This window comes from Xenopus laevis, chromosome 9_10S (genome assembly GCF_017654675.1).
Source record: "Xenopus laevis strain J_2021 chromosome 9_10S, Xenopus_laevis_v10.1, whole genome shotgun sequence".
Lineage (NCBI taxonomy): Eukaryota > Metazoa > Chordata > Amphibia > Anura > Pipidae > Xenopus > Xenopus laevis.
The window spans coordinates 48,199,904-48,314,252 of NC_054388.1; the positions used below are offsets into that span (position 1 = coordinate 48,199,904).

At 42.2% G+C, this 114,349-nt stretch overlaps 4 protein-coding genes across 6 annotated transcripts; all 4 read left to right on the top strand.

Annotated features, from left to right (window-relative positions):
• Positions 1 to 2,199: 2,199 nt before the first annotated feature.
• Positions 2,200 to 13,844, top strand: LOC121399097 (mucin-13-like). The gene is made up of 12 exons (XM_041578948.1): positions 2,200 to 2,306; positions 3,126 to 3,518; positions 5,644 to 5,772; positions 6,564 to 6,664; positions 7,387 to 7,445; positions 8,275 to 8,432; positions 9,543 to 9,677; positions 11,043 to 11,157; positions 11,316 to 11,353; positions 11,514 to 11,601; positions 12,563 to 12,758; positions 13,424 to 13,844. Exons 1-12 carry the CDS (start codon positions 2,243 to 2,245, stop codon positions 13,463 to 13,465), a joined length of 1,518 nt encoding a protein of 505 aa, XP_041434882.1. The 5' UTR covers positions 2,200 to 2,242; the 3' UTR covers positions 13,466 to 13,844.
• A 7,936-nt stretch (positions 13,845 to 21,780) lies between these two features.
• itgb5.S (integrin subunit beta 5 S homeolog) lies at positions 21,781 to 62,123 on the top strand. Of its 3 annotated transcripts, XM_018238658.2 has the most exons (15): positions 21,856 to 22,185; positions 23,256 to 23,347; positions 28,052 to 28,259; positions 30,981 to 31,230; positions 32,175 to 32,343; positions 37,382 to 37,543; positions 41,338 to 41,433; positions 43,309 to 43,398; positions 45,052 to 45,186; positions 48,745 to 49,177; positions 52,240 to 52,462; positions 52,669 to 52,769; positions 57,064 to 57,180; positions 58,025 to 58,191; positions 61,309 to 62,123. In XM_018238658.2, exons 1-15 carry the CDS (start codon positions 22,095 to 22,097, stop codon positions 61,399 to 61,401), a joined length of 2,427 nt encoding a protein of 808 aa, XP_018094147.1. In that variant the 5' UTR covers positions 21,856 to 22,094; the 3' UTR covers positions 61,402 to 62,123. The 3 variants fall into 3 exon arrangements, with proteins under 3 accessions (XP_041433887.1, XP_018094146.1, XP_018094147.1); XM_018238657.2 differs by lacking the exon at positions 28,052 to 28,259 and having other exon boundaries at positions 21,783 to 22,185; XM_041577953.1 differs by lacking the exons at positions 28,052 to 28,259; positions 41,338 to 41,433 and having other exon boundaries at positions 21,781 to 22,185.
• A 7,428-nt stretch (positions 62,124 to 69,551) lies between these two features.
• Positions 69,552 to 100,234, top strand: LOC108702891. Its single transcript, XM_018238660.2, has 7 exons — positions 69,552 to 70,254; positions 88,111 to 90,752; positions 92,709 to 92,877; positions 93,903 to 94,107; positions 94,331 to 94,950; positions 96,979 to 97,124; positions 97,872 to 100,234. The coding sequence occupies exons 2-7, from the start codon at positions 88,300 to 88,302 to the stop codon at positions 98,677 to 98,679; spliced, it is 4,401 nt and encodes a 1,466-aa protein (XP_018094149.1). The 5' UTR covers positions 69,552 to 70,254; positions 88,111 to 88,299; the 3' UTR covers positions 98,680 to 100,234.
• A 5,655-nt stretch (positions 100,235 to 105,889) lies between these two features.
• Positions 105,890 to 110,502, top strand: nifk.S (nucleolar protein interacting with the FHA domain of MKI67 S homeolog). Its single transcript, NM_001197069.1, has 6 exons — positions 105,890 to 105,994; positions 106,341 to 106,469; positions 106,569 to 106,677; positions 107,910 to 108,121; positions 108,512 to 108,574; positions 109,745 to 110,502. The coding sequence occupies exons 1-6, from the start codon at positions 105,893 to 105,895 to the stop codon at positions 109,964 to 109,966; spliced, it is 837 nt and encodes a 278-aa protein (NP_001183998.1). The 5' UTR covers positions 105,890 to 105,892; the 3' UTR covers positions 109,967 to 110,502.
• The last annotated feature ends 3,847 nt before the right edge of the window (positions 110,503 to 114,349 follow it).

The following is a 114,349-nucleotide window of genomic DNA, read 5'->3' on the forward strand; positions in this document are numbered from 1 at the left end:
GTTATCTAATGGTGTACGTGGGAAAATGTATTTCTATCAGGATCTTCCTTAATCCTATTAAATATTCAACCAAATTTATTGTTTCCTTATTCTGTGCTTTACCTGGGATTTGTGTAATATTTTAATTTTTTCCTCACCAAATACATTTCTACATATTGTAAACAATATATATTGTTTCTAGTTCCTTGATCATTGTACAATGCTCCATTTACTGTACATCCAGAACCGTATTTGGGATTATTGTCCTACAGGGAGATTCATTTATTTCCTTGATTTCTGAAGTGTGGAAAAGTGCACATACATAGTTAGGATTATCCAATGAATACAATGCCCCCGCCGCAACCTCTGGCAACAGAGGTTCTGAGCTGGCAGGGCCCAACGGGTTTTTCGTGGTGGCCCATCGGCCCAGTCCAGCCCTGGGAGTGCCAGTGGGCACTCAATGCTCAATAAGCATTCTGCACCTGGAACCTGATTTTGAATCCAGACTGAAATGCATAGTGCTTGCTGAATGAAAAATTAGGGGTCTATTTATTATGCTGTTTAAAACGGAATTTGCTGAAAAAATGGTGTAAAAAGCTGTGTACAATAAATGGCAAATGGTGTTTTATTTTACACCATGCCTATGTCAGAATTGCTGTCTTTATTTTACATTGCTTCAGACTTTTGTAGTAGGTTCCGGCAGAAGTTGCTCAAAGAAAAAGTGCATTAAAACATTATGTCATTCTTATGCCGATTTTTACAAGACAATGCCTGGCGATGAGTTGCAAATTATTCTGCTGGTTTTTTACAGCACATAATAAATTTGCCCCTAAGGCATATCCTAGAATTTGAGCCCTGGTGCCAATGTTTAAAAAAAAACAAAAAAAACTTTTATGGGGGGCCCTGGTGCCACAGTTTTTCTTTTTTAACTTACAGGTATAAGGGGGCCCTCACCATCAATGACTTTTTATAACTTGTGGGGGGGGTGCCATTTTAAGCACTGATGTCTGTGTGGTCTTTTATCTGTGGTGTGGGCGGGATCTGGGGTGGACGGGGCCAGAAAATTTTGTTGTACAGGTCCCCATAATGGCAGCCCTCCCAATACATACCTGACTTTGCTGCCTGCCCTGTCCCAGATCCATTTGGCCATTGTTCTGCCTTATCCCTGTATGGGTATGGGATCCGTTATCTGGAAACCCATTATCCAGAAAGCTCCATATTACGGCCATCTTCCATAGACTCCATTTTATCCAAATAATCCAAATTTTAAAAAATTATTTCCATTTTCTCTGTAATAATAAAACAGTACATTGTACTTGATCCAAATTAGATAAGCCTGTTTGGTTTATTTAATGTTTAAAACGTAATGTATGAAGATCCAAATTACAGAAAGATCCATTATCCAGAAGACCCCAGGCCCCGAGCACTCTGGATAACAGATCCCATCTCTGGCCCCTCTCTCTCATTTTGGTTAAAATGCCCTTTTCAATAAACGACCCATTGATAGAATACTATTTTTGTTTTGTTTGTCTTTTTTACTTTTGTTAAACCGTTCTCCTTTTTGGAGTTGTTTTTTCCTGATGAGATCAATGCAAATGAGCCCACTGAGCAACTGGTCTGTTTTTATTGTTCTGGCTCAATTGCACCCATAAAGGTTATTATTAGTGATGAGAGGGATGAGAGGGCCAAAGTCCTCCCATTATATTTGCTCGTACAAATTATCTGTGGGATACCAGTTCTGGCCCAAAATGTGTTTATATAATCTGCATCACTTAGGAGTCCAAGCCTTCTTGCAATTCTGGGTCTCTTCCTATATAACTCTAGCCTTGGTCACTCATATACATCAATGGCCCTAACAACCAGTTATCAATTTTAAGTACAAAATGAAAAAGTTACAGATAAAAAAGCAAATGACACAATGAACTGTAAAATCTCTTACAGGTGCGAGCAAAGGGGAGAAAATATTACATTTATAGTAAATATGCAGTATATTCAAGTATCTAAGGGGATACATGTTGGGCTGCTGTACACAGTCAGGCATGCAGTGCTTGCTATCATATTGCATTGCACATGAGAACATCACTTTCCTTCATGACTCTCTGATTTCCAAGTAAATGCATCTGCTGCCATTAATAATCAACCTGGGCATAATTAGCATGTGATGTAAATTAGGGCATGGACTCTGAACTTCAGAGAAACATAAAGGGGAACCAGAGAGTGATTTTGCCATTTCCAGGGAGGTTACGCTGCAGAGATCATCACCATGAGGACTTACATGCTGATCTGTGCATTGGCCGGACTACTCCTGAAAACCTCCGGCCAAACTGGTAAGAAAGCACGGGGTTAATTTCACTCTAATTCACAGTGTTACAACTGAAATAATGAAGAACTAACCTCTGTGTATCCAATGCAGTGGCCCTGGGGCCAAGATTTTTATGGCCCCCTCTGAGCCTCTCACGGTGGGGGAGTTATTCTGTTATTTACATGGAGTGAAAAGGAAGAGAAGTCCAGCCCATTTTACTGCACTTTTTTAAATGCTGATTTTATGATTATTGAGTAGGTACCCAGCAGCAAGCTGATATAACCATGTTTGTCCCATTTTGTCCCAAAGTGAAGACTTTCTTAGGGTTATGGGAGGATTAATGTTTATAAATTGTATCTTTTTCTACTGATCAGTTAGCCATATAGGGTCCAAAGCGCAGTCAACACTGAGAAGGGTTAGTAGGCTTATATGTGAGTCCAGACCAAGACAACAGAATGGGGGGAGGCAACTTCAAAACAATGGCATAAAATGTGTTATATAATGGCAAAAATAATGACAATGTCAGACTTTTTATATTGGTTTAGTCAGCTACAAGCACAAGACCAATGTACGATCAAGTGAGTCCAGAAGACCAAGACATGTCCATCAACATTTGTTCTTGAGTCTTAACTCCTGCCTTGACATCTAAACCACATTACACATTAAATTAATTACACATTTTGAAATGAACACATATCTTTTGTTTTTTTAGTTTTGTTCTAGTGCAACCTAAATTTGGGTAAATGGGGAACAAAATGTAACATTTATAACTGTCTGCAGGAAACGGCAGTTACTGTCAGTTCTTCTAATGGGACTGTATTTTTTTTATTTTTTATCAATAAAGTATCCAAATCAAGTACTACGTCCACAGAAACGTCAGCACTGAGTCAATCAAGTCCCACTGAAAAAGTGGCTGTAACCAGTGCAACAATTCACAGTCAATCAAGAACAACCGAAACAGGCGCTGCAACCAATGCAACAAGTCACAGTCAATCAAGTACAACCGAAACAGGCGCTGCAACCAGTGCAACAAGTCACAGTCAGTCAAGCACCAGTGAAGCAAGTGTTCCGGGTGTTACAAGTGGGACTAAGCCAAGTTTCAATGAAACAACAGAATCAACTGTTGTGCCTACAACACCAGCTGAAACAAACACAAATGCAACTGAAGGAGGGAATAGTTCATCACCCACAGTTAAACCTGAGATCACTAAGCCCACAACCATACCCCCAACCCCAGGTTAGTAAGATATGGATACAGGGAATTCTGGGTGGATCCTGATTGTTCCATATGAATTTGTACAGTGCCATTTATTTACAGGCCATAGAGATACTGGTTAATTCTCTTACATACTTTCATAAGTCTATACAAATTTATGTCAATTTCTAAATTCAACCCTCACCCATCCTTAAAAACACAAATGTATTTGCTTCTACAGCATATAAATACATTCCACTATTCACACATATGTTTCCAACCAATGTTGAACTGGCCCACCAGGGTGCCATAAAAGTTCAGGCTCAAGTATCAATGGGTCTTTTTTGCTCACCCAAACAATGTTCCCTCTAATTCCTTCTCAGCTATGTGCGATAGAAAATTATCTTGTGCACACATTTTAAACTTTTGCTGCACATTTTGTTAAAACTGTATGTGCTGGTCGGAATAAATGCAAAATGATGTATTTTCACATAAAAGTCATTGTGCACACCACAATTTATTATGTGCTATGGCCTCAAAATGTGTCAAAGAAATTATAGTATACTCCAAAAACATACAGGCAGGTTAATTGACTTCTGATAACATTGGTTATATGTGAAGGTAATAGGGGGCAAATTTACTAAAGGGCGAAGTATATAACACTAGCAAAAATTCACCAGCGTGACGTCATTTCGTTACTTCGCCGATTTACTAACGGGTGCTGGTGTAAATTCGCTAGCGAAGTGGACCTACTCAAGCTACTTCGCAGCCTTACGCCAGGCGAATTTGTGCTATGGCGAAGGGACGTAACTACACTAATTCACTAACTTGTGGATTTTGCTGAACGTTACCTCTTGTGCCAGACTTACCTTCGCCACCTCAGACCAGGTGAAGTGCAATAGAGTAGATAGGGCTTGCTTCAAAAAATGTCTAAGTCCCAAAAAGCGCTGGCGTCTTTTACTTTTTTAAGGGTGATAGGCTGCAAAATAATTTTTTTGGGGGTACCTTCCTTCCCCCCTACATTTCCTAACATATGGCACCTAAACTATACAGTGGGCACATGTATAGGGCAAAATAACAACTCTATTTTATTTTATGAAGCTTTCCCAGGCTTGTGTAGTGTAATGTATTTGCTGCTACATATACGTCCATTGTACTTTAACTTGGCTCCATATGCACATAAGGCATCGCTAGGGCAAGTTCGCTTTGCTTGACGAATTAACGGTAGTGCAGCTTCGCTACCTTTCGACGCCCTGAGCGCATTTTCGGATTTTAGTGAATTAGCGGCGCCCTGGCGAAGTGTGGCGAAGCCAACACTGGCGCAACTTCGAAGTAAATTGGCCCCTATAAGATTTAATAAAGTAATGCTGTGCAGGGATAGAATGAAATGAAATATACTACAGTCAGTCAGCTGGGAAGCAAAACAGGGCAGTTTAGTGGGGCTCAGAGGTGCAGTTTTGAATGGGGTAGGGGTGTGTAAAGCTGCAGCTATGAGATCGACCCGCTTTTGCATTTTTGGGGGTCTACTGTATGTGTTTTAAGCGGAGGGGACACAGCAACTGGGCCTAGGGGGACTAGAAAGGTAAATCTGGATCTGTGCATCCCAATACTTTATTTCTTTCATTAATTTATTTCCCAGTATTCAGAACAGGATGATTATTTATCTCACATCAGTATCAAGCCATTCTCTTTAGATACATAGCCAACCATCTGTATTTAACCACTAGAGCCCGGCACCCTGCTTGCTGCAATTCCCACCCCAGGCTTCCACACTACCCTCAGTGGTTATGGCTCAGCCCACACACGCAACCATACCCCTATTACCGCTCTCCTTTCAGCTTTCAGCTCTCTTTTCACTTGATCCAACTCCAACTGCAGTTGTGCCGTGGCATGTGCCTCCACTGCCTACCCCTAGTTCTGGCCTTACTAACAATCCATACCAAAATATTGCCCCCAAGTGATCTATACATTCTCTTTTCTCCTGTAACTAACAACAAATGTCAACATATTCCACAGCACTGTACTATAAATGGTTGTATACATTAAACATACAAATATTACATAGTAATCCTCATTCATCCTCTCCCGGGTCATGTGAGTTTCACAGAGCCACCCCCAGTCACTGAGCACTTTTATCTTATATATGTATATATATGTTTTGTTCTAGTTAAAAAGGATTGCACTGCAACTAGTTGTGGGAATTCCTTTGCAACTTGCATCCAGCTCTATAACTCATACATCTGTCAGTGTCCGCTGAGATATTTCTTCAATGAAACCGACTTATCCTGTACCAGAGGTGAGAAACTGAACATTGACATTATGTAGCACATGCATTAAATGTAACAAAGTGTATGCAATGAGCTTTCCCTGTGGCCACAATTGTGTTGTAAACTTGGTGGCACACGGGGATATTTGTAGCCAATCGATAAATCTTCGCTACTGCTGGCGACTAATCTCCCCGGAATGACTTCCCACCGGCAAGAATGTGAATCGCTGGTAGGATGGCCTCTGTTTTCAAAGTCGCCCGAAGTTGACGTACAAAGAAACTTTGTCAGTTTCGGAAAACAAAGTGACATGCATGCCATCCCCCCGTCAATTCACATTCTTGCCGGCGGAAAGGCATTTCGGGGAGATTAGTCTTCCTGCAGTAGCGAAGATTAATCGTTTGATGACTAATCTCCTCGTGTGCCACCATCCTTAAAGAAAATATCTGTGCCGCCGTGACAGAATGATCTATTATATAATAAAGATAACTAGTAGCAGCTGCTTGTTACAGATACAAAATAGACAATTATGATAATTATTACCAAGGCATCATTAAGTGTTTTGTACAGGCAATTCTCATTATTGTCTATGGCAGGCTATTTTATAGCCACAACAAGTAGCTGCTACTAGTAGATCTGGAGCTACTTGTAGCAGCTACCAAATGCCAAAAAATACCCAGCCATAGGCAATACTCACATCCAAGCAATAAGTATGAATAACAATTCCTTTGTAAGACTACTCTGCTTTACCTAACACCATTAGTGACTATTCCTACTCTCAGACATAATTATAAAGATCGTGAACCCACTTAATGTTTTTCAGGAGACAGTTTCTATGGGAATCTTCAGCTTAGCAATGAGTCTTTCAATCCTAAGAAGGACTCACAAGAATACTCTAATCTTTATAACAAAGTACTAAACTATGTAAGTAAATTATATGTTGATGTGACTGAAATGACTCAACTCATGTTTTTTTATATGAAGGCCAGAGAAAAGATTTTATTCCAAAGCCGTTTATTACATCTTTTACTGGGAACATTTATTTTCCTAATGTTTAACTTCAACTTATGGTTATTCAGTTTAAAAAGTATAGGAGTTTTTTTTTAATAGGGTTCTTAAAAAGATACTTTCAATAAAAGTACTAAACAGGCTTCCTTTAACCCTGTGAATGTTTTAATACCTATCTATTTATGTCACAGCCATATCACCATTGGCAAAGCTGATAAAGGAAGTGCACAAAGTCCTTCTGTCACAGAGATAGAATAATGCTAAAATAATATCTACTACATAATGCCATGTCCAGGAGAATGTAGGAATACATGAGATATGAAAACAGCAAGTTGGCTGTACATTCTATAAAGAAAATCAGCCTTTTTATGGCTGTGTCTGCCTTTAGGATTCCCCAGGTCTGCTAAATCTGCCCCCAAGATTTACTAAATATGATGACTGTAAAGTAGGTCAATATTCTTTACAAATAAGGTGGAATGACCAAAAAAAGTGTCAAAATCAAAATATCTCAAAAGTAAAAAAAATTATTTATTTATGATAACTGAAGACCAGTAAGGCACCTGCCATAATTTATTTAGTAGTGTACATATCAATAAGAAGAAGTACAATTCAATAAAATGTCTCCTTCTTCACTACAGTTTAAGACCTGCTTTGAAAATGAAACCAGTTATTCAGACACTATCATAACGGACATCAGGTGAGATTAAATGCTAGATATTAAAGTTCAAATTCCAAGCTGCTGGGCCCTTCCATCTTATTCTGGATAAAAAAGCTGTTGTGCAGGTCTCATTTAGACAAAAAACAAAATTACTATGTAAGACCCCTGTTTGCTACTTATGTACTTAGGGGTTATGTAATAAAAGGCACTAAGTTTGCCCATGGCCAGTAACCTATAGAAACCAATCAGCAGGCAGCATTTACTAGTCTCCTGTTTAAAAGCAAGCATCTTAGTGGTTGCTATCAGTTACTGCTCCTGGGCAAACTCAGTGTCTTTTATTACATTTGGGGGTAAGCCTGGTTTTGCATTTTGCACCCTGATCTATAGATAGAAAATGACCCCTAGAAAGTTTATAGAGATGAAACCAACATGGAGGAATATGATTTACCAACAAATCTGCAAAGGGATCATAGCAGTGATGTGCGGGCTAGCCTGATACCGGCGGGTCCGGGTTGAGCTCTTCTGCCTGCCCGCAACCTTACAATGCCAGCTTCTGACTTCCGGGTTCAAATTTTAAAGACGCGCGCCTGATCGCCCCTTTTGTGACGTCATCGGCGGGTCAGCGCGGGTCTATAAAATTAACCCGAAAGTCGGGCTCAGGTGGGCGCAGGTGGAGGAAGGGTGGATATCGGGCGGGTGCGGGTCGTGTAAAATCCGACCCACACATCACTAGATCATAGCTACCAGTCGGATGTTTGCTCCTTGCTGATTGGTTGCAATGGGTTACTAGACATGAAGTATACTTCGTTCCTGTTATTAAATTCTAAGATGTGTGTTCATTTCATGACAAAAAAACTGTATTTTCCAGCGAATTGTCCCCCAAAGTCCAGACAAGAAGCACCCGACAGTTAGTTTCAGTGGATGTGAGCTGTTACCATGTGTTTAAGCCACAGACAATAAGTGAAGAGAAGGTGCAGGAGGCAATAAATAAATACAATGCATCAAATTTGCTTGGAATATATTATCGTAAGTATAGCAACTCTCTTATGCACCCACATATGCATTACAATCATCTTTCAGGCACACTTTTAATAATTGGCTTTCTACATGAATGTTCCCAATTGGTGATCACAAAAGTGGCTCAACAAAAAATTGGTGAGGTTTTGGCTTGGACAAGGGTGTGTCTGGGCATAACTGGATGCCCTCTTTTATAACCCAGGTGTTAATACTTTCACCTTCTCCCCACAATTTTGCTACATTAACTAATGAAGCTTTAGTCCCCCCCACTTAAAGGGGTTGTTCACTTTTACATTTACCGTTTATATGCTATAGAATGTTCTGTTCTTAGCAACTTTTCAACTGATATTCATTTTTTATTTTTAAGTGTTTTTGCATAATTTGACATTTTCTTCTGCCTATTTCTAGATTTCAAATATGGTCACTGACCCCAGCAGACAAAAAGATAATTGTTCTGTGTGGCTGCTGTTTTTTTTTATGTTAAAAAATAATAAAAAGCTAAATAATTCAAAACCCGTAGGATAAAACAAGGACAAATGCAAACTGAATATGACTGTCGATATGTTATTGTTAAGATGAACTGTTGTATCTATCAGTATATGAATCTCTGGCCTGTTTTAACTCTCAGTAAATTCATCTTTGACCTGTATTATCTCCCAGCATACAAATCGCTGGCCTGTTTTATCTCAAAGTACAGTATATGAATTTCTGGCCTGTTATATCTCCCAGTATATGAATCTCTTACCTGGTTTATCTGTCAGTATATGAATCCCATGCCTATTATATCTACCAGTATATGAATCTCTGGCCTATTTAATCCCTCAGTATACAAATCTCTTGCCGTTTTATCTCCCAGAATATGAATCTCTGGTTTGTTTTATCTCCCAATATATGTATTTCTGACCTGTTTTATCTCCCAGTATACTGTATGAATCTCTGGCCTATTTTATCTGCCTGATGAATCTCAGGGCTGTTTTATCATTCAGTATATGAATCTCTGGTATATCAGTCGGTATATTAATACTTTTTCTTGATACCTTGATTGTTAGCTTTTTGCAATACCAGTTACAAGCTCTTTAAATTATAGACATATTAACAGTCATATTTTAATTCAAACAGAAAAAAATATCTGTGATGGGTTTTACTGCGATTCTAAAACAACAAATTGCCTTCTCCAAGCAAATTCCGACCCCATATGTACTTGCCAAGATGAGTTCTTCCACACCTCCTCTTCATTGCTGACATCATGCAGAGGTAAGAGTAGGTGTTACATCTCCCACCCATTGTCATATTTAAAAGTTATGTTGGAATAAGGTAGTCCTTTAACTGTTGGTGGGTATAGGGAGTTGTAATTCAACAACATGTGGAATTGTGGAAAGCTGTAGTTTCAGAAGCACTGATATACTGTCTTCATCCTGCCCTACTGACTCCATCTTGTTCTACTTTTGTCGTCTTACCCTACTGTCTCCATCTTGTCTCCATCTTGTCCTACGGTCTCAGTTTTGTCTTCCTGTCTCCATCATGTCCTAATGTCTCAGATGTGTCCTTCTGTCTCCATCTTGCCCTGTTGTCTCCAACTTGCCATACTGTCTCCATCTTCTCCTACTTTTGCCATCTTCTCTCAATCTATTCCTACTGTCTCCATCTTGTTATACTGTCTCCATTTTGCCCTATTATTGTCATTTTGCTCTTCTATTACCATCTTGTCCTGCTTTTGCCATTTTACGCTACTGTTGCCATCTTACCCTGCTGCTGCCATCTCCCCCTACTGTCTCCATCTTGTCCTGCAATCTTAATCTTGTACTACTGCATCCATTTTATCCTACTGTCTCCAACTTGTCCTACTCATTCATCTTGACCTAATGTCTCCATCTTGTCCTACTGTCTTCATCTTGCACTACTGTCTCTACCCAGTGTCGGACTGGGACACCAGGGGCCCACCCTAAAACCTTAGACCAGGGGCCCACAAAAGAACCATAGACCAGGGGCCCACTCTCAGTACTATTATTGTTCTTCTCCTCGCTCAACCTCTATTCTCCTAGTCTCTGGTCATAAAATAGGCCAAATCTTTAGCAGCACTAGGGCCCCCTGACACCTGGGCCCACCGGGAGTTTTCCTGGTATCCCTGTGGGCCAGTCTGATGCTGTCTCTACCCTACTCTCTCCATCTTGTCCTACTTTTTCTATTTTACCCTACTGTCTCCATCTTGTTCTGTTACCTCCATCTTGCCTTACTGTATACATTGTGTCCCGCTGTCTCCACTTTGCCATACTCTATCCATCTTCTCCTACTTTTGCAGTCTTGTCCAATTGTTTCCACTTTTCCCTACTATCTCTTTTAAACCTTTTATCGCCATCTTGTTTCACAATCACCATATTGCTGTCTCCATCTTGTTTTCCACTCTCTCAATCTTGTGCAGCCATCTCCATGTAGTTTTACTGTCGCCATGTTTTCGTGCTGTTAGCCACCTTGCTAAATCCTTGCCTAACAACAACTGCTTCTCTACTGGGCCTCATTATGGGTCTGGCCCGGGATGTCACCCTTTTTTTTGACCCTGTGCTTTCTTTGAGGCTTGGTAGGTATCATTATCATATTATAACTTTCATTTTTCTGTCACAGACTGTGATCTCAACTGTGCAGGTGAAGGCAAGCAATGTATCTGGTCCGACTTCCATGAAAAAGCCATTTGTAGCTGCCTTCCAGATTATTATAGTAGAGATAACTCTTGTGAAAAGTAAGTTCTCAACTGAACATTTGTAGAATTATCTGAAGAAACCATCAGAGGAATTCAGAGGATTTTCTGTTGGTATCTTTTGCCTTCCTCTGGGAGATGGTGGTGTTACTTAACTGTCCATTTTACATAAAAATAATATGTCATTAATATTTTTGCAGATGCCAGTTTGGTTACTCAGGGGAGGAATGTACAGACAGTAAGTATTATTTAGCATTATCCTAATAATCAAACACTCTTCTTCTACTGGCAGAAAGGAGTGTAGCTCCAAGGACAGTACAATTCAATCACACCACATACCCATTTAATACTTTGTAAGCTGTTCACATTTTTTTTTTCAAATCCTCTCTTTTTCGCAGATTTCCTGCTGATTCTGGTGATTGTTGGATCCATTGCAGGAGCTATAGTTATTGCTTTGCTTGGAACAGTTATCGGCCTTTCCGTGAAGTAAGTGACACACACACATATATATATATAATCTTCAAAGCGGACCAGCTCTCCAAAATTTTCAATCAAAAAGATTTTTATTCAAACATCACTCACGTGTCCAACGTTTCGGCCCACATTATTACCTTGTAGGCCCAATGTGGGCTGAAACGTTGGATACATGAGTGATGTTTGAATAAAAATCTTTTTGATTGAAAATTTCGAAGTGCTGGTCCGCTTTGAAGATTATATGCCATAATTGACCAAGCACCCACCTCTGATTGAGAAGTAAGGAGTGCGGGTACTTTCAGAACATATATACTGTATATATATATATATATATATACGTATGTCACATGCTGATACATTAATAAATGACAAAAGTAAATACAGTATAAGCACCTACCATAGATAGACACCTAGGGGGTTATTTAAAAAAATAAAAAAAAGTTTTTCTGACCAAATCCGCACAAGCTTTTCCCCCCTTGTTTATCAATACATTTTTCCGAAGATTTCTCATGCAGGAAAAATTTTGATAAAATCATGAAAAAGTCCAAATCACAACTTTTTTGGATTTGACTCCCAAAAACCACAAAATCTTTGGATTATTGAAAAAACCCAGCGCAGATCAGGTTATCGACAGGACGTCTGCCATTGACTTCTACAGGAACTTGGCAGGTCGGAGTTGGAGTACTTTTTTTTTTTTGTAATTTTAAAACCATCAGAGTCTAATAAATCTCAGGGTTTTTTTGTACAAAAAATTGTGTTTATCCCCTTTAAAAGTCCGACCATAAAAAAATCAGACTTTGATAAATAACCCCACTAGTTTCAAATAATCTCAGGGAATGTCCTAAAATGTTTATTTTCAATTTAAATTATTTACCCTGGAAGGAGATATGAAATTTCACAGAGCTTAATAAATTCCTGGAATTGTGTTAATGGCACAGCCAAAACTTCTTTTCTGGTTTTGCCTTCCTCTCAGGTCCAGCAGGAGGAAGCGTGACAACGAAAGGATCCAATTAATTACTAAGGACAACATGGACAGTCCGAAGACTGGGAATCTCTTCCCCAAAATCCAGGCCAAAACAGACCTGGGATATGTGGACAGTACTTCCAGTGCATATGACACAACTGATGCATATTCAAGGCCAATCCCTCAACAAGACTATGATGATGATGTGAGTATAGAATCACAATTTAAACTTTCTGTTACTGTAATCAGATGTTGCTATAAAAACCCCTTGGGGTTTTGCCCTGGTATTAGCCTGTTTCTATAGACAGCAGTTGTGGTTCACTTATTTGCAATTTCCTGCCATGGACTCCCTCGGGTCAGTCAGGTCAGATTCAGACCTTGCAAAATTTATAGAGGAATCTGCTGCGTTAGAGTCCTGTAGAAAAGAAAACATACTGAAGTGGTGGTTTCATTGGTGTCTGAACCCTTTGCAGTAATGCCACATTCCAAGGATTTTAGATATATACACATACTGTATGTGGTAAAAGTGATTAAAACAAAGTGATTATGCCCCTTAACAGAGGCATTGTGACATTTATCTTGCGGTGGGGGCTTCATTATTTTGTAACCAGCTTGCAGCCCTTCATGGCAGCTATCATTCTCGGAAAAGGCTGCAGCTTTAAAGGAAACGTCCACCCAAAAACTGTTCTTTTATTTTTGGTCAAGAAATAAAATGGAATTCTGAGTGTATTGAAACCACTGATTATTTTAAAGTTATTTAGAAATGTAACTGCTGGAGCCCCTGAAAATATGGAGTGAATGCTTGATGGCGGCTCTGTTCTTTCTCTAAGGTGTGCTCTGCTCATAAATACTATTTTACCTTTCTTTTAGGATTCCTGGTATGAAATGTCCGGGAGGGAGAGAAGGAACTGAGATCTGTGCAGGTTGCCCTTTAACTGAACTATATAAAATAAATCCTGCTTTTGCTTTATCCCAGCCCCATCTGCAGGTTTGGACTGGGATTTAAAATAGGCCCTGACATTTCAGGTAAAGAGAGGCACAAACATCCATCTCACCAGCCCACTAAATAGTGACTGTCTATGACATCTTACAGCAGCCCCTCTGGCATTTGCCAGAAGCCACAGATTGTCAGTCCGGGCCTGACTTTCTGCAGGACAGATTCAGAAAGTTACCTCCTCCTCTACAGTTTATGTAGGGGGAGAACTGTTTAGTAGACCAATTTTGACAGCTCAGCCCACAGTGCCAGGATTCTTACTGAAATGTCCCACTTTTCCCTTTGATCTCCTGCACTGACTCCAGAAAAAGATACAAAGTTTCTGAAACTTCATTAAGTTTTTGTACTCAATACATTTGTAACTATTTAAGATAAGCAAAGAAACCATTGTAACTATTTACGATAAGCAAGTGTCTTGGGGAAACTACTCACAGGGCAATTTCAGCTTAATTAGCTAAACTGTTATAACACATAAAATATTACCCTAAAACTCTTAGAAATGTGTTCAAACTTTTATAACCTGCCAAATTTTGTAAAATAGACATGGTAATTAGGGTGGTGTGGTCAAAATCTACACATGGCTGATGTTTTTGTCACTCTTTACATTTTTCCAATGTTAGACATAGCCATGCAATTAAAGAGAACAAATACAAAGAAACGAAATTCTACTGTATAACAGAATAAATCTTTTTTATACTATGTAAATGTATAAACTGTGATTCTTTGGCTGAGCTTTAGGCTCTAGAGAGGACAGAGAGCCAAAAGCTTTGCATACAACTTCTTATAATGTAAATAATGTCCTATTGCTATAGCCCTGTGTCTCCTTTGGGGAGCAAATTAGTTGTATATATGTGATACTTGCCCCCCCCTCCAGGAATGGACTCTTCCTCTTCTTCATTTCTGTCTGGCAGAGGCTGAATGACTGTTATCTACCTGCTTCTCTGTACATATACTGTGAATCATTGATGCCTGAGGGATATTTCCGTTTTTATTTTTGCAAAATTAAGAAAAATAAATATATATTTCTGAATCTATCAGCGTCACTGTGTAATTTCTCTAATACGTCTTTTAATAAGGGCCACGTTTAGTAACAAAGTAACTACTTTGTGCCTTCAAATAAAAAACAAGACAGAAAAAAATTATCTCTGTGGCATTATCAGGGCAATAAATGTTGCTGGCCAAATGCTGAGAAGTTACATGCTTGGAATGTATGTTCTAGGCAGGCTCGTATGAACCTTATGATCTGGACAGTGTTCGTGCTTTAATGCCCACTCTGGATAATTGGGTGGGATTCAGGCCTGTCATTTCATAATAGGTACTTAGGCCACAGACTGGACTTAGGTGCTTTAAAGGAAACTATACTCCCCTGAACAATGTAGGTCTTTATAAAATATATTGCATAAAACAGCTCATATGTAAAAAACTGCTTCATGTAAATAAACCATTTTCATAATAATATACTTTTTTAGTAGTATGTGCCATTGGGTAATCATAACTAGAAAATTGCCATTTTAAAAAATAAGGGCCGCCACCTGGGATCCTAGGATTTACAGTGCATACAAACATACCATACATGTTAGGTCACATGAGCCAATTAACAGACAGAGTTCTGTCTTTTGCTTCCACACTTCTTTCTGTTACAGTTACAGACCATCACAAAATGGATGTAAAAAAAGAGAGAGGTAAAAAAAACAATATTTACTTAAATATATATACCAGTTTGTCAAGATTCTTAATATGCCACTTAATTTGATATAAACTATATGTTGCTTAAGTGTTCATTTTGGGGGCAGGGGTGCCCCAGCCATGAGGTAAGTAGAAACCTTGGGTCAGGTGATATTTATCAGGGGGAGCAAAAAGCTGGAAAATCGGCTCTTCTAGTGCATGAGAGCAGTACCGTAACTGGAGGGGGCGGCCGCTGTCGCCCCCTCCATACGTGATTCTCCGCAAAGAAAACAGAGGCACGCAACGGATAGTAGTGGAGCGCGAGCTGCCGGGGGGCCCTGAGGGGGTGCGGGCCCTGGCCCAATCGCACCCCCTGCTCCCCCGGTAGTTCCACCACTGCACTAGCAATGCATGAAAAACCCCTAATTTATTGCATTTAGATTAATTTTTTTATGCAATGCTTTTTATGTTCCATACACAACCCTATATTATTTTGAATGACCGTCAAGTGCAAGAAATTGCAGCATGCTGCGTCTAAAAAACACACTGAAGTGCAAATTGAAATACAAACACACGAGTACAACCAGGCAGAATATAATGGAATCAATTAGCAAATTAGTTTATTTGCATTCAAACCTGTGTTTAAACGCAGAGCCCATGTACAAGTGCTGATTCATTTTATATCACGGTTCCCCGAAATGGGACCTTCTAAGTAAATCCACAGTTTATCCAGAACTGACTATTTATCAATGATTTCAGGGGCATCAGGCAACTGGGCACTCCCATTGCATTCCATAGGAATGGGGAGTGACTCCACAGTTTGAGTTTCTATAGCCTTTTTAAAGCTTTTTTTAAGGCTTTTTAAGAGTGTAAAATAAAAGATGTGTTTTAAAGAAAGCCCACTAGGGGTCACTAGAACGATTTGTATAAAAGAACAGCTGAATGCAATGGATTGTTAGCCTATAAATAACGGATCTAATACTTCAAACATGCAGCCTGGGGGCTGGATGTAACCCCCCTTTGTGTGCCCCCCACATGAAAGTCTGCCTACTGTGACTGTTTACCTTGTGTAATATTTAAAAGGTATCGGTACTGATATTAACTGGCCCCTGCATTGTTTATACCTCAAAGTCAGACAGTAAACTCCTGTTCACACCTGTAACACCACTATTGTTTACACCCCTAAAACCCTGTACTGTTCATACCTCAGATCCAGACTAAAAGTGCCCACATTGTTCACCTGTTTTCACTTCAGACAAACTGTTGGAGGGGCACCAGCATTGTGTCACTGTATGTAGCACAGTATGAACTGTTCATTTTAGCATTGTCCTGATAGGTTTCCCTGTCTCCTGCTGTTTTATGCCTTCCCTATGACACCTGTGTGTGCCATACTCTGCTTGCCCTATGCTCCCTGTGTGTGTGTGCCATACTCTGCTTGCCCTATGCTCCCTGTATGTGTGTGCAATACTCTGCCTGCTCTATGCTCCCTGTGTGTCATACTTTGCTTTCCCTATGCTCCCTGTGTGTGCCATACTCTGCCTGCCCTATGCTGCCTGCGTGTGTGCCATACTCTGCCTGCCCTATGCTCCCTGTGTGTGCCATACTCTGCTTGCCCTATGCTCCCTGGGTGTGCCATACTCTGCCTGCCCTGTGCTCCCTGTGTGTGTCATATTCTGTTTGCCCTATGCTCCCTGTGTGTGCCATACTCTGTCTGCCCTATGCTGCCTGCGTGTGCCATTCTATGTCTGCCCTATGCTCTCTGTGTGTGCCATACTCTGCCTGCCTTATGCTCCTTGTGTGTGCCATACTCTGCCTGCCCTATGCTCCCTGTGTGTGCCATACTCTGCCTGCCCTATGCTCCCTGTGTGTGCCATACTCTGCCTGCCCTATGCTCCCTGAGTGTGCCATACTCTGCTTGCCCTATGCTCCCTGTGTGTGCTCTTCACTACCTGTGGGATGTGAGCCTGGTAGGGGTTTTTCTGGGGGTTTGTTAGCATTTGTTGTTAGGGGGCCCCTAAGGTGTTTGATCATACCTCCCAACTGTCCCGTTTTGAGCGGGACAGTCCCTCTTTTGACAGCGCAACCCACAGTCATGCGTTTGTACTGGAAAATCCAGATTTCTCTGCAGTGAACAGCAAAAAAAGATAAAATGTTTCTAACCTAAATTGGCTCTTGGCAGAGAGCCCAGAATAGATACGTAAGATACATTTGTAACAGTTTTGTCTCTTGGGAGAAGTTAGACTCAGCTTAAAGGGCAATTCACCTTCTTTATTAAAACTGTAATTAAAACATAAAAACTAGAGAAATGTGTTCAAACTTTCATAACCTGCCAAATTTTGTAAAATTGGTAATTAGGGGGTGTGGCCAAAATATTTTTGTCCCTCTTTCCATTTCCAGAATGTTGGGAGGTATGGTTTGATCATGTGCTGGGGTGCTGTGTTATGCACAGGGGAGGAGGAGGCATATGGATTTAATGGTATATTTAATATGACTTAACTTTTTCACATATGAGCGATGAGTGATAGCCCTGCAGTGAGCACCAACCATTTGGTTTTTTTTGGTGTGCTACCACCATCAATGTGAATATGGTCTTAAACGTTCTTGTGGTAACATGGGTATGGTTTAAAGTGGGAGAGGTTTAAAAACAGGGAGTTCACCATACTGGCTTTCCTTATCGGCCATCCACAATGTAGGCCAGAAAAATTCTGACCCTCGGTACCACAGAAGTTGGACAGCTCTGAGCTATATATTGTGATCTCCACATCACCTATGAAGGGTCTTGATGTGAATGCTAAGTCACCCCTACATAGACTTTCTCTCTCCCACATGGCATGGCCCATATCAGCCAGTTATCAGTCTTAGAGCTTAGAACAGGACACCACAGGTTTTGATCCCTTTACACGTGGCTGATTCCAGACCATAGTGAACAGAGCCATCCTAGGTATCTGTTTCTGGTAATGGCAAAATGTTTTTTGAATTCTTTGGCCTGCTTTTTTTTTAACTTTTACAAGCCTGTATTGCAGCATGGCTTCTAACTGGAAATGTGATTTAAGATTGTGCCCTAATTTATATGCCAGTATTTGATGCAGGTTCCCTACTAATTTGCTAATATACAGGATAAGTTTGAAATAATTGCACACAGATACATGGGTAACCAATGTGGTGTTTGTGAAAGTTGTAGGGACCCAAATGAAACCAGTGAATCATAGGCATCATATATTTAGACAAGCATTGCAGTGAGCTAATAACCCAAGCCATGTGGAGGGGAAGAGTGCTGCCAGCTAAATGGTATGGTACTCCATGATTATTGGTAACAGCCCTGACTGCAGGTGGCAAATTAGTGGAATATAATACAGAGGGGTAATACACATTGTCTGAAAGGAACAGGACTGGGGCAGCTGCAAGAACAATAACCAGGTGGAAACACTAAAGGGGTTATTTACTTAAACATTTTTTAGTAAATTTAGTAGATTTTTTCTGGTCAGGGTTTTAAAGGAGAAAACACACATTTTTGGTGGAAAAAAATCATCTAATTTGTCGAGATTTATTATACCACGAGGCTGCTAAAAGTCCAAATCCAAAAATGCTCCATCCCAAACCTGCCACGGTCATATAGAAGTCAATGGCAGATGTCCCTTTTACAATTGGAAGATATCATGATCTGTGTTGGGTTTTGTGTACGATAATCTGAATAATTTCTGGTTTTTGGGCAATAATCCGGCATCATTAAATTTTTTCCATGATTTTATATAGTCTTTTCCCACACATAGGGGCACATTTACTAAGCTCGAGTGAAGGATTCGAATATAAAAAACTTCGAAGTATTTTTTGGGTACTTCGACCATCGATTCGAACTAAAAATCGTTCGACTATTGGCTCTTTAAAAAAAACGTTGACTACATACTTCGGCAGTTTAAACCTACCGAGGTACAATGTTAGCCTATGGGGACCTTCCCCATCACTTTTCTAAGCTTTTTGTGTTCGAAGAAAAATCCTTCGATCGATCTTTTAAAATCGTTCGAATCATTCGAATCGAATGATTTTATCGTTCGATCGAACGATTTTTACTTCGATCGAAATATTTGAATTCGATATTCGAATTGGAAGGATTTAACTTCGAGGGTCGAATTCGAGGGTTAATTAAATGTGCACCATAATGTTTTAATAAAATAATGAGAAATATTTAAGTTTAAGTAACCCCCTTAGATACCCCATCCCAGAGTAAATTAAAGAGACAATTACATTTATGTTCGAAACTAAACCTCACCATGTGGTGCTTCTCAAGGATCCCTTAACTCAGTGGTCCCCAACCAATAGCTCACGAGCAACATGCTGCTCTCCAACCTCTTGCATGTTGCTCCCAGTGGCCTCAAAGCAAATGCCTTTTTTTTAATTGCTGGCTTAGATGCAAGTTTTGGTTGTCTTAAAACTAGATGTACTGCCAAATAGAGTCTCCTGTAGGCTACCAGTTTATAGGGGCTACCAAACAGCCAATCACAGCCCTTATTTGACGTCCCCATGGACATTTTCATGCTTGTTTTGCTCTCCAACTCTTTTTTGACAGTTAAATGTGGCTCACAAGTAAAAAAGGTTGGGGACCCCTGCCTTAAATGAAGACCACAATTATAATCTTTGGATACTTGGCACTTGTTTAGATTACCCCTTGATGTGCAACATTTATTAGGGACCCCCAACCCTATAAAGTCATAATGTCATGGTGGGTCCATGCATATTCTGGTATAGTCAGTCCCAGGATATCATAATACAATCGGCCCCAGTAACATTACAATATTATGACATTGTGATTTGGAGCAAATCATATAGCAGTGAACCCAGTACATAATGACCCATGGAGCTTCAGTATATCATGTCCCAGTGACCAACAGAATACAATAGCACCAAAAACCCAGTATGTACATTGACTACACAACATATAATGACACAGTGTTCATAATATATAATGGCAGAGTGTCCCCAGTTCATTATGATACAGCGGCATCCCAAATCTGCAAAGGCAAAGTGCCCACAGCATGGAATGCACAATAGTGCTATTATTTATATAATAACAGAGGGACCCCTAAAGTATATATATTCCCAGCACCCACTCACAGCAAATGGCATGTCCTAAATCATGCAGTAATATATACTACAGTAATATAATAGAAAAATAAATAGAAACTGCCAGAGAGAAAATGACAAAGCCTTTCCCAAATGTTGCCAGTAGATGTCAACATAGCTCAGATATTTGTAACTAGATCATCAGCAACAAATACTAGTTTAACAATGTTTCCTACAGAGAATCACCAATAAAATGACCAATCAACAGGGGGAAAAACTGACTCCATCTCTTCAATGAGGAACTGGAGTAACCAAGTCAACAATTATTCAAAAAAAGTGTTTCCAGAACCCTGTCAGCATAAACTCTAAATTTCAGTACAGATTAAATGGGATGCCCATTTTTAACATAATGAAAGAATATGCTCTCGTGTTTCCTTTTGCCAAGACTGCAGTTCACACAATGCCTTTCATTCTACTGTTGGTCCGGATTTGTGGTGAGGCCACATAGGCCCGGGCCTAGGGTGGTGAATTTTCAGGGGCGGCATGCCGCCCAGCCGCATTTTCCTTTAGTAATGGGGAGCCGCAGCTCCCCAGAGAGCAGCCGTATGCGTGTGCACACACTTGCAAACATGGGTAATTTGAGCCCTAGCAACCAGACTGCTGAATTTCCAGACTGAGCTTCCAAATAAAAAAACAAAATAAACAACAAATACTAAAAAAATTAAAACCAATTGCAAATGGTCTCCGAATTCCACTTTCTACATCATACCAAATGTTAAATAAAAGGTGAACAACTCTTTTCAGACCTGGCCTGGACTTAGTAGTTAGGCGCATGTGTAGTCAGAGCCTATAGAACCAGCAGTGTAAGCAGATACTGCTTTCATCATGAATTCTATGTACCCCTGCTACAGACATTTGCTCTGTTATACAGATAGCTAGAATCGGTGTCGGACTGGGATGCCAGGGGACTACCAGAAATCCTTGGGCCCACTTTTCAAACTATTATTCCTTCGCTCCTCACTCGTCTTTATTATTCTAGTCTTTTATATTTACTTAGCCTATTCTTCCATTATTAAGAATTTTTCCCCATAAAGAAAAAGGGAATGACCATGAAATTGGCCACATATAGTTAGAAGCAAAAGGGTCCACTGACACCTGGGCCCACCAGGAGTTTTCCTGGATTCCCGGTGGGCCAGTCCGACACTGGCTAGAATCTCAGCCATAAAGAAAGCATTGCTTTTGGTCAGATCCGAGGTACCTCTGTGCAAGGCTGGAACTAGGGGTAGGCAAAAGAGGCATGTGACTAGGGCGCAAAGCTTGAAAGCGCCAGACACTTACCTCATAGCAGCCTACCCCTAGTCCACCACTGAAAAAACTCCTTTTACGCGCGTCCTAGCTTGCGCATAAACACAGGGCGCGACGTGGCCGGCGGGTTGCCTGGGGCAAATAGCCGGCACTGTCTCTGTGACAAATTGTGATGGATGTAGTGGGATTCCGGACAGGCACAGGTTATTGCAAGTGGGCTGGATTTCAGGCAAGAGATAAAGTGAATGGGATTGTGGGAAGGAAAGGGGCAAGTGTGGAAGTTCCTGTCCGGCATGAATTAATGGGATATGAATTGCGGCCAGGCAGAGGTTAAGGCTGGGAGAGGAGTAGGAGGAGCTGAGGCCGCTGGGAGTGGGGAAGGAGGGTCCGGGCAGGTCCCAGACCGGGAGGATCGGGAGTCCCGGTGCCAGAGTTGGGGCTGCCATAGAAAAAAACATTATGGGAACCTGAGATCGGGGAGCCCGGAGTTGGGGACGCGCTACTCACACTCGCAACACTATGGGACACAGCGGGGGAATGGACAGAAGCGCACGGAGCCGGGTTCTACTGGCGGGATCGCTACTTTGCTGCCTGGTACCGAGTCTGGGAGGTGAGCGGAGAGTCAGGGGCGGGAGAGTCAGGGGCAGGAGAGTCAGGGCAATTCTGCAGTTGGAGGGAGAACAGTAGCATCTGGGGGCAGAAAGTTTGGAGAGATAAGTGGAGGGGGGCAGGGAGGTAGTTCAGGAGGGGCAATATCAGGGGACACAGAGAGGAGGGAAAGGTTTGTAGGTGGCAGAGCGTTAGGGGAGTCGAAAACTTTGAGGGCACAGACAGAGTAGGGAGAAGACAAAGCTTTGGATTTGCAGAATTTAGGTATTGAGATTTGGGTAAGGAAGGACAGTAAAGTTAGGGTAGGGCAGTGAGAGTGGAAATAATTTAGAAAATACAGTTCGAGGATGCAGGGAGTATAGGGAAGGCAGTATGTGGGTGCATGGAGTGTAGGAAAGAAAGAAGTTTGGGAAAGCCCATTGCACCAATATTTGGATAAGCACAAGAATCTACTAAAAACAAGGTCATTATCATGGTCCTCACTTGGAGAACCCTGATTGTCCCCCATGGTTGTGTTACTGTTATTTCGCCTGCTGTCAATCTGTATCCTGCTCCCTGGAGTAGAAACTGTCCTGTCATTCCTCCCTGTATTAATATCAGTGACTTGAACCCCTCAATATGGGGGGGTTTGTGGATGCACACCTAAGGCCAATTTCAAAAAGTATAATTTCAAAAAGTATAAAGCCCTGTCTAAGTAATTCAAGTAAATATGCCAGTGCATGTAATTTTGAACCCCTGCCCCGTTATTGTTACTGCTCTGTGCCACATTCACTCCCTAATAGTATCGTTTTGTACGGATATTAACTGAACTCTCTTATTTATACACCCTGTCTGTGCTAGTTCACTCCTCTACCTCTCCTTGGGGAATATTACTGTCTTAATTCCTCCCAGTTGATTAAATCTCCCCACACCATCGACTGGTTATTCTTTCCCTGTACTCACACAGAGGCTTGTGCTCTCTCTCTCTCTCTCTCTCTCTCTCTCTCTCCTTCTACTGTAGCACTCACACATAGGGTTATATTGTCTCTTAAGTTTAGGAGTCACACTGCTAATCCTTTGTCCATCTTACAGGTCCAAATGTGTGTACGACACAGAGTGCAACTTCAGCATCTTGCAAAGAGTGCCTTCTTACACACCATCAGTGTGCCTGGTGCTCCCAGGAGGTATGTGGTGATTCTGAATTTTCCCCTTGCACCATATCTTGCCTATATGAGTGTGTGTCATCCAGAAGATCAAAAATAAGTGAAAACGGTTTTCTTTTTCAATAAAAGTAGTGATGTTCTGATTGGCTCCTGCTGATATATGTTACATGATAAATACTGTATTTCTTGGGTCCCTATGTTCCCTCTACCTACATTACTTGGGTTCCTCTGTTCTCTGGGCTCACATAACTCTGGTCCCTCCATTCCCTGGGCCTGCATTACATGGGTTCCTCTATTCCAGTGATCCCCAACTAGTGGCGCATGAGGAACATGTTGCCCATCAATCCATTGGACGTTGCTCCCATTTCTTTTTGAATTCCTGGCTTGAAGACAAACTTTATTTCCATAGAAACAAGGTGTCCTGCCAAACAGAGCCTCCTGTAGGCTGACTGTCCACATAGGGGCTGCCAATAGAGCAGACAAATATATAGACTGGATCAGCTGACCTGCGGATCTAGCTGCTGGGGTTTGTTAGGGATCTCATCACAGGGCCAACTGAGATTCTGACAATTGCTTTGGTCCCCAGACACAGATTAGTAGCGAAATATGTTATTGAGGTCGTACATTGATTAAATCTGTCTTTATGGAATGTTGTTTTAGCTCCATTTATATCTGCCCCTCAGTGCCAGCCTGACATGTCTTCCTAAATACACATATATGATATATGCTATTTACATGATGAACCTGAAAGCTTTCCCTGTGACCCTCTGCCTTCCAGGGCTCTCCATTAGGGTAAAGATTTGGGGCGGTTTAACCTACAGTTTGGCTGCTTAGCAGAAATGCATTCTTTGTGTTCTGAATTGGTGTTGGGTAGGGGATGCTTGTCAGTCAAATGTCTGTTTATCTAATTCCTTCTTTCCCCCCTCCCATCCCAAGATCACCAAGTAGATGGGTGAGTGCAACCTCCCGGAGGTTCTTATTTGGGAATCTCTGCGCTTTGGTCATAAAATGAAATAAGCTACAAGGGAAAGAAACTCTCCTAGCCCCTCGATAACAAAACTGGTTAATAAACTAATTTCAGAGAATGTTATGTCCAATCTGTCCAGTAATAATAATTAGGGTCCAGTAATACTAAATTTATCCTACAGATCTACAGATCTGCCCAAGATCTGCCCAAGTTCCTTGTGGTCAGTCATTCCTGTGAAAGGTAAATCCCTAATCCCTCTCCATGGAGAACTTCTGAAATGAAATAATTTGGTGTGGGAAAGTGACCTGGGCATTCTGTCCTTTTATCTATAGTTGGTCCTATGTCTCAGCTGCAGCAAGAATCCCCTGTGGCTGATGATTTTCTTTCCTTCCCTCCAATAAATCACCCATTTCTCCTCTCTTGGTAGGGAATCCCATAACCTGACTGCCCTTATAGTAAAGAATCCCATCCTATGCTGTTGGTGAAATCTAATTTGGTCCAGCCTGAATAGATGTTGTCACTCATACAGATCATGCTAACTGGAAGTTCTAGGTTGGACATTTCCTTTGCTGAGCTACAATCTATACTGAGGGCTTATAGTATTTCAGTGTCTCAGTGAGGGTTCCATTCATTGAGACTAATCTGGGCTAAACCCAGATCCCATCACAGTGATATAAAAGGAACATTTCCATTCACAGCATGTCAAGCGATCCTCGTTAGAAACAATGGAGCTATCTCGTTAGTAGGCGCATGGCCAGAGCTCCCAGTTCCACTGAACCACTTGAAAAGGAGCTTCCGAATTGAGATTTGGTTTAATGATTTTGCATCCCCCCCCGGCTAGCAATGTATGGAGAATTCTCCTGTAATATAAAGAATAGAAAGCTTTCCTCCATGAGTGTGTGACACACTGGCTCATTGTTGCACCATCACTTCGTCAAACTCAAGAAAATCATTGCTTTGTTACTGCAAAATAGGTTTAAAAAACTTTCACTTTAGAGGACCAGTAACGTCAAAATTTTTTTGAAAAAAAAAATTGTATATAACAAAAAAAAACACAAAGACATAGTTAATCGCAAAGACTTTATTAAAAAATAACTTAGAGAAACTCTGCTTGCGCTCCCCTTCAAAAAGACGACAGGGCGACGATCCATCGTTTGGCGCTCGATTTTTCCTCCCTGGCTGTCGCCTATAAAAGGCAGGGAGGAGAAAACAAGCACTGCACGTCGCCCTGTCGCCTTTTGACGTTACTAGTCCTTTAAAGGGGAACTACACCCCACACTACACAGTGAACAACTTTACAATATTACTTATTCTCACTGGGTTTATAAATATGTGCAAATACCATTGCTGTTGACAGCAGAGCCAGAAAAACACAAGAGAGCGGACAGATGATACCTTCAGTAGCATTTAGAAACAGCACAAGAACCAGTGAAAATGAGTAATGGATGTATATTGAAAAGTTCCTTAGAAACACAATTTTTTTTCAAAAAGTATTTCTTGGTGCCGTTCCCCTTTAAGTCAAACATGGCCTTAAGGAGGTAAGCGAGTTCTGCTGACAACTGAATGATAATTCCTATAATCAGTGAGTCAGGTTGCGAAGTATCTCTGTAACTTTTTAACATTGTATCCCTTGCAATCAGAGAGAGCAGTTACTAGAGAGAGAAAGAGAGCCACAAATACATGTATGAATATATTAGGCTTCTCTAATGCATTCCTATTCACAAAAGTGGCGATTTTGAGCCAAAATAAAAGTGGAGATAGATTTGTCATATTTCCCACCATATTCACAAACCTCTTTCTCTAAAATAAAACCTTGTACTTGATCCAAACTAAGATATACAGTAATTAATCCTTATTGGAAGCAGAACCATCCTATTGGGTTTATTTAACGGGATTCTGTCATGCTTTTTAGGATGTATTTTTTATTTCTAAATTACACTGTTTACACTGCAAATTATTCACTCTACAATATAAAATCTCATTCCTGTGTGTAGGCAGCCATCTCAGGTCATTTTGCCTGGTCATGTGCTTTCAGAAAGAGCCAGCACTTATGGATGGAACTGCTTTCTGGCAGGCTGTTGTTTCTCCTACTCAATGTGACTGAATGTCGCTGTGGGACCTGGATTTTTCTATTGAGTGTTGTTCTTATATCTACCCGGCAGCTGTTATCTTGTGTTAGGAAGCGGTTATCTGGTTACCTTCCCATTGTTCTGTTGTTAGGGCAGAGGCACACAGGAAGATTCAGAGAGATTTAGTCGCCCATTGGCTAATCGCCTCTTCTTTGGGCGACTAATCTCCCCTTCTTTGGGCGACTAATCTCCCCGTTTTGTTTTCCGAAGTTGCCAGACGAGGAAACTTCGGATGACTTCGGAAAACGAAGCGCTCCGAGTGCCATCCCGCCATCGATTTTGATTCTAGCCGGCGGGAAGGCTTTTCAAGGAGATTAGTTGTCCGAAGAAAAGGCGGTTAGTCACCCGAAGAAGCGATTAGTTGGCTTTACTTGCCCTTTATAAGATATATTCACTCAAAATGCTAGCATTGCCTCAAAAATAGCAAAATAATTCAGATGTAAGGTAAAACATGTTTTGTCACCTATTTTGTGATGGCAATAAACTATATATATATATATATATATATATATATATATATATATATATATATATATATATATATAAAATGTTATAAAATATAATTTATTTCTTTATAGTCAGTGATACAGAAAACAAGGTGTGTACCCTGCCAAAAGGCTGCTAATCCCCCTGAATATGCCAATGACCCCCCTAAACTGCCATTGAAAAGACCTTTCCCAAATGCAGCTGGATAAACTGATATAAAGTGACCTAATGGTGAGACACAAATGTGCACCTGTTAGTGGAGCAGTTGTCCTGTTTGCAGCAGCAGTGACCGTACGCTGTGCCCAGTGGGTTTCCTGTATCCTCCCTTCTGCTGCAATTAACCCCTGTCCTCTCTGTACAATGTCTCCCCGTGTCTCCCATCTCTGGCCCTTCTGCGACTACTACAGATGCTCAAAATCCCTGCTTGCCATTTGTGTACAGATCAGCACAGGAAATGGAGATTTAACCCACAAATGCCTCACAGCCCTGTCTGCTCCTTTATATTTTCTGCACTGTTGCCTTTTGGGTGTTCTTGAGTAAATGCAGGGCAGTATAGGGGCCTGGGCCATTCTCTAAACTTCCTGCCTCAACTGAGCAATGGAAAATCCAGAGCGGCACTTGGAGCAGCCCCTAAGTATCTCATAGCCTGTACTGAGAGATACCTTTAAACTATTGCAGCATAGGTATTCCCCTGCACTTAATTCAGCAGGAGTAGCCCCTCAGGTTGCTTATAGTCTATACAACAGATACCATAAAACTGTGGCAGCATATGTATTCCCCTGTACTTAATACCATTCAGCAGGAACTGCCCCTCAGGCTGCTAGTCTGTACAGAGATATACAATAAAACTATTGCAGCATATGTATTCCCCTGCACTTAATACAATTCAGCAGGAGCAGCCCCTCAGGTTGCTTATAGTCTATACAACAGATACCATAAAACTGTGGCAGCATAGGTATTCCCCTGTACTTAATACAATTCAGCAGGAACAGCCCCTCAGGCTGCTAGTCTGTACAGAGAGATACAATAAATCTATGGCAGCATACTGTAGGTATTTACCCTGTACTATGCACAAGCAGGAACAGCCCTCTAGTTCTTACCTGTACATTTAGGCTTTGACACATACTTTTCCTGTTTATCTAGGAGTTTGGTGTCTCCAGGACTGTAACTTCCCGCTGTGACTTTGTGCACAACCTCATCAGCAGAGGGTGCAAGAAAGAATTCATTGAGGGCCCCGGGAGTAGCGTAACTATAACCAAGAATCTCTCCCTCAGTACAAAGGAATCCAGCTCCTCACAAACAAACTTCATCCAGGTTGCACCTCAGAAGATCTCCCTGTCCCTGCGCCCAGGTCAGTCTCCCTGGTACAATTGCCTTTTGATTCTTATGTTCTGATTCGCTGTCCCTGTTAAACAGCAGCAAGATCTGCCCAGTAATCATTTTCAGAAGCAAAAATTGTTGGAGATGCTGACTAGTGATGTGCGAATAAATAAGGCAGGCATGGATTTGTGGCAAATTTCTGTGTTTTGCCGCCCATGAATAACTATGCTGCAAAGTTCATTTATGAAGACACTACATGTTTCAAGCATACATGCCCTTTATCAAGTGTACCATAAAGGGGATGTATGCTTGTAACATGTACTGTTTAAATAAATGAACTTTGCAGCATAGTTACTGCGTGTCCTAGTCTGTCTCCACCTACCTTCAAGATATTAACCTTTTGTGGTACCCTGGACGGGAAACCAGTAGCAGACGAATTGGGATCAAAGATATTTTGGGGATAGATGACCGACTACCTGTTGTAACAAATAATTGAATATTAGCTGTGTTGAAAATCACTGGCGAAAAATCTGCCGCATTAAAATAAAATTGTTGCGCGTCAAAAGTTCTGGTTCTGACTCTTAAAATAATGTAACTCTGAGCAATTTCTCAATATTCATTCAATGTTATTGTTTTTTCGGTCACTGTCTTTCTATCCCTTTCTGTTTGCTGGGTCTGACACTTGAACCAATAAAGCAGAAGTCGGTTCTCTACCAGTTGTGTTTATTAGCTAGATTCCGCTACATTATTTCATGAGTCAGAGAATACTAACTTCTGAAAAGTAGGGATGCACCGAATCCAGGATTAGGTTCGGGATTCGGCCTTTTTCAGCAGGATTCGGCCGAATCCTTCTGCCCGGCCGAACGGAATCCTAACTTGCATACGCAAATTAAGGAAGGGAAATCACATGACTTTTTGTCACAAAAGTAAAGGTAAAAAAAAAATTCCCTTCCCGACTTGGTTTGGTATTCGGGCGAAGGATTCGGCTGAATCCAAAATAGTGAATTCAGTGCATCCCTACTGAAAAGACTCTGATTTCTATAGAAGTAACATTTGCACATTACCTATACCCCCAGTGAGAATGAGAAATGAATGGATGTTGGGAAGTTGCTTAGAATTTTTTTTTTTTTTTCATTATGCAAAAAGCCATAGCCATAGGGGAAGATTTCCCCTATAAGCAGATGTAGAGAGCACAGAAGTACAAATGCCGTCTAGCTTTGGGATTTTTGCTACTGTACTGGTATGATCCAGTGCACTAATAAAACATAGTGTCTTTGTGATGTTCAGGGCTGTGACTGGCGTGAGTGCGCTCGAATGGAAATTCATTACTTGTGTTTTTCTAGGTCACTCAGAGCCGCATCCCATCCCCTACTGGCCCATTGTGCCCTATAGTCTGTGTCTCTGATTTGGTACAAGCTGCCCCCGAGCCTCCTAGGAAGCTCATATGTGCCTGACTGCCTGTATCATACATTGTATCATATCTGTAATACATTGTATAGATGGTAAAGTGCCCCTTCCCCTGGGCATTCAGTCCTACCCAGCATCTTAGTCCCACTCCCAATCTCTCTCTTCTGTTCTAGATGCTCATGGAGCCTGTACTGTATATGGGTCTGTCATGTGGCCATTATAGTTGGCTGTTCGCTCTTCTGCATGGCCATTTTACCCCCTCTCCCATACACAAACCCTTATAGCACACACCTGTTCTCATGACATCTATCTCATGGCATTAACTGTGTATATACTCCTCAGCCCATGGGCAGTAGTCTAACACCATAAACATCTGAGAACCCACCCTTGGTGTTCAGGCCTTTATGGCTGCAGAACTTCATAGCTGAACCTATCTAGCAAGGTAGTGCTGCAGGACACTCTGCGTTAGCAGTTGTTCTTTCTGAGCAGACTATTATACTGTTCATTACAGGTATATACACATACAGTCACTCCCTACGTTATTATTTCAAGGAGAAACTGAACCAAGCTGTTAGACTTAGTATGCTGACAGTTTGCCTTGTATGCTCTGCATCCAGAGAGGCCTGGAGACCAAGGGTGTGTCCTCAGAAGTCCCTCAGGGGTGGAGGTTGCTTGTTCTGAGCTGTATAATGATTATACTGATCTTGTGTTTAATTTCCAGACTGAGGGATGAATTAAATGAGAGGAAAAGAAATGCAATATCAAGCCTTACAGTTAACTGTCTTTCCAGTTGCCACCGGAATAATAAGGTTCACATTGGAGGGAAACAAAATACAAGAGCAAGTCATTTAAAAATAACTAAAACCCAAGGCTCTAGTGATACTTGGGGCTAAACATTGTCACACTTCCCCCATGTGAAACACTATCAGCCTTCCCCTTGAATTGCCTAATAGTGTCGTGTAACTCTAACCCTAGTTTTGCAGATGATTGTGATTCCCCAGTAAAATACCACTAACGGGGTAAGGCAATGAAGGCACTGAGTTTGTGTTTTGTTCAAAGAACTTGCAATTGTTTCTGACATGAGTTAGGAGTGTGATATAATAGGATTCGGTGTGTGCCCATCATGCTCACACAGCCCTGTACCACAGCTAATTGCCGATATAAAGTGATTCTTGGATACACTTGTATTCCCCTCTAGTTATTCGCTGTTCTATTATCAGGCCCCTGGTGTGTGAGTGCATCTCACATGTCTCTCTCCATTAGTTACTTCCATAGGGTTTAGCAAGTATATAACGCTATGTAATAACCCTCAGTGTCTCACTACCTACCGACTTTGTCTTGCCAGGGGCTGCAGCTTCATTTAAGGTCCATGTGCGGCAGGTAGAAGACTACCCTGTGGATCTCTATTACCTGATGGATTTATCTCTTTCCATGAAAGATGACCTGGACACTATCCGAAATCTGGGAACCAAACTAGCTGCAGAAATGAAGAAACTGACCAGTAACTTTCGCTTGGGCTTTGGAACCTTTGTGGATAAGAACATGTCCCCTTTCTCTTACACTGCCCCTAAATATCAGAACAACCCTTGCACTGGGTAAGTACAGTGCCAAGAAGCACTTGTGATGTTAGAGAACATTGCATGTCAGAGGGATGGAGATGGTCACTGTGTGTTAGACATGGATGTTATGTTAGTGAGGAAAGGCTATTGGCAGTATATGTTAGCAAGGGATGACAGGAGTACTTCATGCATGTTATTGAGCAGTGATCCCCAACCAATGGCTTGTGAGCAACATGTTGCTCTCCAACCCCTTGGATGTTGCTTCCAGTGGCCTCAAACCAGGAGCTTATTTTTAAATTACTGACTTAGAGGCAAGTTTTTTCTGCATAATAACCACATATTCTACCAAACAGAGCCTCAAGTAATAGCAATGGGAACAGTATGTAAAGGAGGGATAGTTATGGGCACTGCACGTTAGCGAGGGCTGGCATTAGGCACAGCATGTAACTAAGGGATAGCAATGGGCATTGCATGTCGGAGAGAGGAGTGGTGCTGGGCTCTATCAAGGATGTTGATGTACCCTGTATTGTAGCGACATATACCAGTGGGCACTGCATTTAAAGATTGATATTATGTTAGCAAAGGGTGGCAATGGACTCCATATGTTAGAAAGTGATGGCAGGAATACTGTGTGCATGTTATAGAGGTTTAGGCACGGCATGTAACTGAGGGATTGCAATGGGCACTGCATGTTACCGAGGGATGGCAGGAATACAGTCTGCATATTATGAAGGTATGGGCACAACATGTCACAAAGGGATAGCAATGGGAACTGCATATGTGAGATAGATATTATGTTAGAGATGGCAGGAGTACTTCATGCGTGTAACAAAGAGATAACAACAGGCACTGCGTGTCAGAGACTGATGGTGTCGGCCACTGTGAAAGATGATCCCACACTTTGGGGTCCCTTGTTTTACAGATAGGAACTAATATAGGCTTCTATTGATGTCACTGTGCATTGTGACTTCTCTTCCCAGATACAAATACTTTCCTGTTTGTGTTCCCTCATTTGGATTTCGTCACCTTCTCTCACTCACTGACAAGGCAAACAGCTTTAACGCCGAGGTACAGAAGCAGCGAGTATCACGGAACAGGGATGCCCCAGAAGGGGCTTTTGACGCCATCCTGCAGGCATCCGTGTGCGGGGTGAGTAAACTGTGGCCTTTGCATTGGATTGAGTGTCTCTCAGAGTGAAGCCAAAGGCAGCAGCCGGAATTGTTTAGCAATGGAAACGCCAGTGCATAGTTTAAATGCTTTAGTTACAGAGAAACTTGAAACTTTTCCTCTTGGCTCTCTCTAGTCATCGTGACTCCTGAATATTCTTCTGTCAGACCAAGAGGTGAACTCTGTCCTTAGGAACAAGGTTGCAAGTGCTGGAGCCAACTCTCTATAACTCCTACAAGGAAAATCATTTTTATTGTGAATCTCCCCTTCTAATGGCCAGATATTCTTCCTTTGGGAAAACTGCACTTGAGAATATACAAACTGTATATGTATACAGTATATATATATATATATATATATATAGATATATATATATATATATATCTCTATATATATGTGTATATGTGTGTATATATATATATATATATATATATATATATATATATATATGTATGTGTGTGTATATATATATGTATATGTGTGTGTGTATATATATATATATATATATATATATATATATATATATATATATATATATATATATATATATATATATATATATATATATATATATATATATATATATATATGTATATATATATATATATATGTGTATATATATATCTCTCTCTCTCTCTAGGTCAGTTCGGAATATTTCGACATGCACACCGAGCTTCTAAAAACTCTGTCACTAAAGCACCTGAAATTGCCACGTATTTCTCTTAAAGGACATGTCAAGCCAAAAAACTATTTTTTGCCTAGTAAAAGAAAACACAATTATAAGCAAAAAACTGTTAGTGCTTTAAAAGTTATTTGGAAATATATTTTGGAAATTGCTGGTACAGTGCAGTCAAAGGTAAAGTTCTTGGCTCGTCTCACGGCAGTCACCCCACTATTACCTCTCTCGCTGCAGCCTGGTTTCCAGTCACTGTCACTATAGATGAGGCTGCTGTCTCTAGTAGACAATAACCAGGCAGCTGTAACTCTTTCTCGTACTTTATTGCAGATAGTGATACTGTTGGACAAAGCACTGAAATAGTTCTCTGCAAAGAGGTAGGGCAGCACAGTATCCCTTTTATACCTTCTTATATACATACCGTATGACCTATTCTACCATTATAAAAAAAAGAAGTAGCAAGCAAGCTATTATTATTTTTACACAAACTGTCCACCAATCATGAGGCATAGATTCTTGTGGTTTTCTTATCTTTTGCTCCTTTGGCCTTTACAGATTGGCAAACAATCCTTATTCGGCCTGTTCGTTATTAACACTTGCATGGCCCTAGCACTTGCGTTACAGTTCAAAGTAAAGACATTTGTTGCACAGAAAAGATGCATTTTATCTATAAAAAGAAAATAGCAGCAATAAAGGCAAAATGGCTGCAGTTTGGTTCTGACCGTAGCACAATACCAGCAGACTCAGAGGGGTGTAGTATATATGATGGAAGTGTGCCTAGCTATTTTAGCTGCCTCGCTTTAATGTGGTTTTTTAGAAGATGAGGACCAATATGCTGAGCAAGTGAAACTTGTAGCTCTTGTTCCCAGGACATGGTTCCTCTCCCAGGGTCCAGTGGTGACCGCACAACCATGAATTAATCTTAGAAACGTCACTTTTCTATTAATCAGCAAATTTCAGCAAAGATTCTCAGACAGAAGGCGGCAGCTGTTGTGCAATTGTCCCTAAAGAGGTTCATTAGAAGGAGGAGGAAAATGGAGGGAGGAAATTGCTAATTGCACCAAATGCTTTTGAATATTTCAACCTGAATCAATATTTATGGATAGGTAGAGGTTAACATTTTCCTCTGTACCATTTTGCTACTAATACTATAATGATAGAATTGTTTGTGATATTAAAAAGGCCAGTTTGCTTGCTAATTAATTGCCCCATCATTTGAAGCAATGGCGGAACCTGTTGGTGCAGTTCTGTTGCAGATGGCTGGTGGCACACAAACTTATTCAGAAAAGGGCATAAATCATCTAATAAATCTTTGTAGCTTGTGCACTGAAGGCTGTGCATGGCTGTGTTTGTTCAGTCACTCCTACAGAATTCACTTCTTGCTGCCCTTATCTTTCTGCAGTAGAACATTATATTATATACCCCCAGCAAATCCTCACTCTGTAGGTTGTTTTTTTTGCACAGAGTGACACTAACCTGAGCCCATTACTTGTGACTTAAGAATGAAATATATTGTGCCTGTACTTTCAGTTCCAAACAATCTGTAGTTTTAGTTACTTCATGTACCAAAGGCTCCTAATGATGCATACAAAGAATGGCTTCACATTTATGGAAATTTGATCTGTTTTTCAGTTATTTTGAGTTATTGAGGGACATAAGTGAGACCCCCTTTCCCCCTTTATACTTGTATAATTCATTTCTTATCACAGATGGAAGAATGAAGCTTAGTATTTGCTTCGGCACTGAGGCAGTAACTTATTGTACATTCTGTGCTTGCCCCTGACTCCTGGGTGGAGGCCCATTATGTATATCTTATTTCTTCTTGCACTGGGTTTTTTATATTTTTATTTTTCGTGAGGGCAAAGCACTGCAAAACAATAAACTAGGTTACAAACAAGGGTTCACTGTATTAATAAGTAACAAGTGCATTATTAGAAATACAATTCACATAAATATCAAATATAATTAAAATACAGATTAAACGGTCAGTATCAAGTAGACAAAAGGATTGAGTACCCTAACCCGTAGGGCTTACAGTCTAAATGGGAGGGTAACTTACGACACAATTCGGAGGGATATTAAAGCGCTGTAGGTTACAGTGGATGACACTGTCATATAAGTGCCAATTCCCAGTTCAGGTGTTATCCAGGTGCTCCCAGGTAGTCTTTGAGTTTCGTTAAAACACCGCAAGAGTCGCAAGAGAGAAGGGTTTGATACGGGAAACAGCAGTAGTAGTGGATGTACAATGAAGTGGTTGCTCTGAGAGGAGCAGAGGTTTTGGCCAGGAAAATATAGAGAAACTAGATGAGATGTAGTTAGGTGCAGAGGAATTAAGGGCTTTGAACGTTAGAGGAGGAGTTTATAAATTATTCATTTTTTTTTTTTTTTTTAAAGGAAGCCATGATAATGACTTCAACAAGGGAGGGGGTCTGTACTCTTTTGGATGAGAGGAGGATAATTCTGGCAGCAGTGTTTAATACAGACTGTAGAGGGGAGAGATGGGAGTTAGGGAGGCCAGTTAGTAGAAGGTTACAGTAATCTAGTCGGGATAGGATGAGAGCATGCATGACTGTCTTGGCTGTAGCAGGTGAAAGGAAGGGACAGATTTTGGCAATATTGCATAAGAAAAAGTGTCAGGTTTTGACAGTGGTGTTTATATGATCAGAGAATGAGAGAGAGGAGTCAAAGATTACTCCCAGACAGCGAGCTGAGTTGACAGGGTTAATGAGCATGCCATCACTAGAGATAGTAAAAAAGGGGGTAAGACCAGGCTTAGGTGAAAAGACGATTAGTTCCTTTTTTTAGGTTGAGTTTGACGTGGCGCTGGTTCATCCAATTTGAGATAGCTAGGGTGTTGCTCAATATGTTTCATTGGCTGATTGTACAGATTTTAGGAGGTGGAAGGGATTTTATCTTTCATTGTCTCTGTACTGATTCCAAATATTTTAATGATGATATTTCTTGCCCTACAATGATTGTGCAGATTCAAAGTATAGAGAGGAGCTGATTATCTCTCCATGTGACTCTGCACATGGTGGGCGAGTAATATTGATGGTATTATTATTCCTTTGCAGATTTCAGGTATAGGGATGAACAATAAATGTAATTGTAAAGACTAACCACATATGCTTAAGTCGGTTTTACTTTTGTTCTGACTCATCATTGCAGAAGAAGTATTTCCTACCCTCCTACTCTCAATCTGTTTCCTATGCTTTTTGCCCTTGGCTGCAGGTTCTTGGTAGTGCCAGAAATCTCCATCTCTTCCTCAGTCTCCGGTGTTTTTCATGTTCAGATCCACAATTCCTAAAAATGTTGGTTTTGGGACCGTCAGACTTTTTGTTTGATAGGGGATATATACCCATAAATAAAATGATGCTTAATGGTTGCAATGCTAAGCAAATTTCCAATATTCTGCCTTTTTCAGCAGGTTTCTTATTCGGCCAAATGCAAGTGCCTGGCCGAACCGAATCTGAATTCAGTAAAATCGTGTGAGTTTTTGTTGCACAAACAAGGAATTCAAAGTTTTTTTTAACTGCTCGACCAATGCAAGTTTCTTTTTCAACCTTGGTTTCCTAATTTGCATAGGCAATTTAGGGTTCAGATTCTGTTCGGTATTCGGCCAAATCTTTCACCATGAATTCAGGGTTTGGCTGAATCCTAAAATAGTGGATTTGTTGCACCCCTACTCTGTACTGACGCTTCTTAATTTTGAAACAATGTAGCAGAAGCCTGTAGTAGAACGGACTCCTTTAACACTGTTTTAAGAGTCACAACCAGAGAATTGAAAGAAGCAGACTACAGTAATGGTTTGCTTTCAATAGCAATGCTATTTGCACATAGCTATAAACACAGTGAGAATGAGAAATGGATGGATTTTTGAAAGTTTTCAAGAGTCAGAATTAGCACTGCAGAGAACAGAAAGGGACAAATAATAGCAATGCCATTAACACATAACTATAAACATAGTAATAATAAGAAGAACCTTGCTAAGAATTATATTTTCTTTCTGTAGGCAAAATCTTGTTTTTGGGTTTACATCCCCTTTAAGCTTGCAACTGTGCACCGTGTAACAGTGAGACCTACATTTGAAGCTTTAAAAACCTGTCCAGCATTCAGAAATGAAAAGGCAATGTGTTTGCCCAGCTCCACCCATGCTCCAGGTGGTGTTTATTTCCTACCAGTGTGTGCAAGCAGGGAGCTGGTGTGTCCTTGTGAGCTACCGGGTCCCCAAGCTCCTCTTGGATGAGTGTAGCCAAACAGTCTGTGTGTCCAAAATAAACACGTTCTACTTCCATATGCTGCACAGCTAATAACACACATGCTTTATTCCTGGTTGCTCTGCAGGATCGGATTGGCTGGAGGAAAGAGGCCTCTCACCTACTTGTAATCACCACTGACGACGTTCCACATGTTGCGCTGGATGGAAAACTGGCTGGTGTGGTGCAGCCTCATGATGGGCAATGCCACCTTAATGAAAATAATGAGTACAGCGCTTCTGATAAACTGGTAGGTGCTAACCATTTGTCCAGTGCTACTGCCCCATGTTGTTTTTACAATACAGAATATTTTACACATTTTGTAAGCTTGGAGTTTCCTTCAGTTGTTCATCATCATCATTTATTTATATAGCTCCAACAAGTTACGCAGTGCTTTACATTCGTTTATAACAAACAGGGAACAACTGATGACTTGGTTTTACAGAGTACAATAGGATTAGAGCGGCCTACTCTCAAGACTATACAAACTAAAGGTTAGGGTACAATGGAGATACAAGGATTTCAGAAACTAATTTGTGATTTATGATACAGCTATGACTGATTGATTAAGGTACATTGAATAAGCTTCCCTAAACAGGTGTGTCTTTAGGGAGCGTTTCATAGTTTGGAAGAAAGTCTGACAGGTCGAGGCAGAGAGTTCCAGAGAAAAGCCCGAGAGAAGTCTTGTGGACGAGAATGGCCTGAAGTGATGAGAGGAGAAGAGAGGCAAAGGTCAGAAGCAGAGCGAAGGTTGCGTGAAGGAGTGTATTTGGAGATCAGAGATGAAATATAGGGAGGGGCTTCCTTGTTAAAGGGATACTGTCATGGGAAAAAAAATTTTTCAAAACACATCAAGGTAATAGTGCTGCTCCAGCGGAATTTTGCACTAAAATCCATTTTTCAAAAGAGCAAACAGATTTTTTATATTCAATTTTGAAATCTAACATGGGGCTAGACATATTGTCTGTTTCCCAGCTGCCCCCAGTCATGTGACTTGTGCTCTAAACTTTAGTCACTATTTACTGCTGTACTGCAAGTTGGAGTGATATCACCCTCTCCCTTTCTCCCCCCAGCAGCCTAACAATAGAACAATGGGAAAGTAACCAGATAGCAGCTCTCTAACACAAGATAACAGCTCCTTAACACAAGATAACAGCTCCCTGGAAGATCTAAAAACAACACGCAATAGTAAAAGCCAAGTCCCACTGAGACTGATTCAGTTACATTAAAGGGATACTGTCATGGGAAAACATGTTTTTTTCAAAACACATCAGTTAATAGTGCTACTCCAGCAGAATTCTGCACTGAAATCAATTTTTCAAAAGAGCAAACAGATTTTGTTATATTCAATTTTGAAATCTGACATGGGGCTAGACATATTGTCAATTTCCCAGCTGCCTTCTGTCATGTGACTTGTGCTCTGATAAACTTCAATCACTCTTTACTGCTGTACTGCAAGTTGGAGTGATATCACCTCCCCCCCCCCAGCAGCCTAACAACGGAACAATGAGAAGGTAACGAGATAGCAGTTCCCTAACACAAGATAACGCCCTAGAAGATTTAAGAACAGCACTAAATAATAAAAGACAAGTCCCACTGAGACTGATTCAGTTGCAGGAGAAATAACAGCCTGCCAGAAAGTAATTCCATCCTAAAGTGCATGCACTTTGAACTGTGAGTGAAATCTGAGGGACGGGGGAATATTTTGGAGGAAATAGAATAGAGTTCTGTTTTAGAAAGATACAGTTTCAGGTGGCACTGAGACACCCAGAAGAAGACAACAGAAAGGCAGTCTGTAACTTGGGAAAGGAGAGTGGTCAGGAGTAGTCAAGTAGAGTTGGGTGTCATTAGCAAAAAGGTGATACTGAAGATACCAAATGACTGAATACGTTTTCCTAGTAAAGTAGAATAGAGGGAGAACAGCAGAGGGCCTAAGACAAAACCTTGAGGAACATCAACAGAGAGAGCAAACCTAGTAGAAGTTGAGTTAGGGTCTGGCCACACAAGCAGATTCGGGGAGATTAGTCGCCTTCTTCGGGGCGACAATCTCCCCGAAGGCACACGCAGCTCTGGGGCGATTAATCCTCCCGAATCTGCTTGAGTATATTGGGCAGAAGCCAGATTGCTGGGGGTCGTGAAGGGAGTTTTGAGTGAAATGGACCAGGCTTTTGTAAACAAGCCTTTCCAGCAATTTGAATGTGAATGGAAGACAGGAAACCGGATGGTAGTTGGCAGGAAAGTGTTTTTTTTCCTCTGAATCATCCTTGTATGTCGGTGTGTGTGTGTTCATTTCAAACTGTTTCTATGAGCATCTTGTTGTCTCCCATTATAAAGGCGTGGGGCATATAGGCCTTACTGCCCAACTATATGGACCTGTGTGGCTACTTTGAAGGGAAGTATTGGCAAAGCATCCTGCAGAGATCAGTAGGGTGGCACCTAAGCAGCCACAGTGGAATTGGAAATTAGCTGTAACCCTTTACACCTTTCAGGAACGAAATCTCACTTCATCCAACAGTGTTTGTTTAGCTCTAACTCGTTGTCTGTCCCTGCATTCCCATTACTTGTGCTCTAGTACGCCCCCTACTTACTATTTACTTTTCCCTACATTTTCCATGAACACTATCTAATTTCTCCCTACATGCCTCCTGCACTTCTCCCTACATACCCCACTTACAATGTACTTGTACCCTACATTCCTACTCCTTACTAAATAACTTCTCCCTACATGTCAGGTTGAACCCTACCTTGCAAGAGTGTTAAAGCAATCCCAAAAAACAAGAATCAAGAAAAATGGCAGAAATTGAAGTCCAATATTATTAGCCCCAGTTAAAGAGTAAAATATTTCAACTGTATGTTAGATATGGAAACCACATAAAATATTCCAAACCAGTAATTATTAATTGCCACCTACTTACAACCTACCATCTCACTACCTTTTCAACACTACATGCCTATATTGGCCTAACCAGAAAATAACATTACTCTTCACATTTGGACATTTATAGATAGAGCACAGACCTTACAGCTATGGGTGCGGTTGAGAAGGATGTAGCCCTCAATGAATTCTGTGTGGGTTGATGCCACAAGCTTTTGGCAGGCACTGGCTTGGCTGCAAACAGAGCAAATGGCTATGGAAGGATATTCATCACAGCGCAGGGATGTGGTACTGGCAGACTCGGAGGCTGGTTCTGTACAGGATAGAGGGCAGCGGATAAATATCCTGTATGACACCAGAGTCACCATGTGTTTTTCAGTCTGGCTCACAGTCTTTGACCAGTTGTTTCCAATCTATTTGCACTGCTTCCCTTCCCTCTGCTCTGCCTCAAACATGTGGCTTGTGTCAGGGATACAAGCTCTGATAGCACCCACTGCTAGGAATTCCTTCCCCATTCAGCCTTCAGGTCAGCCGGAGTTGTGTATGCTGGACTGGTAGTCCTAGAGCAGGGATCCCCAACCTTTTGAACCCGTGAGCAACATTCAGAAGTAAAAGGAGTTGGGGAGCAACGCTAGCATAAAAAATGTTCTTGGGGTGCCAAATAAGGGCTGTGATTGGCCATTTAGTAGCCCCTATGTGGATTGTCAACCTACATTGAGGCTCTGTTTGGCAGTAAACCTGGTTTTTTATACAGCCAAAACTTTCCTCCAAGCCAGGAATTCAAAAAGAAGCACCTCCTTTGAGGACACTGGGAGCAACATCCAAGGGGTTGGAGAGCAACATGTTGCTCGCGAGCTACTGGTTGGGGATCACTGTCCTAGAGCATGTGGAAATAATCAGGGAATTCTCTATTATTTTTCAGACTTACTAAAAATTCATTCAACCTCCAACAGTCTCTGGGGCTTCTGCCTTCTTATGTATATTGTTATGCCTCAAGGCAGGTTGGGGCCATTTCTGTATTTAAAGGAACTTTTAGTTCTGTCTCTACACAAGGAGCCTAATGAACACCAAATAAGTTCTGTCTAGCTGCCTGGTCAACAAAAAGAAAAAAGACAGTGAGAATTGAGACGGATATTTAGATGATGGAAAATGTACTTTTATTTGTCCAGGATTATCCATCGCTTGCTCTGCTTGGAGACAAACTGTCTGAGAACAACATTAACCTTATATTTGCTGTCACCAAAAGCCATTATGTGCTGTACAAGGTAAGCGTGTGTGTCTTGTGTGTGTACATGAATATCATCCAGGTACCTTTACTGCTATGGCTAATGTACATGTGTGCTTAACACAAGGTGTGACAAACTGTGTCACAATTACAGATATAGATTCACTCCCAAAAGGAACAATAGAACAAGCTAAGCTTTAATGATACTTTCCCTTTAACAAAGTCCCTGGTTTGTTTTTACTGCACAGTGCCAAGGCGTCGCTGCCTCATTCCGTGCCACAAAACCTGATAAAAGTGACTGGGCATGTCCTGCGGTCCTACGAAATGGCATACATCTGGGGCTGCTGTATGCCAACCAAAACACACAGTCTGTGCCCACCTCACTCCAGCTTTGTGACTGATCAGAGGCTGTGCCCAACTAACTCCAGCTGTGTCACTGCCCAAAGTCTGTGCCTGTCTGATCCCCCCCCCAGCTGTGTCACTGCCCAAAGTATGTGCCCATCTACCCCAGATGTGTCACTGGCCAAAGTCTGTACCCACCTCACCACCTACTTTCATTGCTCAGAGTCTGTGCCCATCTCACCCCTAGCTGTACCACTGCTCAGAGTCTGTGCTCATTTCTGACCAAGCTGATCGGATGTCAAGGTGATGCAGTTGGTTGCCAGTGCATGTACAGACAGTCACTTAGCTGTGGCCTTAAAATAGATTTGTGAATAAACCTTTAATGCAGTGGCGGGTGGGAGTGGCTCGCAGGCAGAAGGTGAAGCTCTGTACATTTCCAAATGAGTCTTAACTGCTTCAGTGCTGGAGAGAGGCAGAAAAGCGAATTCTATACCTCCTAGATAAAACACAAGAAATATCTCTTCCTGAACCCAGTGCTCAAGGAAACCTATCCAGAGCCTGGTCTCTTCTGCGCTTTTTCTATAGTTACAGTGTTTTCCACTAAAACTATCGTGCCTTCAGCTGGCCATAGACGCAAAGATGCGATTGTTCGAAACCTCAAACGATCGGACTTCCTCATCTCCAGAACTGCCACTAACCTTTCAGATCAGATAAAGTAGTAAAAGAACAGATCAGCTGATGTTCTGCCCCTGACAGCAATCGTACGAAAGTTATGTCCAACCAAAGCTAGTGACAGTCTCCCTCTGAAAATCGTACAATCGGCAATACATGCAGAGATATTACCTGCAGGCGAGAGAAATCTTTTAACCTGTCCGATCGACCAAACGACCGATCTCCATGGGACGAAAAATGTCGGGACTCTAGACACACGGTCCCGGATCTTTTCGTCTATGGCCAGCTTTATTGTACACACTATGGCACTGTTACAGCCCCTACCATTGACGCTATCATGCCTTATTATACACACACTGTTGCACAGTCACAGTGTAGGGAAAAAAAGACCAGGGCACTATATATGTTTTCTTTTAACCAGGGAATATCACTGCTTCCAATATGCAGGCCTGTATATAGGGAATAACACTGCTCCTTATGTACAGACACATACCCAGGGTGATAACACTTCTCCCGATATACAGGCTAGTACCCAGGGGGATAACACTCCCCTTTATGTACAGGCTTGTACCCAAGGGATAACACAGCTTCCTATTTACTGGCTTGTACCCAGGCTATTTAACTGCTCCCAATATACAGGCTCATAGACAACACTGCCCAATATACAAGTTGTTTGCACTGCTCCCAGTATGCAGGCCTTTACCCAGGAGAATAACACTACTTTCAATATACAGGCCCTTAACCAGGGGGTAGCACTTCTTCAAATATACATGCCTGTACCTTGAGGGATAATACTACTCCCAATATACAATCTCTTATCCAGGGGAATTACCGTGCTCCTATTGCTGCTCCCACAAGTGTTGGAAATATGTTTATATCATCCAGTTTTGTGCTTTTCCAGAACTTCACTTCACTGATTCCTGGTACCACAGCGGAGATCCTGGACCAGGATTCCCAGAACATCATTCAGCTAATTGTCAGTGCCTATAATGTAAGTACCCGCAATGTTCTGCTGCAGGGGTGCCTATAAATTACCCATAATGCTCTCTCCTGTGGATACCTTTAATGTTTACTTCTATGGGCACAAATTAAACCCCCCCCATAATTCTCTTTCGTTAGGGTTACAACCTTTATCTGGGAAAACATATTGACCTTCCTATTGCCGCTATCTCTCTTCCCTATTAATAGCATTGGCATCAGGTATCATTTATTACTGGTTATGCAAATAATTAATCAGATACATGGCATCCTGGTATGTCATAAGTCAATATGGGCAACAGTAGACTCCCAATAATGCTCTGTCCTGTGGGCCACAATAATGCTCTTTACTATGGACACAGATAGGCTCCCAATAATGCTCCATCCTATAGGCATCAATAGAATTCAATTAATGTTTTCTACTATGGGCACTGATAATCTCCTCATAGTGGGAGCATTATGTAAGTTGTTACTGCACTGTATGAATCCGCTGTTGGCTTTCCTGTGCCTGTTCCAGATATGGGGGCTGCACTGATCCAAGCCTGACCTACTCAATTGCCAGGCTGCATGTTATAACATTGGAGCAGGAATAGTTTGTAAGGGGTTAATCCTGGCTCAGTGCAAAGAGAGAGCTGAGCTGATGATCCCAAATATCTTCCTTACCCCTGGAGCTGGAGCCTGGATGAAGGTCAGCCTTGCATTGAAATATGTGGTTGTCAGATGCCTCTGAGACATATGAGATTTCCCTGCCTTATTGGGCTTCAGTTGCTCTAATGGAGAATCAACTGGAAAATTACTGGGACAGGGCAGGGATGGGACCCCATTTATGAAATCCCTACATACATTGTCCCTTTACACTGAACATCTGCCTCATGCAGCCACTTCCCAAGTCGATGAGGCAGGAGGAGAGTGAAACTGTCGGCATGTATCACTGGAGGAATCCAGTAAGTGCTCAGAGCTGAGTCCTAATGGAGACAATGTTCTGTTTGTCTGTGCTTGTCTGTGACTCTGCTCTACTTTGGGGATTTGTTGTAACTTGTGTTCCTTACTGGGATAAAAGCCTTTAAGGATCTAAACCTTCTGCCCATTTGGTGCCTTTTTCCAAATCTCATCCGGTGAAATTTTCCTGTGCAGAATCAAGCCTATCCCTCTTCCCTGTGCTTTGCCCCCATACTGCTTCCTGGTTGGGTTATGGGTGTTCACTTACCCCCCACTGAGTGGGAAGGTGAGAGGTAATTTATTGAAATGATATATTTTCCAACAAGGGGTACGTTATTTATTCTAATACACAAGTTTTAGTGAGTCATGTGACAAAAATGACATCACTACTCACCGTTTATAACTGATGACATCACTAGTCATCATTTATAAGGATATAATTGACAAGATATTTATTGCTTTTGTGTATTATAATTGTATAAAAGCATTCCCTATACAACAGTGCTATTTCTACTTTAATCGGCCATAGTCAACTCCAACCACAGAGCTGCAAATATAAATGATAAAGGGTAACTGATCCTGTAGTTGAGGGGTAAGCATGAGGAGGTAAGTAGGAACCATTGGGACATCCCCAAAATCGTTACCCTGGGTTTCCAGACAGACACTGTGAGTTAAGGGTTATTTAAATTATCAATGGGGATAATGAAGTGACTTTCTCCTGCTGCAGAACATCCGCTCTAAGGTGGAACTGATGGTGTCGGAGAGCCCTGAGGATCTCAGCCTGAGTTTTACTGCCACGTGTCAAGACGGTGTATCGTACCCAGGGGTCAAGAAGTGCGGAGACCTAAAAATTGGTGACACTGTAAGTTTCCTTATTAAAGCTCAATGTTCCCGAGGGCTGCCTGTTCCCTAGCACTTGTTCTTTTTGGGGAAGTCCAGATGCATATTATGGAGGTATTTGTTATAAACACATACAGTAAAATTAAGTTTTATTGTATTTAAGGGTAGCAGAAGGAGTCTATATTTCTACATGAAATGGCATCACTTTATGGCTGTCACAATTTGGCAGCATATATAAATAAAATATATGAACTATTGTCTGGGTTTGATGTTCCTCAGCAAAGAACTCACAGCAGACTGGGAGCAAAGAATGATTGGTTCGGTTGTACAATTTTGGGATCCTTTAAATCTACAAGCAGACTTGCAGCAGGAAATTAAAGTGTTACGTTGGGGTGCTTGGTAATATCTCTGATGATGTTCCCCTTTAAGGCATTGAGTGAAATAATTAGGCTTGGAGTTCAGGTTAAGTGTGTGTGTGTGTGGGGGGGACACAAACTGACCTCACAGTAGATTTAACATTGGAAGAATCAGATTCAGAAGCGGAGGAAATGTTTAGCTTCTGAGTGATTTTATCTATATGCTGGATTAAATGTGCTGCAAATAAATCATACGCTGCACGATCCCTGTGAGAGAGCTCTCCCTCCCCTGCTGTAAATCACCCCTCCCCTGCATCCCCGCTGAGTCAGCAGTTGTGTCGCTCCTGGTTATTAAAATCTCCCCTGGCTGCCGCTGCCAAGATTGTGTGCAATCCGTGAGAGGCATGAGGTCAGTTATGTGAGGGGACATGGTACATCTGGGTATGAAGTCACGGCAGAGCCAGTCCAGACTCAGGATGCATGGGAACAGAACATGCCTATAAGATTGCAAATAGAGAGACTCAGGTTCCAGCACTCATTTTGGGCACTCATGATTGTTTCTAATAGTACAGTGACGGCTGGGACACAGCTTGACTCTTGTGGATGGACTTGTAGTTAAGTTTAGGATAAGATAGATTGTTAGTTAAAGGCAGGGCCGCCATTAGAAACCACGGGGCCCCGTACAACAAGATCTTTGGGGCCCCATTCACCCCCGATCCAGCCCACAACACAGTTAAAAGGCCACACAGACATCAGCGCTAAAAACGGTAAACCTCCCACACACACAAGTTATAAAAAGCCTTTGATGGTCAGGGCCCCCTTTAAGTTAAAAAAAAAAAACTGGCACCAGGGCCTCCCATAAAAGTTTTTTTAGAAAATTGGTGGTCAAGGCCCCCCTACAAGTTAAAAAAAGAATTGGTGACCAGTGCCCCCAGTGCCCTTCAAGGCCGATTAAAGTAGAAATAGCACTGTTGTATAGGGAATGCTTTTATACAATTATAATACACAAAAGCCATAAATTAAAAATAACATTGGCACCAGGGCCCCCTTACAAGTTAAAAAAAAAACATTGGGGTCCCAGAGAATATTTTCCTGGATTTTACACCATTTTTTTCCGGTCCCCTAAAGAACATAAAATGTGGGTTTTATTGTATTTCTATTATGTGGGATGCCTTCAGTAATCGTAGGGCACCATACTACTACATTAGAAGAGCCCTCCCCCCAGGAAGCATCAATTACTAGCCTACTGGTCAAATGGGCCCCGTAAGTGGTGGGCTCTGCCAACAAGTAAAATGGGAAAAATGCCCATGCAAGCTTAGCAGCACCCATGATCCACAAACTCCCTCAAAAAAACTACCCCTTTCATGGCCTGCAAAACACACTGTTCAGAGTTGCGGCCTTCCTTTGCCACAGGTCCCCTGACTGCAGTACCCGCTCTATCCTCAGATTGTTGCCCGGTTTATTTTAAATGAATTGAATACAGTGATACGACTTGTGCATCCAGGGGTCCCTATGGCTCTGTATGGAATGCATTGTAATGCTGTAAGCACTTGTATGTACAGCAGTCCTGTTACTCCTGTAAGAGATTTTAGTTTTCTAGTTAACAGATTCTTGTGTCCAGAATGGAACTTTATCTCAGCTGAGGAATTTTTGTAGCTTCATTAAGAACATGATGTATTATTGCCCTGTGAGCTGCCCCCTACACTTCCTTGTTTATGTGCCAGTCCCTTCCTCCTGTTTATTTGCTCCCACGGACTGGTTTCCCAGATTTGGCCAACGGAGCACACACCCTTGGAAAAATAAACTGCGACAAACGCAGTGATGGGGGACAAACTGTATTTGTTTAAAGGGATCCTGTCATCGGAAAACATGTTTTTTTCAAAACGCACCAGTTAATAGTGCTACTCCAGCAGAATTCTGCACTGAAATCCATTTCTCAAAAGAGCAAACAGATTTTTTTATATTCAATTTTGAAATCTGACATGGGGCTAGACATTTTGTCAATTTCCCAGCTGCCCCTGGTCATGTGACTTGTGCCTGCACTTTAGGAGAGAAATGCTTTCTGGCAGGCTGCTGTGTTTCCTTCTCAATGTAACTGAATATGTCTCAGTGAGACATGGGTTTTTACTATTGAGTGTTGTTCTTAGATCTACCAGGCAGCTGTTATCTTGTGTTAGGGAGCTGCTATCTGGTTACCTTCCCATTGTTCTTTTGTTTGGCTGCTGGGGGGGGGGGAAAGGGAGGGGAGTGATATCACTCCAACTTGCAGTACAGCAGTAAAGAGTGATTGAAGTTTATCAGAGCACAAGTCACATGACTTGGGGCAGCTGGGAAATTGACAATATGTCTAGCCCCATGTCAGATTTCAAAATTGAATATAAAAAAATCTTGAAAATTTTGAATTTTTTTTTTTCCATGACCGTATCCCTTTAAATGATCCCTTTAAGGGTATTTTTCTATTTCTCTCTTCCAGCAGGAGAATCAGCCAAAGTCCTTTCCAGGCAGCAGTGCTGTCAGGCTTTCCCAAGCGCAAGCAAATATTCCCCCCACTCATGGAATCATAACCTGTGCCTGTATCATGTAACAGGATAGTTGGAGCCAGTGCCATTTTCACATTATGGGGCATATTTATTCACATTTTAGGGCTAGTCCACACGGGGAGATAGCGACGCGTTTGCGCTCGCGGCGACAAAGCGCCGCAACAGTCGCCGCGACCGGCACAGGCGACAGTTTTGTATGGGCGCCTATGTAAAAACGCCTGTGCTAACCACACGAGGCGATGCGCTTTTCAACAGTCGCCTGAAAATGCCTCGCCAGGCTTTTTCAGGCGACTGTTGAAAAGCGCATCGCCTCGTGTGGTTAGCACAGGCGTTTTTACATAGGCGCCCATACAAAACTGTCGCCTGCGCCGGTCGCGGCGACTGTCGCGGCACTTTGTCGCCGCGACCGCAAACGCGTCGCTATCTCCCCGTGTGGACTAGCCCTTAGACAAACTTCACCAGTGCAGTTGTTCTTAGCAACCAATCAGATCTTTGGTTTTTTTTTTCTAACTTTTATATGACTATTTCAATCTAATTGTTGATTGGTTGCTATAGGCAACATCACCAGTGATGTTTGTCTCCAGTGTTAATAAATATGCAGGTTCTGTTTACTAGAGGGAGCTATAGGCCACAGGTTGTATCCCCTGCTTTCTCATTTGACATCCCTCTGCTTCCTTCCTGCAGGTGTCATTTGAGGTGTCAGTTGAGGCCAGAAACTGCCACCCCCCTGGCACAGAGCACACATTCACAATCAAGCCCGTGGGATTCCGTGACACGCTGGAGGTGACTGTCACCTATAACTGCAGTTGCAGCTGCTCCCAACAGGTGGAGACAGCGAGCAGCAAATGCAGCAGCAATGGGACCTACACTTGTGGTGTCTGTGACTGTGACCCTGGCTTCCTGGGGGCCCGGTGTGAGTGCGGAGAGGAAGAGATCAGCAGTGACGTGTCCCAGAATACCTGCAGGGAGGCCGAGGGGAAGACAGTGTGCAATGGCCGTGGCAGGTGCCTGTGTGGCTTGTGTGTGTGCTACGAGAGTGAATTTGGCATCATTAGCGGCTCCTTCTGTCAATGTGACGACTTCTCTTGCGCCAGGTACAAGGGCGTCCTGTGCTCAGGTAAGTCACTGTCACTCCCAGCCAAATGTATAAATACAGATACTGTATACAGAGTTGAAATGTTCTTCTGTTTGTGTTTAATGGCAACAGACTGACCCATGTGAAGCTGAACTCCCTTTGTTTGGGTCTGTGAGGAGGCTGCCCCCCCCCCTCAATTACATTCCTGGAATTTGGCAGCCATGGAGGGTTCATAGTGGGTGACTGGTTCAGCTCAGTTTGTTGTTATTCTCATGAAACAAAACAACTTTACTTAACCGCAGTCAGCTTGGATTCCTCTGGTGGGAGCTGCCTAATGGCCACGGTATGTGGATCCCACTAAAGGCCCAAACAAGAACAAATAGATATTGTAACCTCAGGACCAGTATGTTGGGGTGGTGTGGGCGACCCTGGGCCAATAAATACCGCTAAATACACAAGCAAAAGCCTAAACTGTTTAATTTGGAGCCTCTGTACCTAAATGCAGGGCCACAGTCATTGCAGCCATTGGTTGGCACCAGTTGGCTTATCAAGCTGTTCTAGATTCAGCACCATATGTAAGAACAGAGAGCAGGAACAAATTTGAGTTCCCGACCCCATAAATAAGGAGGTGATTGAGCACAGGATCATTTCAGATATAAACTATAGTTGTGTTTCTGAAGCAAACACACAAGTTTTACCAGTGCAGGGCAATACTATATTATATTGTCATTCATTTAATACACTTTCATTTTTTAGGAGTTTCCCCTGATCACAAGAGCTGACGCTCCTGGGTGGGTGGGTGTGGGGTAGTTGTATGAGCAGTAGTGAAGGGCAATATGGTGTGTATGAGGAACTGTAAGTGCATAGGGCAGGTCACTTTGAAATTAGTAAAACTGGATGGGGGTTAGCTGCAAGTTCACAGGACTGTTTGGAGGGGTAAGGGGGCAGTTTATGGGGGCTACTACAGGGGTTTGGGGTAAATGCAGGAGGGGAAACACACAGGGTTATAGAAAGTAGAAAAATAAGCTTAATAGAACAGACGTCACATGACTGGGGGCACCTGAGAAACTGACAATATGTCTAGCCCCATGTCAAATTTTAAAATTAAATATAAAAAAAATCTGTTCTTCTGAAAAACGGATTTCAGTGCAGAAGTCTGCTGGAGCAGCACTATTAACTGATGTGTTTTGAAATCAAACATGTTTTCCTCTGACAGTATCCTTTAAATAAAGTAGTTAGGAAGTTCAAAAGGGGTAAAAATGGAAAACGCAGAAGGGAAAGAGTTCAGATTTTGGCTGCAGTTGGCAGAGACTGGAAGTGATTTCCTGCCTAAGTAGACACAACCACAGATGTTCCACAACATAATGTCACGTTTGTTTGGCCCTAGCACTGCACAAACAACAACTGTCAGTTCTTGGAGAATCTCATGGTGTGGGTTGAACTAAGGGAGCCCTTTGTATCCTATTCATTTTCAGCAAATCCCCCCAGGGGCAACTTTCTCCCTATAATTTTGTGTTTAGTTCAGAAACTGCATTTCATTATAGTCACTTCTCATTTCTCGTCTTTTATTTGTGTAGTAGCGATTCACACTCACTCACACTCACTCATATACACAGTCACACACGCACTCATTCACACGCACACACTCATGCACACCTACTAATTCTTTTCTCACACATTTAAACCCATGTTTGCTGTTCATTTTTAATTTGGGAATGAGGGACAAATTCCCCCAGATGTTACTCAGGGGTATAAAGCTAGGAAGAAATGTTATAATTAACCCAAAACATTATGAGAATGCTCACTACCCACACCCTCTTCCTCTTATTACTGCACTTCTTGCTCGTCCTGGGCCTTCTCATATCCATGTGCTGCTGTAAAGGTTGGATTTTCTGAATTTCCAGATTAGTGAGCACTGTATATTGGCTGTTTTATACTCCACCCACTGATTTTACCGATAACCAAAGCTCAGATTGGGGGGTTACTCACCGGTCCTGCCAGGAATGGGAATCTTCATGTGGCCTATGGCAGGACCTTATTCTTGTGCTGAGCACAGGCCTAATAAAGCAAGTGTTCTGGTCAATATTCCACTGGGGAATTCTGGGAAACCTTCTGGGAAAGTGTCATATGACCCTTTTTCATTTGTAGATGTTTGTTTTGCACTTAGTTATAGGAGACACTTTGTGGTTAATTTGCTGACGCACGGGCGTCTGAATCTCGACTGGGCCACCCCCTCCATGTGTGTCATTCATTCCTTTGGAACTGGGCAGGAGGTGCTGCAACCGAAACTGGCACAGAAGTTCCCTTTAATCTGAATAACAGAAATATAAACAGCAATAATATATTACTTGTTCTCCCTGCTCCAGAACTCGGTCCAATCACACCTGTTTAACCACCAGAATCTTGCCCAGTGATGTCTGTATAACCCTAGAACTAGGCCCAGTAACAGACGTATAACCCCAGAATTTAGCACAGTGATATCTGTATAACCCCAGAACTTGGCCTAGTCACAGTTATACAACCTTATAACTTGGCCCAATGATGTAGAAACTGCACCAGTTATGTCTGTATAACCCCAGAACTCAGCCCATTACATAATCCCATAGCCAAGTGATTGCTGTGTAACTCCAGAACCTGACCCAGTCACAACTTTATGGCCCAGACTTTGGCCCAGTGATGACTGGAAGCTGAAGGGTTTCTAGCTCAGATGGGAGGGAGTGGGAGTTTAGGGTGAGCCCTCAGCAAGACAAGCTATTTGCCACTGGCATGCAAATGAGTTTGAGGTAATGTTGGGACTGGTGGGAGGGGGCCTCTGTGTAATTATTATGCAGGATTAGTGTTGAGGAAACCACTTCTTGTGCAGCTGAGAGTGTAAAGGCCTCTCTGAAAGGGGGAGGACACCCCACTCTAAATATTCAAGGCAGTCCTTATTCTCAGCGGGGCCTGGTGCTTAACTACTGGCGGAGGCCCTGTTTGTATAAACCTAGGGTGTATCCATCAAACATACAGACTCCATACAAATACTGACTAATACAGGAGCACTGCTTCATAGAGCTTACAGTATAGCTGTGAATCATAATAAGAATTGTGGTTATGTTTCACAGGTCACGGAGAATGCGACTGTGGAGAGTGCAAGTGCCATGCTGGCTACATTGGCGACAACTGTAACTGCACCATAGAGACCAGAAGTTGCCTCTCTGATGATGGCCAGATGTGCAGCGGAAAAGGCAACTGCGTCTGTGGGAAGTGTCAGTGCATTGAGCCGGGGGCTTTTGGAAAAACTTGTGAGAAGTGTCCCACGTGCCCTGATGCCTGCGGAACCAAAAGGTAATTTGTGTGACCTCGTGGGCTGTGTGTGGCTGATCATTCCTGGTCTTTATTGTTGTCGCGCTGTGCATGAGTATTAGCTTGGTGCTACAGTAATAAATTCACCCTCCTATACACACACAGTATTTCTATATCTCCTGCAGAGCTTCCACACTGTTCAGTCCCCTGCGATTGTGGCCGGTGCCTAATATTTGCTCTCATTCTAGGGACTGCATTGAATGCCGACTTTACCAAACGGGGCGACTCGCTGATAACCAGACATGTCAGAAGCTCTGCAAAGACGAGATCATCACAGTGGAGGAGCTCAGTGAGTAGCAAGTGTGGCCCCAAATGTTTTCAAGCAAGAGGGAAGGTCAAAGAGAATCTTCTTTGTTGGCTGTGACTTCTTTGTTGGCTGTGACTTGCCACAAAGGAGGGGGATATATACTTGTATTGAACACAAGGCAAGTAAACAGGGCTTGCAGTAAAATATCCTCCCTACATTCCTATAAAGCAGCAAATCTGTGTTTGTAAATAATGGACTCCTCTTTATCAGTAAACCTGAAACATAGGTAGCAGCCGGGAAGGGAAGGACATAAGCTGGCCATAGACACAAAGATCCGATCGCACGAAGCGAGGATTCGTACGATTTTCGGACCGTGAGTGGAGAGTCCCGACATTTTTCGTCCCGTGGAGATCAGTCGTTTGGTCGATCGGACAGGTTAAAAGATTTCTGACAGCTGCCGCTAATTTCTCTGCATGTATTGCCGATCGTACGATTTCAAGATGGTCACCAGCTTTTGTCAGACATAACTTTCGTACGATTGCTGTCAGGGGCAGAACATCGGCTGATCTGTTCTTTAACTACTTTATTTGATCGGAATGGTTAGTGGCAGGTCGGGAGATGGGGAAGTCCGATCGTTTGAGGATTCGAACAATCGCATCTTTGCATCTATGCCCAGCTATATTTATATGGAGCTTGTGATCAGACTATAGCATAAAGGTAATAATGACACAAATCCCTCAGTATTGTTCTACTCCAGGCATTTAGATAAGGAGATCATTGTACAGGGGGAAATCACTAGGAGGAAGAATCTGATTAAATACCTTTAACCTTCAGTTGCTTTGAAGTTCAAAGGAGCAGAGATTGAAGTAAAATAAAACGATTGTTTGCTCTGTTATGCATGACTTGGTACAATTAATACTGAACCACACAGTGCTTATTATTAGGGAACACTGCTCCCTTAATTACAATGCATAATTTTGTTTCTTGCTTGTTGCTGTGACCTTGTTGAGTATCTAATATGTTTAGACCTGGGCCCATATGGTTTTGTTTAGCCGACATATGACTGTAGAAGTGTCTGCACGTTAGAAACAGCTGGTGCGCCCACAAAATCTCCCAGGTCTCTAACACACACATCTTGCTCAGTTTTACCTGCTCTTCCTACACAGATCTGTATAAAGCCACACTCCCCTGTGCCAAAATCAGGAAGCCTGTGTGTTGCAGGGATGGGGAGCTGTATTCTGATGTGACCCAGATGTTTATAAGGAGAAAAGGTTTTACATACAAATGAATGAAACCTCCCATGTAGCTGAACTGGAAGGGATGGTGAGCGAGGGGGCTGCAGAGACCATTGGGGTACTCTGTGTCAGATATGGTGCTTGTCTATTTCCCAGGGATAATGACTCTCAGGCTGGGCTGGAAAATCAGTTAATTGGTTTCATATCCTTAAAGTGGGCAACTACATGCCATAATTCCCCTCTATTGTGTTCTTGTTATATGCAGCACTGTGGGTTTTCCTTAGATAAAGGATCTGGTTCCCATAAAACATTATGCAGCACAAATGTGCCAGGGTCTGGTTCCTCTGAGTTTGCCAGTGTTTCTTATTGTTCCCACTAATCCTATAAATCTCTCCAGGCTGCAGCTGGATAAACTGTAGAAACTCTGATAGATCTAATAATATATATGACTTTTATATGAGTTATTCTTGCATGGTATAATACAGGGGTCGCCAACCTTTTTTACCCGTGAGCCACATTCAAATGTTAAATATGTTGGAGAGCAACATAAGCATGCAAAAAGTTCCTGGGGGTGCAAAATATGGACTGGGGTTGGCTATTGGGAGTCCCTATGTGGACTTGCTGGCTAAAGAAGCTTTGTTTGGCATTACACATGTTTTTTATGCAACTAAAGGTTGCTTCCAATTCCAAGTCTGCTTATTCAAAAATAAGCACCTGCTTTTAGGCCAGTGGGAAAAACTCCCACTGGGGATTATGGGAATTGCAGTGCAGTATCATCTGACTATCAGTGTCCTCTGCTGTTTCCTTCAACAACAGTATCTTCCATAACATTAAATAATCCAGTCTGTGGATTGAGCAGGATACTGTGTCATATGATTTTCAGAACCTGTCTCTATTTCATTTGCATGTGGGAGTGTATTTCCTGATGCTAGTGTGCCTGTCTCTACTTCCTTTGCACAGTGAGTGTATTTCCTGGTACTCATGAGACTGTCTCTACTTCCTTACCCAGCAGTCCTGTCTTGCTTTATGGCAGACTTTATAGACTCTAGATTGGGGGGTCCTCAACCTTTTTTTTATCCATGAGCAACATTCAGAAGTAAAAAGAGTTGGGGAGCAATGCAAGCATGAAAAAATGTTCCTCGGCGCTGCAAAATAAGTTTTGTGCCATTTGGTAGCCCCTATGTGGACAGGCAGCCTACAGGAGACTCTGTTTGGCAGTTGACCTGGTTTTTGTACAACCAAAACTTGCCTCCAAGCCAAGAATCCAAAAATAAGCTCCTACTTTGCGGCTGCTGGGAGCAACATTCAAAGGGCTGGGGAGCAACATGTTGTTCACTGCTCATTGTTGCCACTGGTTGGGGATCATCTAGATATACACTTTCAATCAGAACTATAGTCTCACAAGGTTCATGCCAGGATCACCGCTGCCTGTGATACCTCTGCATGATTTTAATCAAAGGATGGGGCATATAAGCTTTAAAAGGAATAAATCTAGATCTCTGTTCTGATAGGAAATGATAGCCCCTGTAAACATGGGGTAATCATAACAAGGCAGTATGAGCTGGGCATCCAACATCCCTCAAATGGTTGGCGAATTACAAATTGCAGTGCCCCCTGGTTGCATGGTGCATTCCTTTTCACAACCCACAATATACTAGCAGGAGATGGAAGGGGTGAGAGTGGGGACATAATGTTATGGTTTCTCTGTACAAGTCAAGGGGGCCCAGTTACAGAACATGCTTCTACCCTGAAATAAGAAAGATAAATATTGTGGGGCCCCTTTATTTACAGTATTTGCGTGAGGGTCACTTTGCAGAACTTCAGCACTTCAATGTCTCTCCATTCTAAGCTTATACTTATACTCATGCTTATCTCCCACCCAGAGAGTATTATAGGCAGATACCAGTTAGTTGTGCCCTGTATTTGTTATATGTGCCCATTTTGAATGGGTCGAGTCAGGGCAAACAATTGGAGGAGGTATCAATGGGAAGGAAAGGGAATGAGACCCAGAAGGAGCCAGACAAATGGAAAAAGGATTCAGTAGACAAATAGGATTCAGAAGAGAAATATATAAGGGGGGAGGATGGGAGTGAGTAAGGGCAAATAGTTGGGGGGTATAGAAATACAAAGGTGAGGGGGGGAGAGACAGAAGAAGAGAGGAGAAGGGAAGGGATTAGAGAGAGGAGAGACTAATGGGTAGAAGAGAATATAGAAGGGGAGAGAAGGATGGAGGAAAGTAAGACCAAATGGGCGTAACTACAATTGAAGCAGACTGGCTGCAGGGGGGGGGGCAGGAGGTATAAGGGCCAATATATATATATATATATATATATATATGTGTGTGTATGTATGTATATACAGTATATTAGTAAAACAAGACAACCTCTGGATATGTTGGGGGCCCTAAAATGAATTTGCTGTGGGGCCCAGTGACGAGTTGAAAAAAAAAGTAGTAGATGAGAGACGGAAGGAGAGGAGTGATTTGTGTGTGCTGAGCCTGAGGTTCTCTGTTAGGGTGCCATTACTCCAGTCCAACATTGACCTTTACAAACTGATATACAATGGGGTGACAACAATCCCAGTGCAAGAACAGCCAAGCCAATCAGATGGGGCATTTCTCATCTCTCTGTACCAGGAGGTTAATAGTGGGAGCTGGTGAGTGTTACCTGCTGATCCAAACCCAGAATTCCTCACAGTAAAATGGAAATTGTAATGCCATTCTGATTCCTTTCTATTACATTGTTACCCTGCTGTGCGGGGGTCCCCCAAACAGATAATAAAGGAGGTCATTCCCTGCAGTTTTGCATTGGGGTAATCTGCAGAGAATGACCCCATCTATTATCGGTTTGGGGAACTGGGAGATACTGGGGTAGCTAAAGAATGCTTTTGTGGCTGGCAGATACTGGGAACTGGGAGATATATTGAGTAATTTGGAGATGCTGGAGTAACTAGGAGATACTGTGGGAGATACTGGGACACCTAAAAGATGCTGTTGTGACTGGGAAATACTGGCGTAACTGGTAGTTACTGGGGGTAACAGGTTGATCCTTGGGTAACTGCCTGGGAGGGCTAATTTTCTGCATTTGTTCCTCTCATCCCAGGCACTGACAATCCAGAGGTGGCTGTGTGTATTTACAAGACAGAAAGTGACTGTGTCATGCGATTCACTTACTCTGAGGAGAGTGGCAGATCTGTCCTGAGGGTCCTGAAGGAGCCTGGTGAGTGAGAAATGGGTTTGTTTTCCAAGGATTTCCCCAATGTCTCCCCCTGTGTGCTCTCTGTCTGATAGGGAAGCAGAAGCCTATGTATAGTGATTGCTGACAGATATTTGAGGGGGAGGGTTTACAGGATAACTGTATACAGGTTTGAGTCGTGTCATTAAATTCTCAGCAAATATTGATCATGGCACAAGCAGCCATACTCCTATGTACTGTAATATGCAGCGCAATCTGATGTGATTCCATTCCCTTAGGGGGCATTCAGCGGCTGGGGGGGGGCAGGGGACCAGTATACAATAGGTAAATTGAACACTGACTGTGGCTTCAGTAATACCCGGAGTCCGTTTATGTAAAGAACCCAAAAATTCACACCCAATACTGGGCACAGCATGAAGCCTTATGGGTCAAGGGACAGGATGGAGTCAGATTGGGGGGCCTGTGCATTGTTAGTAAATGCTGGAATTTGTGGGTCTGGCATGAGAGAACTTGCACCCCCAGGTTTTTATCCCCCCCCCCCCATGAAGTGCAGGAATTCCTAATGGATCAAAATGTGAAGAAGCTGATCTACCACCAATGGCTGAGATATAATTAGGGTTGGGTCAGTTTGGAAAAGATAGATAAAAGTAGAAAGAAGGTTTTTAACACAGATATCGGTTCAGCTGGAGGATGCAAGATTAACACCTCAAATGATGTTCCTTTACACTGGGGCCCCCAACTTTCTTTATTGCCAGGAGCCCCATACTCCAGTCAGTCTGTCTGAGTGTGTGCTAAGCTTGCTGTCTGTCTGTTATTATTGGTTTCTGGACTACTTAACATGACACTACATTTCATTCTCACCCTACAGAATGTGCCAGTGCCCCTGATACCCTCACTGTACTGCTGGCAGTTGTGGGCAGCATACTGCTAATAGGCCTCGTCCTTCTGGCAGTCTGGAAGCTGCTTGTTACCATTCATGACCGACGCGAATTCTCCAGATTTCAAAGCGAACGTTCGAGGGCCCGATATGAGATGGTGAGATGTGCGGCATGTGCTTATAGCTGTGGCAGTACCCGCAGATACAGATGTGTTCAGAATAATAGCAGTGTGTTTGAAAAAGTGATTAAAGCTCAAAATCTTTATAATAGCTTTTATTTCCATAGACGCAAATGCATTGGGAACACTGTACATTTTATTCCAAATCAAAACATGAAGAAAAATTTATCAAAGTTGTGTTAATTCCTTTACAGAAAGTGAAGAAAAGTGGATATTGGGCTCTTCCAAAAAATATCAGTGTCTGAATTCTTATTTACAAACTCATTCACTGTATAAACTGAAAAATGTTTCAAGATTTTGTAGGGATGCACCAAATCCACTATTTTGGATTCGGCCGAACCCCCAAATCCTTCACGAAAAGTTTGGCCGAATACCGAACCAAATCCTAATTTGCATATGCAAATAAGGAATGGGAAGGGGGAAACATTTTTTACTTCCTTGTTTTGTGACCGAATCCAAATTCTGCTGAAAAATCCCTAACTGAATTCCGGATTCGGTGCATCCCTAAGATTTTGCTTTACTTTGAATCACTGAACTAATATTTAGTTGTACAGTATAAGCAGTGTTTCTAATAACTGCTGCACATCTGGGTTGTATGGAGTCCACCAACTTCTGGCACCTGTTACATTCCACAATTCTGCTGCATTTCTTGGTTTTGCCTCAGAAAAAGCTTTTTTGATGTCACTCCACAAGTTTTCTATTGGATTAAGGTCCGGGGATTGGGCTGGCCACTCCATAACATCAATCTTGTTGGTCTGGAACCAAGATGTTGCTCATTTACTGGTGTGTTTAGGTTGTTGTCTTGTTGAAACATCCATTTCAAGGGCATTTCCTCTTCGGCATAAGGCAACATGACCTCTTCAAGTATTTTAATGTATTGAAACTGATCCATGATCCCTGGTATGTGATAAATAGGCCCAACACCATTGTATGAGAAACGCCCCATATCATGATGCTTGTGCCACCATGTTTCACTGTCTTCACACTGTACTGTGACTTGAATTCAGTGTTTGGGGGTTGTCTGACAAACTGTCTGCGGCCCCTAGACCCAAAAAGAACAATTTTGCTTTCTTCACTCCACAAAATGTTGCGCCATTTCTCTTTAGTCCAATCAGTGTGTTCTTTGGCAAATTGTAACCTCTTCAGCATGTGTTTTTTTCAATGAAGGGACTTTGCGGGGGCCTCTTGCCGATAGCTTGGCTTCACATAGGCGTCTTCTAATTGTAACAGTATCACAGGTAACTTTAGATCTTCATTGATCTTCCTGGAGCTGATCATTAGTCTTTGCCATTTTTTGCCATTTTGGCTATTCTTCTACCCATTCAAGTTGTAGTTTTCCAATTTCTTCCACTTCTTTCAGGTTTTGGTTGCCATTTTAAAGCATTTGAGTTCATTTTAGCTGAGTAGCCTATCATTTACTGCATTGTATATATGTTTTACTCTCTCCAATCAACTTTTAATCAAAGTACCCTGTTCTTCTGAACAATGTCTGAAACTACCTATTTTACTTGATTTTCAGAGAGAAATCCAATATAGCCAGCATGCACAACATTTGTTGCCTTCCTTCCTTAAAGGAGAATTCAACCCTTTACCACAAAAACCCCTACCCCCACCCCACATGGACCCCCTTCCTCCTCCCCCCAGCCTAGCTGCCCCCCAGGGAAATGCCCCTGTCATGCCGAGCTTTCCTTGGCAGACATATCATATGCAGGTATAGAAATAAAACACACACACACTGATCAATATTAGAATAACATATTGTAAGAAAATTAATAAATCACCGATTGAACACAATGCAACGTCTAGCCGAGCTTCCCTTGGCAGACTTTTAAGAGGAACATCAGCTGGGGACCCTGGGCCAGGTACAGCGAACTCTCAAAGCTAGGTCAATCGGGCAAGGTTCTAACCATGTGCATGAAATACAAAAAGGAAATGTTATATTGAAATAATACAAGAAATACAAGAAGGAAATGTTATATTGAAATAATAACAAAGTAATAGATGGCTACACGCCCAGAACTGTGACCATGAGAATGGCCATGTTTATATGTTACGAGTTAATTAACTCAACTCCTGCTGCTCCCTTATTCCAACTAATGCTAATACATCCATATAAGGAGCCATATTGGATACATTTGATCACACTCATATTCATATATGGCCTGCCATGTCACATTTGTATCACAGCCCTTAACTTTTTAATTACCCCTCGGTGCAGATTCAGACATCGGAGTTCACCGCAGTCATCTTCCGTGCCTTCCTGTCTTCTTCCGGTGCTTCAACAATTTCCGTCCATTTCGGCACATGCGCAGTTGTCGCAAACTGGTACATTGTTCTAACTGCGCATGCACCGCTTGGCCAGTCTCCGTCTCAGTTTACCGAAGACCCGGAAGATGGCTGCGGTGGACTCCGATACCTGAATTTCCCCAGGGGGGCAGTTAGGGGGAGGGGGGGTCTATGTGGGGTGGGGGGATAGAGATTTTTTTTTTTGGTAGTAAAGGGTTGAATTCTTCTTTTGAATAACGGCCGAAATTGACACCTGTTTTTTTCACAGAATAAATGACCTCACTAATTAAACTCCACACTGCTATTATTTGGAACAGGCTATTATTATTTTGAACACTGCTATTATTTGGAACAAGCCTCAATTAATGATTCAAATACACATAATCAGCAGCATGCATGTCATGACTGTTGGGTCTGTTGGTTTTCTATTACACCTACTAGTACATTATTTGCCATAGAGAACAGTGATTGATCAGGTTAGTGATGTTAGACTGCTATTATTCTGAACACAACTGTATAACTATTTTCCTTCTGATGATGGTAGGAATATGTTGGGTACTAATAAGAGTCCCCCTGTCGTCCTGAAAAAAAAAGGTTTTATTTGCCATCAGAAGGCATTCCTCACTGCACATTGGGATCCACCAGATCTATTTTCTCAGCGTTTACCTCCGAACCAAAAAGTCTGGCAGAATCTTTAACTTTAAAGGGGAACTAAACCATGCTCCGTTTTTAACCACTAGGTCCCTGCCCACAAGCACATGAATGTGACTCCCATAAATTGTATTAATGATGGTTTCCTTCTCCCTTCAGGCATCAAACCCTCTGTACCGGCCAGCTGTCTCCACACACAACGTAGAGGAGATGTACAGCATGCTGAGCAAGTCCTATAATGGTACCACATAGGGACTGGGCTGAGATGGAGCGAGGCACTGGCACAGCCTGGGAGTCTTGTGGGGCCCAGCTTATGATTAAACCAGCTCTGATCCAGTTGGGGGATCAGGAATTTGCACATATATGGGCTCCCCGCTGGGTAGTTCTGCACTGTCCTGGCACAACAGCCAGCTCATAGACACAAGCCAGGATTCCTATGACTGGACCTTGCACACAATCAAGTCTGATCCAGAGATCTTCCCCTTTCTACTCTTCAACTCCTTGAAACCTTTATGGAGAGGAATGTGCACAAGGGGGAGGGGGTTATGTGGGGCAAATGAACTATTAGTTTAAGCCCAGCTTTGGGAGTGAGGCATGTACAGCACCATCTGGATCAGTATCAGGTTGGATAGGAGCAGAATTTTGGTGCAATCATTTCTTACTCATTGCAGAATTTTTATAAATAAGATTTTATCTATTAAAAAATTGCCAGACTTTTTTGAATTTGTGGCCAAAATTTTCTTTAGATTTTATATTAGAGATTTTAACTAATTCTGGTCTGAGTTTGGCTCTGGATCGATAGGTACGTTTAGCACATGCCGGATTACTGACCCTGAGGTTTAACCTCCTGGGGTAGAATCAGCGGTAACTGCCCTGGCCTCTCATGTTTGGGGGGCTTATTGTTTTATAAGAGAATATTTGGACTTTTTGCCATTTTTGTAATAACCTTAAATTAATAAAGAACAGAAATCCTTGTTTTTGTCTTTTGGTAAGAGGTCCAATAAAAGGGGACGTGCTACCTCATTATCCTATAAATACAAAACATTGGCACGGCTTCGTTCCCTCTATGCTGAACCTTATGCCCTTTTGGAATGGGGCAAATGACTAATGGGTACAAACACCATTGGAGTCCCTCATCCAATAAGAAATTCCCAGCACCCTCAGCTTCCATAGAAAATCCCTCTCTGTTTTTGTTAGTTGCCCTCTTGGGGTAGGGGTGGCTTTGGGTGAGCTTTAAAGGGGTTGTTTGCCTTTAAATTAACTTTTAGTATGTATGTAGAGAGGGATATTCTGATACAATTTGCAATTGGTTTTCCTTTTTTATTATTTGTGGTGTTTGAGTTATTTAGCTTTTTATTCAGCAGCTCTCCAGTTTGCAATTTCAGAAATCCAGTTGCTAGGGTCCAAATTACCATAGCAACCATGCACTGATTTGAATAAGAGACTGGAATAGGAGAGGTATAAATAGAAAGACGAGTAATTAAAAGTAGCAATAACAATACATTTGTAGCTTAATTGTTAGCCATTTCTTTTTTAGATGGGGTCAGTGTCCCCCGTTTGAAAGCTGGAAAGGGTCAGAAGTAAAAGGCAAATAGGTCAAAATGTATAACATATAAATAATGAAGACCAATTGCAAAGTTGCTAGGAACTGGATATGCTGTAACATACTAAAAGTTACCTCAAAGGTATGTATGTATGTATGTATATTTTTATTTGTAAAGCGCTCCTTGAGGGCAAAGCACTGTACAACAAAACAATAAATTAGTAGAACCGTATATACCCGAGTATAAGCCGAGTTTTTCAGCATCCAAAATGTGCTGAAAAAATCTACCTCGGCTTATACTCGGGTCAGCGGCACCCGACCCGAGTAGCTGAGATTGCAGTCAATTTTAATCATTCCTATACCAACAGTACACTTGGGGAGAGACTGCAATATCCCACAATGCCCTCTGTTGGTTATATGAAAGAATAACAGTGACTGCAATATCACACAGCGCCATCTGTTGGTTGTATGAAAGAATAACAGTGACTGCAATATCACCCAGCGCCATCTGTTGGTTGTATGAAAGAATAACAGTAACTGCAATATCACACAGCACCCTCTGTTGGTTATATGAAAGAATAACAGTAACTGCAATATCACACAGTGCCCTCTGTTGGTTATATGAAGGATTAACAGTGACTGCAATATCACACAGCGCCCTCTGTTGGTTATATGAAAGATTAACAGTGATGGCAATATCAAACAGCACCCTCTGCACATGGTAGTGGGACAGTGGGACAATGCACACAGTAATCCGTTTGGCAATTCTCTGTCACCATCAACTTTGCAAAGAAGTCCGGTTGATCGCTGGGGGGGTCGCTTTGGCAGAATGTGCGCTGCTGGGAGACTGGGCTGTAGTTGTGTCTAGGCTTATACTAGAGTCAATAAGTTTTCCCAGTTTTTGTAGGTAAAATTAGGTACCTCGGCTTATACTCGGGTCGGCTTATACTCGAGTATATACGGTAACAAACAAGGGGTCATTGGAATAAAAAGTAACAATAAGTGCATTATTAGAATACAAAAATATAAAATATAATTACAATGCAGATTAAGTGCTCAGTGTCAAGGAAACAAAAGGCTAGAGAACCCTACCCCGTAGGGCTTACAGTCTAAATGGGAGGGTAACATACAGACACAATTCAGAGGGGTATTAAGGTGCTGTGGGTTACAGTTTGTTACACTGTTCTATAAGTGCCAGTTTAGGTGTTATCCAGGTGCTCCCAAAGGTAGTCTTTGAGTTTTGTTTTGAAAATATTGAGGGAGGATTCTCTCCTGAGAGATTCAGGAATGGCATTCCAAATATAAGGAATAGCAAGAGAGAAGGGTTTGATACGGGAAACAGCAGTAGTAGTGGGAACCATCCCGTTAAAACTCTGGGACTCATATCACTTTGCCCACATCCATTGGCAGATATGGGAATGTTCAAAACTTCCCTGGATATTTGTTTGTCTACAAGGGGGGGGGGGAAATAAATATTTTCAGAGGCTTCTTTGTCATCCGCAAGTCTTTGTAGCAATGCTGGCACATTTCAGCAGGTTTCCTATGTTCACTGCATGCTCCCCCTTGTGGCAGTAAGAAGTATTACCAATACTGTTACTATTTGAATTCAAATATTTTCCCTTAACTGCTGTACAGGGGCATTTTCTGGTGATTAACAGGCCTGGGGCAGTGCTGGACATGAAGCTGGTTAGTTTCTGGAAGTTAAAGAATAAAACTTAAAAGAAAGAAGTTACTAATGCAATGAGTGAATCCAACAGTGCAGCCAGTCAATGTACTGGAAAAATGTATCAGTGAGGATCTAAGTAGAATAAGCTCCCAAGTTCCTGATTGCAATTCACTTGACAAGAGGTGCAACATGAAACTATGGAACCAACTGCTCCTCATTCATTAACCCCGTGTGCCAGGAGCCACCCGCTGTCTGCTTTTTCCAATGACGCTCAATCTGGCCCAGATGCAGGGCACCACCCTCTTAACCCCAGGGGGAAGGAATGAGCAGCTGGCGTTGTGTCCTGGCACATCATATGCAATAAAACGTCTGCAGCACTCCTAGCAAGATGATTGATAGGCAGCCGATATATCCAGGAACTGTCCCTTAAAGGGAAAAAAGGAGAAAACAGTCAGCATGACATATAGGTAACTTCAAATGAAGAATCATTTTTTTAAAAGAAGTTTTTTTGGTGTCCGCTTCCGTTTAATGTAACTAAAATGTTTCACAAATAAAATGTGCAGTGATACTGAGTATTAGGGTATTGCTGTGAATGCCCACATTACAGAGAACACACACTCATACTACTCCCAGCAGTTTACATGTGTTTCTTTTCGTTCTCATGACATCAACAGTTGCTCACTTCCAATATCCTCTATTATACAGATGGAAAAATAGATGGTACTAAATAGTTTGTGTATGTTTAAACTAACTTGTGTATGATAGAGAGTAGTATATAGAGAGTGATATTCTGAGATCATTTGCAATTGTTTTTTATTTTTATTAATAGTTGTGGTTTTGTTCAGCAAATTTGCAATTTCAGCAATCTGGTTGCTAGGGTCCAACTTACCCTAGCCACCATGCACTGATTTGAATAAGAGACTGGATTATGATTTGGAGAGGGCCTGAATAGAAATATGAATAATTCAAAGAAGCAATAACAATAAATGTGTAGCCTTACAGATCATCTGATTTTTAGAAGGGGTCAGTGACCTCAACTTGAAAACTTAAGTGAACTTAAAGGTGAACCACCCTTTAATTTAACAAAAAAGAAAGTAAGACAATGGATTGGAGGAATCACAAAAGAAAGGGAATACAGACGAAGCACCTTCAGGTGTTCAGGCTGAGGAACATTATGACCCAATTCCCTTATCTTCAAATAGATTTCCCTCAGTATCCTAGAGTGAGTGCAGATTTGGAGGAGCAGAAACCTGAAGAGGAGGAAAGACAACGAAGTAGGTAGTTTGCAAGTTCTTGCAATGCCGATACTTCCTCTTCTGAGTTTGAGGAAATCGATCTGTCTTAATAGGAGCAGCTTCCATCCAGTCTCTCGGCAAAAGAGACCAGATTATGTAATCTACAGGTGTGTCATACAGCCAAAAAGGAATAGACATGTTGCTTCCTAGTACAATTGAGCGGTAGTTCTTTTTGAGACCAGTAAGGTCTCAACCACCTGTGTTTTACCTTTTTTGGAGGCGTGTATAGAATTAGGCTGTATTTTGTTAAAGGGGTCGTTCACCTTCAAGTTAACTTTTAGTATGTTTTAGAATTGCCAATTCTAAGCAACCTTTAAATTGGTCTTCATTAAAGGGGTTGTTCACCTTCCAAATACATTTTTTGATTGTTCCCCTGGAAATAAAGACTTTTTTTCAATTACTTTTCATTATTTATTTTTCACTGTTTTTACAAAATCTAAGTTTAACGTTGAATGTTGTCTCTGGTGTTTTCAGTCTGGCAGCTCAGTAATTCAGGCGCAGATTCTTAACTGTTACAATTTTGCAATATTTATTGATACATTTCTGAGCAGCATCTCTGGAATATTAGCGACTATTTTATCAATTCTAACAGCTGCCTGTAATGACACTCAGCAGGGACAAAGATAACAAATGTATCCATTTAGAACAGTTTATAGGGTCGGCGACCCCCGACCCTGAAGGTGAAAAATTACACTTTACACTTCAATATTAGAAAAATGGTAACAAATAGAAGGTTATTGGAAAAAGTCGTTATTTCTGGAGATCTATCTGAAAACAAATATGCATGGAAGGGTAAGAAAAGAATTAGGGCTATTTGTCCGCGGTAGCAGCTTGGCTGGAGGGGGGAGGAAGGAGAGGGTCTATGTAGGGTAGGGGGGTAGGGGTTTTTCTAACTTTTGGGTTTAATTCTCCTTTAAATTAACTTTTTCTATGTTATAGAATGGCCAATTCTAAGCATTTTTTCCAAATGGTCTTCATTATTTACTTTTTATAGTTTTTGAATGATTCGCCTTTTTCTTTTGACTCTTTCCAACTTACAAATGGGGGTCACTGACCCCCATCTAAAAAAAAGGCCCGGGCCTAGGGCGGCACATTAATGCACCTCACCGGGAGAAGCAGAACAGTAAAACTACGCACGTCGGAAGGGGCGCAAGAGGCAGCTGGCCTCGGATCGCGTAGTTTTGAAATCCGGAACTGTGCGCATGTGTGGGGAGGGGGAGGAAGTGCTTGTGGGGGAGGGGAAGTCGCAAGGGGAATGGGGGCGGGTATTTGATGCTCTGGCCTAGGGGCGGCCCAAAAAGAAATCAGTCCCTGGCTCTGTAAAGCTACAAATGTATTGTTATTGCTTCTTTTTATCTTATCTTTGTATTCAGATCCTCTGATATACATATTCCATTCTCTTATTCAAATCAATGCATGGCTGCTAGGGTAATTTGGACCCTAGCAACTAGATTTGCATTTGCTGAATTGCAAACTGGAGTGCTGCTGAATTCAAAACTAAATAACTCAAAAACCACAAATAATAAAAAATGAAAACTAATTGCAAATTGTCTCAGGGTATTACTCTCTACCTCCTACTAAAAGGTAATTTAAAGATGAACAACCTCTTTAATCCTTTCACTGCCAGACAATTTGGCACTTCTGGTATTTGTATTCCTTTTTGGACCCCAAAATGCAAATTGCTCATATAACTGATTATATGTAATTTCAGATACTCCAAAACTAGCTGCATTTTAATTGAGGTAAATGTGCAAAAACAGAAAGAAAGCATTGTCCCGAATCCAAAATGGATAAATGTCTATAAGGGTCCCAAAATTAAAATTCCTTATATGATCTATCATTTCTGTCATTTCAGACACGGCAAAATCTGTATATTTAATACAGTTTATGTGGTGAAATTAGCAAAACAGTTAATTTACCCCAAAAAAGCCATATATTTTTTGGAAAATATTACGCCAAAGTAAAAGCTTTCAGTTTTGATTACAATTCAATTGTCAATTTTGATTACATTTCTGGAAATCACTTCAAAATTTCCAATTTGCAGCATCTTATCTCCTATATATCATTAGATACTGAGATAAAATGCCGTAATGTATGCCATGGGTCCATTGAACAGTTTGAAACCCATTATTCATAGTTTTATTGAAGTACATTGGAACAGTTTAAAGCCCAAAAAGCATATGATTTCCAACTCAGCTTCTGAACACCAAGCCCCCTGCCTGTGTATTATGTGCCATCGTAAGACCTCCTGACTGTACAAGGACTTCCAGAAAATCATATATTTTTGGAAAGTACACATTCTGACATATCCAACATGGATAAAGATGGCTTTTGACATCAAACTACCAAACTGCATAGCTTTTCAAAATGCATTAAAGGGGTCGTTCACCTTTAAGTTAACTTTAAGTATATTAGAGAATGGCCAATTCTAAGCAACTTTACAATTGGTCATCATTATTTATTTTGTATAGTTTTTAAATAATTTGCCTTCTTCTTCTGACTCTTTCCAGCTTTCAAATGGGAGTCACTGACCCCATCCAAAAACAAATGGTCTGTAAGGCTACAAATGTATTGTTATTGCTCCTTTTTATTACTCTTCTTTCTATTCAGCTCCTCTGCTATTTATATTCCTGTCTCTTATTCAACTCAATGCACGGTCATTTGGACCCTAGAAACCATATGGCTGAAAGTGCAAACTTTTGAGCTGTTGAATAAAAAGCTAAATAACCCAAAAACCACAAATAATAAAAAATAAAAAAACATTTGCAAATATTCAGAATATCATTCTCTACATCATACTAAAAGGTAATTCAAAGGTGAACAACCCTTTTAAAACGAATTCGCAAATCAATGAAAAAAACTTAAAAAACGTTTTGACAATGGTCAGAATACCTGATCCGAGTCATGCTGTAAAATAAACCACTTTTAGGTAAAAAAGACAAAAGCAGCAGCTGCAGAAGGAGCCATTCTGGTAGATCCTTTGCCTGCCAACATGTACAGTATTCTATGCATGCTTGGCAGGCAAAGCTTTGAATACATTTTACAAAAACAGCATGCATTTTAGAAATGTTTCCTCTTTGTTTTTGCTTGTAGTATCTGCACTCATACCCCCCAGTAGAGTTCAGCAGTAAGTGAATCTGGAAGGCACCTATACCCTATACCCCTCTGCCAGAAGAGTACATTAGGAAGTGAGTATAACAGGCACCTGCACTCCTATACCTGTCACTACTACCATTGGGCATCTTCATGTAAAACTATTATGTGGTCGGTGCCCTAACCCCTGTCAGACCTCCCAGTGCACCCATACATTTTCATGCTGGGGAGCAGGTTATCAGGGCCTGAGTAAAGTAGCTATGGCAGCTGCATGCACTCCTACCCCCAGCCAAAAAGTGTAGCAGCTACTTGCACTCCAACGGCCTCTCAGTGCAGAAGAGAGTGAGTGTGGTCGGTAGCTGCACTCCAGTCTTCTGACAGTAGAGGGCGGCAGAGAGTGAGTGTGGTCGGTAGCTGCACTTCAGGTGCAGGTACAATAAATGTCATGTGAATGAATACAACGTGTCGCAACTACTCGGTACATGGGGAGTATTATAATATAGGGCAGATACAGTGGAAGAGAAGTCACACGCAATGTATTATTCACTGCAAACGCGCGTCTGTAAATTGATCACATATTATGGTACATAAATACAGAAGCCAATTTGTCGTTTCTCCCCCTCTGGCCTGGCCTGTCCGTTTGAGCACCGTAACAATGGCATTGGGTGAAAGTAACGGCGGGCAGTCAGAACCAAGAGGAATGAAAGAGAGGCCGGGAGGGGAATAGTCGGTGGCTGGTGCAGGACGGGCAGTGGACAGTGCAGGGAAGGGGCGGGGGGACGAGCTGGGGGAGGGGCTCGGCTCAGCATCTTTTTCAATGCAAAGAAGGGGACTGCGGAGAAGCACACAAAGGGGAAGCTGCGAGCTGTCATTTACTACCTGCAGGGGTTACATATTACCTACAGGGGCCACACACTGCTGCAGGGATTACATATTACATACAGGGGCCACACACTGCTGCAGGGGGTTACATATTACATACAGGGGCCACACACTGCTGCAGGGGGTTACATATTACATACAGGGGCCACACACTGCTGCAGGGGTTACATATTACATACAGGGGCCACACACTGCTGCATTGAACACACTGACACTGTAACACACATATACACTGCTGCAGGGGCCACACACTGACACATATAATACACACACACACCCACTTCCAACCTCAGTGACAGGCAGTTTGCATTCAAGGGGCACACACACTGCCACGGAGACAACTACCAGCTCACACCCACATTTCTACCCTGATACCCTCCGGCACTACCCCCTCTCCCAGTCCTCTGTTGCCCAACACAAAGAACAATACAGCCCCATGTCCATCATCCTGAGGAGCACACACTTTAACCTATACACAAAGACTCCACTCACTACAACTCCCATCACCCTCCACAGGGGGACACAGACTCAAGGACCTGCCGCTGGGAATGGATATTTGATGGTGTAGCTTGATACTTCCTGGACTAACCAGTGACAGCATGAAGAGACCCCTGTCTGTGAGGATGGTAAGTAACTGTCCCTTGGCTGGGGTAGCAGACTGCATGTTGCTCATGAGATGGTTCTTTACTGGGGGAATGAGCTGGGCTGAAAATTACAAAGAGAGATAAAATATGACACTAATACCCTTTAATACCTCCAGCATTTTCCTCAAACACTAAGGGGCAGATTCATTCAAGGTGAATTTTCAAATGAAAAAAAAAAATCGAATTTCAAGCTATTTTTTGTGTACTTCGACTAGGGAATAGTCCAAATTCGATTTGATTCTCAAAAATTTTTGAATATCGAAATTTATCATGTACTGTCTTTTTAAATCCAACCATTCGCCATCTAAAACCTGCCGAATGGCTGTTTTAGCCTATGGGGGACCTCGTAGAACCTATTTGGTGGACTTTGAAAAATCGAAGTTTTTTTGGGGGAAAACTTCAAATCGAAACGAATGCGCTATTCCTTCGATTAGAACGATTCGAATTCGGCCGAATACGGACCTATTCGATAGAAAATGGACCTATTCGACTTAATTTCGGTTGGTCTTTTTGAATTCGAATTTCGACGTTTTTTCAATTCAAAATTCGACCCTTGATAAATATGCCCCTAAGACAGACCTACTGCTCAGCCCTGCAAGCGTAAACTCTCTACTAGAACAGAGAATGTTAAGGAGACTCCATACTGGATGGCCATGGGTTAACCCTGCTGCTTCTCCCAGATATGATGTTCTGTAGTAAAGCTGCATATCCCAGAGTTTATTTCCTGGAGAAGTGAGTGGAAATGTGTCTTTATTTGCAGAAATATAACAAAACTTATTTATTGCAAATGCCCTTTAGTCTGCAAAATGTTTGCATTTGTGTTTCAGTAAATTCTGCATTTCTGCGTGACTGATTTGAGGTACTGGGTCCTGAGTAATTCTGTGATTCAGTGATGGATTAGATACAACAGGGACTGACTGAAAAGACTGGTGTCAGAGAACCCCCTATATGGATTAAATGTGTTTAATGGGGGATTATCTTGTTGTGGCCTGAAACCTGCCAATTTGTAGTGGATTGGGTTGTCTGGCAGGTTGGGCCCATGGAGGTCCACAATTCAGCCAGTCACATGCAACTGAGATAAACATGATCCAGTTGTATGTCTTGCTTCTGGTACTGATCAGGGGGACTGTTTCAGTGGTACAACATATGGGCATGTACATTAACATTTTGTTCAAGGGTTTAAAGGGAAATTAATAGTGAAGTAAATTTACTTTTGCCTTTATTTAATTTTCTTTCTGCATGTTTTAATTATCTAGCTTTTTTTTATTTTTTTTATTTTATGGTTGCTGTTCAAAGTGAATATGGCAACTAGAAAGGTATCACATAATTGAATATCATATAAATGCATACCGATATCCCACCTAGGTGCCAGCCCTTTTGTTTTGGGCACATATTATGGCTAAATGCACTAGATTTATTGTCACTGCATTGTATGGTGCAAAGTTTTGTGCTGGTTTGAAACAACAACAATTATACTGCAGTTCTGGGAAATATTGCACTGTGGCCCGAAAACGTGGTGGACTGCACTCAGCACTTTACATTTATACAATTAGTAGATGTAGAATGAGATGAGTTGTAGTTCAGCAACAGCTGGAGGGAGCTGCTTAAGGGCTCTTACACACGGGCGGTTTTACCTGCGCTCCCCTGCATTGCGCTTTTACTTCCGTTTAGTTGCAGGCGAGCGCAGGAGTAAACGCACTCAATTTTTGTAAAGGGGGCAGTACTCACACAGACGCATGTAAGCGCCAAACGCAGGTGCTGAGTTTGGCACATAGATGCGTCTGTGTGAGTATAGCCCTTTCACAATTATTGAGTGCGTCTACTCCTGCGCTCCGCTGCGACTGAACGGAAGTAAAAGCGCAACGCAGGGGAGCGCAGGTAAAACCGCCCGTGTGTAAGGGCCCTTAGGAGATCAGACCCTTACAGATATGCTCACTAACGTCATCGTTTTAATTGGATTTGCTGAGATTTAACCTGTGACATTCACTTTGTTTTCTGACTTCTGCTGTTCAGAGAAGGCAAAATAATCTGTATATTAGATCTGGTGAATCTATAGCCCTCTACACCCACCCAGCATACACTATTAGACACATATGTGATTAGTTAGACATGCTTCTACCATACTGAGAAATGGCTCTTTATCCCCTACAAAATATATTCATGTCTAACAACGAGAACTATATCATCTCTATGGCACAATATAAACTGTGTTGTGTCCTGAGCAACAGACTAAAGGTGGCCATACACGGGCCGATAAAAGCTGCCGACAGACCGAGTCGGCAGCTTATTGGCCCGTGTATGGGGGCCCCCGACGGGCTTCCCCGATCGAGATCTGGCCGAAAGTCGGCCAGATCTCGATCGGATGGGATTAAAAATCCCGTCGGATCGCGGCCGCATCTGTTCGTTGATGCGGTCCCGCGATCCGACCGCCCGCTTGCGAACGCTAGGATCCGATCGTGTGGGCATATCGGAGGGAGATCCGCTCGTTTGGCGACATCGCCAAACGAGCGGATCTATCCATGTATGGCCACCTTTAGTTATTCAAGTTTACAATTTCCATCATGTCTCCAGCTGTCAGAGGGTGCAGGGAGTTCAGAGTTTACTAGTTATGTTTCAGAGTTACTCGTTATATCCACTGATAACATCTGGCTGGCTGTATAAAGTGAACAGAACTACTAAGTAAATCAAGTGTTCTCAGTAAGATAAAATGCTATGAAATAGCTGATAAATTGAAGACTTTTGAGTGTAAGCTCTGTGGGGTGGTTACCTCTATCCACCTTTGTCTCTTAAAGGGGTTGTTCACCTTTGAGATAATTTTCAGTATGATGTAGAAAGTGATATTCTGAGATAATTTGCAATTGGTCTTCATGTTTGCTATTTTTACAGTCTGGTTGCTAGGGTGCTAATTACCTTAGTAACCATGCATTGATCTAAATAAAAACTGGAATATGAATAGGATAGGATCTGAATAGAAAGATGAGTAATGATAAGTAGCAATAACAATACATTTGTATTTTTACAAAGGATCAGCAGAAGACAGCAAATAATTCAAAAACGATGCTAAATATATAATGAAGACGAATTGAAAAGTTGCCTGGGATTGGTCATTCTATAACATATTAAAAGCTAGTTTAAAGGTGAACCACCCCTTAAACACCTGACCCTCAGTCTTTCATGTAACTTGAGTATGTATAGAAATTGTTTGAATAAATTTTTTTATATTTGCTCACACGTTCCCTCCCATCTGTACCTTTTATATAGAATTCCAGAATAGAATAGTGCAGTGTTGTACACATACTGTATATAACGCTATCTAAATCCATGGTTCAATAAATGTATGTTTTGTTCATCCTGCACCCAAGCATGTAACCTAAACACACTTTTGCCTGTTATGAGGGCCGTATTAATATTAAGGCACCCGAGGGCCTGTGCCTATATAAATATTTTTTGAAATTAAAAAAAAAGTACAAATCGCCCAGCCTCTTCCACGAATTTCCATTGGAATAGAGATACAACTATACACATGTACAATAAACACATACAAATACATATGCTGTTCCTGTGTACAGGGGGGCAGACACAGATGGAGGGGTGACTAGAACAAGGAAGAAAGGCAGATGTAAGTGTATATAAAATTATGCAAACGGAAACAAAGAGAAAAATCAGAAAGGAAATACAGTTGGACCAGCTGGTTCTTTTTTGTCTTAAGCTGGCCATAAATGTAAAGATCCGATCGTCATCGTGAGACCACGATTATCTCGAAATGATCGTACGATCATACGAATTGTCCATCAACTAAAAAGACCATTTGCCAGGAAAACAAAGGGGAGCTGCTTGCTTGGCCCTGCAAACATAGATAGATTGCACTAGGACTGACAAAGATTTTTTAACCTGGCCGATCAATTTCCTGACAGATGTCGGCCAAAAAATCGTAAGATCTACGATCGTTCAAATCCCACTAACTTCACGATAATTTCGAAGGATTGGTCGGACTTTGCTAAAATTGGTCATTCCGCAAGAAAAATCTTTGCGTCTATGGGGAGCTTTAGTGTCTGAGCTGGGTCTGTGAATGGGACGGCTGCTGTGGGTCACTGGATTCACTTGCATAGAGAGCGCACTTCTCACGTTACATGGAAACAGAGGGTAACGTTACCCTGGGCAGGGAGAGAGCAGGCAGAAGCTCAGCAGGGGAGACAGTTTCATGGCAGCAGCCCAGACAACGCACGTGTCCTTTATTAGCCCAATATGTCAATATTCCTGCATCTGAATGGGACAACGGGGCGCTGAGGGGCTATTAAAGGTTATTATAGTGTCTAGCAACACAGCAGTATAATCAGAGCTGAACATAATTGTCCCACAATAGCTCTTGTAATTGGCCATCCTGTGGCCCTACAGATATTGCTGAAATACAGCTCCCAGTATCTAACAACCAAGCTGAACCTAATGGTAATACTGAAAAAATCTAATAATCAGTATGAATTATATATATATATATATATATATATATATATAGTTCTATTTATTATTAATTACATTTAGATATGTATATTGGACCCCATGGTAGATATCGTCTCTGCTGTACCCTACTCTCAGCTCTTGCCTCTTGTTTTTCTGTGAATTCACTTTTTCATTAGAGATTTTGAACTGCAAGTCAGATTGTTCTGCACGACCGAGAGGGAGCAAGAAATTCTGGATATGTGTCTATGTTTAGCTGCTATAGGGATCCACTAATGCAGAACTGTCCCACCCATCTCCCATGGGGCCCGGAAATGTCTTGTTGTGACCTGTCTGGGGACAAACCTTGATTGCCCCTAGGAAGGCAGGTGTACAGGGACTTTTTTTTCCCGGCTACTTAACTGCATTGTGTAGTGTTGGCAAACATTAGTCCCATAGTTACAGTGCATTCCCTGAAAATTGCTGGACAAAGAAGTGAAAATTTGTCTTTGCTGTATGTATCACATTTTGTTATTTGTGTTATCTACCCTTTATTTCCCTTAAATAGACAGTGCTGTATATGTCTGTAGTGTATATGTGTCTTAATATATTTGTATGCCCTATTGTTTCAGTAGTGTATTGTTTCCATCCTGTTTCCTATATTGCACCTATACCTACAATATTTAATGTCCCCCCCACACACACACACACACACACACACCATCCGTTCTTAATGGCTGACTTGTCCCTGGAATTTCTTTTAGGACAAAGCACAGGAATAATATCAGATATTTCATTTGCTGATATCTTGAGAACATATGCTGGTGTCTGATGACCTGTTATATGATTAATTACCACTCTGCAGGATTTGCAAGGGACAAATCCTTGAGATATAAATCATAGGCTTGTGGACATCTGTCCATGGCTATTTCTGCCCACAATATACTAGTAATAAAGAGATGAGTTATGCAAGGAAAGACAAATTATGAAGTTAACAACATGGCTGTGATTGTGTGGCATTCACTTATTACTGATCTCTTATTATCACTCATTATAAGGGATAAAGTACCCCTACCTACATTATAAGGATATCAGAAGTCAGGGATTATTTTACCATATAAAGGCACGAGGCTAGAGGTTGAGAAATCATAATACTCATGTATTATAAGGGATAATGTACCTCTACTGTACATTATAAAGATACTATAAGTGACTGGGGGGTTCTGTGACCATATAAAGGCACAAGGCTGGAGGTTGAGTTATATCTAAAACTCAGAGTATCACTCATGTATTATAAGGGATAATGTACCCCTACAGTAAATTATAAGGATATTACAAGTCACTGAGTGGCTCTGTGACGATATAAGGCCACAAGGGTGCTATACAGAGTATCACTCATATATTATATGGTATAGCGTACCCCCTACTGTAAATTATATGGATATTGGAAGTTACTGGGGAGTAGAAGACCACGGCATAAGGCTGCAGTTTCTTTCACCTTCAGTGACAGATGTAAAGATGCAGTAGACATTTGCCCTGAATCTACTAGATGGTAGGTATGAATAATATTAGGGAAGGGTTGAACATGATTTATGAGAATGTTTTTGTCCCTCAGTAACTATGATATCTTCATGTTGTACTGACTTACCTAGGCAGTTTGTGTCGCTGACGTTTTTACTAACAAAGTTGCAAGACTCAGGGCTCCTCGTTTATTAAATAACCAGTGATCCTGCGCAGCATTTGATTTCTGCTCTCACATTGCGATGGGAAAGATACCGATCCGGTGTTTTACAGTTTATTATTGAGAAGCAAAAGTCTGTCAAAGCCTACTGGGTGGGTGGGGGACGGGAGTTGTTTCTTGCTTTCCACTGTGTTTGTATATATCTCTGTGCTTTCTTTGTGCCCCCCCCCTCCCTTCATGAGCCATAGGAGCATATTTATCAGCCTTAAGTTGTGGGGCACATTTACGTTGACTCATGTTGGCCTAGCACATTCACTAGGTTTGGTAATTTGGTATTGGAAATATATTTAGGGGTCACAAATAGAGGTGACAGAAGAACTACCAGGGCAGTAGGTATATTAGGGCAAGATGGTTAAAATTGGACCAGAAGACAACTGTAGGGTAAAGTAGAAACAGTAGGGTATATGTGAGAGTCTAGAGGACAAGATAGAGTCAGTGGGCAATGGAAATGATGGGGTTAGTGGGACAAAAGGATATAGCTGGACAAGTTGGTTACAACACAGTAGAGTGGGATGTTCCTTAACCAAAATAATTTCCAATATAAACAAATTGTAGCGCATGAATTCCTCTGATCTAAACAGGAACCAGCAGTAGGAGAACAGGGTTGCTGTGACAATGAGGCAAGTTGAAAACATCACCTCAGGCTAGAGTCCTGCACGGGTCCATTTTTTTTTGGGACCCGTACCGGCAACCTGCAATCCGCAACCCGCATTCTTACCCGCTTGGAACCGCTACGCGACCCTACCTGCAAGTACCTTATCTGCAACCCGGGGGTAACCCGCGGACCCACTGCAGGACTCTATCTCAGGCAGCTCCTGCCTCAGAATTGCCCTTGTAGGAGACCTCCTATAATATACAGTCCATGAATAATCCAATCCTGATTCTGATTAATATTCCTACTTGCCGGTTGGGATTGCGGCTCAGTTTATCCCTGTAATAACATAAAGGCAAAATAAATTGGAAACTGAGCCCATTGAGTTGGTTTAATTAGATGTTTAGTGCTCTCTGTTCTGTACCCTGAGTGAAACAAAATGTACCCAGCACTGCGACTCCCCAGTCAATTTACCGAGAATCTTATTTATTTTATTATATTACATAGGAACAGCAGATAAAGCTTTGATTGGCTGATCCAATCACCCTATTTATTTGGGCTACTAATGTAATTAATGATATTATTTCTGTCCTTAGGGCAACCTTGCTCACAGTGCACATCTATTAAGGACCAGACTGGGATTCAAAATAGGCCCTGGCATTCCTAGTACACAGAGGCCTAAACAGCCCCACCAGCCCACTTAATAGTCACTTTCTATGGCATTTTACAGCAGCCCTTCTGGTATTTGCCATAACCCACAGATTGCCAGTCCGGGCCTGCTTCTATTGTTCCAAGCAATATCCAGTCACTTACATGGGATCACTGCTTTGCTTGTAACAGACCAAATGGACCAGGGTTGCTGAATGGGACCAGGGATTGTAGTACATAAGTCAAGGCCAGTTCCAAAAGTTCCCAATATTTATACAAAGTAGGACTGATAAGCCAGTTGCTTTTCAGCTTTTGTAAAAGCTCAACTCCTACTAAATGGACCTCCGCTGTCTGTGGGTGTTGGGAGCTATAATCCAAAGCTATATGGCAACAATGACATTAAATTTCACTGTCTCGTCCTACTGTCTTCATCTTGTCTTACTTGCTACATCTTGTCCTGTCTCGGCACTGCAACTTCATCATCATTTATCATTTATTTATATAGCACAGACGAGATACGCAGTGCTTTACCTTGGTAATAAGAAACAGGGAATAAATGGTGGAGAACAAACAAGGGTTACAGAGTACAATTGGATTAGAGGGCCCTATAAATTAGAGTTTACAAACTAAAGGTTAGGGTACAATTGAGACATTAGGATTTTAGAAACAATTTTTGATTTCTATGAATTCCCAACAGTTTTGCTAATGAAAGTGAATTGCCCTAGTCTCAGTTCTCCCAAGAGATATGCTTATCTTAAATAGTTACAATTGTTTCTTTGCTTATCTTAAATTGTTACAACATTATCCAAGTGCAGCTGCTGACTGTTCTGACTTGTTTTAATTAAGTTTCAGAAACTTTCTATCTTTTTCTCGAGTCGTTGCAGGAGATCAAAAAGAAAGTTGGGACATTTCTGTAAGAAACCCGGGACATCCATCCCAAGAAGTGTCCATAATATAAGTACTGTATAAAAGAAATTCAAACAGCACCATGATGAGGTCAGGGCAGAATCTGACCTTAGCATGTCTAATGACCCCTTCATCATAAACAATAATATCAGAGGTTTATTTACAGGAGAATAAATTGGGGTGGGAGTCCAAGGGATACAACAAAATTGATACAGGGAAATTTAATACCAGTGTTGCCCTATAGCTTTGGACTATAGCTCCCAGCACCCACAGACAGCGGAGGTCCATTATGTAGGAGTTGAGCTTTCACAAAAACTGAAAAGCAACTGGCTTATTAGTCCTACTTTGTAAATATATTGGTGCCCTTTAGAACTTGTCTTGGCTAATGTGCTACAATCCCATTTCCCATGCCCTGCTGCTCCCATTCAGTCAGTTACAATCCCCCCATTTAAATGGGATGGATGTATGTATTGTATAGGCATTCATATTGGTGGCTTGCTGGGGATGCTGGGAATTCATAGAAGCTGCAGCGCCCAAGGCTCCCCTGGTTCAGACAGACTGGACTTATTATATTATTGCTCCATTATATAATATCCATAGCTAATAGTGTTGCGGTGAGACCTCATGGGAGCTGTGGCCTTTTTATTAGAACAAATCAATTACAGTTTCATTGCTCTGGTAGAACATTTTCCTCTCAGCTGCTTTATACCAGCAGGGCCAGCAACTGCCTTGTCTCACACAGAGTAACAGTATGGTATGTCATATTTTTAAAGAAGATATTCATAAAATAATATGTGATTCTGAGCAGTGTTGGACTGGGATGCTAGAGGCCCACTAGAAAACTGTAGACCATGGGCCCACTTTCCAAACTATTATTTCTCCTCTCCTCACTTAACCTCTTTATTCTCCTAGTCTTTTATATCTACTTACTATGCTCTATTTTTCCATTATTAAGCCTAAGAAATAGTGAATGACCATGAAATAGGCCAATTGGTTATGAGCAAGAGGCCCACTGACACCTGGGCCCACCGGGAGTTTTCCTGGTATCCCGGGGGGCCAGTCCAACACTGATTCTGAGCAACTTTCCAATAAACATTTATTCATAATGTCCCATGGCTGCAGACACAATGTATCATCAGTCAGCTCTCCTCCAGCCAAGACTTCAATTCCCACAATGCTATGCATGCATCTATTAGGGTAAGGCCACACTGGGCGTTTTGGGGAGATTTGGTGACTAATCACCTCGTCTTTGCGGCAACTAATCTTCACAAACGCCTTCCCTCACTCTGCACCGGCTAAAATGAAAAAACGCCAGCGCTAATCACACGCGGCGATTCGTTTTCCGGAGTCGCCCGAAGTTTCCTCGTGAGGCAAAACACACAGTGTGGCCTTACCCTTATTCTACTTCACCTCAGTTCAGTTATGGCTGGACTACTAATATGGTGTTAAAATGGTATGAGTAGTCAGGGCCAGCACTGCAGAGAGCAACAATCATTTTTATTTCATATATACAGTATATATTTAAAATATATTGCCATTTTTTGCATGGGGGTCCCCATTAATGTAGCTTGTTATGCAGTCTTATGTGGTTACAAACAGGTCTGGTTTAGATATGTGAATACCAAGGGGTGCGGGGAACAGAGGGTGCTGCTTCTGGGTCTCTTGTGGCCTACTGGGATTTAGGAATTTGTAGGGGGGGATGTGGACTCAGCAGGGAGAGGGGTAATTAACATATCAACCTTTAATGAAGGTTTCACCACCTCCTGGGCACGAGTACTGCCATATGTATAAATCAGCCTCTCTCCATTGCTCTTGACATGTGTCACATTGGAGGGCGCAGCTGGGGCTGTTAAATGAGCGTGTCAGGAACCTGCAGGGGCCCGTTATGATCCCCTGTCTGATGTGTCTGTTTCTGGCGAGTGAGAACAAGTCAGGTACCAAGTAAATAGCAGAACACATTCAGGGCTAGAGAAGGACTGATCTGGCTACTAATAAAATGGGTTAGAATATTTCCTAAACAGTGCCGGAACCAGAATTAAACCAAGCACTGAGGAGAATCTGGTCAAAGCTGAAATAATCCCCCACTCCCCAAAACTCAGTCTCTGTTGATGTGCGTCCCAGGGAAAATCCTCTGTGCTTTTCAGACTACTTGGGAGTCAATGCCCTGTCCCTCGTTTTCAGTTGCACATTTGGTCAGTGTACCCCCAGCTACGTTAGTTACTGGATACATTATAGCACAAATAAATGCTATTTGTGATGAGAATTATCCTCTCATCATTCTGATTATACCTAGGGCTGCACGAGTGTCTATCCCGGAATTCCTCCATGTCACTCCTAGGGTTGGGCTTCCAGGGAGCACACAGTTATCACCATCATCAGTTTCTTAATGTCAGCATTAGCTTAGAAAGCTCCAAGCCAAGGACAGTTGTGGGGAGAATATATTGGTTCCCACATACATGATGTTTCCCAGGATCTGGTGTTGGAAGGACAAGGACAGTGCGACACTGATAAATTTGTCTATTAATATCTGAAGGTGATCCGATAAACTTCCTGCACCCTGGGATTCCAATAGCTGGAAGTTCACTGTCATTAATAAATCGTGCAAAAGTGAGAGGCAGCTTCTCAGGGCCATGGCTGAATAGTGCGGATACCCATATGGTCCAACTTCTTCTAGTGTTTCAGATGTCCGGAGGGGGGTTGTTGGGAATTGTAGTAGTCTTTTCCTAACACCCTGTTTTTTAATCTTGGATCCACATATTTTGCTAGGCTAAAGCTCTCTGCATTCTTCAATTTATGAATGAGGGCTAAAGCATTCTAGGAGTTGAAGGCCAACAACATCTGGGGATGCTAAAACCATTTTGCCATACTATACTTAGGGCAGTGAGTGGTACACAAGAAGATTTTTTAGACACGGCTGCGGGTGACAAATCTCCGAAAGATGCCTCTATATTGTAATAGGAATTGCTGATTGCTAAATCAACCAACATTTCCTCTGGAGGCATCTTCAGGCGATTTAGTGATCAGTTGTGTTATATTTTGGTAGCCGAGGATGAGTAAAGTATAACAGTGCTTTTATTAGCAGGCTCTCATGCAGCCATTACACAACAGTAAGCTTTCACTTTTACTTTTAAGCTGTCAGGAAGTATGCACAGTATAAATCTGGGCACAGTGACATCTACAGGCTATTTGTATAAACACCACAAGTTGGGCATACCAACTTGTTTATCTCTGGAGGCAGACACAGACCTCAACTTCACTGGACAAATTCTAAGCCTTAGCCAAGGGGCGGCATTGTGCCATCCTCATGCCCTGACTTTGTTCCACAGATAATTGTCCATTTCACGTGTAGGCGCCTCAGAAACCCACCACACTCAAACACTGGGCACAATCAACTGATGGCAATGAACCTTTGTGCTGCGTTGTCCCCAGGAACAGCAAAAGACACTGGGAGTTAACAGGGAGTCTTATTTAATGTAGAGAAAGGTTATGCAGAGCTGCCATTAGCCTCACACATGCTGCTTTATTATAAGATGACCTTTACCAGACGTCCAAGCAAAAGGAATAAATGAGAGATCTTTTATTCTCTGGCATTGGTGGGACAGAGATAACGGGTCTGATTCTGGTCATTATGTGCCTTAAAGGGCAACTCTCCTCACATAATAACCCCCTTTTATTCATTCTCTTTAGTTGTGCTGTTATTTTCTGTGACAGAAGAGGAGATTGTATTGGGGGAGAATGTCAAGATTTATGCATGTTAGTGGTTTTGTCTGCTCTGCGCCAGCTAAGCTTTCTTATACCTCCCACTCCCCTAGCTAAACCAGTTCCAAACCTTGGAGCCTTTCAAGCAAAAAGTAATTTATCTTGCCACGTGCCTTGTGAGACCTGACTGCCAAGGACAAATGTTGAGCCCTATTATTTACAATCTAGCATATAGTAAATACAGAGACTGGAATTGTCTCTTCTCCCTGCATAGTGGGGCAGACCCTGCTGCTTTTCTGGTGTGAGGCAAAGAGTTGCCAGGTTGTGGTGCCCCTATCATTTCATTTTCCTCACATTACATGATCATTGCTCCCTGGGGTACCATAAATAGAGCCCTGAGCAGCCCCACTCATCACTGCTGCATCTGCCTCTTTCATTTCATGCTCACAACCTTCTCCCAATACATTACATTGTGCAGGGGGCCAAGTGACTCAATTACTGAGCACTAATGATAGAAAACAATATAATAACATCACTAAATGCCTGGTAGACGCTATTTAAAATGTTGGCGCTGCAACAAGGAACCTGGTGCCCGAGGAATTAACAGACATTGTTAGCTGAAAATGTTATAGTGAAGGACAGAGACTGTGCTAATTAGAACATCACACACACTTGCTCCATGACTGGACCTATGCAGGAAATAACTATTAGTGTCATTTAAAGGGGAAAAAAATAGAGATTATTGTAAATTTTTCTTTCCTTTTGTAAACAGAACAGAATGAGGAATCATGTGGGAGATTTTAATTAAAGCTTTTCCTACAACCAGGGCAGGAACTAGGCGTAGGCAGAAGAGCCACTTGGCTTGCCTAGGGTGCAATGGTGGGGGCGGGCACTGGAAAGGTCTAAGATTCGGTGAGATTTAGTCGCCCGACGACAAATCGCCTCTTCTTCGGGCGACGAATCGAAATCACCGTGGGATGGCACTCAGAGCACTTCGTTTTCCGAAGTTGCCTCACAAGGAAACTTTGGAAAACGAATCGATCCAAGTGCCAGTCCGCCGGCATACCTTCCAACTGTCCCTTTTTCGGAGGGACAGTCCCTCTTTTGACAGCTCAACCTGCAGTCCCTCATTTGTACTGGAAAGTCCATATTTTCTCTGCACTGAACAGCCATAAAAAGAAACAAAGTTTCTCACTTAAAGGGGACCCGTCACCCAAAAAAATTATTCAAAATCCTATTTTATCACATTAGTCAAGCAAAATGAACTTTAATTACACTGTATAAATTATTTGAATCTTGTTTCCTTCAGTCTGGGAATTCAAAATGATAGCAAGCAGGCAGCAGCCATTTTGTGGACACTGTTTTTAAGGAAAGCCTTGCATCATCTCAAATCTTGTTTGTATACCAGAATGGGGGACCTGATGTCCATTCTCATTCACTGGCTGCACAATTAAATGGTGAAGAGAACGAGGGAATGTGGGGAGTGCAGTGACATCTAGGAAGTGCTGAATGGAAAGTGAAAGTAATTGTCTGCCCCGCCTCTATGCCACTGGCATAGAGGAGGGGCAGACAATATTTGATTGACAGCTGAGATTTTTAAATGAGCTTACAACAGCTATGAATGCTTTAATAAAAAATAGAAATTGGATTTCATGTTTAATTTGAAAAGGACTTTTATTATTCAGATTTTTGTGTCTGGGTGACAGGTCCACTTTAATTGGCTTTTAGCAGAGAGCACAGAACAGGTAACAGGTGCAAATAAGATACTTTGTAACAGTTTTGAGACACAAAAAAAAGTTAAGATAAGGAGAATTATTTTCAAACTTTCATAACCTGCCAAATTTTGTAAAATAAACATGGTAATCAGGGGGTGTGACCACAGAAAGGGGTGTGGTCAAAAAAATTGCTGCGCTACGTGCGAAAAAAAAATGTTGTCCATCTTTTTATTTCCAAAATGTTGGGAGGTATGCGCTGACGATTTAGATTCTAGCTAGTGGGAAGGCTTTTCGGGGAGATTAATCGCCCGAAGAAGAGGCGATTTGTCGTCGGGCGACTAAATCTCCCTGAATCTTAGCGTGTGCACTTTCCCTAAAGGCTTAATAGGGCGATGGCCCACTTTCCAAATTTTTTATTCCTCCTCTCCTCATTCAACCTCTGTATTCTCCTAGTCTTTTATCTCTACATACTATACTCTATTATTCTATTATTAAGCCCCTTAAAGGAATTGTTCAGTGTAAAGAATAAAAACTGGGTAAATAGATAGGCTGTGCAAAATAAAAAATGTTTCTAATATAGTTAGTTAGCCAAAAATGTAATGTATAAAGGCTGAAGTGATTTGATGTATAACATGTCAGTCAGAGCACTACCTGCTACTTTTCAGCTCTCTTGGTTTACACTGACTGGTTACCCTGGTTACCAGGCAGTAACCAATCAGAGACTTGAGGGGGGGCCACATGGGTCATATCTGTTGCTTTTGAACCTGAGCTGAATGTTGAGGATCAATTGCAAACTCACTGAACAGAAATGTCCCATGTGGCCCCCCTTCAAGTCGCTGACTAACTCAGAGTTATAGAGCTGAAAAGCAGGAAGTTGGATCTGGCTGTTTTATTAGACATCTGTTCACTCCAGCCTTTATATATTACATTTTTGGCTAACTAACTATATTAGAAACATTTTTTATTTTGCACAGCCTATCTATTTAGCCAGTTTTTATTTTCATGCTGAACTATTCCTTTAAAGAAACAGGGAATAACTAGGAAATAGGCCAAAAGGTTAGAAGCAAGAGGGCCACTGACCTGGGCCCAGCTGCAGTTTTCCTGGTATCCCTGTGGGCCAGTCCGACACTGCTCCTGCCATCAGTGCTTCAGCCCCAGTCCTTTATCTTATTGGTCCCCTAGTGCAGTGATATTTGAGCTTGTATCCTTGTAAGAAACCCACATGGCTGAGTTAATTATTTAAAGGACCAGCATCACATTCTGCGTTTAGCCTGGAAACAATGCATTCAGAGTAATGAATGAAAGTATTTTATCTTTAACTGGGCATATTCCTAATACTCACGGGCCTCCCTGCTGCCTCCCAGTCATGTGACTCATGCTCCCTAGAAAGTGAGTGGTCTTATATCCCTTCAATGGCTTGTTTGCACAAGGAAAGTGGGGCAAGAAAAAAACAAAACAATGGATATGACTGGAACACCTTTTTCTCTTTTCTTACCTCCCAGGCTATAAAGCAATCCTTAGCGATTTTAATAGGAATAACTGATCATGTGTCAATGAAAATAAATCCTGGGATTAACTTTTCCTTTAAACCCGCACAATGATGGGACATCCCATTTAAAGAAAGGCGTGTGTGGGTGTGCACTGGTGCATAGGAGAGTATTGGGTTCATTTACATGGGATTCCTATCATGCACAAACAAGCTTGCAGGCTGATAACAACAAAGAGCCCATCAATCATTGATGAGTTTCTTGCAATTATGTCCTGGGCAACTGGGAATCACTGACACAGGGGCACAAGCTGAACCCAGATACATGTCGTGTGCAGCTTGATCCTCGGTTACTGCTAGGGTTGCCACCTTTTATGGAAAAAAATACCGGCCTTCCTTGGTATCCACCATAATTTTTACCGGCCAGGTGGCAACCCTAATTACCGCTCACGTCCCATATAATAATATAATAATGTGAGTTTCAGTGCAACACGGGAGGGACTCAGTGGAGTGGGTGCAGCCAGTGATTTATCCTTCCATTTCCTGTAAACACAATATGCTGCGCTTGCACGTCTCCTTCCTAATGCACTAATGTTACAGAGAGCGGGGGCAGGAGGGGAATAGGTGGGCTGCAGTTCTCTTCCCTCTAGGCCCTGTGCAATTGGTTAGATACTGCAGTATGTGTTAGAGAGCTGGATGTTGGGGTGTCAGAATGGGTGACTGCTTTGGGTCTTTATGATTTAAGGGCTCTGCATAGCAGCAGCTTTAGGTAGAGAGATAGTAAGTTTACAGAATGAGGGGCACAGAATGAGGGGCACAGAATGAGGGGCACAGGGAGCACTCACGTATTATGGCGAAAATATGGTGGATAAATAGTTGGATATCAGTTTTCCCAGGTTCCTAAATGTAAGTCCAGTGACAAAGTGTGGGCATAAAATGAGTTCTATCTGAAGGATTTCAATAAAATCAATCCCAATATTATGAAGATGAAGAATTGTTTTATTTTACCCTTACTCTTCATAGACAAAGGTGGCTACACACTAATAGATCTGCTTGTTTGGCAATTGGGTTGAACTGATCGTTGGCCCAAGGGCTGCATGAACTAACCAATGTGGTCTATGATCCAATGGGAATTTTAAGCCTGCCTGATCGACATCTGGCTGATTTTCAGCTACATATCGATCACGGAAGCACGTCAGAAAGCCCCATTCACTGGCCAATAAGCTACCAACCTGTGTATGGCCACCTTTAGGCTAGCACACAGATATCTGCTTAAAGCACAGGCAGCACAGAAGCTCATAGTACAGAGAAAATTATATGCTTTTTATATTGACTGTAAAGCTTAGCACACTTATCAGTCCGTGACCTGATACTACAGATTCTATTGGGAAGGCAGATATTGTTATCTGTCTTTGCATTGACTCTATAGATGTATTGGGGAAGGCAGAGCTCATAATCTCTCCTTGCACTGACTCTATTTAATGGGGAAGGTGGAGCTCATTATCTCTTCTTGCACGGACACTATAGATTCAATGGAGAGAGCAGACAGTACAGATATTATTGGGAGGGTTGCACTCATCTGTTTTTGCACAGACTCTATAAATTTAATGGGGAAGGTGGAGCTCATTGTCTCCTTGCAGACGGGGCTCATTATAATGAGCTCAGCTCAGTATCTCTCCTTGTGCTGATTCTGACTTCTGTCTTGGAGTGAGACAGTTGTTGATTTATAGTGAATATTGAGCTTAACTAAAGAAGTTGGCTAGAAATAGGCTTCAGTATCATCCCAAGGTCCAAAAGCCCTTTAGCAATAAACATCTGCTCTCCCAAACATGCCCCTGTAGCTCCCCATCTATTTTTCTGCGGATTCACTGCACATGCTCTGTGCTGCTGTCACTTATTAAGCTTATGGACTGAATCAAAATATAAAGTTTACATAGAATAGGAATGTTGTAATATAAAGCTGTTTAATAATAAAAACAGATAATTACTATATGGCAGCACAGAAACAGTCCAACTAGCGTGAGAATCTAATAATCAGCCTTGTGTAGGGTTGCCACCTTTTTCGGAAAAAAATAGCGGCCTTTCTATATATTTATCCTTTTTCCCTATAAATAACATTGGGATCAACCATAATTTTTACTGGTTAGGCCGCTAAAATACTGGCCAGGTGGCAAACCTAGCCTTTTAGCATCAGCTTATATTAGAGGCAAACCTTATTTTCTGCTTGATAATTTATGACGACCACTAAGCTTAGCTGCTCAGAGCCCACTGGGCATGTAATTGTTGCAGACACTTTCCAAGATGGTGACCCCCTGAGACAGGTTTGAAGTCCTGGATCATTGCTGCTATTGTGAAGCTGAAACTGAAGGCTGGTGCAATAAGTTCATTACATAAAATATGGCATTTTTAGCCATATTTAATTTCATTTTAGTTCTCATTTAAAACAGAGATACCTTTACAATTTTGAATTCCAAATATATCAAGTTTAAATTCATATAAACATCATATTTCCTGCCAGGCAATAGATCTTCTGCCTCTCCCTGGGTGCCCCCTAAATCTGTTATTTATGGAATGGACTTTGTGGCTGTTAAAATAACGTCTCTTTCTTCTCTCATAGGATGTGCTTTATAACTGGGCCACCAGCCACTTCCCCCCTGGCACCCCTATAAAGCTCTCCACAGAAGAGAATTCATGTGAGTACTAGTGGGATACGTTGCCCTCCAAGGTACGGACTCTGAGCACCATCAAACAGCTCCCCAGATCTCTCCTCCAGCATCTGCCTGTAAATTCCTCATGCCCATCTGCTATGACATACATCCCTACTGCTGAACATCCCTGGCCCATTGCTCAGCTCTGCTTCAAACATGGCTTAAAGGAGCTCTCGTCCTGCAGCATGGACCCATTAAAGGGCACAGATACTCATATCATGGGAGGGGATTTCCATCTGCTGCAGACATGTTACACAGGTAACACAGCAGTAACCAGGCTGTATCGGAGCCTGGAGAATCTACACTGGACTTCCATTTCAGATGCAGCTGTTTACAGTCATTTTAGAAGCAGGGACAATGATTTTATTCTGCACTGCAGACAACCCAGGCACACGTCAGGAGGGAGCACATTAGCTCAAAGCATGGCAGAGATAAGTGAAAATGCCATGGTGAGAGCTACAGTTCACAAATACCTGGCTGGGCCTCCAATCTGCAAAGTGCAACAGTGGCTGTTACCTACGGGAGATGACAAGGCCTCACCTGAAGGTGCCAAGAGAGATCTGAAGGAGAAGCTTAGAAATCACAGCTCCAAAATGGCAGAACCACACAGGCCAGTGCGACCACTTACTTGCCTATCTAGTCACACAGAAGAGCAGCGGCCTCTCCAGCTGCACATAAGCAGTATCCCCTGTAGCCCGGCACTCACTAACAGCACAATGCCAGTCACAAGGCAATGCACATGTACTTTTCACTACAGACCGAGCCATGAATACATCAAACAAGAGGCCTTCAGAAGGCTTCAACTCCGGAGACAAAACAGCTCTCCCAACCTGACCCTCCATCAGAGAGAGAAGGAGAACCGGGGAATGGTGAAGTCAAAGACATCTGAGTCTTTCAGGGAACAAAAACAGGGTACTGAGAAGGAATGGGAACCAGCGGTGCAGGAAAGAAAGCACAGCAGGCTGTATATACCAACCTTTGAAGAATTTAAAAAGATGCACAACAAGGAGAAATGTCATCCTTCTGAAACTGATACTAAGTATCCTTCAAATGAAAAGACTATAGGTGGCTCCCTGCTCATTAATGAAGACTCATCAGTCCAAAGACTGGATATCTGGTCAAGAGACACTGATATACAGATACCTTCAGTTTCCCATAGGAACCATTGGCCTTGGTTGTACAAGGATAAGTGTGTCTCTAAGGTTGTGCAAAACTCAAATAGCTTGTCCACTGGTGACTTCTTTTCTGTGGTTGTACAGAAGTCTGCTGATTTGTCTACCAGGAACTGTAACCCTTCTGGTTTAACCAAGAGAAATACTGCCTCAGGAGCTCAAATTTTTTCTGGCTTCTCAACAGGAAACCAAATATTTTCCTCTACTGGGAACCTAGACTCTATGGTAGCACAAAAATCTACCAATTTGTCCCCTGGGGACTTTTATTCTGTGGTTGTACAAAAGTCTGCTGATTTGTCCACCAGGAACCATATGCAAAACTCCACTGGTTTATCCACCGGAGGCTTATCTACTGGTAACCATTATGCTATAGTAGCACAAAAATCTACTGGACTCTCCTGTGGGAACCTTGACTCTATGGTAATGCATAAATGTACTGGTTTGTCCTCCAGAAACCATATTTCTAAGGAAGTGCAAAGCCCTACTACTTTATCCAATGAAGACATTGACTCTGGAATGTTGCAAAATGCTACTGATAACCTTGACTCTTTTGTGGTAAAAAGTTCACCTTATTTGTTCACTATGAACCATGACTCTGTGGTAGTGCAAAACGCTACTGATCGATCCACTGGCAATGATGACTCTGTGGTAGGGCAACATCTTACTGGTTTGTCTTGTGAGAGCTATGACTCTATGGTAGTGCAAAACTCTACTGCTCTGTCCACTGGTAATGAGGACTCTATGGCATTGCAAAACCTTACGGGTTTGTCTACTGGAAGCCATGACTTTGTGGTAATGCAAAATTCTACTGATTTAGCAATGGGAAACAATGACAGTGTGGTAGTACATAACTCATCTGGTCTGTCCACTGGGAATCATGACTCTACTGACTGCAAGACTAAAACGGTCTCTCATGGTCTCTCCCATGGACACAGTGACTCAATCCAAGAATCAATGTCTGTGCTTTCTGTAATGCATGTAGATCTTCACCAGTTCAAACTCCCTTCAGGAGGGAGTGGTAATTCCGGCAGGACCCCACTCATAGCTCAGGATGATTCATTAGAAGCCAAAGGACACCCAACTACATACAGCTCTGCATTCCCAGCTCCCATTTGTTCCAGCCCCTCTCCAAGGTTTCCTTTGCAGTCTGTGACCCTACCCAGTCATAAAGGGGAGCTTATGAGATGTGAACATCTTGTGTCCAATGGCAGTAGCTCTAGTGGATTCCCCAACATTGCTGGTCAGTGTGTAACCTCTGAGCCTCCATCTTGCTGTCCATCTTTGCTTTTAGAAGCAACTGATCTAGCTGGGTACAGTGCCAAGCTGCAGAAAATGAAGGATGGACTCATAGGATCAGCTCTGGACCTCATAAAGAAAAGGTAATGTTAGTCCTTTAAATGGAAACTATAGCCTCAAAATGAATACTTAAAGGAGAACTAACCCCCCAGAGAAAAGCCCCTCTCCACAGCCATCAAATGAGCCCCTTCTCTGCTCCCTCCCTGCAGAGACTATTTCAATAAATGGTGTAGTAAATCTGACATATATAAGCAGAAATGTACAGCAGAACTAGCCAGCACCATCTTCTGAATCTTAGTGTTCTTTTCCAATCAGTTCGGCAACACGAAGCTTGCTGGCGCATGTACAGTTAAAAGGGATTACTTTCAATTGCACATGCAGCAGCAGGCTCTGTGTCGCTGAACTGATCGCAAGAGAACAAAAAGTTTCAGAAGATGGCGCCTGCTAACTCTGCTGCACTCCAAAATTAATACTTAAAGGAGAACTCCCCCCAGACAAAAGCCCCTATCCACAGCCATCAAATGAGCCCCCTCTCTGCAGAGTAGGGTTGCCACCTGGCCCGTATTTTACCGACCTGGCCGGTAAAAAAGAACGCTTGATGCCAATGTTAAGAATATAGGAAGGCCGGTATTTTTTTCCAGAAAAGGTGGCAACCCTACTGCAGAGTCAAAGTCAATAAAAGGTGTCTCTCATAGTAAAGCTGACTTATATATAGTGAATAAAGTACCCCCTCTTGTAAAATATAAGGATATTATAACTTACCGAGGAGTTTCATGACCATATAAAAACACGAGGCCGAAGGCCGAGTGTTTTTATACAGGTCATGGAACTCCAAGGTAACTTATAATATCCTCATATTTTACAACTGGGGGTACTTTATTAATTATAATACACAAATTTTAGTGAGTCATGTGACAGAAATTACATCACTACTCACCGTTTATAACTGATGACATCACTACTCACCGTTTATAAGGATATAATTTACAAGATATTCATGGCTTTTGTGTATTATAAGCAGATATGTGCAGTGGAGCTAGCAGGCACTATCAGTCTTAGGTTTCAAATGAATCACAAGAGAACACGAAGATTCAGAAGATGGCGTCTGCTAGCTCCACTGCGCATTTCTGCTTGTATAGGTCAGCTTTACTATGAGAGACACCGTTTATTGAAATAGACTCTGTGGGGAGGGAGCAGAGAGGGGGCTCATTTGATGGCTGTGGATTTGATGCCTTTTGTAGGGGGGGTAGTTCTACTTTAAGCAACAGTTTATATCATATTAAGTGGCCTATTAAAGAATCTTAACAAACTGGAATATAAATTTAAGTAAATATTGCCCTTTTACATCTCTTGCCTTGAACCCCTATTTTATGATATTCTCTGTGCTACCTCAGAGATCACTGACCAGAAATACTGCAGCTTTAACTGTAACAGGAAGAAGTGTGGAAGCAAAAGACAGAATTTTGTCTGTTAATTGGCTCATGTGACCTAACATGTATGGTGTGTACATAGTGAATCGTAGGATCCCACGGAACTGCCCATATTCTTTACAATGATCATTTTCTATTTAGGATTACTCAATGGCAATGCTACTAAAAAAGTATATAATTATAAAGATGGTTTATTTACAAAAATCAGGGTTATACATGAGCTATTTTATGCAATATATTTTATAGAGCTACATTGTTCTGGGGTATCATTTTCCCTTAATGAAATTGGGCAAATACATCAAAAGTATTTTATATTTAACACCTTGAATTCTCTGTGGGAGCCAGACTAATGTTACAGGGTTATGCCTGTGTAATAAATGATAGAGTGTGATACCCTTATTGACCTATTCTGTGACCCTCAAGCTGTTGTCAAACTGAAACTTCCCGTGATGTTAGGTGGTGATCGGCACGGCTAAAAGCCTGTAGGCTGGAAGCCACTGATGTAAATTCCCCTCTGCATGTGGGTAGAAATATTATTATAGGTGATTACTGTTTATTGGTTTTGTGGTTCCTCTGCTCCATTATTAATAGCTTAACCTATTCCTGCAGTTGTAGTGCTGAATCTACTGTTGAGTCTCCAACCAAGGTATCATGTGACCTGCTGAAAACTGATCTCACCTCCCCAGAGAAAAGCAATAGATCTTCTCCTGGCACCATGGCAACGCCAAGCTCCGCAACTGTGGGCAGCAATGAGATGGGAGTTGACACCAAAATGAGTGTGAGTGGGGGAGATCAGCTGGGACATGGCAGCACCCCTTGTAAATGGCTCTGTCCTATGTCAGAATGGGGGAGCAAACACAAGAGTCTTTAGATAATAATAGCTATAAATATTCAGGTTGGCCCATCACTCTGCTTTTTGGGGACACTTACCCTTGTAATCAGACACAATGCTCAATTCCAGATTTGAGAGACAAAACAATTACCCGAATGAGAATATCACAAGCAAAGAAATAATAAAGTATATCTCCACTTCCTGCCTCCTGTAACCTCCCAGACACACTAACATGTAACTAACTTGTCATTACCTGTCACTAACCCATCCCGAGACTGTATCTGCCCCACAGACATCGGCACAGAACAAAAAAACATGTAACAATGTAATGACTAGAACAATACAGGCTTGCGCCAATCTGAACCCTTTGACTGGGATATCCGGCCCTGTCACTGGTAACTGATCTATTTCTGTACGGGTCTGGTTTAGTAGGGCCTGAGAATCTGCCTAAGAATTCAACTGCCCCTGTGTGTATTCACATTTCATTGGCTCTGTGTGTAGCAATGATGTGTAACCCAAACCCTCAGCAATGGCATCACTACACACACACACAGCTTCCCCAGCCACAAGCTAAACTGTCTGTGAACTGCAGAGAAAAAGAAATGTTCTTCTATTCATATGTATAAATACAAATATACAGAGAAGGAATGTTCTGGGCACACTAAGCTATACCTTGATACTGTACCTTGTAAGGAAAATAATACCACCTACCTCCCATAAGTATACATATAAATATAAATAAATACAAATATACAGAAAAGGAATGTTCGAGGCACACAATAAGCTGTACTCTCATACTGTACTGTCTAAGTGAAACAATATGGCATCTCCATCCCATAAATATACAGAAATGTAATGTTCTGGGCACGTTATCAGCTGTACCATACTGTACTATATAAGGGAAACAATATGGCAGCTCTGAACCACATGTATAAACGACATATATCTAATGGATTTTTTTTATTGTTCAGCTCTGTGGTTCTACTTGCCGGAGGTCCAGCTCTGATATGACTTATGAAAATGTAGAAACAGGAAAGACCCCACGTGGGTGCCGCCTGCGTCCACATTTCAGTGACCCCATGCCTACTGATGCAGTGAAGAGGAAGCAGCTGGAGCTGAAAATTGCAGCAGCCGCTCGGCACCATGCACAGAGGAGGAGACAAGACAAAGATAATGGTGAGTAAAATTCAGTGGTGCCCACTGAGGGCGCAATACATTTACAGTCACCAAATATTTAGTGCCAATAGCTTCTTGTGGTTACGTACATAGTTACATAGCAGATGACCTGTGCCGCATCCATCAAGTTTAGCTTATTGTTCAGGGAAAACATGTCTAATAGCCAGCTGAGCTAGAGAAAGTTGCATCTACGTTGAGTAATTGCTGTTCTGTGGTTGCCTAGGCCCAGTTCTAATGAAGGCCAACACTACAACATCCTGTGTCTCTGAGAAGGAAACCAGTTCAAATGCTGGACAGCACCACCGATCCAGACACCGCTGGAGCAACATCAGCAGCCTGAGTACAGACAGTGGGATTGTGGGAGTTAATGATGAGAAGGAAGAGGGTGAATTGAGCATGAGAAGGGCCACAAAACCAGCAGAGGTGGAAAGGGTGGACAGTGGGATAGGAGATGCCTTCTCCAGGAGGTGCAGACGTCGAGTAGCAGAAGGCTCAGCTTCATTGGAGGCATGGGAGGCCCATCGCCCTTGTACAGACTGTGGGGAGAGAGACCTGGGAGTGGATACAGGGTACAGGGGCAAACAGAGGGAAACCTTATGCACCAAATGCCTGATGCACAGGATGGAGAGGAAAGAGGCCATTATGGAGTTTGTGAACACTGAGGCCAGTTATGGGGAGGACCTGAAGATCATTAAAGAGGAGTTTTATATCCCCATGCAGATTGCAGGGCTCCTCACCAATGAGCAGCTCTTGGTGATCTTCACCAATGTCCAGGAGCTCATAGGCCTAAACGAAAAGTTCCTGGAGGTTTTGCAGGAGGAGATCGACCAGGCATTTGATCAGGTAACAAATCACTAATGAAAGTCAATAAATGATGGGTTCCGTTTTTGGATACATCCCTCTTTTTAGTAGGTACCAATACATTAATGACCATTAATGGGTAAATCCAGTTGGAATTAAACCAAGGCCAACTGGCATAAACCTCAGTTGAAAAATCTCTGCATAAATTATTTCCCCCAGCACTGATCCCACCAATCCCACTGCCATGCCAAATAGAGCATCTCAGGTGTAGGATATGCACAGGTACAACACTATGACTCTCTGTACTTCTTGGACCTGGGCGGCTTTCTTTCCCATGGTCATGTAAGAACCACCCCCTAGGTAAGGCAATCCAAAACTTACCCAGGAAGAAAGTTCTGACTTTCTGCACTTCCTGCTCTTTATTAAGTGTATTAAATAATCCTCCACCACTTACTTAAGCACGGAGCTGTGAATGTATTTACATAATTTCTCTTGGGCTTCTCCACTTAAGCTCCATTCTCTACCTGGAGCAGAGGGTATAGAGTGCTCCAGGCACTGGGCTTACCTGAATAATGGGGGGAATAATTAGATTCACTTACTCAGGTGGCGGTTTCTGCTTGACAATTGAAAAGAGAGCAGTCTGTACAGAGCTCTGTACCTGATCCTATGCATATCCTACACTTGAGCTGCTCTGTTTGGCCTGGCAGTGGGATTGGTCCTGGCAGATAGAACTATCTGTCCTAAAAACGTGGTTTTCCTATAGCATTGACCATTGTGAAGCTGGTATGAAGCAAGAGCTCCCTCTAGTTTCCAGACCTGAGCAAACTGCTTTATGATCTTTTTCTCGGCATTAGACTTGAATGCAAAATCCTCACTGTCGTGGGGGGGGGCAAATTGTATCTAAGTAGAGGCTGTAATCCAATACATTACACTGTAGGTTAAACTGACCAACTGTAACAAAGTCTTCCCTTTTTAAGCCAGTGCAGAATTATGTACATTATGTACTTCTTCATTATATAGAAGTACAGTTTAACCCCCCTCCCACATGCTTAGTGAGCAGAACTTTTCCTGCAAAAGAAATGAATCTCTGTCCTTTGATGTTCAATGGGCCTTAGGAGCTTGCACTTGTTGTATTGTGCCCAGTAAGCAGCAGTAGTCGGAACATGAATGATTTATATCTGCCCTCTCATTATACTGCGGCACTGCTGCTCCCTTGCAGGCAGATCCAGCGGTAATGCTGAGTAAGTGAATGAATTCCCTACGGAGCTGCGCTATTATTATTGCTCCACTTAACGGCCACACAATTTGTCCAATGGTTCTGATGCAGCACTGCCCCTAAGGCTCAATAACAGTTTATCGAGACTGTGTTATCCTTTCATGGATTCATGGTGCAGTCCTCTTCTGTCACAATATATAACAAATTACAGGGAGGTGCTGTCCTCTTACAGCCTTATGGGATACAATTAGCAGTGGCTGCAAGTGGTGAGAACTATTACTGCATCTAGTACAGTATCTACAACAGGGGTCCCCAACCTTTTTTACCCGAGAGCCACATTTAAATATAAAAAAAGTTGGGGTGCACACTAGTGATGCCCATTTTGCTTTTTCACCAATGGGCAACAACATTTTATTTGATATGCAACTAATTGCGCAACAGATTTTTGATGCGTGACAATTTTTTTCACCCATTAGAGTCAATGGCCATCATTTTTGCAGCAAAACTTGGAGAAAATTTCACTCATCACACAAGTATGAAAAAGTTCCTAGGGGTTCTAAATAAGGGTTATTATAGGCTTCTGGAAGCAACATCAAAGGTCTTGGTGAGCAACGTGTTGCTTGCGAGTAGGGTTGCCACCTTTTCTGGTAAAAAATACCGGCCTTCCTATATATTTATCTTTTTTTCCTATTAATAACATTGGAAAAATCGTTTTTACCGGCCAGGTGGCAACCCTACTTGCGAGCTACTGGTTGGGGTTCACTAATCTATAGGTACTGCGAATTCTACAAATGAAAATAATTGGAAGAACCCCCAAATGTTCCCACCATTTATTGTGTTTCTACCCTTTCCAGGAGGATGACGACCTTATAACTGTTTGCCTTGGGGAGGTGTTCCTGGAGTTTGTAAATATGCTTCCGGCCTTCCAGACTTACTGCCTCCAGCATTCGGCCTCAATCACATTGCTCAACGCTCTGGAGAAGGAGAAAGAGTTGCTACGGTGAGGCCCTGAACCAACCTATATTAGTCATAATACCAATAACACTTGTATAACCCTCCACTCACCCTGAGTTCCAGGGCTTGTGCTTGATTGTGATTGACCAAATACTGTATTAAAGAGTAACTAAAGGCCCTGAAAATAACACCTTTGTGTTACTCAGTCTCCATCTATCATATAGGAATTTGAGGCCCCTTGCCTAAGACCTAACTACAGCCCTGGGACCAGCATGTCCGGAAAATGTAGATAGTAGAGTCCATACATGAAGTTGCTTCTGGACAATATAACAGGGTGACTGGGGAACTGGCAGCTATGCTCTCAATCTCAGCAAGGCACCCCCGCTCCAGGTGTAGGAAATGAGGTCAATTAACAAGAGAGCTGAGAGAAAGCAAACGAAGAGGCAGAACTTGCTGCTAAGTGCTCTTTATTGCACACAACATGTTTTGGGCCCAGAGCCCTTTATCAAGTGTGCATACATGAAGTTGCATAGGGCTGCTGTGCATCGCTATGCAGCCCTATACAATAATAGATTGGTGCTGGCAGTTGGTACTTCCATGCTAGTGGTGTATATTTTATTATGTATGGAACAGAAAGGGTTAAACAGTGTATATTAGAAAATCATTTACTTTTCCTCCTGCTACTATCATCTGAAAGTACAAGCAGCACAGAAGGGGTGGTAGACCGAGAATGCAATAATTGCGTGCCCCAGTTACCTAGGAGATAGTCACTAAGATGTTTCCTTCTCCCCAGGATATTTCTGGACGTGTCTCAGAACGACAACACCGCCTTACGGCGGATGAACCTGCGATCGTTCCTAATCGCTCCATTACAGAGGGTCACGAAGTACCCGCTCCTCCTCAGCCGAATCCTAAAGAGCACCACCGAATTCCATCAAGACCACTGCAGCTTGTGGGAAGCCAAGAGTCGAATTGAATCACACCTAGAGCACATTAACATGAAGACCAAGCAAGAGGGGAACTCTTGGACAATACGTTCTTTCCGAAGGGAGAGCAAGAGAACCAGGGAGGTAACCAAAATCGAGATGAGAGAGTTAGCCATCAAGCAGGTGGGTTGGCCAAGAGAGGACACACGCTTTATAAAAGAAGGGGTGCTACAGCTTGCCCAACCTACTGATGGTCAGTGGATCAAGAAAGGTTGCAAAACGCTTAAGTTCCAGAATATCCAGGCTCTGCTCATGGTCAATATGAGGAGGGTGTCAGTGTCAGAATCAAGTCTGGAAGCCAGCACCACTGAGAACCCAACTGTTAGGGACGCAGTGCTGGTTGTGATCAAAGATAAGAGTAACGGGAAGTTTGTGTTTTTCCGGGAGCCTCTGAAACTCAGCAACTGTGTGGTGTCAATCGACCCTGACTGTGATGATACCTTTGAACTGCTGGAGATCCGACGAGAAGGATTAGTCCTCCGGGACAGAGACATCACCCGGACTCATCACTGGTACCAGCAGCTCAAGATCTACTCCGGGTGGTTGGGAACATGGAAGAGACGTCGTAACGCACTGCCCAACATTATGATAAGTACCACACAATGCAGGTCGTGAACCCATTGGTGGTTCCTCTGCTAAAATCCCTGATGGGGCTGAACTCCTCCATGGGCTGATCCTGGAAAAATAACAGAGATCTGGTTGTTTCTACTTTCTGTCAGATCTAGTTTTAGTTCTGTCACATTCCAGCAGAAGCCACAGCACGGCACATTCATGGTTTCCAAAGGGGAAAAACAGCCACAAGATTATGCTATTATCAGTTAAAAGAACAAATCTAATTGGGTTATGCTGAGCAAATTTGCACATAAACTATTGGATCAGATGCAAGCACTTGGGTGAGGGATCCAGTATGGGTTGGTTACATAAAATGATTCAACAGAGTAAGGAGTTTTTGCTTTGCTGAGATATATAAAGGTACGACTATAACCTCTGGGTGATATTGTCACATAGGGAATCACTGTTCAAGGGGAACTGCAATCATTCATTATCTCATGTAAAACCCATTGATTATATAAACTAAAATGATTCATGTTTACAGTAATTATATAAATTAATTAGCAGCCCCCAGTGTAGCCAATCAGTGCAGTGTCTTTCCAGATGACTCCAAGAGTCACATGCGGAGCCCTATTTTTAATATAATAAGGGGATGGGGCAGGCATATTAAGAATAGGGCTCTGCATGATTCAGAGCAATGTTACAGTCAGGGTAAAGTGACCACTTCCAGGCAATTGAGAGTAGTCACGTCTTTGTTCTGGTGATGTCATATCTGAAGATACACAGCACGCATTTAAGGGGAGCTCAAGAAAGGAAGCCCTATCAGATTGTTAGATAAGATTTACTGCACTGACATGGCTAAGGGAAACCTTGTTTATTCTATTGTTTCACGGGTTATGGCAGAACATGGAACAGCTAGATCAAAGGCCTTGGCAGGCAAAAGGTTAAAAAAAACTACATGACTAGGGGACTGGAGTTTAAAGGCAGAGTGACAAATTATGGCAGTTCCCCTTAGATATGGAGCAGGGTTTGGGTAATTATAATTACCATGTGGATTATATTCATTTAAACCTTGGAATTAAGTTGCCATGGATAGTGCAGAACAGGATTGTGAGCTCTGTGTGCAGCCTGCTGTGCTGGACTACAATTCTCAGCATGTAATTGATACACAGCAGAAGATAAACATTCTGCAGATTCCTGGTTTAAGGGTCTGGCCACACGGGCAGATTTGGGGAGTTTAGTCGCCAGGCTAGTTTCCTTGAAAACGAAATGCTCTGTGTGCCTGCCCCCAGGCGATTTTCATTTTAGCCGGTGGAAGGCAGGGGAAAGCAGATCGGGGAAATTAGTTGCAGCAAAGAAGAGGAGATTTGTCGCCTGGCGACTAATCTCCCCGAATCTGCCCATGTGGCTAGACCCGTAGTGGTTAGCAATGATTTTGAGGGTTAAACATGATATGAAGGGATGAAGTGCAGAGAGGAAATTGACTCAAACACACAGCAGATTCTACATGAAACATCTCTGGGCTCCGGGGCCCGCGGCTCACAACGTGCCTTTCCTGCTCAAGTGATGCAACTGCCTGAACTAGTTTTCTTTTTTAATAAATTGGAAATGTCATTGAGTCTCTGTCTGGTCTGTGATGTTAAGTCAGATTCCCTCCCAAGGTTCGTTTTGACTAGCGAATTCCCCAAAATTTCCTGCAGTTGCATCTAATGACTATTTAGATCCTACCAGGTGCTCTGGGGCCATGTGCAGCTGGTTACCTGTGTACCTCAGAGAAGGGGTTGGACCATTAGTGGTACCTAGAAAGAGATGCTGTTAGTTAATTACATTATATACTACAAATGGGGCTTCGCGTTCACTTCTTGCTAGATCCAAATTAAGGCTTAACATTTAACAGCGAGGGCTCTGGGTCCTGTAATTACATTGACTAAAGCTGGCCATAGACGCAAAGATCCGATCGTACGAATCCTCGAACTATCAGACTTCCCAATCTCCAGACCTGCCACTAACCATTCAGATCAAATAAAGTAGAAAAGAACAGATCAGCCGCTGTTCTGCCCCTGACAGCAATCATACAAAAGTTATGTCCGACAAAAGCTAGTGACAGTCTCCCACTGAAAATAGTACGATCGGCAATACCTGCAGAGATATTATCGGCAGTCGACAGAACTTTTTTAACCTGTCTGATTGACCAAACGACCGATCTCCGCTGGACGAAAATGTCGGGACTCTCCACACACGGTCCGAAAATCGTACGAATCAGATATTTGCGTCTATAGCAAGTTTAAAAGGTAAATAGGAATGGCATACACTAGTGATACTCAACCAAAGGCTCACAAGCAACATTGCTCACCAACCCATTGGATGTTGCTCCCAGTGGTCTCAAAGCAGGAGCTTATTTTTGAATTTATGGCTTGGAGGCAAATTTTGGTTTCATAAAAACCAGGTGTACTGCCAAACAGAGTCTCTCAGTCACACATAGGGCTTACAGCCAATCACAGCCCATAATGGCACCCCCCCATAACTTTTCTCTTGCTTATGTTGCTCCCCAACTTTTTTTTACATTTGAATGTGGCTCACAGGTAAAAAGAGTTGGGGACCGACAGAACACACCGTTAGGGCCATCAAAAATCACAGATCCCCGTACGTCAAAAATTTCTGGGCAACAGGCCTCAACCCTAGTGATGTGCTGGCCAGCCCGATAACCTCGCACCCCCATTTGTGGGTAGTGGGCGGGTCCGGGTTGAGCTCTCTTCCTGTTCTTCCCACCCGCCACCTTACACTTTGGGCTTCCGACATCCTTTTTTATAGACGCACACCTTCTCGCCCCGCCCCTTTTGTGACGTCATCGGTTGGGCAGGTCTATAAATGGAAGTCGGGCGCGCCGCACATCACTACTAGACCCCACACACAAGATTAAAACAAAAAAGACACACAAAAACATGGTTACTAAAAACCCATTGGTGGTCAGGAGCCCCCAATAAAAGTTAAAAAAACTCCACTGGCCAATCCCCCCCTTTACAAGTTAAAAAACCCCAATGGTGTCTAGGCCCCCCCCCTAAGGTTATAAAAAAAACAAGTTTTTTTTGGGCCTGGGATTTAAAAAAAAAAAAAACTTTATATAGGTCATGTTCACTGAACAGAAATGTACCATGTGGCCCCCCAGGGCCGCGCCGCACAGGCGCCCGAGGCAAGCCGGCAGACGCGGCGCCGGCTTAGCCCAAGTGCGCATGCGCAAGGTGGCGCTCGCGTGCGCATGTGCAAAAAAAGCTGTAGTTTTTACTTCTTTTGCGCTTCTGCGCATGCGCGAATTGGCGCGAATGTGCGCCTGCGCAAATTGCCGAGAGATACATTCGCGCACATGCGCAGGAGCGCAAGAAGCCGTAAAAACTACAAAGAGTCGGGCACCAAACTGGGGGTAGGCGACAGAGGAGGTGCGTGCCTGGCGCCCCCCGGCTTTGCGCCCTATGCACGTGCCTACTCTGCCTACCCCTAGTTCCGGGCCCTGTGGCCCCCATTCAAGTCGCTGACTAACTCAGAGTTAAAGAGCTGAAAAGCAGGAAGTTGGATTCTGGCTGTTTTATTAGACATCTGTTCACTCCAGCCTTTATATATTACATTTTTGGCTAACTAACTATATTAGAAACATTTTTTATTTTGCACAGCCTATCTATTTACACAGTTTTCATTTTCACACTGAACTGTTCCTTTAACCTGTCAGTTAGAGTTTCTAATGCTAACAGACTATTGCTGCACAAATATGGCAGCCCCCTCATAGAGGAACAGGGTAGTAAGACAGATAATGTAAAACCATCAGGCAAATACTTTTATAGAAAAATTATAAATAGCATTCAATGACAATGTTATGATAGATAATAAAAAAGGTTATTTTCTGATGTCAGTATCTAATAAGTTTACAAAAACATTTGGGTGCTATATTGTTCCAGAGGTACCCAGGGCACAAATAAACACCCACTCCCAATCTCACACTAACTGGCCTTCAGGCTGGGCTCCCATAGCTCATAAAGTTACAGATATATAAAAACTTTGAGTTAAGCTGTCCATAGATGTAAAGATTTTTAATAGATCCAATCGTTATCGTTAGACCAGTCAGACCTCGATTATCTCGAAATGATCGTTTAAATGTACGATGTGTCCATCAACTAAAAAGACCATTTCAGGCGATAATGCCAGCAAAACTGAAGTGTAGCTGCCTGCTTGGCCCTGCAAACATAGATAGATTGCACTGGGACCGATAAAGATTTTTAAACCTGGCCGATCAATTTTCTAACAGATGTCGGGCGAAAAATTGTAAAATGTAATATCGTTCGAATCCCACTAACCGCACAATAATTTGACGGATTTGTCAGACTGCACTGAAATCGGTCATTCGCCAGAGAAGAATCGTCGCGCTTTAGAGTCCCCCTGCTATAGTCCCAGGATAATATCTTACAGTATTCTTTGAGCCTGAGAAGCCATTCAGCAATGTCTCCCTCTACTGGTCATATAGTATACGGTTTTTATTCAGCAGTACATTTGTTGCAGCTCTCAAGCAACTAGTCTGATTTGATGCTATTAAACGGGAAAGAAGCCAAATTGTCATCAATTACTGAGGGAAGTTGATCATTTCACAACCTCAAAGTAACAGATTTAAATCAGATATTGTGATGAATGGTTACATGAACCGAATGATTGGTACAGTGCTACGCAATATGTTGGCGCTATATAAATACATGTTAATAATAATGGGTAACGGTATCTGGTCCTGCAGGCCGAGAACATCTCCCCCTTAGTTATAAACAGAGTGGCTCTGGAATAGAAACACACAATTGTTCACAGCACCCTACTGACATCCATAGAGTAAGTTTATTGGGAAACAAGACAACTTGCAATGAAGAAGCAACGAACCTGGGTTTCAGACTCAAAGTCCCTGTTGCCCCCATGATCCCCCCCCTTCCTGCCCAGAATGCAATTCCATATCCAAGTGCAGAGCAATGTCTACAGAACAAAGTCTGTATGGAAGGGTCTCATTCTTATGTAAGGTTGCCACCTTTTCTGGAAGAAAAATATTTACCTTTTTTTCCCCTATTAATAACATTGGGATCAACCATCATTTTTACAGGCCAGGCCGGTAAAATACTGGCCAGGTGGCAACCCTATTCATAGGGTGGAGGACATGCAGCCACAAAACCGTGAACCTGAATACTGCCTCCGGTGAACTCCCTGCAGCAGGATGAGAATCCTGCACATTAAAAAGGTGCCGGTGGGAAGGCAGGAGCAACCTCTTCTCTATGGCAGTGCAGCATCAAAATTTTCCCACTCACTCCACAGTCTCTCTCCCTCCCCAATGATGAACATGTGGAAAGTTTGAACATATTTCTGGGAGTTTTAGCACCATGTTTTATTATGTGTTATAACAGTTTTCTAATGAACAATATGTGGCATTGTTGCTTCCACTACGCTGCACTCGCCAACACCTAGGTTGCCATCTTATTGTTTTTACCAATAGGAAAGTCTGCCTTCTCATTCTCTGTTGGGGTTAATGGAACTCCCACAATCCTCTGTGAAACAGTTCAATAATCAAAGTCCAGCTTGTCATGCTAAGAGAGAACAGGGTATATATGGCATACCACCCAACATTTAGGAAACAGAAAGAGGGACAAAAAGATTTTCCGCACAATTTTTGGCCAAACCCATTTTTGGCTACACCCCCTAATTACCATGTTCATTTTAGATAATTTAGCAGGTTATTAAAGTCTGAACACATTTCTGTGGTTTTTACATGTTATTAAAGTTTTGCAAATGAAGGTGAATTGCCCTTTAATCTGTGAGTCTTCGTTCATACAAAAGTATGTTAAGTATCTATTCTGGGCTGTCTGCCAATACCCAATTAAGTCAGAAACTTTGTATCTGTTTCTGGCTGTACAGTGCAGCAGATCAAAGAGAAACTCGGGACTTATCAGTACAAATCCGTGACAGCGGGTTGAGCTGTCAAAACGCGACAGTAGGTGGTATGATATGGTGCTCTATTTTAATGCTATTCACACACCTCAGTTACCAAGATAAATTTTATGCGAATAGAGAGGATTCACACACCTCAGTTACCAAGATAAATTTTATGCGAATAGAGAGGAGCCAACAAAACCTGAAAATGTATCACAATAATCCAGATAAAGGAAAATCAATTATTGCTAGATTCTAAATTGCTTGCAGGATGGCACTCGTTTTCTGAAGTTTCCTCGTGAGGCAGCTTCGGAAAACGAAGCACACAAAACGCCATCCCGCCGGCAATTTCGATTCTAGCTGGCGGGAGGCAGTTCGGGGGGGTTTCTCGGCCCAAAGAAGAGGAGATTTGCACTTGTCACTGGGCGACTAGTCTTCCCGAATCTGAGCGTGTCTCTGCCCTAAGGATGAAGATACACAGAGCTACTAGTAGTAGCTACTTGTCACAGCTACAAAATAGACAATGGTGATAAGTTGGCTTTGCTAAGACACTACTTGTGTTTTAGCAGAGGCAATTCTCAGTATTGTCTATCGCAGGGTAGCTGCTACTAATAGATGGGTGTCTTCATCGCCCTAATAGAGAATATCTGGGAAAGAGAGCTAGAATAGAATCTTCTTAAAGGAACAGTAACATCAAAAAAATGAAAGTGTTTTAAAGTAATAAAAATATAATGCAGTGTTGCCCTGCATTGGTAAAACTGTTGTGTTTGCTCCAGAAACACTACTATTGTTTATATAAATGAGCTGCTGTGTGGCAATGGGGGCAGCCATTCAAAGGAGAAAAGGTTCAGGTTACACAGCAGATAAGCTATGTAGAACATAATTTAACCTGTGCCATTTAGCCTTTTTTCAATTTCCACCATTGCTACACAGCAACTTGTTTATATGAACTATAGTAGTGTTTCTGAAGCAAACACATCAGTTTTACCAGTGCAGGGCAACACGACATGATATTTTCATTACTTTAAAACGCCTTTATTTTTTTGGTGTTACTGTTCCTTTAATATTAGGTTTTTTAGTAACAGAAGGTGGCGCTGCAATTATTTATCAGGAGGGCACTGAGGCCTCCGGCCTGTAGGTGTCGCTGTACATTTCCAGTCCCCCAGTGGCGTTGTGCAAGTGAAGTCTCCCGCCAATAGCAGTCGCTGCGCAATTCTATACTAACAGCTATGGACAATTTCCGCCTCCCGCCGGCAGGTGTCGCTGTACGTCAAAACGTCTCCAAACCCCACGTGTTCTCCGTCGTTGACACGCTGCGTTACAGCCCGAAGAGATGGCGGAGGAGTTGGTACAGAGTGAGAAGCTGCTGTCCCTGGACCCGAAGCTGCAGGAGGATTTCCAGCAGAAAGTGCATGATATCAGGCGGAAACGCAAGGTAAGACGCCAGGTTCATTCCTGGGCTGCTGTGGTTGGACGAACCTGCGGCTCTCGTAGTTTTCTGCGAGTTCTAGTTTTGTACAGCTGGGCGGGGAGACTGTAAATACGACAGGGTTTCGGCCTTACTGGTTCTCTTCAGGGGATGAGTGTGGGTAGACTTTGGTTAACATTATATGGGTCCCTGGTTGTTGTTAAAGTATAACTCTAAGATCCAATGCCAGGGCTGTTCCATAAAGCAATAGAAGTGGCTTTTATTAACATGGGGGGTGTATGTGAATTTAAAGGCCACTTTATGGGGGAAGGGGATTTTGCTGTATTTTTGCTGACTTTATTCCTTTCCCTAGGCCAATGCCCTCACTCCAGGGGTGATATACATTGGGCACATTCCCAAGTCATTGATTGAGCCGCAGCTGCAGGAGTATTTCAACCAGTTTGGCACAGTTACCCGGCTGAGGCTGTCCAGGAGTAAGAAGGTAAGTGCCCAGCACAGTGGACTGTACTGAACTATCCCTCGCTGATTCATCTTGTCACATGGGTAGATCTGCCTCTCTGATGCCTCTTGTGCTTTTCAGACAGGGAACAGCAAGGGATACGCGTATGTGGAGTACGAGTGTGATGAAGTGGCTAAAATCGTTGCCGATACAATGAATAATTATCTGTTCTGTGAGAGACTGCTGAAATGTAAGTGCTCCCCCCCCCCCCGACTGCTTGACTAGAATTTACTGGGCCCTACTGCGAATTTATTTTAGGGCGCCCCTTAAGATTTAGGAACAAGAAAGTCATTTTCTTAATTCTATCAGTGAATATTAAAAGTCAGTGGCCCCATTTGGTAGCTTTCCCCAGCTTTAAGTCTTAACGGGGTTGCCAGGTCTAATTTTCAAAACAAAAGTCAACTACACAACCAGGCCACAACTAGCCAAGGAGTACGTCAAATGTAGCCCAAAAATAACACAATATGTGCAATGAAAAAAAGTCTAAAAAATAAATGAATATATGTGAAAATACACATTTTTCCATGAAGCAAAATGGGGCAGATTGGCCTGTCACCAGGGGTGTAACTACAGAGGGTGGCCTAGGCGGTATAGGGGCCCCATAAGTCCCTGATACATATACAGTTTCAATAAGTATTGCTAAAACAGGTCCACCTGTAGACATTTTGGTGGCCAGCTGATTTTTGCTCCAAAATGGTCTGAAATTGAGGAAAGTCACCAGAAAATGCATGAATGCTTCAGAGTGACGGGAGACTGGGGTACAGAGTCCAAAATCTGGTAACTTCTAAGTTCTACTCAAAGTCAGTCCCATTGCATGCTGGGGTTTGTAGTCTTACATTAAAACTTGCCAGTTGGCAATTTGTTAAACAAAAAATACAGTACCCAACATGCATTGGGAGCCGCAGGCTTGGCACATTAGGGCAAGAAAAAAACTTTGGCTGGTTTCCAAAATACAAACCAGCCAAAAGCCCAAAAAGTAGCCCAAATCCATACCATGGCTAGTTTGTACTTTCAAAACCTGGCAGGGCTTTAAATTAGTAGCCCAATTTGGCTGGAAACACAGCAACATGGCAACCCTGAGTATTAGGCAGAATTCCTTGGTCAGTTGTGATGACCACGCCTCACCTCCTGCTTCACCACTGGGAGGAGAGCAACCCAAAAGCAGGCATTTTGGATCAGTTCCCTGCATATAGGGTAGAGCAGGGGCACCTTGAGTTCACTTATATTAGAAAGGCCCAGCTTCATTGCGAGTAGACAACCCTCTACAATGCTGTTTAGGGCTCCTCTGTAACATGAGGGAAGAACAACCCCATTAAATAAAGCAGGTTCCGGCTTTTCACTTGTCTATAGTAGATTGCCTTGGGCTTAGGAAACTCAAGAATAGAGCAGAGACTGAGTATATTTTGCCTTTAATGTGCACAGGTGAATTTGTGACCCCGGAGAAAGTCCACCCCCGGCTCTTTATTGGCTGCAACACCAGGTTTCGTAAGCCAACAAAGCCAGCGGTAACGAGGTACAACAGTAAGCGCAACAAGGAGGAAGTAAAGAAGATGACCCAGCGAATGATCTCGAAGGAGTATAAATTGAGGAAACGACTGGCAGAGAAGGGGATCGACTACGACTTCCCAGGATTTGTAAGTCTTTGAAGCAGTAAGCCAGGGCTAATTACAGCAGTGCAGTGGGGAAAGAGGAATTTGGTACACAGTCAGGTCTTTATGTCAGTTGTCACTTGCTGTTTTCACCTTTGGATCTGCTAGGCACTAATGTCACATGACTGATTATTAGCATATCAACAGAGGGCTCCAGGTTCTTGCGCCACATCACTTATCAGTAACATTTACCTGGTTGAATGAGGCAAGTTTGCCATATGCACCAGTGAGAAATGCAGATTAGACATAGAATGGTTAAAAGCCCCTAGCCCTGATTCAGTTTTTATGCCCCATTTCCACTAACCTTTTCTGTGCTGAACCCCAGGTAGCCGGGGTAGTGGCTGTGAAAGTGAATCTGTGAGTGTCTTGTTACAGGCGGCACATAGAGAGATGAGAAAAGAGCTGACATGTGATGCCAACACGTCTGTGAGTAGTCAGGTAAGCATAGTAACACTCCTACTCGGTGATCCCTGGAACCAGATCTTCCTCTCCTTTCACTTACTGTCATTTCTGCCGTTATTGTTATGTCTGCCTTATCAATCCCAGCTGTATGTAGCTCACAAGCTGTCACTTTGCTCCCAGCATCTTCAGCTGATAGAATTCAAGCCTTTATTAATTGTACAACACGCTGTCATTAAAGGACCAGTAAAATCAAAAATATTTTTTAAAAGAAATTGTTAGTATACATTAAAAAAAACCACCAAGACAAATGAAACTTTAAAATCGCAAAGCTTTTATTAAGAAATAGCTTAGCGAAGCTCCGCTTCCAAAAAAAAAAAAAAACGACAGCATCGTGCAACGCTTGATTTCTCATCCCTGGCTATCGCCTATGAGAAAGGCAGGGAGGAGAAATCGAGCGGCGTGCCTTTTCTGAACAGAAGCGCAGCAGAGTTTCGGTAGGTTATCTCTTAAAAGAAAACTATACCCCCCAAACAATGTAGGTTTCTAAAAATGTATTGCATTAAACCGCTCATATGTAAAACCCTGCTTCATGTAAATAAACCATTTTCACAATATACTTTTCTAGTACTATGTGCCATTGGGTAATCATAAATAGAAAACTGCCATTTTAAAAAATAAGGGCCCCCCCCTGTGATCGTACGATCGTGGTGCACACAAACATACCAACAAATCATATTTGTTAGGTCACGATTTATTAGGCCAATTAACAGACCGAGTTCTGTCTTTTGCTTTAACACTTCTTCTGGTTACAATAAGAGTTGTAGTATTTCTGGTCAGGTGATCTGAGGCAACACACAGACCATCACGAAATGGTTCAAGGCAAAAGATGTAAAAGGGCAATATTTACTTAAATATATATTCCAGTTTGGTAAGATTCTTTAATATGCCACTTAATATGATAAGTGTTAATTTTGGGGGTATTGGTTTCCTTTAATTATAGACTTTGCGATCTTCGGTTGACAGGGATTAGGAAACAGGAGGTGGCAGCATTAAACCCTTTTCTTTGCACAGGACAATTTTATGTTATTTTCCTTTCTGCTCTCTCCTGTGAGAGGGCAATCTTAATGCTCCTGCCATTGAGTGACAATTTTAAATATCCAGCTGCCACTGCATTGCTAGGCACTCACAGTGTCCTCTAATCCTTAGGATCCCACCCCCGTCTGTACCCCAACAGTGCTGGAGAGGAGAAAATCTGTCCGACTGGAGCAAATTGAAGATGAGGAGGAGGATGATGATGAGGTTGTACTGAAATTGCCCCAGAGAGATGACGAGGTTGTGGTGAAGCTGCCACAGAAAGTCTCATCAGCTGCAAAGAGGCAGAAAATCTCCAAATTGGGGAAGAAAACAAATATAAAGGAGCTGAAATGATAAACTGTGTAAATTCCCCATCCCCATGTATCATAATGCAAGGACACCACAACAATGTGTCACATGTGCACTTGTTCCTCCCGTCTCTTTGGCTCCTCCTACAAGTGGTGTCATTCTCCAGTGGACTGAAATTCTGGGGTTATGGTAGTCCATAGCCTGTAGTATTTTCCCTTCTGGAGGCTGCAGCACAGTATATTGCCCTCTATTGGAAACCTGTATAATACCTTGTATTTCCATTCTGTGGCCCCCAACAGCTTGGCAGTAAGTAGACTGCTCCTTGTTTGCTCCCTCACAGACATAGGTGGAATCATTAGTGAGGGGCGTAGTTGTATGTGCCAATTGTTTTATAAAGACAGTGTCTCAGGCCTGTAGTGCTAATTGTGCAGTCAGATTTACCAACTTAATAAATACCTGTTCGCACATTGTGTGTTTTTGGCTGATGCACTATACATTTAAAATATGTTTTGGAATTGAATTCTACTAAAAACTGCATGTTCAAGCATTTTGAGCAACAATAATAAAACGTTCCAAAAACAGTTGGTAATAGTCCTGTATGAATTCACACACTCTAACCTGTGTAGGCAATGATGAATAATATATCACTTTTCACTCTGAGCTAAAAAATGATTGTGAACTTTAAAAATTGACCTTTTATTGGAGCACATTTTTCTACTATATATTTAGTATATGAGTATAATACTGTTCCATTCACGTTTTTACACAATATAGACAGACTCCTTTAAAATCCCAATATTTAAAATGGAAATCCAATGTCCTGCAACAGTTTAGCAGAACACAGTTGACCAATGGACCATATCAAAGAATCCTGTCTGTAGCTTTGGATCAGAAAAAAATACACTGAGATACAGAAAGTTTAAACTTGATGGACATTTTGTCTTTTAATTGAACCAAAAATGAAATCTTATTGTACAGTACTATGGCATATTGGTGTTTTCAAATTGTCTTCATAACACAATGGTTTATCTTACTTGCAGTTTTTAATGTGGCCAGCAAAACATGGCCCAGGCATAGTTCTGTGTGGGTACAATATGGCAGCACGCTGGTTTTGATCATTAGTTTGGCAGCAATTTCTTAATTATTTCTCAAGTGGAAGTGAAAGGGTATTTGATGCTTGTGGTGATTTATTAAGAGGAAGCTTTCCTTAATATTATCTATCCTAAATAAACCACTGGCCTCCTTTGTTTTGTATGGTTTTTACATGATCCGCAATGCTATTTTGGCTGTTTCCTAACTGTAGCTGAAAAGGCTGTGTGGTTGTCAAGGTTACTGACTCAGCAACCAAAAAAGTATTGGCTTAATTTTACAGCTTATTTTTTCAGGCTTTCAGCAGTCATCTGCCATTTTGATTTTAGCGTCCGGGTCTCAAGGCTAATAACACACTAACTACATACCGTATATACTCGAGTATAAGCCGACCCGAGTATAAGCCGAGGTGCCTAATTTTACCTACGAAAACTGGGAAAACTTATTGACTCGAGTATAAGCCTAGACACAACTACAGCTCTGTCTCCCAGCAGCGCACATTCTGCCAAAGCGACCCCCCCAGCGATCAACCGAACTTCTTTGCAAAGTTGATGGTGACAGAGAATTGCCAAACGGATTACTGTGTGCATTGTCCCACTGTCCCACTACCATGTGCAGAGGGTGCTGTGTGATATTGCCATCACTGTTAATCTTTCATATAACCAACAGAGGGTGCTGTGTGATATTGCAGTCACTGTTATTCTTTCATATAACCAACAGAGGGTGCTGTGTGATATTGCAGTCACTGTTATTCTTTCATATAACCAACAGAGGGCATTGTGGGATATTGCAGTCTCTTCCCAAGTGTACTGTTGGTATAGGAATGATTAAAAGTGATTGCAATCTCAGCTACTCGGGTCGGCTACCGCTGACCCGAATATAAGCAGAGGTAGACTTTTTCAGCACATTTTGGATACTGAAAAACTCGGCTTATACTCGGGTATATACGGTACCCCTTCAAACTCCAAGACAGAGTACTGTAAAACAACAACATCAAAAGCCTTAGAAAGTATTACTAATTTATAGATGAACTTAGCTTCATAAAAATTGATTATTCTTAGCAATATTTTCACTTCAAGTTATTTAGGATAACTTAGTAGAACAATAACTGCACTAGCACTTTATTTCAATTGCACAGCACTTTATTTTCTCATATAGGTATGGTTGAACACTTAGTATTTTCTTTTAAACCTGGTAATTATATAACAGTAACTATTGGTGGGGTTTCTTTTTCTATCTACATTCCTTATCTTTTTATTCAGCAGCTCTCCAGTTTGCAATTTCAGCAATCTGGTTGCTAGGGTCCAAATTACTAGGGATGCACCGAATCTACTATTTTGGATTCGGCTGAACCCCCAAATCCTTTGCGATATATTCGGCCAAATACCAAACTGAATCGTAATTTGCATATGCAAATCAGAGGAGGGAAGGGGAAAACATTTTTTACTTCCTTGTTTTGTGACAAAAAGCCACGCGGTTTCCCTCCCTGCCACCAATTCGAATCAAATCCTGGATTCGGTGCATCCCTACAAATTATCCTAGCAACCATGCCTTGACTTTAGTAAGAGACTGCAATATGAATAGGAGAGGCCATAATAGAAAGATGAGTAATAAAATGACAATAGCATAACGATAAAATTGTAGCCTTACAGAGAATTTGTTTTTTAAACGGGGTCAGTGACCCCCTTTTGATAGCTGGAAAGAGTTAGAAGGCAAATGATTCAAAAACTATGCAAAATAAATAACGAAGACCAATTGAAACATTACTTAGACTTATCCATTCTATAACTTACCAAAAGTTAACTTAAAGGTGAACCACCCCATACGCGTTACAGTAGAAGCCAATAGTTGCAGAAAAGATTGTTTTCAATACAGATGTGTTAGAGCTGAATCAGATATACACAGGGTCGGACTGGGGGGACCGGGGCCAACTGGGACTACTGCTGAGAGGGCCGGCCCCCCTACTGTAATGCGCCGGCTCAGCGAGGGAGCCGCTCGCTGCGCATGTGCAGGAAAAATGTTTTTTTCAAATCTAAATATTTAGAGGGGTTGGGGCCCATGCGGGTATTTTCCCAGTGTCCCGCCAGTCCAACACTGGATATACATGTAGAAACAATAGAATACTTGCCCGATTGATTTAACCAATGTCTTCCAATCTTTTGCTGCAAATAATAGAACAAGAACCACCCAGCAGATAATTGCAGATATACCCAAATACTTCATTATAATATGTAGTAAGTAGATGGAGACAGACCAGGATGATGGCTATACTGCAAAATATCCTGTCTTCATCTACTTACTACGTATTGATTACATTGTGGTACTTAGGACCGGTACAGGAGCAGACATTTAGGACAAAAGGTTATATATTCTGGGATAGATACTCCAATCTGTTGGAAGAAGTGAATTAACTTCATTATAATATTTCAGCACAAAATAAATTAATAAATGACATAATAGCATTGGTCCAAACTCCGGTCCCTAGCTCCATTTTCCCCATTCCTACTGTGGCCCTGAGCTAATGTTAGAATAAAGAAACCATCCTACAAGCCATTTCCTGCACATGACCACAAGATGTCAATAAAATCAAAGGTAATTAAAAGGGATCTGTTCGTGTGCAGTTGATTATTATTAACTAGGGATCCACAGAATCCACTATTTTGGAATCGGCCGAACCCCCGAATCCTTTGGAAAAGATTTGGTCGAATACCGAACTGAATCGTAATTTACATATGCAAATTAGGGGTGGGAAAACATATTTTCCCTGGCCATCCCCCGTCAGCATTAACTGACGGGTATCCCCTCCCACTGACAGATGTGTCCCCTAGCAGAGTTTAAAGCCCCACCTACCTACTTCCTCCCTGTCTTCTTTTTCTCTCTGCGGTGTCCTCTACAGGAGGTATATTTTTTCTTTTGTGGCTCACCCGGTCCTTTTTAGGGCTGGAATCCAGGCGCAGTTGGCCTCTCTCCGCCTGAAGCTCCAGGTTAGCGTTCGCCTTAGCGCATTCGCTCTGGGGATCCCTCTTAGCGGCCGGGGATTACAGGTCTGTGGACTCTAACTCACTTGGCGTTTGTTTGCCGGCGCGTATGCGCGTGCGCGCGCACGTTTTTCGCGCGCGCGCGTGCGTTTGTCGCGGGCGCGCGTTTGTCGCGGCGCGCGTTTTTTCGCGCGTTCGCGTTACTTCTGACGCCCGCGCCGGCGTCATCACGCTGCGCCTTTTGGCGCCAGTTCTTAACCGGTTTTCGGCATCCTTGCCTTTGGCCTGGTAGTTTTTACTGTGCTTAGGCTCCTTAGGATTGCCGGCTGCCGAGAATTGTGCCGCCCCTCAGGTTATGGTG

Bases quoted from the DNA above. Each gene is read 5' to 3' on its own strand.
- LOC121399097 (XM_041578948.1), top strand. From the start codon at position 2,243: ATGAGGACTTACATGCTGATCTGTGCATTGGCCGGACTACTCCTGAAA. The intron at 2,307-3,125 runs GTAAGAAAGCAC...TTATCAATAAAG, and splicing joins GAAAACCTCCGGCCAAACTG to TATCCAAATCAAGTACTACG. The intron at 11,602-12,562 runs GTAAGTGACACA...CCTTCCTCTCAG, and splicing joins GTTATCGGCCTTTCCGTGAA to GTCCAGCAGGAGGAAGCGTG.
- itgb5.S (XM_018238657.2), top strand. From the start codon at position 21,884: ATGAATTGCGGCCAGGCAGAGGTTAAGGCTGGGAGAGGAGTAGGAGGA. The intron at 22,186-23,255 runs GTGAGCGGAGAG...TCCATCTTACAG, and splicing joins CCTGGTACCGAGTCTGGGAG to GTCCAAATGTGTGTACGACA. The intron at 57,181-58,024 runs GTGAGTGAGAAA...CTCACCCTACAG, and splicing joins GAGGGTCCTGAAGGAGCCTG to AATGTGCCAGTGCCCCTGAT.
- LOC108702891 (XM_018238660.2), top strand. From the start codon at position 88,300: ATGACATACATCCCTACTGCTGAACATCCCTGGCCCATTGCTCAGCTC. The intron at 92,878-93,902 runs GTGAGTGGGGGA...TTTATTGTTCAG, and splicing joins GAGTTGACACCAAAATGAGT to CTCTGTGGTTCTACTTGCCG. The intron at 94,108-94,330 runs GTGAGTAAAATT...GTGGTTGCCTAG, and splicing joins GAGACAAGACAAAGATAATG to GCCCAGTTCTAATGAAGGCC.
- nifk.S (NM_001197069.1), top strand. From the start codon at position 105,893: ATGGCGGAGGAGTTGGTACAGAGTGAGAAGCTGCTGTCCCTGGACCCG. The intron at 106,678-107,909 runs GTAAGTGCTCCC...TAATGTGCACAG, and splicing joins CTGTGAGAGACTGCTGAAAT to GTGAATTTGTGACCCCGGAG. The intron at 108,575-109,744 runs GTAAGCATAGTA...TCTAATCCTTAG, and splicing joins ACACGTCTGTGAGTAGTCAG to GATCCCACCCCCGTCTGTAC.